Source organism: Emys orbicularis, chromosome 5 (genome assembly GCF_028017835.1).
Source record: "Emys orbicularis isolate rEmyOrb1 chromosome 5, rEmyOrb1.hap1, whole genome shotgun sequence".
NCBI classification, from domain to species: Eukaryota; Metazoa; Chordata; order Testudines; family Emydidae; genus Emys; species Emys orbicularis.
The window spans coordinates 18,380,028-18,524,206 of NC_088687.1; the positions used below are offsets into that span (position 1 = coordinate 18,380,028).

General features: G+C 41.9%; 3 protein-coding genes and 1 long non-coding RNA gene across 12 annotated transcripts; 1 reads left to right on the forward strand and 3 right to left on the reverse strand.

The window, feature by feature from the left end:
* Positions 1 to 14,104: 14,104 nt before the first annotated feature.
* On the reverse strand, positions 14,105 to 76,542 carry SEC31A (SEC31 homolog A, COPII coat complex component). Of its 5 annotated transcripts, XM_065405460.1 has the most exons (28): positions 76,464 to 76,542; positions 75,636 to 75,759; positions 71,282 to 71,480; positions 69,871 to 69,966; positions 67,399 to 67,539; positions 66,714 to 66,856; positions 65,573 to 65,672; positions 63,266 to 63,427; positions 62,919 to 63,071; positions 61,321 to 61,557; positions 60,599 to 60,673; positions 56,056 to 56,106; positions 53,757 to 53,834; positions 52,394 to 52,460; positions 50,960 to 51,138; positions 47,494 to 47,620; positions 44,474 to 44,619; positions 42,038 to 42,211; positions 40,990 to 41,163; positions 37,344 to 37,436; positions 36,507 to 36,639; positions 34,660 to 34,998; positions 30,157 to 30,195; positions 28,230 to 28,288; positions 25,545 to 25,808; positions 23,796 to 23,915; positions 16,020 to 16,091; positions 14,105 to 14,714 (listed from the first exon to the last, which is right to left on the reverse strand). In XM_065405460.1, the coding sequence occupies exons 1-28, from the start codon at positions 76,540 to 76,542 to the stop codon at positions 14,535 to 14,537; spliced, it is 3,804 nt and encodes a 1,267-aa protein (XP_065261532.1). In that variant the 3' UTR covers positions 14,105 to 14,534. The 5 variants fall into 5 exon arrangements, with proteins under 5 accessions (XP_065261532.1, XP_065261533.1, XP_065261529.1 ...); XM_065405461.1 differs by lacking the exon at positions 37,344 to 37,436; XM_065405457.1 differs by lacking the exon at positions 30,157 to 30,195.
* A 6,691-nt stretch (positions 76,543 to 83,233) lies between these two features.
* LOC135879361 (uncharacterized) lies at positions 83,234 to 86,725 on the reverse strand. Of its 2 annotated transcripts, XR_010561451.1 has the most exons (5): positions 86,519 to 86,725; positions 85,262 to 85,334; positions 85,018 to 85,117; positions 84,169 to 84,238; positions 83,234 to 83,522 (listed from the first exon to the last, which is right to left on the reverse strand). It is a non-coding gene; the product is annotated as an uncharacterized LOC135879361 (long non-coding RNA). The 2 variants fall into 2 exon arrangements; XR_010561450.1 differs by lacking the exon at positions 85,018 to 85,117.
* A 691-nt stretch (positions 86,726 to 87,416) lies between these two features.
* THAP9 (THAP domain containing 9) lies at positions 87,417 to 98,919 on the forward strand. Its single transcript, XM_065404551.1, has 5 exons — positions 87,417 to 87,496; positions 91,238 to 91,433; positions 93,379 to 93,685; positions 94,917 to 95,067; positions 96,709 to 98,919. Exons 1-5 carry the CDS (start codon positions 87,417 to 87,419, stop codon positions 98,669 to 98,671), a joined length of 2,697 nt encoding a protein of 898 aa, XP_065260623.1. The 3' UTR covers positions 98,672 to 98,919.
* Positions 98,920 to 110,061: 11,142 nt separating this feature from the next.
* On the reverse strand, positions 110,062 to 143,302 carry LIN54 (lin-54 DREAM MuvB core complex component). Of its 4 annotated transcripts, XM_065405003.1 has the most exons (13): positions 142,572 to 143,302; positions 135,452 to 135,572; positions 129,954 to 130,099; positions 129,674 to 129,832; positions 121,137 to 121,353; positions 119,421 to 119,494; positions 119,013 to 119,210; positions 117,318 to 117,409; positions 114,723 to 114,794; positions 112,267 to 112,369; positions 111,843 to 111,980; positions 111,445 to 111,647; positions 110,062 to 110,263 (listed from the first exon to the last, which is right to left on the reverse strand). In XM_065405003.1, the coding sequence occupies exons 1-13, from the start codon at positions 143,259 to 143,261 to the stop codon at positions 110,062 to 110,064; spliced, it is 2,415 nt and encodes an 804-aa protein (XP_065261075.1). In that variant the 5' UTR covers positions 143,262 to 143,302. The 4 variants fall into 4 exon arrangements, with proteins under 4 accessions (XP_065261075.1, XP_065261078.1, XP_065261076.1 ...); XM_065405006.1 differs by lacking the exon at positions 129,674 to 129,832 and having other exon boundaries at positions 143,241 to 143,297; XM_065405004.1 differs by lacking the exon at positions 129,674 to 129,832 and having other exon boundaries at positions 142,572 to 143,297.
* Between the last annotated feature and the right edge of the window lie 877 nt (positions 143,303 to 144,179).

The following is a 144,179-nucleotide window of genomic DNA, read 5'->3' on the forward strand; positions in this document are numbered from 1 at the left end:
GGGAGAGGGAAAGAGAAAAAGAGAGTGAAAGACAGACCTGCATAGCTACAGCCAATCAGAATTACACGTGGGGCTCTTCAAGAGAGCGGCTCTGGCCGCTGTTGCCACATATTGGCTAGACTGAATATTCCCCCGCACACGCAAACAGAATGCAAACACTGAGAGGGCGGGATTGAAGCAGAAGCGGTGGCCAGATGCAACTAGTCCTCCCCAAAGGCAGCCAAGCTTTTGTGAGGTTGCTGGGCCCTCTTAATAGGCCCTCACTTGATGGGGGAAAACCCCTCTATGCACCAAATCAGCCTGCACTCCTTCAGCACAACAGTGCCTGCTTAATATCAATTGCTGTCAAAGGACATATAATTTAACATCAATTGAAAATCCCTGCTCTAAACAGGATTGAGGGCCCAATCCAGCACCCACTGGAAAACCAGGCCCCTTAATGATAATTACTCATAGAGTCCCAGAGTTAGAAGGGATCTCAGGAGATCATCTAGTCCAACCCCCTGCTCAAAGCAGGGCCAATTCCCAGACAGATTTTTGCCCCAGATTCCTAAATGTCCTCCTCAAAGATTGAACTCACAATTTTGGGTTTAGCAGGCCAATGCGCAAACCACTAAGCTATCCCTCAGATACCACAGGGAGAGGGCAGTTTTTCAATGGATTGAACTGTTGAGTGATCTATTTGCAGCCTTGTTACCTGCAATGAATGTGCAATAACCAGACTGTTAACAATGTTATGGGCAATCTGCTGATAAATGGGCCTCCCACCTTTACCCTCGTTGTGAGCTCACTGTAAAAACGGTGGGAAAGTGGCTATAGGTGCGTAAGGTGTCCCGATAAGCTATAACAACGCACGCTGATGGGGAAAGGAGCCACGGCTGGTGTTAAGATCATGCCTGGTAAACAAGAGACGTGTGGGACCAGAAATCAGTGAACCAAAATTGGTGGTGAAAATTAGGTCTAATTGGTGAACCAAATAATGAGGGAATCCACAGCTCCCCTTTGGGGCCCTCATCAAGAGACTTGGAGGGAAAGCTGGCTACCCCGATGCTGGCTGACTGAAAGATGACAGAATGGGAAGGAGTGAGCTTCACCGTCATAGCTGCCACCCCCACTGTCTCCTGGGTCCCCAGCCCCGCTTCATCCTAATCTTGAGAGATGTTCTGAGCCAGCTGGGCCAGATGACATCACCATCTCCACTAGCTCCAACTAAATCCCAAATACTACCTGGGATGTGAGACTGTGTTGTGTCCCCCGTCTACTCCACATGCCCTTTTCCTTCCCACCTTATTACTTTTCTTTCTTAGCCCTCTCCTTTTTCCTCCTGTCTAATAAGAGCCTGGCTTAGCCAGCCAAGACTGTATATTTAGCAACGCTGTTGTAAGTGGTGACCAGAGAGGCAGCTAAATGCAATGCCCTAAACAGCCCACTGCTGGTATGAGTTTGCCAGGTCTCAGAGGTGCTGATCAGACCATGTGCTGGGCCTGTGTTTTTTCAGCAATAGGAGTCAATACTGGAGACAAAAGCTGCATTTTCTGTCTTTGCTGTTCTCTTTTTTTCCCCTTTGGTGTGTGTTTGTCTGGATTTGTCTTCTAGGAAATGGACTGAAGCCTATCGCCACGAACGTCTTCTCTTTTCCCCAAAAGGACAGTTCGTACCCTCTCCAATACCCTCTCAGAGGGGTTTCCTGCTAAAAACTCCCTCCAGCTAAAGGGAAAGGGAACAAAGAATGTTGTTCAAAAGAAAAGCCTTATTTAATAGTGTGCATTTCAAATGCATTCAAACCGGCTTCTGTTTTCTTCGGGTATCTTTAATAAAAGGTGAAAGGGATTTTTAGTGGTGATGGTGATGGTACCAAGCAGGCTGAGGTCTCTGTATACCAAACCCTGAACCTTGTTTAATGTCACAGGGTCATGCTAACACCTTTGATGTTTTGGACCCATATATTCCATCAAAAGTAATATAACAGCAGCCAGTGATGACTGTTTCCTTTTTTTTTTAGTGGAGGGGGGAAGGTTTCTGTGAAAAATGTCTCCCCTTCGGTTTTATTGCCAGTGGGTGGCAAGTTGAATCCCTTGTTGGGAAATCCCAGCGTATGCCATCAAGTGCTGGGGCAAAGAGATGCCCCCATAGGTGGGTCTGACTGCAGCTAAAGGGAGTGAGCCGCAGTTGGTGGAAGTAAGTGTCGCTGCATTGGAGCTGCACCAGTCACACCGGCTGATGCCCATGGCCATCTTGTCTGAGTGGGTCCTGCTCCAAAGCGCAGTGACCTACAGCAGATTTAAGTTGCTGTCCTACTCCTTCCCAAAAATCCCCTTTTTTGCAAGGATTGGGCTCTACGCTTCAGAATTATTCACTGCTCTGCAGAGAGGCAAAACAAGACCTAGGTCTCTGCACAGGGGTGAATTCCACCCTAAGGGCCCAAATCCCGCAGTCCTTGCTCAGGGCCATGATGCCCCCTACTTCCATGGATAAGCCAGCAGGAGCAGACCAGAGGGGTAGGGAAACTCAGCGAGGTGGATGTCATGGGCAATCCTGTAAATCTTCCCCTTGAAAGGCTTGGGGAGGGTGGGGGGTGTCTCCAAACCTCCTAGATCACCTAATTCTGCTGCAGCAAGAGATTAGAACCATCCTGCATGCACAGCTGACCCGCCTTGTGGTCCCACTGGCTAGGTCCCCCAGCTCTAAGCTGTCATAACTCCAGCCATCTGGCTTTCACCAAATAAATCAGGCAGTTGAGTAGGGGAGGGTGCCATGAAGAGAGATCTCTTCCCTGCTCCTCCCCCAGTCACACCCCTAAGGCCCTACTCAGTCACTCCCAAGGAGTCAAGGGTGGGAAGGATGGGGACTGGCTCTACTAGGCTTTTCCATCTCGAGCTGCTAGGAGCCTGGCTCCTCCTGCCTTAGCCCTTCTGTAGAAAGAGTGTGTACTGCACCCACTGGTGTTGGTCTCCTCAAACTTCTTTTCCTTGGTTGCCCAGGTAATTATGATTCTTCAAGATGCTTTAGGGGGCCATGCATTGAAAAGGGGGGCAGCTAATTCAGAGATGTAATCTTCTAAATAGTTGTCTAGAGGGGGTGTGATTTGCTTCCAGAATTCACATTGTGCAGTAGGGATTTCTGTTTATAGGTTCCCGTTTAGCTACGTGAATACCTCTTTTTAAGCGCATCCCACTGATATCCCGAAATTAAGACTTGAATGAGAGTTGATTTTTTTTCTCCGTGTCTAGAGAAAATCCTCTTAAGTGATTGGCTGATTTGAGGATAAGCAACACCCCTATTAGACTGTGCTCCTAGGGCCTTGATTCAGCAAGGTACTTGAGTACCTGCCTAGCTTTAAGTATGTGATTAGTCCAATTGACTTCAGATCAGAATCAACTATCTAAGAGAGAATTTCCTCTAGATATGGACAGAAATCAAATCTTAATGTGGATTATATCTATAAAAGCTGTATCCCTTTCCCCTCACAACGGGGGGAGGAGGGGGGAAACTAGCAACTATTTTTGTAAGCAACAGCCCCTAACGGTACTAGAAAAGTGCCAAATATTATCTTCTCAGTTCTTCGTGTCTGAGCTAGGCTTTCACTAAGTGACCGTAAGCACTTCATTAAGGCTGCTGACTTCCAGATATCTTTGTTCTGTCAGCCAACTCCCACCACCCAAAAAGTGCCTCCTAAGCGTAGGCAGCAGCAGACATTCCGGACAGAATCAGCTAATAACATTTACTCTCCTGAAAATAACAAAGAGCAATAAAGGGTACATCAGTATTCTCTAGTTTGTCCCCTCCCCCAAAGCATTATTATTTTAGTTTTCACATGTGCATGCATCTAATCTTCCATCCATTTTTTTCCCAACTCGGCCTTGGCCTTTGTTTCTCGCTTTATCTGCAGCCTCATTTTTGTGTGCCGTGTCACTTAGTGTTTGAAAGGCAGAATCCTGTGGTGTTCTAGATCCTAGAGTAGGATTTGTGAATACAGAGTTCACCAATGTCCAGAGGATGACCCAGATTCACAGAGAACCGGAGGGGGGTGGGGGTGGGGGAGTAGTTTACTGTTAACTAGTGAATGGCTTCATATGCTGCTGATACAGCGCTAGGGAAGAGAGTCCTGAACAATTTATGGTATTGTGAAGTTATTTAAAAATCAGATGTCAGGATCAAGTAAAATATTTGCCTGCAACTCCTTCCTTAAATTCTTGAATGGTTCCCTCACTACAAATGACAAATGTTCTCTGCGTGTGTTTGCAACACACGTTGTCTTCAGTTAATTGTTTTGGGGTCACTGGCATTAGTAATTTAACTTGGACTGATGGGTTATTATTATATTTTATTCCTTCAGGGGCGCAAATATTTCGGATGTTCAAGGTCAGCCTTTAGGCTAAGTTCAAGTTTACATAGTGTCAGTTTAATAGCAGATACATGCTTTCTGGTTGGGTTGTACCACATTCTCAGAGGGGGACAGACTCAGTGATTTAATGAGCCTCTTCCACCTCTAAGTCCTTTGATCTGAGGCTCCACGCTGGTGCACTTACACAGTAATCGTTGCATGGCCGCAACCTCTAATGTAGATACACTCCACACACAGTGGAGTTCACAGAAGTATAACTTCATCTGGTAAATTACCGAGTGAACTGCACTAGTGGAAGGTAATTTTGTGCTGATGCAGGGCCTCTGCATCAGGGGTTTGTGCCTGGTGACTGCACTGATGCAGTTACACGGCTACCAATGTCCTTAATGCAGACAGGATCTTCTAAAAATCAACTAGGTAAGCTTTTCAGCAATCAGTAACATATGGAGGCCAGGGGTGTATCTTAATGAAAAGATCTACAGCAAAACCATTCATCCAGACCTCAGTTTAGCAAGGTACTTAAGCACATGCCTAACTTTAAGCACATGACTTCAGATGGACGTCAAGAAGTCCTACTGACATCCATCTGCTTAAGCAGATTAAAGTATATTTCTGTAGCGCGACCTACAACACTAACTCTTTAAATGCCTTCTGGAACAAAATCACATAATACATGCAAAGGGGAAATTTTGAAAGATCACCGAGTAATTTTATTCATTAAAAACTGCAATCCAGCTATACGGTCCTCACCTCCTTGTTTGTTCTGTATTCTGTTCTTTGATCTGTTTCCCCTTATACCGCAAGCAATTTGGAGCAAGAATTTACACTAGTTTGTTACATTTTAGCCACTATATAAGCACTACATACATCAATTAAACATACAGGAGGACTCTGCTTGTAACAAATGCTGTATTGTGATTTGATGCATTCTTTAACCTTTAGCTGCTTTAAAACTCACTGGGCTGAAGGGGGGACGGATGGACGGGGGGACGACCTTCTGAGGATGACGACCATGAACTCAGAGTTTGCTTTTTTCCCAGTAAAACCTCCTAAATTGGTTAGTGCAGGAGTGAAATTGAAAGAGAATGATGTCATGGCTTAGTGGCCCACAAACAGCAAGAGGGATCAGTGCCTGCTTTCAGTTGTGGAGTTCTGTGTTAGCCCAAGTGGGGGAGGACTTGTGTCTTGGGAGCGCAAAGACCAGGGGTGAAATACTGGCTTCAGTGAAATCAAGGGGCCCAGGATTCCAATCCCAGCACTGTGTCTGATTTGTTGAGGGCCAGATTCCGATACTCTGATTTTGTTGAAGAGTACCGTATCTCCTTAAGTGATTGAAATCATGGAGTTAGGAGCTCCTCAACACCAATAAAGGTGTCAGAATCTTTTCCATGGCTGTTATCTACAGCAATACATTTTGGGGGAAAATACAAGGGAAAGTTTTATTCTCTTTAAAAAACAAAACAAAACAAAAAAACAAATAACCACCCTAAGTCATAACTGGATTTACACCAGGGGCACAGCTGGCTCCGGGCCACTGGACTATAGGTGCCTCATTTGTAGCATCACATGCAGAGGAAGGGGAGTTCAAGACTCTGCCTCCAACACCAAAGCAATATTTGAAGAACACCTCTCTGTGGCCAGTAGCATGCAAAGGATCATGACTAGCCTGGAGGGGAAATTCAAAGACCTGATCATGCAAACATACAAACAGAGACCTACCTTAACAAACACCCCAGAAATATTTTTAAAAGTGAAGAGAATGCAACAAATGCAAAAACCAACAACGAAATAGCAACCCGTTGAAGTCTGACATCATGATAGGCACGGCAATTAGAAACCGGGGACATGATGATCTACCTGGTGTGGTGGCTGGAAAAGAGATGCCAAATCTGATCGACTTAATGGTGACACTTTTAGTGACTGCATGGAATTGGGACATAGGAGGATTCAATTTTTGCAGAGGAAAGCTATAGCATTCTTCCTGCAAATGAAGATAAGGAGGGATGCCTGTCACATTGCAGTCTATGTGGTTTTATAAAAATATGCTAATGAGTGCATATAATGTAACTGGAATATGCTTCATGCAAAAGGTCTCTTGAAAGGTATCATTACAAAGCTTATAATATACTGAGTGTGGTCATCCTATTTGTATAAATGTACCACTCTTGTATCTGAAACTAGAAATATGAAATATAACTCTGAGGGCCTATTGTAATTATGCAAAATGTGGGCCATTAATGGTGGTTTGGAATCTTGATGACTCACATTAACTAGGACCATTGTCTGCAGATGGCTGTATTTTACCTGTAAGTCTTCCTGTATACTTGTGTGCTGGCAAGTGGGCAATGAAGTCTTGCAGTGACATGTGATCATGTCACCTGAACTGGAATCCATCTTTAACCTGGTGTCTTTCCATTGAGAAGGAAGGGGTGGGAACCCAGAGAGGGACAAAGGATTCGCGTAGGGTGACCAGACAGCAAGTGTGAAAAATCAGGACGGGGGTGTGGGGTAATAGGAGCCTATATATGAAAAAGACCCAAAAATCAGGACTGTCCCTATAAAATCGGGACATCTGGTCACCCTAGATTCCCGCCTTATGCAAAAGATATATAAAGGAGTGGAACAGAACAAAGGGGGAGAGGAGCCATCATGAAGAATCCCCTAGCTACCACCTGAGCTGGAACAAGAGCTGTACCAGGGGAAAGAATTGTGCCCAGGTCTGGAAGGTGTCCAGTCTGAGGAAAAAACTTACTGAAGCATCTCTGAGGGTGAGATTATCTGCATTCAGTTTGATTAGACATAGATTTGTCTGTTTTATTTTCTTTTGCTTGGTGACTTACTTTGTTCTGTCTGTTACTACTTGGAACCACTTAAATCCTACTTTCTGTATTTAATAAAATCACTTTTTACTTATTAATTGACCCAGAGTATGTATTAATACCTGGGGGAGCAAACAACTGTGCATATCTCTCTATCAGTGTTATAGAGGGCGAACAATTTATGAGTTTACTCCGCATAAGCTTTATACAGGGTAAAACGGATTTATTTGGGTTTAGACCCCATTGGGAGTTGGGCATCTGAGTGTTAAAGACAGGAACACTTCTGTGAGGTGCTTTCAGGTAAACCTGCAGCTTTGAGGCAAGTAATTCAGACCCTGGGTCTGTGTTGGAGCAGACGGGAGTGTCTGGCTCAGCAAGACAGGGTGCTGGGGTCCCGAGCTGGCAGGGAAAGCAGGGGTAGTAGTAGTCTTGGCACATCGGGTGGCAGCTCCCAAGGAGGTTTCTGTGATCCAACCCGTCACAATGCCAATGGGGGGAAAAAATAGTTGCAGCACTTCCTGGTCTCTAGAGACATGGAGAATCCTGAAAGAAAATCCAGAAGAGATTTGAAGTGCAAAGGTTTTCTCAGACAGTTACATGGTCAGATAGAACCAGGGTATAAGCCCATCGCCTCAGGAATGGTCTCATGACACCTTTGCTATCTTTAGCCTAGACCGTTTTAAGATTTTAGTTCTAAACAAAACCAAAAACATTCAAACCTTTTAAAATTACCTTTTGGTTCAGAGGGCAAGGACATTCCAATGGAAATGGGAAACAAACCATAACCAACTGGTGGGAGGGGGAGACAAGATTAATAAAAAAATCCCTTTGTGATCCCTGATCCGGCTTCAGAAACAGAGTCAGAAGATTGGTGCGGTTTAAAAAATGAGTAAGGGTTAAGCTGCTGTTAGACTGCCTCACTTCGCTGTTGTGACGATACTCTGTCACAGAGTATGGTTTCTAGTTTGTTTACTTTTTCAATATAGTTCAACATGTTCACGCAAGACTACAAATATGTATGGAGTATAAACCACTTCTGCTATGCTGTGGTCAACATTATTTTCTTGTTAGTTAGTATCTTTTATTAATGTATAGATCCACCTTTTATGCCCTGATTCAGCAAGGAATTTAAGCATGTGTCTAACATTTAGCATGCAAATAAAAGGCCTTGATCCAGCAAAGCATTTAAGCATTTGATGAACGGTAAGCACATAAGTAGATCCATCAGCTTCGATGGAACCACTCACATGCTTAAAGTTAGGTATGTGCTTATGTGCCTTGCTGAACTGGGGTTTATATTAGGCTGCATTGACTTGTTAACAACCCAGACAGGAGATGGATTTTGATGCAGGGCACAGAGCATCCACTTTGGGCCAAATTCTGCCATCAGCTATTCACGATCAACTCCCACTGGACTTGTTTGAGGATTGTGTGTATATCTGATGGCAGAGTGTGGTCCGTTGTGCTTCAGTAGGTCTTTTACATGCAGGTTGAACAGTTACAGAACATATATGTGTGGTGAGGGTGACCTGTAAGTTGCCATTGATATTATTTTTGCACTATGCTATTGTTTTTGAAGGTAGAAAGTTAAAACCCAGTAAGCAACCGAATTTAAAGTAAAACTTAGGGGGCTATTCCTCATGTTTATGTCCACAGCACTTATACATGGGCTCGAGTCCCACTGACATCAATGCTTAACTGTAAGGATGAGCTTAAGTTCTTTCCTACTCAGCAAGTCACTTAAGCAAGTGCCTTGCTGAATAGGAATGGACCTAAGCACATACAGGCAGTTAAGCACATGTTTTGTTTAATCAGGGTCTATAGGAGAACAGAGCCCACTTTACCAGCTGACCAACAAAAATTTACTTGTGAACTAACTGCATTGATAGAAGAAACAATATTCACAGAGTCTGGCCAGTCATCAAACATGTCACTAGATTATTTACGTGTTCTCCATCCAAGCAAATGGGAACATGAGAGGTCGTGTGCAACATGAGCACTTCCATCTTGCTGAAAGAAGGGATGTGACAACATGGAACACGAGTGTGCGAACGAGTACCCACGTTGTCACTTGCTCATGATCAGCCTGACTACATGCACTATAAACAAAGCCACAAGAGAGAGAAAATGAGACCAAAAGACACTGGGTTTTCCAGGTCTGCTTCCATTCAAGTCAGGGGGCGTTTTGCCAGAATCGGGCCCTCGGTTTGTAACTATACGCTCAATCAAAAGCAAATGAAAGTTGGTTTCTCTCTCCGAGCAGAGCAGTAGGGCATGATCTAATTAAAATGCACCTTGATTGCCCATTCCTACCTGCCCTGTACAATACAATGCCCCTTTGGAATAGTGATGCAGGCATCGTATACCCCACAATGAATAGCACTGTTCTCGTGCAGCAGAAGCGACATTGCTCTGGAAGATGCAAAGTCTCTTCCCAACTGAATGAATTGGGCAAAACAACTCAGTGTGAGGTGGGTAAACACTTTGTTTTTAATGTTCAAATGTTAGCTCAACAGAGCTTGAAACGAGCAATTTTATGAGTTGTACTGGGGCAAAGCATATTAGCTTAGTGTGCTAATTAATTACCAACTAGCGCTCCGGAGGCCACTGAATCAGCAGAGAGTATATAATTAAGCCCAAGACTTTTATAGATGTATTTTAAATGTTCTTCTAGAATTCTCTCTCTGGAAAAATGCAGAGGAGAAGCAAGTACCTGTTAAAGAGAATGCAGGAAGGTTGCAGTACCTAGCCATCATGAAATCTCAGCACAGAGCTGTAAAAAATTTTTCAAAGTGAATTATATTGATTTTTCTTTCTTTTTTAAAAAAATGTAGCAGTTGTGATCCTAGCAAGTGATCTTGAAATATTGTTCAAAGACCTAGGAGCTCATCGAGTGACAGAGAACGGAATGGAGACAAGCAAAGACCCTGATCCAGCAAAGTACTTAAGCATGTGATTAACTTAAAGCACGTGAATAGTCCCCTTTACTTCAAATGTGTCAATGGAACCGTTTGTGTGCTTTCAAGTTAAGCACACATTCAAGTGTTCTGCTGGATTGGGGCCTAAATTCCCCTTTGATGCACTGAATATTATGTATAAGCCGACTTTAAAATAAAATGTTTAAAAAGAATATTTTCCTTTGTTGGTAGGTTGAGTACAACTTCCATTCTGACTCCTCTGTTTCTGTTGCTCAGAACATTCTCAAGCAAAGAAGTTTGGAATTGAAATTTGCTCAGAAAAGTATTTTTTTGTTTGTTTGTGAAAAGTCTGAGAGGAATTGATTTAGAGATTTTTGAATTATGGTTGCATGGAAAAAAAAGTATCTGTTCTGATCACTAATTCTGTGAAGAGATAACAGAATTGGCTGAATAGAAAAACAAACAGCTTCCTTTGTAGCTTTCACTAAGAGCTAACAAAATTAGTAACTGGGAAATTTTGTGCATGAACATTGGAATTGTGCGCTCTGGTTTTCTTAATAACCTGAGCTTGGAGTATCTCAAAGATGAGAATGGCGGAGTTAAAAAGACACCCTGTCAAATACCGAATGCTCAGAGATATCACAAGCTCTAATGGCAATTTTTATTGGATCAGGTCAGTGGTCGAGCTGGCCAGTATCCTGTTTTTAACAGTGGCCAGAACCAATGCTTCAGAGACAGGTGCAAGAAACATTACAATAGGCAACTACGGGATAACCAGTCCTCAGTTTGTTCCTAACTCAAATAGTCAGAGAATGGCTTATGCCCTGAAGAGTCAGGGTTTATACCCCTATCAAAACTCTCTTGTTTTAAAATGTTTACTATTCCAAAACTGGATAGTCTTGTTATCTATATAAAGGTCCAATTTTTAAAAAAAATCATCAAAAATCTGATAATCTTTTGGCCTTAATGATATATTGTGGCAATGAGTTCCACAGGGTAAATAAAGAGAAATTAGAAAAAACTAAAAGAGCATAGAGCTACCTAAAAAAGAGCGTGGATGCACAAACCTGGATGAGCTGAGTTAAGGTTGGAAGCTCAACCTTAATGTCGTGCGCTCACATATAGAATGTTACATGTTAAAACTGTTCTTTGTCTCAATATATTATTTGTGAAAATAATACAAACATATAATGAAAACCGACTTCACTTTAGTCCAATTCTAGGGCTTAGTCCTGCCCCAAAAGCCTAGTCCAGCCTGAAAGCTTGTCTCTTTCACCAACACAAATGGTCCAATAAACAATATTACCTCACTCACCTTGTCTCTCAAATATCCTGGGACTGCATAGTCCTGCACCAGTAAAGTTTTGTCACTGACTTCAGTGGAAGCAGAATCTCACTGCTATGGAGAGAAAGCAAGAGAGATGCAGTAATCATCCTATTTTAGCATTTAGGCTTGAATACGGTCTGCCCTTGCCTAACCTCTCTCTCTAATCAATGCTTAATGTGGTTTTGAATTGCTAATCCACATTAGATTTCTTTTATGCAGAGTCATCCAGGACCAACATATGGTTGAGGAGCAGGGAGGGGGAAATAACTGATGGAGGAGGAACGATTTCCCTGCTAAGTTCTAGCACAGTGTCAACCAGACTAATCAAATGGAATCATCTTACCGCTTGGGTCATCTGAAGTGAGGCTCAAAGCCCCTCAAGGGAGTTGAGGCTTGCTAGACACATTTTTGTAGAAGACAAAGGCAGGCAAAAATCCAAGGACTTTAGCAATCATCCAACTACCAGGAGCCCCTGAGCTGAGGAGACAAGAACCTGACTGCTCCACGTTCTAGAACAGGATCAGGAGTACGCCACCACCAGGATTAAATGGTTCCTCTCTCCTTTTTTCTTCCAGGGGTCCAGTTTAGAATCTGTTCTTCTGACAGCAGGACCATTGTTACTAAGCAGCATGTAACAAAACCCACATTCCCAGTATGTATGTCAGGGAGCTCTGCTATCCCAAAAGCACTAAATTTAATATCTTATATAAATAGTCATGATTAAAAGATAACCCAAAACATTCCTTTGTAGGCTAGTCTTAGAAATTCCCCAAGTAAAACACAGTAAACCCATGACAAGGATTTACAAGCAATAAAGGTTTTTTGATTAAGTATCCATTATTTCTATAGTACTGAAAAAGACTCTGAAGTAGCCTCCACCTTGCATCCCCGTCTGTTGCAAGGTGGTACTAGAAAATTCTATTAAAACGGCACGTGCCAGTCAACATTTCCCTCCATATGTATATAAAGATTTTCCACTGGCTAGAGAACTCTCTCTTCTCCAGGACGGGCTCCTCTTCTTACAAGACACATCCAGCTACCATAGGACAAGACTCCTCTTGCCAAAGTTTAAATGTTTTATTATTTTTTCCCCACAGCCTCTGGGACTTATTCTAATCTGACCAAGCTGGTGTAAATCAGAAGTAACTCCAGTGATATTAATGAGGTTCCACTGAAATCTGGTTTCAGTAAGAAACAGGCAGCGCATTATTGACTTCCTTACACGAAAATGGTCCTGTGTGTTTATAATGTCAGAGAGTGGTTTACTTGCTTGACATTCTTTGAAGATGTAATCAGAAGGTAACTGATCTATCACCATTTTGTTCCCAACTGTTCTCATTGATAAAGTAGCAGATTTTCTCATTAAGTACATTTCTGTTCTATTTTTAGAACGCTTGGGTCTCAGCTTGGAGATCTTGAGGACAGCCTAAGTAGAGGTAGGCTATTGACAAAGCCAGGATAGCTGTGCTGCTGCTATGATGACAGGCTAGCAGTGTGATTTCACAATACCCACAACCACAACTACAGCCTAAGAAACAGAGCCTGTAAAATGGGTTAGCCAGACCAGATCTGTGAGACTGTTCCTCACAAGAGGAAATGCCACATGATGCTGACCTGGGACACAGCTAATCAGTCCATTTACAGAGCTGATGGGAAATACTTACTAGACCATATGGTCCAAGAATCTGTGGGTGGACTACTGACAAGCTTATTTTTCTCACTGAGACAAGAAAAAGGATTCCTCAACCTCATTACTCACTTCTGGCAGTGCTGCCGTATTTCACCTTTCTGCCACTATTCAGCCAATACAATAGCCAACTACAGAAGAATAGGAGGAGGATTATTTAGGTGCCAAATTATGGATTTAGGAACCTAACTTTTGATGTCTATATTTAAAAGTCTCAGCATCTGGTGGAGTGAAACTGTTCTCTATTGCAGCTCCTCAAGAACAGTTTTGATAGCTCCTATGGGTCTATATTCTCACAAACACAGGCTGTTGCGGGCAATACCTTTTAATGAGAGATTCCATTAATTATGGAATTGTCCTTACCACACTTATTTGCCACTCGTGACACGTTTTTCAAATTTTAAAAACTCAAGTACAAATTTAAACAAAGCAGAAAATGGCATCAGTAAATAACAAACACACAAGAAACTTACCTGACTTGGTCTGGGGCCAGTGGCATGGTAGTGGTCATGTCACAGCATAGTGCACGTTGGAGCATTGCAGATGTGAAAATGGCCACCTATAACTTCTAACTTCAGGGGAATGCAAGAAAAGGTTTGCCTTTGTTTATGTGCTGAATGCCCACCTCTCTCTATTGGTTGCCTTAGCAACTTGTAATGATTTCAGATCTTTCAGTGCTCTGCTAAACTCTTCCTTGACATGTGAACACCCTGATGTAATCTTGGAATAGAACAGAATCTTGCCTTAATCCCTATGTACCAGGACTTCCGCAGTGCGCTCAGCACTGAGAAAACAAGTCCACGTCTCCCCAAAGTGATGGATAGCTCTCCCCCTGGCTCCAGTTCAAATCTCAAAGCTTCATGTCATATTAACCTTTTATTGAAAAGATCACATCAGCCTTTATTTTTCTTATTTGCCCCACTGCAAAATTAAGTTATTTAACATCTAATTGGAATAAACTGAATTGCAGGTAGCTTTAAAAAATGAATGACAAAAGACACTTAAAAAGAGGATCAGACACTTTAATCTGGTGGATATGGAGGAATGGGAGGGGAGGTGGAAAGAATGTGTTATAAGGTCTGTCTGATACACAACCTACCATCAGCTTTTCCCACTCACTTCTGTATTAAAAACCACTGTTTAGTGTACAACATGCACTTAAAATTGATAACACGAGATGTAATCCATTAAATATACTGTCTGTAGACAGGAATCATTAGGGATGATAAAAGATTAAAATAAAAAAGCACCAGGGCTCAAAGGCCATTCTAAGATGACGTATATCTGTAGGGATAGTGTCATGCCATTGATCAGAGATCTACTGCAACATGCTATAAGGTCTGGTATTTGGTCCCCTTCTTGCACACGTTTTGCAGAAATGTACTTCTTTGGAAAAGTGACATCACAAGCTCTGCATAGGTGAGGGAGAGGGGCAACATCAGACCCCCAGCTTATTGGCTTGGGTGAGGACGACTTTCAGCACTGGCATGAAGGCAGACGTCTCGCTGAAGTTGCTGGTGCTGACTATGTGGGTGTGGATGTTCAGTCCCTCTGTGTAGTTGCGCGTTTCGATGCTCTTTGCAATGCTGTGCAAGCCGTTGATGATTGCTGGGGAGAGCTGAAATGAAGCCGAGACACAGAAGGAAGTTCAGCAGAAGGAAATACATCCAGTATGCCAAAGCCAGAAGACTGAATAGCCCAGGTCAAGCATCAAACCACAGTGCTGCTGTGGCACCTGGGTCATCCCTTGGAAAAGGTGTGGCAAAGAGCTAAAGCATTTTGGACCCAAAATGAAGCCTAATGAACTCAATGGCAGTCTTCTCATTGACCTCAACTGACTTTGGTCAGGCCCTTTTACACCAGTGTTTCCAGGCTGTTCAGAGGGGAAGAATATTAACTGACATCAAAATACAAGAAGAAAAAATGCCTGCAGAGTTCTTCTGGGATGGGGCAGAGGCTCATGGCAAACTTGTATTCTGGGACATACAGCCAATTCCACACATGGCTTTACACCACTATTACACCAGCATCTCCCTGAGTTCAGAGCACCTGTGTTAGTGATGACTACGAACAAGACACATTAATGGCTTTATTGTTATTTATTTACTTACTTTAAGGTCTGTCTCCTCTTCTGGAAGCATCCCACGAGCAAGTGTCAACAACAAAAAGATTTATCACTAAGGAAAGAGGGTCTTGTGGTTATGCCACTGGGGCTGGTCCTCAGCAGAGCTGAGTTCAGTAGTTGGCTATGCCACAAAACTTCCTGTGTGACCTTCGACCACTCACTTAGTCTCCATGTGCCCCATCTGTAAAATGGGGATGATACTTCCTCTGTCTGATTTGTCTATTTAGATGGTAAGCTCTTTGGACCAGGGACCCCTATTGTGTGCTTTTAGCACATTTTTTTTTTTTTTTTTTTAAATGGAGATTCCCATCTCCTAGAACTGGAAGGGACCTTGAAAGGTCATCAAGTCCAGCCCCCTGCCTTCACTAGCAGGACCAAGTACTGATTTTGCCCCAGATCCCTAAGTGGCCCCCTGAAGGATTGAACTCACAACCCTGCGTTTAGCAGACCAATACTCAAACCACTGAGCTATCCCTCCCCCAATGGGAGCCTGATGTCAGTCAGGGCCACGAGGCACTACCACAATACAAACGCCATAACTCCACACATGCATGAGAAGTCTGCACACACTCACAGTGCCAATCATTCTAGGTAATGATTAATATGTGATAATTAAACCTGGATCAATGCCATCTTTTCAAGAAAGTCTTAGCAATGCCTACAGCATAGGAACAGACCTGTGCAATAGTATTCTACTGAAATGTCATGCGTCTAACCAATGATATAATATATATAAATGCAACATCATATGGAAAAAAATATTTAAAGACAAAGTAATAAAAGAACAAAACTACTTACTGTCTGTTCCCTAAGTTTGTCATAGAGAAACTCCAGGCGTTTGTTGGCATCATCTAATTTCCTCTTCGTTTGCTGCAGGGGAAAAAAGGAAGTGGAGTGGTACTAAGAACACAGTTCTGATTTGATAGTGAGAATATGATTTAGTCACAAAGGGAACCATGTAACAAATGAACAGCAGCAACTGAGATTCCCTGATTAGCACTGTTTTCATTAGGACTTTAAGCTGTTTGCTCAGTACCTTTTGCCACTGATTCTACTACAAAAGACAAAGACTAGATGATAGTAGAGAGTAGCCAACCCCCACACCTAAGGTTCTGCCTACCTACTGCACTGCAGTAATACAGCACACGTGTCGTTTGTGAAACATCCTGCAATGTTTTGGGATTTAAAAATGTGTGACATAAATATATAGTATACATTTTGTTTTGCAGCTAACTGGAAAAACATGATTTCTGTTGAGTAAAAATAATGCTAAGATCAAAATAGCCAGCTGCCCAAGAAATAATTTTGTCCTGAGAGTTCAAGGACTGACAGTAATAAAAGACAAAAACAAGAAATGAAATTCACTAGTTTAAAACCTATTCTGATTGTATTTTCATGGCAAGGCTAGTAAGAGTAAAAACAGGAACATGTGTAAACAAATTCTTACTACAAGCAGGAAAAAACAAACAAACCCCAAGCTACAAAACATCTTTCATGTCCATTGAGAGTTCTGATTTTGCAGAGACAGAATTTTATGGGTGCAGTGTGATCTTTTCTGCAACAAAAATGATGACATTTCTCTTAGAATAGCAAGTTTTCACCTGTGATAGATTCATGATTCCTGCCCAGGGTGTGGGGTGGGATTTCACCATGTTCCACCAAAAGTGCCACATTCATTAGTGAGATGGTGAATTTTCATCCCATGTCATGTATGTGAACAGCTGTGAACATGAAGTTTTGCACATGACTAATCAAAGTAAAAAACAGAGTCCTCCAGCTGTAAATGAGACAGTGAAATGAGAGGCCAGCAGCACTGGAAACACCCTAGTTTGGTAAAGATTTTGGGATTCCTTCTCCCAACGCAGTCCAGGACCTTCTAGAATCAATAACTTCATTTACCAGAGAGCATTTCACCGAGTTATTGTACTCAGTAAAGCACTAACAAACAAAGAGAGAAAGAATGAAAAGTTATATGGCTGTATTTCAGTAGAGATTTGAAGTGTGATGGATGGTTGATATGGGAGAAATAAAGGAAGGTTATTACAGATGGCAAAAGCTTCCAGGAGAATGTCATTCCACAAGCACATTCTAGAGAGTTAGCGTGGCATAACCTTGCGGGGTATCCAGGGATTTAAAGAAGAAAATGATTTCCCAAAATGACAGGGTGAGAAAAGAGCCTCTTAGTGTGACCTCCCACATATAAGATTTTGTCTCAAATCACTTGACAGCCTGGGTACTATCCTCTTTTTACAGAGGGAGGAATTGACGCATAGAAGGATTAAGTGATGATAATAACGTCTGTGTTCAGCAAATGGCACAAAGTCACAACACAAGTCAGCTGCAGATCGTTCTACTGACTCCCGGTTCCCTGTTTTAACCACTAGACAACACTGTCTTTCATACCAAGTCCTGTATTTGTACCTAGCCTGGTAGAGACGGCCCACGTGCTAATGAGATCTATTCCTCAAATATACGGAAGGAATCATGAAAGCTTTTCCAGCTACTGTATCCAAGGAATGTTTGCTCTGCCCAAGAAAATCTGAGAGATTTTTAAAGAATTAAACAAATGACTGGGCTGATGCCCCAGAAAAAGTGACCTTTTCATATGGAGAAAACAAGAGAAAGTGAAGTGATGTTAGAACGTGAACTGAATTTTCTTCAGGCCATTCTTACGTTTGCTGCCCAGAAGGGAGAAGGTATAATTATGGGAGCAAAGGGCCAGACTTCTTCATTGTATTTGACTTTTGCTCCCATCCCACTACAGAGAAAAGCATTGGGCAATCAACTGCTACTGAATAGTCCCAGATAGTATTCTGGAGTCTATCAAAAGGAAAACGAAGGGATTCTTTCCCACCTCCCATGAAGACAATGCGTACAGATCTACCAGGAAATTGTTGGGATGAGAAACAAGGGGAGGAGGGAACAGCCTATGATACAAGTAGGTATCAAACCAAAACTACATCTCTAGTTTAAATGTTAGATAGCGGTTCAGTAAATATGACACACAGCCAATTTGTGAACAGTCCACTGAATGCTTACTACATTGACAAAGCCATTATTGTATTCCAGCACCAACATGTCAGCTTACATTAATAATGGAAACCTGTGTCTCTGTCACTGGTTAAACATATTCAGCATACAGGAGCCCAATAGCCAGTCAATCGTCCTTTCATAACCTACTTACTGTTGGCACAAGCTGAGGAGTTAAAATTATTCTTTACAGCTGCAGTGTTATTGACTCAATGCAAATCTCTCTCTCAGAGTCTCTCCGATATTTCCATTGTTTACTTAGAAATGTTTGTTTTCTCTGGAATTGGAGTGACAACTCAGAAAATGCACTGAAGCAGTTAAAAAGATAATGGACTGGCACTTACAGGAAATAAGACAGGTACAGCTGTTGTACTTTACCAGTGATAACCCACAATAAAATGCTTCTGCAATAGTAGTAGGACTCTAGTCTAGTCTCTGTACGTTGCCACTAGAGGGCAGCATGATTAAACACTTGAGCAGATCTGAAATCCCATCCTTTAGAACAGGGGTTCTCAAACTATTTTTGCTGGGCCTCCCTTTGAAAATATTTCAGGCTGTGATGACCCTCCCCATACCATGCCACCCTTACTTCTGTGCTGCTGCTGGCAGTGGCACTGCCTTCAGAGCTGGGCATCCAGACAGCAGCAGCCGCTATCCAGACAGCCAGCTCTGATGGTAGTGCAGAAGTAAAGGTGGCAATATCTCAACCACCCCCCCATAGGCTTGCAACCCCCTTTTGGGTCAGGACCCCCAGTTTGAGAAACACTGCTTTAGACGGCAGTGGTCACATGGTGTGGGAGGACATAGGCACAACCATGTATTACTACAGAGACAAGAGACACTGAATAAACCCAATTATTAAAAACTGGTTACCTAACCACTTAATACTTTCCCCCCTCTCCCCTTCTTGTGAAGCCTGTTTGCTATCATGAAGCACATGTCACCTTGTGACACAGAGCCCATTGGTGCCAATAGGTAAAGGGTTCTCTACACTGGGTCAGGAACTCCTAATAGGCATAAGAACATAAGAAAGGCCGTACTGGGTCAGACCAAAGGTCCATCTAGCCCAGTATCTGTCTACCGACAGTGGCCAATGCCAGGTGCCCCAGAGGGAGTGAACCTAACAGGCAATGATCAAGTGATCTCTCTCCTGCCATCCATCTCCATCCTCTGACGAACAGAGGCTAGGGACACCATTCTTACCCATCCTGGCTAATAGCCATTTATGGACTTAGCCACCATGAATTTATCCAGTCCCCTTTTAAACATTGTTATAGTCCTAGCCTTCACAACCTCCTCAGGTAAGGAGTTCCACAAGTTGACTGTGCGCTGCGTGAAGAAGAACTTCCTTTTATTTGTTTTAAACCTGCTGCCTATTAATTTCATTTGGTGACCCCTAGTTCTTGTATTATGGGAAAAAGTAAATAACTTTTCCTTATCCACTTTCTCAACATCACTCATGATTTTATATACCTCTATCATGTCCCCCCTTAGTCTTCTCTTTTCCAAACTGAAGAGTCCTAGCCTCTTTAATCTTTCCTCATATGGGACCCTCTCTAAACCCTTAATCATTTTAGTTGCTCTTTTCTGAACCTTTTCTAGTGCTAGAATATCTTTTTTGAGGTGAGGAGACCACATCTGTACACAGTATTCGAGATGTGGGCGTACCATGGATTTATATAAGGGCAATAATATATTCTCAGTCTTATTCTCTATCCCCTTTTTAATGATTCCTAACATCCTGTTTGCTTTTTTGACCGCCTCTGCACACTGCGTGGACATCTTTAGAGAACTATCCACGATGACGCCAAGATCTTTTTCCTGACTCGTTGTAGCTAAATTAGCCCCCATCATGTTGTATGTATAGTTGGGGTTATTTTTTCCAATGTGCATTATTTTACATTTATCCACATTAAATTTCATTTGCCATTTTGCTGCCCAATCACTTAGTTTTGTGAGATCTTTTTGAAGTTCTTCACAATCTGCTTTGGTCTTAACTATCTTGAGTAGTTTAGTATCATCTGCTAACTTTGCCACCTCACTGTTTACCCCTTTCTCCAGATCATTTATGAATAAATTGAATAGGATTGGTCCTAGGACTGACCCTTGGGGAACACCACTAGTTACCCCTCTCCATTCTGAGAATTTACCATTAATTCCTACCCTTTGTTCCCTGTCCTTTAACCAGTTCTCAATCCATGAAAGGACCTTCCCTTTTATCCCATGACAGCTTAATTTACGTAAGAGCCTTTGGTGAGGGACCTTGTTAAATGCTTTCTGGAAATCTAAGTACACTATGTCCACCGGATCCCCCTTGTCCACATGTTTGTTGACCCCTTCAAAGAACTCTAATAGATTAGTAAGACACGATTTCCCTTTACAGAAACCATGTTGACTATTGTTCAAGAGTTTATGTTTTTCTATGTGTCTGACAATTTTGTTCTTTACTATTGTTTCAACTAATTTGCCCGGTACCGACGTTAGACTTACCGGTCTGTAATTGCCGGGATCACCCCTAGAGCCCTTTTTAAATATTGGGGTTACATTAGCTAACTTCCAGTCATTGGGTACCGAAGCCGATTTAAAGGACAGGTTACAAACCTTAGTTAATAGTTCCGCAACTTCACATTTGAGTTCTTTCAGAACTCTTGGGTGAATGCCATCTGGTCCCGGTGACTTGTTAATGTTGAGTTTATCAATTAATTCCAAAACCTCCTCTAGTGATACTTCAATCTGTGACAGTTCCTCAGATTTGTCACCTACAAAAGCCAGCTCAGGTTTGGGAATCTCCCTAACATCCTCAGCCGTGAAGACTGAAGCAAAGAATCCATTTAGTTTCTCCGCAATGACTTTATCATCTTTAAGCACTCCTTTTGTATTTTCATCGTCAAGGGGCCCCACTGGTTGTTTAGCAGGCTTCCTGCTTCTGATGTACTTAAAAAACATTTTGTTATTACCTTTGGAGTTTTTGGCTAGCCGTTCTTCAAACTCCTCTTTGGCTTTTCTTATTACACTCTTGCACTTAAGTTGGCAGTGTTTGTGCTCCTTTCTATTTGCCTCACTAGGATTTGACTTCCACTTTTTAAAGGAAGTCTTTTTATCTCTCACTGCTTCTTTTACATGGTTGTTAAGCCACGGTGGCTCTTTTTTAGTTCTTTTACTGTTTTTCTTAATTTGGGGTATACATTGAAGTTGAGCCTCTATTATGGTGTCTTTAAAAAGGGCCCACGCAACTTGCAGGGATTTCACTTTAGTCACTGTACCTTTTAACTTTTGTCTAACTAACCCCCTCATTTTTGTATAGTTCCCCCTTTTGAAATTAAAGGCCACAGTGTTGGGCAGTTGAGGTGTTCTTCCCACCACAGGGATGTTGAATGCTATTGTATTATGGTCACTATTTCCAAGCGGTCCCGCTATAGTTACCTCTTGGACCAGCTCCTGCGCTCCACTCAGGATTAAATCTAGAGTCGCCTCTCCCCTTGTGGGTTCCCGTACCAGCTGCTCCATGAAGCAGTCATTTAAAGTATCGAGAAATTTTATCTCTGCATTTCGTCCTGAAGTGAAATGTTCCCAGTCAATATGGGGCCTGACAAACTCACTACACCTAACACATTGCTGCTATACAGAATACCATGTGAGATCTTAAATGAAAGCCAGGATCATGCTGGCCAAAAATATCATTGTGAAATGTGTGTACTCATTATATTTAAGAAGTTATGTCAATATACTGAAAATATGTCCTTACAAGTTTGTGTCCAGATGTTACTCCCCTGCAAAGGTGAAAAACTGTTTTAGCCAGACAAAGGGATGTATATTTGCATGACTGCTTAGGTTCATATATAGATTAAGCATGGTAAGCCAAACACAATGGGAGCCACACCTGCATTTCAAGTCAACGTATGGATGTGAAATAAACAGACGTCTGGGAAGACACCTTGGAGCCAGCTCCCCAGGAAGAGAATTCACAGGGGTCTCCCCATCTTTGGGGACAAAATCATGAGTTTTTGGAAATATAAGGAACAACAAAAAGACTTTCTGTCATCTATTGATTGAGGAAACCGCTTAAAGGGCAGGGGGTATCCATGAAAACCAGTATCCTAGCTATGACTAAAACAGCTCTGTTAAAGCCTGAATCCTTAGGAGAGAACATATTCTTTCAAACAGGAAAAGGTGACCATCCGTAAGTGTAGACCTGGGATTGCATTTTAGGTCTTGTTTTATTTAAAATCTACTCTTCTAATTATCCTTGCTCACTAGCTCTTAAAATCTTAACCTTCGTTTCTAAGTTTGGATTTGTTTTCACTATGAAGAGATTGCAGTGCGGCCTTGCTAGAAAGGATCCGATCCCGAGTTGTTCTAGTCAAGCTGTGCGTACTCTCTCCCTTCAGGGACAGCTTAGCTGGTAATGCCCGTGAGTGCCCAGTGACAAGGGCTAGCTATTCCAGAGGAAGACGCTGGCAGATGGGGCTCAGGGGTTGGGGTGTGACTGTCACTAGCCCGCGGGGGGGAGGGGGGCGGGGGTTGTGGACATCTGGACGTCAGGGCTTGTCTGGGGCCACAGGCTGTTGGTTTCAGGGAGCTGAGCTACAGCAGGCATCAGGCAAAGCTGCTTCAGGCTGTGGGCAGGTGGGGATGAGGCACCTCACACCTTGAATACCGCTGGGGAGTGACACACACCTATCAAAAATGGAGGCTTAAAATGATCCTTCTGCCCCGTCTCTCAGCTCGGGTGCACGAAAGCCTCAGCTAATACCCACCTCGGCATATGAGGTTTCTTGCTCCAGTTAAAGGAATGGGCTAAACAGACAAACAATGACATGCCAAATCAGCTTAGCATAGCTCCTAGCTTAAGGGGGCGGGTTTGGTGTGAAGAGAGGCAGAGGAATCCCTTTTTCTCCTGAACAGAAATAGAGCGGGGATCCCTTTGCTCTCCACCCCACAACCCAGCCCAGAGCTCCAGTTCTTCCTGCCGGAAGAGAGCCAGAAGGGAGCCCAACGACGCCACTAATACAGTGGAAGGAGTTTGCCCTTGTGGACAGAAGGAATTCCTCCTGCCTTTCTCCCAGTAGCAGTGCTCTACCTAGGCCTACTTATCCAGAGACAAAGTGACCCAGACCTGGAGCCATGTCTCCCGCGTGGTGGGGCAGATCGTTAGCACTAGGCCACAGCGCTAGTAAAGATTTGAGGTGGAATCCTGCTCCCACTGATGTCAATGGGAGTTTTGCCATTAACATCACTGCGGCCAGGATTTCACCACCCTTGATACTTTGTTCCCCGTTTGAAACGCCTGTGGTGCTTTGCGGTGCTGCTGCTGAACGGCTGCCACGTTCCGTCCCCAACGTGGCTGCCTCTCAGTGGTGCGTGTGGGTTTCTATCTACAATCTGTGTTTGTAAAGTGCTTAGGGATCCTTTGGGCCAGAAAGAGTTAAAACGAATGAGAGACTTATCGCTGGTTAGTGCACAGTCACCACGGTGTACGTCTAATTAAAATACTTCATTATAGAGTGCCGCTCCACTAACGGATCACCCAATGCAAAGACCTACTGGATCTGTGGCAGATGACAGGCATCTCTGGATGAGAGCTTCAAATGTGGTCTTCAGAATAAGGTGCTCATCAGGAATAGGCTTCTTTGTAATCTTCTCCGCTGGCAACGACTGCACATGCTAAAGAAGAGAAGATGGGGTATTAAAGTCACTTTGGAAACTCCTCGGGAATTGTAGGTAATCTATCATTGTTTCTTAAACTCGTCCCAAGTTACTAACAATCTGAGCATGCTCACTTGCTCCTCCCCTCCACGCCTGTGGAGCTGAGATGACTGAAGAGGCAACATTAGCCGTGTCTCAGCTGGGGAGTGCATCCACTGTCTCTTCTTCAGCAGCAGCTGTGAAAAGCAGGGTAGTCGCAGGGAGAAGCTACTCGATTAGCCTGACTGCCTGGCTCAGGGTAGTAGCAAGTGCAAAGCAGGTGACAACCCTGAATGAAGATGGTGGATACAAACCCCACTGATGCTCTTTCAGCTGTCTAAGATCCTGCTACTCATAGGAGATGAACACCTCCTGGCATGAGTCTTGTTCTGGTTTGGGGAAAGGGGATGAATGCTCTGAGATTGGGGTTGTTCGGTATAAACAAAGGATGGGTGGGAGACAGACACAGGAGATGCCTGTAATAACTGATATATAATCTATGTCCAACTGGTTGCCATTGCATTGTTTGTAATGATTACCAGGGGTTAATTCCAGCAGGAGTTCCTGGCATCTCTGCAGGAAAGGGGACGATGGCTTCAGGTTGCCCCATTCACAGATACCTAACGGGACAGGCATCGCTACCTATGACCAGGCTGCGATCAACCATCAGGAGGGGACCCAGTCTGGGAGGTACTAATCTGTAAGCCCATGGAGGGGCCGGCAGGCAGGAAGCTGGAAACAAAGAACCTTGGGACTGACAAACAGAGAGAGTCTAAAGTGGGGGGGGAGGGAGGACGGGGACACAGGGGCCATGGAAAGCAAACTGAACTCCAGCCCCCAGAAGTGGGGGTGCCTGGGAGAATCTAGGTCAGACAGATATGCCTGTAGATTGTTGTGTTAACCCTCCCGTTTCCTTATTATGCTTGGCTGTACTGTTAAAGTCACACAATACTTTGGTTTGTCAAAGCTGTACTGGGTCTCTACATTCACACTGGTCACAGCTGTGAAAGAAAGGCTGCTGGCAGCCAAATTTAGTCAGGCCTGCTCAGCCATCACTGTTGGTGCACAGGAGGCTGCAACCCACCCTCTTGTCTGAGAGTGGGAGAATCGTGAGATTCCACCCTGGAGACGTAAAGCCTTGAGGCCTGAAGTGGGTGCACTCAGAGAGACCACTGAAGGGGGCAGAGATGCAGATAGCCTTGAACCGTGAGACGGTTTACTTCATTTTGCCTGGTCTCTAAGCCTCTCTCTGGATTTGTCTACATGAGAAAGTTGTACTGGTTCAACTTAAATTGGTTTTTATACCCATTTAAACTGCGCAAGCCCCCATGTGGACATTCTTACTTCAGCTTAAGAGTAGTTTATTTCAGTTTAGCTGAAACCAATTCCCAATCAACTTACGCTAAACCAAAATAAGCGTGTGCACACAGCCTTTTGAATCAGTTTAGTTAAACCGGTGCCACTTTCTCGTGTAGTTGAGGCCTAAGATGAACAGAGAAAGTTCTCATTTTGTGTCTGTTCCGTGCCTAGCACAATCAGTCCCCAATCCTGGATGGGGCGGTTAGGTGCTACCAGAATACAAAACATCATCATCTTAATTACCGTTACCTGTATGGTATTGCCAATTGGAGCTCCTGGTGCCCCCTCTGTACTAGTTTTTGAGATAGCCGGAGGCATGACTGTCTGCCCCAGAGGCTGCTGAATAGGATTTTGTAAAATGGGCTGCCCTGATGGAAGATGCGAGGGCTGAAACGTAGCCTGGGCTGCAGGTGGCAGTGAAGTTGGCGGCTGCTGCATCTGGGATTGTGGATCCGGCAGAGGATTCATTATTGGGGATGTGATGGGAACAGGAGGCATGAAGTTATCAGGTATCTAAAGAAAATCAAACAAAAAGTTTACCATGCCTTCTCTGTTCATTATTTCCACAAAAAGGGCTGTATTGTACTAACCCTGTCTTTCAAACACGATGTACCTGCAATACAGAAATGTAGAAAACAATCCCTTTCTCCCAGCTCCTCGTGCATTTTTACTTATGACATATAAATTGACACTGTTGTACAAGTGATAGATAACAAGTACATAAAAGGTCTCTGTTCCAAAGATCTTACAATCTAAAAACCCGATCCAGCAAACACTTACACACATGCTTAACTTCAAGCCAAAGGGCTAGTCACCAACTTAAAAAGCATGTGATTAAGCATTTACAGGATTGGGATCTATAGGCAGTAGAGGGTACAACGTAGTAGAATACACTATAGAACTCACAGAGTGGCATACAGTCTTTAGAACATGGCATTTTACTTTCAAGAAAACCAAAGTGTAAGTGAGAATGAATCTCAGTTAATAACAGAAAATTAACTCCCAAATATACAGATTACTTAATGATAGCATTACTCAGATGGGAAATAGACTAGGAATACTTCATTTTTTATTGTTTTTTAATCTGTTTTGATATTTTAAGATTTTCTTTGCAAGAACAGTTCTTTATTCTCGTCTGTAAAGCGCCTAGCCCACAGCTGGCACTATACAAACAATACATCTTTCAAATGAGAGTCAAGCTTCTGGCAAACAGATTTCTATTAAGTCCAATTATTAGTGCATTTCAGAACTAGTGCCTAAATGTTTGTATGTACATACTGACAAAAGGCCACAAACGTGAGAGAGAGTGTTTGGGAGAGGAAAGAACAGATGACTAAATGGGATGCTGGCTTCAGTTACAACTACAATAACGTGAAAAACAAACCCCAGTTAGACTTTCCACACTTTTTAAGGGTATTAAAAAGGAAACAACAAGAAAGTCCAAGATGCTAAGTGTAGTTCTGGTTTAATGAAACTGTAATTATGGCTGGTTGCTTGTCATGGCAAAAGACATGTTTTGGTCACAGCAAAAAATAAATAAATAAATAAATAAATAAAAAAGGTCACAGTTTTAGCTATAAAAAAGAAAAATCATGGCCCTCAATCTTTTAAATAATAAATATTAAGTCATGGGAAATTATAAAAAAAGCCTTGTTTGGGGGGAAAATGCAAAATATCCTTTATTTTATAATAAAAATTGTTTTAAAACCATTTAATAATATTTAAGTAATAGTTTAAAAAACATTATGAAACGCATACTCTATTATACTGAAAACACACAGTAAATAAATCAGTGCATAAATATTCATGATGGAAGCTTGGCTGGTACCAATTAGGGCATGGTGACAAAGATCATGACTTTTTATTGAAATAACTCCCAAAACCTAAAGATCAGGTTGTGTTACAGAAGCCAGGGCTATGACCAAAATATTCCACGACAACTAATCCAATTAAAAAGACAGCATTTTCTAACCGATTTTTTAGTCATTTATCATTAGGGCGTTATCCATACTGGTATGCGTCCTCCTCCTCTTTGAGAGTATTAACCCTCTCTAAAAGGCACCCCAGACTGACAGCTTTGGAGATCAAAGCCCTGACTTTGTCATGTACAGGAACAGTGCAAGCTTCCCCAGCTCCATCCTGCCAATGATGTTTGGTAATCCTGACCTGGACAGACAAACTCCAGGGGTTACTAGTTACTATAGCTTTGTCTCCATGTACATTCACAACCTTATTCTGTGTGCGCAGACTGCCATGAAGAAATGGACAGATCACCACTCTCTCATTTCACGTGGGCCACTATGACGATGCAAGAATTTTGATCACTGCAAAATGTTCCACAATGAACCCAGAGACTAGAACTGAAAGGCTCATTCTACCCTAATAAAAGTGTCATGAGCTCCTCACTCCTGCTATCTACACTAGTCATGCTGCATTTTCCCACCCAGACTCTTTGATAAAGGTAAAGTTTTATATCATGGTCTCTCACCGTGACACCTCTCATACCATTAGTAAATACCAGGGGCCAGATCCTCAACTTGTGGACATTGTTGTAGCTCGAGAGAAGTCAATGGAGCTATGGCAACATATACCAGCTCAGGGTCTGGCCCTAGGCAAACACATTCACCTGCTTTTCTGCAAAGAACACTGGGTCCATAGTATTTTTGCCCCAAAAAGTGACCATACTGATTATTAACAACAATTTCCCCAAGAACTCAGTCTCCTTTGGATGCATATTTCAGGGTGTTTACAAATGTATTTCAGGAGATAATATATGCTGAAAATTTACATTTCTTCCTTCCCTTTAAATGCAACTATTATTCATGACACAATTAAATTGCTGTTTGATGATAACACTTCATTTTTCTTCTTCCAGCAATGGTTTTCATAACATTTAGTTAAGAGACTGCTTTTTTAAAATGCATCATACAGTACCTTCTTCTTCTTTGTCATTCTGTTCAATGCAGGAGGATCGTTCCAACCATTTTGAGGTCCTATAACAAAAAAAGGCAACGTTAATCGTGTGTTAGAATCCTAGAAGATGGGGAATAGACCTATTTGCCCCACTACACTTCCAAATTACTGCTCTAGTAACATCTAAAACTCTTAAGCAAGGCTGGCTCTGCCAAAGTTGTAAAACTGGTGGTTATGTGACCTGCTAACCAAAGTATGGGTTCTCAAATCTGCTACTGCACCGCTAATATTCATGATGGTAGAATAACACATAACTTGTGCTAAGCAGCAAGCCCTGCAGTTCATCACACCGAAAGCCCTTATGCTCTATCTGCCTTAGAGAGGTTACTTTTTTTTTACAGCTAAGCAGGAGTTTGACCTAGTCATCTTGAGCTTCCCCTGCTGTACATCATATAAATCACCTGAATGCACTAAATTAAACTCCTAGTAGTCAACATAAAAAACAAATTCCCAAGAGAGCAATGTTGCACTGCCATACCCTCTGAATGTTGGCAATGTTGCTGGCAGAAACACAGTTAGGACCGCACAGCCAAAGTATGTTAACATAGTCTCTCAGTCATCTATGAAGGTTTCGCTATATCTGTTTGTAACAAAACAAATCAGACCATTTGCTGGGCAATTTTGTTTGCACAAAGTTAATCAACAGTCGGTACCTCAGAGAAGTTTGGAAAAAAGCAGTTAATGGGCACCGAATTCTGCATAAGACATTTTCTGAATGTTGCTGCTCTGTGTTTTTGTGAAGGATGTTTACATAGCAACAAGATGTGTTCTCCAACAACAACAAAAGGAAAACAGAGAGAATACTCCAAGTGAAGAATAAACATCAGTAGGGCTCCTCAAATCCTAGGTCACATTCACCTGTGTGCTCTAGAGAGACGAGGCAGTCATAAACCAGGTTTACCCAGCCAGTTAAATCAGGTTTATGGTTGTGTTGGGTCACAAAAGCAGAGTAAAGCTGCCTGAGCAGACTGTCTGGTGATTCTGGCCCCTTGCGTTCAGGCCAATGTGAGTAGTAATGAGGAAAGAGAAATACAGAATATAGGCTAACTGTTTCTAAATCATTTTTTCAGTGGTTTTCATGAGAAATCAGCTCATTAAAAGAAAGCGTTTTTTGTGTACTTGCAAAATTTGCAGTACAAAGCTTAGATTAGTGAATTAAAAATTGTTCCAGTATTTCATTATGCACGTTTAATAGGGACCACTGTATTAAAACTCAACATTAATGCTGCTTAAACTGGGGTAATGAGGATTTATTGTACAAAGCCACAAAAAGCCAAAAGAAAAAAAAAAATCAATGGACTTTTTCACCACAGTGTTTTTCTTTTAGTAAACTATGAATTCATGTTCACACAGTGGAGTGTGTTACTTCAGTATAGACTTAACTGGACTCTAAATTTAACAAGCACTTGAGAGCTTTGTTAAACAAGTTCCATAGCCATCATGCCCATCAGACCTTAAAGAGGCCTATTAAACAATTAATTAAAAACCTTTTATCTGACTTCTTGTTAACCAAAACTCAGTCACATCCCCTGACCAACAAGATCATCAGGTATTATTTCCTCTACCTATCTGGCACATCAGTTTTCATAAGATTTCAGATATGGAGAGCCTGGCTTTTGTAGCACAGACTAGGACATTAAATTTTTTTTAGCATTACTAATACTGCTAATAATTGTATAGAATTCAGTTAAAATGCATCAACTCATTTCTGTGGTTAAAAATTCCAGTTCTGGTATTATTTATGTTCATTAGGGTATTATAAAATTTGATTCAATTAAAAATGTATTGACAAAGAGCATTGAATTTAGTGTACTATGAGGGTCACATGCATTCCATTAATTTCGTATTGTGGCTTAATGATTTCCATGTTATACTGTAGCTAGTTCACCTTCCAGGGTAGAGGCCTGGTCTTGAGAAGACTGATTTTCTGTAGATAAAATGCAAAAATAACTAAGGCGTTTAAAAAGAAGTAAACATAATCTAACCTGTCATTATTTTTCTCATTAGCTATTTCATTTCAGCAAGTGTGCAAAGCTTGAATTTTTAATCACCTGACAAAAATATCTAATTTAATTAAATAGTCAGTTTAATGATAACATCAATTAGTGCTATATGCTGCCCCATCAACCCTGCAGAATGACTTTCCTCTGCCCTCCCAAAACATGAGTCTGACTCCTTTCCCATTTAGAATGTCATCATTTCAAGTGGCTCCTAATAATTGTTGCAGAATCCTGACTCGCTTTGTTATCAGGTCAATTGAACCAAGAGACTACTCATCAGAGACAAAATTCCCTCATCACAATGCCTTCCGCTCAGGAAAGCATTTAAATATGTGCTCAAAGTGCTAGACTTCAGTAGGACTTAAGCACATGCTTAAGTGCTTTCCTGAATCAAGACCTATATGATTATTTTGTATTTATACTGTGTGTCAATATCATGTTTGTTATGATATGAGGTTGGCACAGAAATATAAAACAAGTTCCCTGCCCTAACTGAGCTGACAATCCAAATAACATGACACAGCAATGATATTTTGCATCATCTAGAAGGGAAAAGGGGAGCACTAGACAGCTATTCTATTTGTTAGGCACATCTGTCATTAACCCTGGTTTTTAGAGCTTTATAATCCTTGCACAAACTTCTCACTGGACTGAGACGTGCACTGTCATAACCCCAAAAAAGAAGGAATACTGTGCAACAATAAACATTACTTATGCTTAAGATGAATGCCACAGATAGGTTCCTTAAACATCTGCTGTTGTAAAAGTCCAGATGGTTTAAAATGAAATTTGAAAGCACTTAGTTTCTAATATGATCTTATTGATATTGCTTAGCCTACCAATTTTTACATTTTTCTGTAAAAAAAAAACAAATGGAAAAAACTGCCCACAGAGTTCTAGCTTTTATACCTGCATCTTTGAAGGATGCTGGTTTACTGCATATATCCTTTAATCTTAAAGCATTAGATTTTTATTTTTGAATGAATAAAGTTTAAAAAGAAAAACAAGCCACATCAAAATTATATTAAGATCCTGGATTACAACATATGAACGCACAGAAATTCAAAGTCAAGGATCAGACCTCCATTACTAGGCATAACCATCCTGTTTGCTTAAATTCATAAACTTTGGTAGACACTAAACATCATGGATTGAATACACACACTGGATTAATGGTTTATTACAACAATCTATAATCCACTAACAACCCTCCACCCCGCCTCCCTCCTCCTTTCTTCCCTATGACTGGAAGGGTGTTAACAGGCCACTTCACCTTGAATGGTCCCTTGAAATGTGTGTTAATTAGTTATGCTAAACGATCTGTTCCACCTTGTATTTAGCTGTGACACTGATAAAGGGCAGGTCTCCATACACGTAAAATGCTCCTAGGCCAACTGGAGAGCTTTTCACACAGGGCTATATACGGGGAGTGGGGCAGGGGGTTAGGTCGGTATAACTACGTTGCTCAGGACTGAAGAAGAGCTCTGGGTAAATTTGTCTCTCTCAACAACAGAATTTGGCCCCATAAAAGATATTACCCCATCCACCTCATCTCTCTGTTTGCACCTAGACATTTGGAGGTACAGCTATGAGCTTAACGTTGGCTTTATGTTTTTATGTATTTAATATAATGGTCCCTTACTGAGTGGCCTTTTTCACTATGCGGCACAGCTTCTGTGAATAACGTTGGTGGCTAAGGCAGCCTATTTATCAAGATTACTCTGAGGGGATGGAGTTTGAACAGAATATATATTGTACTTTCAGCATTAAAAACATTTTAAAAAGCAAGTTTTCCCTCTCGGGTTGGTACAGTTTTCTGAACAACCTGAACAGAACAGTCTGTTGAAGGTTCCCTGAAACATCTTTTTACAAAGTTCCCTCAATTGCAGCCATATGGTTCCAACTCAGCGGCCCAACCCTGTGCAATAGAGCAATTCAGCACTTAAGATGCAATGGGACTAAGCACGTGACTAAAGTTAAGTATGTGCTCAAATGCTCTGGTGAATAGGGATGGACTTAAACACATACTTAAAGGCTTGCGGCATTGCGGTCTCAGTGCTGAAATCTGCTAATAATCAATTAAAAGAATTTTCAATACCCAAGTTTAAAAGTTTTAAACTTTACACCAGATCTCCCCCCCCGGACAAATTCAGCTCATATTGCTAATGTTGACAGAACTTGATAAAAAGAAGTGTAGGTCACCTTTGAGCAAAACGTGGAAACTGAAAGTGGCCTATATTACAGTGTTTGTTACTAAGGTTGGAAGCTTCTACAGTGCGTAAGTGAGAGCTGTACCCTACTTTGAAAGAGTCATATGGACTATATTGCTTAAACTTTTAACACAAGAAACTTAACAGATGACAGATCTCTCAACTGCATTCTAGTGACCCATATCTAATAGTAAAATGGATTAGAGAGAAAACTGTTAAAGCGGTTTCCTGCTACCTGCATTTTTTGGAAGGTACAGGAGCAATGCTGTCTGCATTACAGTGTGCAGCTTTGCTTCTGCAAGGCCAGGAAACTTGGAAGCAACTCCCACTCCACCCATTTTACTAATACCTCCTCCTCGTGTACACCATCCTCACACAAAGATGGGGAAGGGTATCCAACTGCCTCATCATGAAGAGGAAAGGAGAAGGTATTCTGTCCGTTTGTAGAACAGATAGGATATTAACAGTCTCAGCAAGCTGCACCCTTTGGGAAGACACATCCCTACAATGTTAAACAATGCTGCCCAGGCTGACAGGCCCCCAAAACTGACCCCACTCTTCCCTGGACAAAGTGGACATTTTCCTCCTACCGTGTGTGTATAAATGTAATACTCATGAAAGGAACTGGAGCCACAGCCTGGGAGACAGCAGTCCTGTTTATCCAGAGAACAGGCACAGTGTGGGTAGGGGCAGAACCAGCTTCAGATAAATGCAAGTAACATCAGTGTGCCCCCAGCCACCCTTTGGAGCTCCTCCTGGTGAAGGGTGCCTCATTCCTGACCCAGCTTGATTGCTCAGGTTGGTCAGAGAACAGATCAGCTTCCACTCCCATTCAAGCCATGACATCTCTGATGAGATGGACAATAATGTTGCCAATTAGTACCAAGTGGGTCTGGGCTTTTTGTGTTGGGGAGACTTGTTCATTGGGAAGGGACCGAGACCGAATACATTTCACATCGATCAACAATCAGCATCAGCCTTTCAGTCACTAACAACCTGGGCTGGATTCCAGCTGGCAACCTAGAGGCTCTATATCCCATTAGCAGCGCCTTGAGCAAACCATTTCCCCACCAGAAAGGACATTTAAAAGAAAGTTTAATGGTTTGGTCTCAGAGCCCATTAACAGGACGCTGTCCCTTTAAACAATGGAATCCTTGCCCAAACACAGCCCTGTTTTCAATCTGCTGCATTACTCCCTTATCCCCTTTGAGTTAACAGAGCAGAGCGAAAACAATGTTTAAATCAGAATTGCTCACGCTCATGTATACATCAGGACTGGAAATGCTGTTTAAAAGTTAGCTGAGAAATAAGTGACATTAATAAAGAGATAGGTCGGTCATCATGCAAAAGGTCACTAAAGCTGCTCAAACTGAAAACAACAGTAAAGGATGCTTGGGTCACTCTGTTATCATGCACACTCAAACATGCTCTTGTGTTCTAGCAACAGACACATGCTATTTTTGTTTTATTTGTTTATCTTACAGAAAAAACATGCTGTTGAAGTGTTTCTAAATGATCTGTGATGATCTTTCAGGGCATTCATAAGCACAGTAATCCCATCACAGCTGATGATTAGGAAAACAGAGCTAATGACTGCATCTCCGTGAGGCTATTCAGTAGAAAGGGCTTCTTAAATTAAATTTGATCCTACACTGGGCTTGACCCTCCTTTCATTTATAGATGTGTGTGACTTGGGGATGACACTACTGAGAAATTATGCTAGTAAAAATGGTGCGAGTAAGAAGAGAACCAGGCTCACTGCATCCACGATGGTTTGATATTTGCTCATTTTTAGGTATTGGTTCACCAACCACATAGCAATTTTGGCTCTGTCCACACGATGGTTAAAATTGTGCCAGCATCAATTGCGTATGAACACTGTTCTAGCATGGTTCCTCTGACCAGGGCAGACAGAGGTTCTTTTTCTATAGCGCAGCGTGACTCTCAGAAGATCTCTGTACACATTGATCAGGGAATCAGAGCTATTATGCTAGCACGGTTTCAGCTATAGTGGACAAGGCCTTACAGCTGTACTAGGTCCAGAAAGGATAATGCCATTTTTAGAAACACTGTGCATTAACCCTACAACGCAGCCAAATTTTATATTAATAATTCACCAGAGCACACAAACTACAACAACAAAAATCCACATAAGCAAAATAACTCCTTTCAAGCGCAGACCTGTTCTTTGGGATGCAGGAAGCTCATTGGTTGCAGGCAGAGTACCTGTTGGTCCAGTAGACAGTGCATAAGCCACAGAAGTTGCTGGAGCTCCTTGTCTGCCATGCTGGAAGGATGCACCAGAAGGAGGGGCGGGGAAAGAAGAGCCAGGATTCAAGCTTGTTGAAGAGGGTTGAGGTTGTCCTGGGTATAACTGAGAGGGCGCGGAATGGGGAGAAGCAGGAGGCATATAGGGAGGGTTAGCGTAGGAGTTTGAAGCAGGAGGAGCAATAGGTTGTTGAGGCTGATAGAGTGCTGGTCCCCCCGTTCCAAAAGAATACTGCTGTGTTGGCTGATAAGCTACATAGGGGGAGAAGAGGGAGAGGTTTTGTTAGTAACATTATTAGACTAGGAGAAAGCTACTATCCTCTCCAGTTTTGATGCCCCATTCCCTCTTCCTAGCTACCAAGGATCACAACTTTCCTCCTGATTTCAGTTGAGCAGAACACTTACATTTTAGACTAGTTTGATGGCTTAATAAGTAGAAAAATGCCCCGTCATGTAGGACACCTAACTTGAATAGCAAGCTCAGGCCTCAGATGTTGTGGGCCTTTCTCCAAAAGCCAGCTATGGCAGAGAGTCTTGCTACTGGTAGGTAATGAGCTAATACCCTGCTAGCGCAGGTTAAAGGTGCCAGCTTGTCCCTCTCTGCAGTGGAGGATCAGATTTCACATCAGCTTCCCTTAGTGGCAATGCCCACCTCCTCCCTTCCCAACCCACTTGAAATGGCTTCCTGGCTAGCCAGGTCCTACTCCCACAATGCGGTGCTTGGACTCAGAGGGCCATGTCACCTCACCCTGTTGCTGGAGCCTGGGAGGCAATGGGAATTATGTCCTTTTTCACAAAGACCTTGATTATCAGCAGCTCTCTGCTTCTCTCCCAAAACTCATAAGTGTCAGGCCATTACAGAACCCATACACTCAAAATTAGCAGGTGAGGAAAATTAACAGGTTTTAGAAAGACTGGTGGCTACTTCTGTGGGAGCCTTCTAAATGTGGAAGGTTAGGAGCAACATCATCCACACGATACCTCTGTCATGTAGAAAAGTAAGGTCCCCACTTGACAGATGGGGAAGCCCATACAGAGGAGATAAATTACATCCTCGCAGTCATAGTTAGTAGCAGAACCAAGGCCAGGACTCAGGTCTCCTCACTGCAAGGCCCCGATCTCATCACTAGATGACACAACTCAAACACTGTGCCTGGTCTAATCTTGGTGTTTGTCATTTCTCCTCTGCTCCCATAGGATCCTTTCTCCATATTCTCTCTCTCTCTCCCCCTCGCACCCCGGTTACTCTTCCACATCCCGTGTTTCTTTTGTTATTATTTGTTTTAAACAGGCTACTGCAGCTTCCCCTTCCTCGTTAATCTCCATCTTTGCCCTTATCTATGGTCTCTTCCCTGTCCCCTTTTTCTCTGTCTCTCTCTCTCACTTTGAGCCGACTCTGCAATAGCTGAATTAGGTTAAGTTCCTTCTCAACAAGTAGGCATGCTGCTTGAGAAGTACCTGGCTCTGGAGTACTCGTAGGGATCTTTGGCCCTCTGAGCTTTTAGGAAGGGCCAGTCTAGGCCTCAAAGTAAGATTTGTTGGTAGCCACCTGCTTAATTATAATTTAGCTGTTTAATAGGCAGTGCCACATCATCCCTGACAAAATAGCCCCCGGTACGGCGAGTGAGCGGGAACAGCAGCAGGAGCTTTTTGTGGATTCTTCCCTCACCCAAAGAGTGGCACTGGTTTCCCCATTGGTCTGAACCTCCCAAACAAACTCACTCATGTGAACGCTGTGTAAATAAGCCATTGCTACTTACTCTGCGGGTACGGCTGTCGTGCCCCCGCCTGCGAGTACACGTTGTAGCCGGGAGAGGCGGCCTGATGTGGCGACACATTCGGATGAGCAGCCCCGGGTGGCATAATAAAACCTGGGGGTGGAGGATTGTCTCCCTGGGAAACAAGAATGCAGTAAAGAGAAAAGAGATTAGATGTAGTCGGTGCTGCTAACAAGTCGCCAGAGGAGGAGTTGAATGGGATTTCACAATTTCATATTTAAAGGCCTTGACTTGACATGAACAGAAAATAGCCATCGCCATTGACATAACTGTGCTGATCATTCCACCACCTCCGTGAGCCAGGCTTGTTGAACAATATAAAGGTGAACCACAGCCAAAGTGATGCACTATCATTTAAACAGGAAATGAAGCAGCAGACATCCTTAGAACACAAACCCCTTCGATATAATGAAGAGATGATGTGTAGCACGTCACAAAAAATTGTCATCTAGATATGATAAGACACTTTTTAAAGGTTAAACCTGATATTTCCAACATTAGGGGGAAAGAGAGAGCGAGAGAAAAAAAAGACTACTCTTGCAACACTTGCATGATTCCACAGCCAAAAGGAAGCTATGGAAGTTCTCACTTGAACTTAAATTTTGATTAAAGACCAACTAATGCTTTTTCAAGGCTAGCTGTCCGGGTAATATCTGGAAATGTAACAAGAGCTGAATGGAAACAAAAAAATCAGATTGACCTGAACACCTGTTGCTGTCTCCCAAATGCACCGGAATGCATCAAGCATACAAATTGTATACGGGGGTATTTATTTAAAGGGAGCAGGATCTGCTCAAAGAGGAATAATGAATGTTATACCTGTGTGTCAGAGGGAGAGGCTGCAGGAGGATGGCTGGGAAGGGCAGTAGGAGTTTTGTTACTCCAGGTAGTGACAGTAGGGGCAATTCTAACCTGAATTGAACAAAGAAATACCAATCACGGAAAATAAAATTAAAACAAAACAAAACAAAAAACACCCTAAAGGGTATCACATTACCAGATGCAATGCAGGTTATAGGAACTCTGTGAACACACAAAATCAGGCATCCCAGTGCTTCAAAGCAGCCATGAAATCAAGATAATAAAATAAAAATAAAGACAGAGCCTAAATCATTGCACATTCAAAAGCAAAAAGAGAAGACAAGAGGTCAAGAGTGTTGGTATCTAAAGGGAACCACAGCAGGAAGATGGAGCATAGAGAAAGTACTAACAGCTAGAAAGCGGACTGGTGTTTGAACGGCATTATACATGCCCCTAAAGCCAGCTCTGTCAGAGTGTCATTATTACAAAGCCCCCCTTTGTCACATTTTCGTAACTGCTGCAAAAATTCACCCCATGCTGAGGCCTCACACCAAGCAGCACTTACACAATAGCCTATAAGTTACAAGGCTTCAATGAAATGGAAGTTGACTGCCTTCATGTAAGTGGGGTTTGTTTAACTTGGGTTCAGATGACCCTCTCAGATGTTTTATTTTAAAAAGTAAAATTTGAAATCCAGCTGTAGCACATGCACAATAAGCTTCTTCCTCAGTGTTAGTCTCTTCCCACAACTGGGTCCTCAGAGTTCCCACGGGATACCAGATATCTCCTATGCCCATGTTTTCCGTACTTTCCCAAGCCCTTAGCCCTACATTGTAATCACTATCTTCCTGACCAAGGATGAATGAGCAGGACTCTGTTGGCTCATCTAGATCACATCTTTAACTGCCGAGAGAGGGCACTGTTGAGGAACGGGAGATACTGCCGTACACTGAATTCATAGTGCCAACGTTGCATGTCAGAGGAAGGAGACAGGAGGTGAGCCTTAAATCCAGGTCTTTGCATAGTTAGAGTAAAAGCAACAACATTAAGTTACCACCTGGCTCAGGAATGACTTTAATACACCTACTTCTAATAATAGCGACGGTTTGTTTAGTCTGGAGAAGAGAAGACTGAGAGGGGACATGATAACAGTTTTCAAGTACATAAAAGGTTGTTACAAGGAGGAGGGAGAAAAATTGTTCTTCTTAACCTCTGAGGACAGGACAAGAAGCAATGGGCTTAAATTGCAGCAAGGGCGGTTTAGGTTGGACATTAGGAAAAACTTCCTAACTGTCAGGGTGGTTAAGCACTGGAATGAATTGCCTAGGGAGGTTGTGGAATCTCCATCATTGGGGATTTTTAAGAGCAGGTTGGACAAACACCTGTCAGGGATGATCTAAATAATACTCAGTCCTGCCACGAGTGCAGGGGACTGGACTAGATGACTTCTCGAGGTTCCTTCCAGTTCTATGATTCTATGTATTTTTTTGATAGAATGAGCCATTACAACAACAAATATGAACATTTTAATAACTTCCCAAATATGTATGTGCATGATTTGATCAATAATCAGTTTGCAATTTTAAAAAGTTAATTAGATGCTTTTCGCCTACTGAAAAAAAAAAAAAATAGAGTATTATAATGCAACACAGACGGAGACCCATAATTAAGCACATGTTTAAGTGCTGGCCTGAACAGGAATGATGGACTTACACATGTGTTTAAGTGCTCTCCTAAGTTGGGGCCAATGGCAATGAAACGAAAAGTGAAGGCTCAAATACTACGTTTTACTTTGCTCTGTCCAATCTACATACTGTTGCATGTCCGTCTATAACACCCCGTTAATATCAAATCCCTGCAGTACCTAAATGTGGAATTGTGTTTTTAACACAAGGAACCTGCAAGTCAAAAATTTCTTTGCACAGTTCACTTGGAATGTACTTGTTGGTTTGAGTTTAAACCATAATTTTACCAGTATGTAAGTTTTGTTGTTTTTTATTAAATAAGCAGAGGCAGTTCTCCCATCCCCTTCCTAGCATTTAACTCTAACGGGTAGAAAATGTGAAACTTCAGTTTGTAGCATTACCAAGACCATCTCGTATCTAGGAAAGCTAACATTTTCCATAACAGAACATGAAGGTTATTGCAACTGCAATATCACCTTTAAATACAATTCATTGGTTACAGGAAGGAAGGTGAGAGAGAAACAGAAAGGAAAAGCTGGTTTAATTATTTGTAATAATGTATCTGAAATCAAGCACAGTGATGTTTGCATAAATCTAATGAAGTCTTATGCCCACTCTGAAAGTTACTTTTCGTAAGTCCTACATCCAGGATATCATTTGGGGTTAACTCTGCAGTAAGGCATTCAAAGCCACCGATATACAAAGGAGGACAACAATGCCAAACACCCTGACCCTTCAGCCTTTCCTCTTCCTTCTGCCCTCAAAAAGACAAATAATTTTGTTTCCCTGATGCGATGCGATGCAGCATAACCCCCTCCGCAGCCAGAATCCAAAAAAGCTGGGAAGATGCAACTACTTGATTTACTTGAAGCATCAGATGCCTCAAGGCCAGAAAGTGTGAGCATTCCAGTAAATCCACACCGTCAGCACCCAGGATGTGAAGGGAAACCCAAAGCACAGACCTAGTTTCTCATTTCCATTTTCTCCATTTAAAAACTGTTCCTATACCACTAATACACGCCTTCTGTTCTCAAGGAATTAACTGAAAGCAGCTAGTGGCAAAAGGGCCAGCCAATCAACAATGGCTTGCAAAGGGATTGGCAATCACACTTAAACTAGGGGAACAGCTGAGATGGCGTGTCTCACACCATCCCACGGCAGTAATGGCAAACCTGTTTCCCCCCATTCTACCATGTAGTCTGATTTGGTACAGCCTTGAGACCAATCTAGCACAAAGGTCCCCAACCTCCTTTATATCTCATTTGCCTTCCCACCCAACAACTTCCTCCTCTACCCCAGACTCACTCACTCATTCTTCCAGCACATCTCACGCTCTGGTCTTCCAGGCCTCCCTCACCAGCACCTCTACCCTGTCCAGGGTGCAGATGTTCTCCATACACAGCTCCTACTCCACCTGCCTCTTCCCCACACCCCGGGGAAGAGATTTTAAGTATGAGGATGTACTGGCCACCCAATCTGTCCATCACTGGACTCACAGCATGGGCCAGCAGAATCGGCATCACCGGTCATGAGTTTGCTATTGCAGCTGTGCAGCAATTTCTCTGGCCGATTACAGAGCAACGGGCTGCAGAGTGACTAGCCAGCCCGACCTTAGCTGAAGAGATGGTTACTGCATGACATGACTGCATCTCAAAGGCTGCACGTTGGAGGGGAAAATAAAAATAAAAAAATCCCCGAAGCTGTAGTGCTTTGCACTGAAATACATTTGAAATTAAGGAGAAAAAATATCTCCAGCCCCAGGCTGCTTGATAAGATATGTGAGAGGGGTTTCCAAAAGCAGAGTAAAGGAGGCATCTACGCAGATGGCAAGAAAGCACAAAGGAATTGCTGTCCAAAGGGCTTGTAGGCACATCACACACACTTCGGATTCATGAAAGGAAACAAAGGGCACAAGCCATCATCTTCAAACCCCACGCAGTGGAAGCACTGCTTCAGCTTGACTGCTGTAAATCATTTACCTGCTGATAATACTGCTGGGCTGGGCCTTGGGGCATCTGCATTTGTCCAGCCACAGGTCCAGCTCTTCCCTTGGGCATGGGTTCTCTCTCATACGGGGACTTTGGTGTCTCCTGTCCCACTGGAAGTTCTCCCTGGGCTCTGCAAAGTCTGTCCCGCAACAGCATGATCTTTGGCTACAAATAGTAAACCAAAGCAAACACATAATTACACCAAGTGGAATCTGTGGCCTCAAATCAGCAGATGGATGGCCACTTACTGATCAGTTAAACTTCAAATGACTGTTCAGAAGAGGACAGGAAACTCCACTGAACAGTGTTCTGGTTGGCTGAAGCAAATCTGTTCGTCGGCCAAAAAACAGGCATTCCAGCTGGATCCGGTGCAGGTGATTCTACTGGAAGTGTGGGTTGAATCCCAAGTTTGGTATTCTCATTCCCAGGCCGGCAGTGGTGGGAATGCCACAGAAATGTGGAGAGAGGGGGAAAATGGGGCATGGGGGGTGATTGCAGCTACAACCACTGGTGACTGGCTCTAGAGGACTCTTCTCAAATCCGCACTAGCCAGGAGAATGGCATGCCAAGAAGGGAGAAGAATGAAATGCAATTCTCACAGCTCAGAGTGACAAGAAGAACTTCAGTATATATACAGGAATTAACTGATAGTCCAATAGCCACCCTGCAAAACCTATGGAATTCACAGTAAGTGGTTAGCAGGAGAGGAATTAAACCATTCATTGTAAGAGAGCACTGTCACTTGGGGACCACAAAGCAAAGTCTTGGCTTCACCTTGATTTATTTTCCAAACCCCCCTTTTAACTTCTGAGGCACCAGGAGACGATTATACTGAGACCATGTTCCATTCCAGTGACTTTTCCCACCTACGCACAATAATAATCCCTGTCAATGCAGTTCTGAGCGGGAAGAACCACCCCAAACCACATTGGAACATGTCTTCAAGTGACAGTTTTCTACACTATATGTGCCACGCAAAGGTCTTCAATTAAAGCTTGTTCATCTAGAAGGGGGCAGAAGGAAAGTTAAGGCCACTTACCTGGTTGGTGTCTGCCGGAAGGAAAGCCAATGCAGTAGCAATGCTGCCCTGTGCAGCCAACAGATTGGCATACTGACTCATCTTCTCAGCCAGAAGAGCCCCGACAGCATCAGCGTCCATAGATCGTGTAAACTGCACAGCCTTACGCAGGATTACTACTTTCTCAATGAGGTCCTGGGGGATTATGACAGAGGGGAAAACAGCAACTTAATGGGATCAAGTGAGAGAAAATGGCCACTAACTACAGCATGTCAGTAACAGACTCGAGGTCAACCTTGCATACTACACAGTTCTCATTACATTATTTTGAACAGAGTGAAAATAAAGATTTTCCCAACCATTATTAGCTGGTTTTCTGTGTAACATTCAGAGACAGCAAGATAATAGAACAGTAATCAGTGACCATTAATTTCAGTGCATTTTAAAATGTACTGACATTAAATAAACCAGTAGTAATCTGGTTACTCCATAAAGAAAAGCTTTTTAAAATTCTTATTTTATGAGATCTAAGGTACCTGTAGATTATCAGCAGCCATTTTTTCTAGTATTAGTTAACAAAAGAATGTTATTTACTGCTGTTACAAAATTTTTCTAGAAACAAAGCAGAAATGGGAAAGACCAGTTAGGTCATCTAATCCATCTTCTCGCAAATGCAGGATTGTTCCCTAACGTACCATTAATAGTGTTTTGGCAACTCTAGTTTTAATCGTCTTAAGCAAAGAGGATTCAACCACTCCCTCTGGGAGACTATTCCACAGTCTAATCGTTCTTACTGACAAGAAATTGTTCTTGATATTCATCATAAATTTTCCATTTCTTGATTCCATTCCATGACTCCTAGTTAAACCCATGTACCATTCAAAATAATTCTCCTCATTGCTTGCACCACCCTTTAACAACTGTGCCTCTGTATATGCAGCCCAAAACTGCATTGGCCCTTTTTTTCAAAAATTTTAACTATCAAACAGCACTGCAAACTCCATGTTCAATGAAATGTCTACTATCAACCCTTGCTCTCTTTCTGAAACCTATTCCCCAGTTTCCTCCTTCCCATTGACCAGCTGTGTTCTGGATTATTTTTCTCCCAGATGTCATTAATATTTTTTTCCCCAGTTGCATCTCACCTAGGATGACCAGATGTCTCGATTTTATAGGGACAGTCCCAATATTCGGGGCTTTGTGTTATACAGTATAGGTGCCTATTATCCCCCACTCCCCGGCCCCTGTCCTGATTTTTCATACTTGCTATCTGGTCATCCTAATCTCATTGTGTTATTTTCTGTTCACATTTCTTATCTTTCTCTTATTCCTCCATCCTCACTGGTGTTTGCAATAGCTCCCAGTTTAGTATAATTTGTTAATTTCATTCATGTACAGTTTACTCCCTCTTCTAGACCATTAATGAAGGTACAGTGTTTAAAAAATCCAGACCCACACATGAATCGCAATAGTACACCACTAGTATTGTGTGTTTATTGGACTGTTCTCTAGTTCAGTCATGTTTTTTCCCAGTAAGTGAATATCTTAATAAATAGGCAAGCTCCCCCCGCCCCCCCCAGGATTAAAATAATAGTTTCTGGGATGTCCAGCTCTCCCATATCACCGTTCGCTGAGGCCTAATATTAGCTCATTTGTGGTTTTTATAGTCTGAACTGGTGAAGCAAAACAATCAAAATGCAAATTCAAATCTGAGATATTTTTGTAACAAGGAAATCTTGTTCAGAAGACTGAAAAGTAATTCTAGTTATTTGAAATTCAACTACAAATACATAACAACATAAAATACAGTTCTAAAATATTTCTGTTTTCTTCAGCCTACTGCAAATATTGACCTGCCTGGCAGTATTACAATAAGCTACTTCTAAAATTGAAGTCCAAAGCAATTTCACAGGACAACATCATAAAAAGAAAAAATGCAAGAATTCCCTTATAGTGGGGAAACAGATATTGACTTTGCCTTAAGCACAACACATATATATAAGTCCAAAAAATAAATATATCCATGTCCACCTTCAAAAACACCTGTGACTAACTATTCTGGGTTTTACTTTTAGGTACTTCGTCCCCAAAGTTTCTAAACCATCTATTCCAAAAGCAAGAATTACAAAACAAATCAAGGTCTCTAATGAATTTAAATGATATATCAACCCTTGCAAAGACAGTATATAAATTCAAAAATGCAACAGCCTTATTTTTACAAGCTGAGATAAACATTGAACATGTTTTGCAATATAGTGTCACCACAGGCCATTTATAAATAATCTTATTTTACTCACTAAAGTAACACATCACTTTCATGCTGAAGGATATGCAAGTCTGTCAAAATCCCGTATAAAAATAAACTTATTTAAAAGCCAAACTCACATACTTACCAAAAGTACCACACCAAATTATTACAGCATGTCACTCAACACTTTTCTTCACAAAGACACTAACCTGAAGGGACAAGGGGCTGTTTCCATCCTGAGCTTTAGTCCAACACGCAACTAGTTTCTCTACATTCCCAGCACAAATATAACACAGACAAGCCTGTGTCTGCAGGAGATTGTCCCCTTCGTTTTCAAGTCTAGTGCCCAACAGATCTAAGAATTATGAACAAAAAGCATTTGAGTCATCTCAAAAAATACTTGATAATTAAAACAAAGTACCACTCAGGATGCTTGGACTAGCTCTAGGTAAGACAATGAAAATCCCTGTGATACTCAAATATATGCCAAAACTCTAAATTTAGCAAAATGTAGAAGAGAAACATTAAAATTGTCATTGTTTTGTGCGTACCCACTCGGTCATTTAGGGTGCTGTAGAAAATGTTACCCATCTTGCACAGAGGGAATGCAGGCATTGTGACACATTCCTGATACTGCTTGGCCAATGTGGCTCAGTGTTTATCTGCAGTCATAGGAACCCAAAGTGTGGGAACCCTCTTCCCTGACACTCGTGCTGAAAACAGACTAATTGTGCAACATGTTCATGTGTCCAAAGGGGACAAATGATGGGGGCTAGTCTGAACTTGTCTTACATTTTGCTGTTTATTTGCATGTGTCTGGCAATCTGATTTGCTAGCACAATATATTTTGTCTTGTAGCTGTGGCAGTATCCATCATGTGAGTAATGTTAATAAGGTTTAGAACATAAGGCTGGTGTAACCTTGGCTAGCCATTGGTTTATTATGCTAATAAGGCGAGGTGAGACAGCGTGGTATGCAGGAGTGAACACATGGTGTGGGTGGCTGGATTTCCTCTACATTCACCCTGGATTTCCTACTGACTTGCTGTGTGGTCTTTGGTGAGTCTCAAGGACCTGTTCCTTCATCCACTGACTTCAACAGAAGCAAGAGCAAGCCTTTAACTCCTCTCTGCCTCGGTGTGGGCATCTGTGGAAAGGAGACAGCACTTCCCTCCTCCTAGCCATGGTGGGAGAATTAATTTTTCCAAGGTGCTTTAACAACTTAAAGTGCTAACACGGTTGTATACAAAAACAGCTACACTCAGACCAATGGGCCATCAAGCCAGTATCCGGTCTTCTGACACTGACCAATGCCACATATTTCAAAGGGAATGAACAGAATGGGGCAATTATCAAGTGATCAACCCCGTCATCCAGGCCCAGCCTCTGGCAGTCAGAGGTTTAGGGACACCCAGAGCACGGGCTTGCATCCCTGACCATCTTGGCTAATAGCCATTGATGGACCTATCCTCCAGGAATTTATCTAATTCTTTTTTGAACCCCGTTATAGTTTTGGCCTTCACCACATCCCCTGGCACCGAGTTCCACAGGCTGACTGTGCATTGTGTGAAGAAGAACTTCCTTTTGTTTGCTTTAAACCGGTTGCCTATTAATTTCATTGGATGACCCTGGTTCTTCTGTTATGTGAAGGGGTAAATAACACTTCCATAAACTCCTTTAGTCATCTCTTTTCCAAGATGAACAGTCCCATACTTTTTAATCTCTCCTCAAATGGAAGCTGTTCCATACCCCTATTCATATGTGTTGCCCTTCCCTGTACCTTTTCCAATTCTAATGTATCTTTTTTGAGATGGGGCAACCTGAACTGCATGCAGTATTCAAGATGTGGGGGCATTCCATGGATTTATATAGTGGCATTATATTAGTTTCTGTCTTATTATCTAACCCTTTCCTAATGGTTCCTAACGGTGTTAGATGTTTGACTGCTGCTGCACACTGAGCAGATGTTTTCAGAGAACTGTTTTCATGATGACGCCAAGAACACTTTCTTGAGTAGTAACAGCTAATATAGACCTTAACATTCTGTATGTACAGTTGGGATTACATTTTCCAAAGTGCATTACTTTGCATTTTTCAACATTGAAATTCATCTGCCATTTTGTTGCCCAGTCACTCAGTTTTGAGGTCCCTTTGTAATTCTTGGCAGGCAGCTTTGGACTTAACTATCTTGAGTAATGTTCTATCATCTGCAAACTTTGCCACCTCACTTTTTATCCCCTTTTCCAGATCATTTATGAATATGTTGAACTGCACTGGTCCCAGTACAGATCCTTGGGGGACCCTTTTATTTACCTCTCCACTGTGAAAACTGACCATTTATTCCTACCCTTTGTTTCCTCTTTTAACCAGTTACTGATCCACATGAGGACCTTCCCTCTTATCCCATGACTGCTTACTATGCTTAAGAGCCTTTGGTGAGGGACCCTGTCAAAGACCTTCTGAAAGGCCAACTACACTATGTACACTGGAACACCCTTGTCTGCATGTTTGTTGATGCCCTCAAAGAATTCTAATAGATGTGCAAAGCATGATTTCCCTTTACAAAAGCCATGTTGGCTCTTCCCCAACAAATCATGTTAATCTGTCTGATAATTCTGCCTCATCTAGTCATGTTTCTGAAACATTTTAATTGGCATCCCATAAGAAAAGAATATTATGTACTGTTTTCTTAGCAGAGGCAGCTCTCATATTAATGGTCATCACTGCTGGCTTATAGGAAAAGATAACAGTGGTTGTGCTTTGCTTTGGCCGTGAAGAAGCATACCTGTTCTTTCCACGTACAAACACCTTTGAATTGTACAATGATTTAGGAATGGATCACCTTGAGGGGTATGTTTCTTTTATTGCAAAAAATTAAAACAATGAATTTAATGCTTTATGAAAAAAAGAGTTGGACTGACATCCCTGGAGACTGAAGAGCTGTCTGTTCACAGAACAGATACAATAGGGGAAGCTGCATGCTGAACCAGGAACACAGACAGATTTGGTTGGGTAGGAGATGAAAGATAATAGAGTATTGATTTCAAGTTGATTGTATTCCTTTAAAATTCCAATGAGTTCCCATAATCCAAAATAAAGGAATTATCCAATGAACGAACTCATTATGAATAAATTAATTCATTTGAAGGAAAATAACTTTGGAGTATTTAAAAGCATAGTTTCACTAAAGTTGAGTAAAATAAATTACATCCATTCTTAAGTTTTCTTACCACAGAGAGCTGCAAATTCATCTGGCCTAGCATAAGTCAACACAGCAGCCAGCGCCTCTCTCCAGTTTTGCAAATCACATGACTGAACTATCTCCTTCCAGTTCTTTGTCACAACGGCAGTGATGAGCTGGGAAGGAAAGAGAAAGACCGAATGATGTCTTTGTAGAATTCCCATTCCTGACACCATATCATTTATATCTATGCTGTGTGTCCAACCCCAAGGTATTTGGGACAGACACTTCACCATGACTCAACTAATCTGAAAGATTATGTAAATTCATGTTTAGATAGATCCAGTGAAACTTAGAAACCAGGGCAAAGGCAACACAGGACAGCAAGTACCCTTATTATAAAATTCACACCACGTGATGTGACGATCAGGTGCAGATGTCCCAGGGGGAAAAAAGAGGGTCTGAACCACAAAAAATAAACAATTGAATCAACTTATTGTATATAATATTATTATACTATAAACGTGTATTGAATAAGAGGTTTTCTGAAAGTTGGTAACACAGTGGTGATTAGCAGTGATTGTCACCGGGGGGGAGGGATAGCTCAGTGGCTTGAGCATTGGCCTGCTAAACCCAGGATTGTGAGTTCAATCCTTGAGAGGGTCATTTAGGGAACTGGGGTAAAAATCTGTCTGGGGATTGGTCTTCCTGAGGTCCCTTCCAACCCTAATATTCTATGATAGCATTACTGAGTGAGGTACGCATGGGTAGCGTGTAAAGTGTTACATGTGTGTGCTGGAAATATGTTCCTAAAATGAGTTCAGACAAAGCAATCTGAGTAGAGCAGATAAACAGGTTTGTCCTAGACAAAGGAATGTGGATTCACCAGTCTGCCAGGGTCAAGCTTTGCAAGCAAAGTACAACAGAAGTACATTTGCATCTAAGGTAAATAAAGTGATCAAACTAATTAAAAAAGCAAATTGACCAGAGGGTGAAAAAAGGGGCTTGGCGCCTTCAGCCTGAAGAACAAGCAGCAGGGGAGAGGAACTTCTTCTGTGCTTACTTTTCAAAGAATACATTTCAGGGGGTTATGGTCTATAACAAGAAAGGGAGAGAACCCCTTAGGTGCCCATCACTGAGAAGACATAGGTACAGCACGCTTTGAGCCTGTAAAAGTTGGATCCCCTAGTCTGAAACGCTATGAATGCTGGTAACCTGATGTACATACAAAAACTGCTTAGGCAAAGAAAGATTAAGTTTTAGTCACTTTTATTTTATAGCATGTTTTTCTTTTGTTTTATTTGTAACCATACCTGTCTCTTTCTCTTGCTTAGTATCACTTCAATTTCTGTTCTTTGTTCATAAACTTATTCTTGTTTTATTACAAAACCATCTCAGTGCTGTTGTATGGAAGTGTGAGTCTTAGCTAACCTAACATGTTGGTGTGTGTATTGTCTCTCTGGAGGCAGGGAACTTAATTTCTGTGAGTGTCCAGTGAGAGGGACTGGACACTGCAGGGAGACATCTCTGGGGAACTCGAGAACTGGGGTTCACTGATTGTCACCTACAAGGCAAGGTTTAGGCTGGCGGAGTCCTGAAGAGTTTGCTGGCAAGGCAGACAGGCTGATGTGTCAGAGAGCTGACACATACCTTATCAGCAGCAACACGCTCACTCTTGCTAAGGCAGAGTGGGAACATGGTGGCTCACAGCTCTGGGTGTCCTGAGTGCAACGTCACACGGGTACAGTAATCAGAAAATTTGGGACAATGCAGATACTTAAAAAAATTATTTTACAATACAAGGTTAGCTTTGTTTGGTTAAGAATTTAGATATAAAACTTCTGCACAACACAGGGCAAAGTGAGGGGTGTCACTGATTTTGTTCCTAAACTGCATGCCAATCAAACCTTTTAATTCCATTTTATTAAACTCTACGCCCCTGGCAGCCTACTTCACTGCAGTTAAAAGAGATTGCCCTAAGCAGAGGCAACCCAGACTTGCATCAACAATACTCTGTCCACTAACTGAACAACCCCACCCTTTGTCCTCTGAGCCAAACTGTCAGGATCTTGATAGTATTCAGTTTTTTCTTCCCTGCCTCCAGCTCTGCCCTCCAGTTACTCATCCACTTCAGATGGAATACTGATTTACTCTGCAGCTGTGTTGATATTTAGTGAACAAGGGCCTTGTAAGAAACACAACTGGGCATAACAAACAGTTTGTATGACTTTAGAAGAAAAACAAAGGCAAGTAACTAATCCAAAAAAAATGTGCAATGACAAATGTATCACTTATTTGCTAACACAACACATAGGTAAGGGATTGGTGTTCCACAGAATTGTCTTTCCCAAAAGGATGGATTGCCAAAAGGAGTATTTGAAATACCACTACTTCTGTTCTTTAAGCCTACTAAAAATATCTAGGAAAGGTCTCAGAGAAGGGGACAGATTTTCCCACTTTACCCTTGCCCCAGACAAAAGAAATTGGAACTGCCCTTGCCCCAATCGGATCATAGGGAATGGCCACTTAGAGCCTTCAGATGGTGTGTTAGTGCTGGTCATGCTTTGCAGCCTTACACCCTGAGCCAGAAAAGCACTTGAGTAACCTGCTCAACTTTAAGCACAGGAGCAGTCCCATTTGAAGTCACTGCTCCCTGTTAAGCATGTGATTAAGGGCTTTGCTAATTCAGGACCTTAGCATGAGGATAAAAACCTGCTCTTTTCAATTTTGCCTCCTCCTACTGCACCGTTAAATGCCTTTCCCTGTCAAAGGAACAGTGAGAAGCAAGAACTGAAATACGCGGTCAGTTTCAAAATGCCAACTTTGGTAACAGTATGTCTTGATGGCTGCTCCTCTTGCTTTCACCTTCTGCTGACCCTCTGATGCAAGTGAGCAGCAGGAGGCAAAGAACTGAAGGAGCATTGCCAGCAAGGCAGAAGCTGAAAAGTACAAATAACCAGATGTCCATATCACACTGTCTCATAGATGTCATGTGATTAGATTAGTCCTGCTATTCTTAGATAACCTTTGTACACAGTAAAGCAAAACATCAGCAAAAATCTCTACTCCAACTGACTGGACAGAAATTAACATAATAAGTGCTGCAGCTGGAGTAAGTACAGTACTTGCTAAAGATGACCAGATAAGAGACCGCACATACACTAAACACTGTTTAAACTAGATATTTATCCTTGTTCATCAGCGAGGATTCTTTTTACTCAATGGGATCAACACATTTTAAAAGGATGAGGAGAGAGAGTAGAAATAAGAGTAAAAGCTGCTCTTCGTCCTAGCTAATAAGCCTGTTCTCTGCTTAACAATACACAAAACAGAAAAACACCCTTTCACTCACAGATCCAATGAATGAATTTACCCTACATTCAATTCTCCTAGAAACAAATGTATACAGATAGCAAGGAAAGTCGTATGTCACCAGAACATTAACAGTTTCAGGAATCTGCTGAAAGCCTATACACACAGATTTTGTTTTAGTTTTCAGTTGAAAAGCTACATACCCTGGTAATTTTGCTTTGCATCTTAGCAAAGTACTTTTTCTGCGTCCTTGACAGCAGCTCTTGTCCTCCTGCTATGGCCAATATGATGGCATCAGCCATGCGATTATCATGTAAGCAGAGATCAACCGCACTTTCGAAGTTACCAGTCAGCAAAGCCTGGGTAATCAAACCATCAACGTCTGCAACAGGAGGAATAATTTAGTTTTAAAAATTTCACTGCTTCAAAATAAAATAAGCATTAAACATACAGTTATATAGGTGAGTCAAGTAGCAGCTTCTCTCTCACTGTGTGATGCTGGGCTGTTTTCTTCTTAAAGATTTCCTTGATTCAGGAAAAAAATTAAGCACATGTTTAAGCTCATTGCTATTCAAGACAACACTTTCGTATATGCTTAAGTGCTGTCCTCAATAGGGTGGATTTCCTGAACCAAGGCCAAAGAGCCTGCAGCATTATCACCTTGTGCTATGATCCCAAGAGATCTCAAACCCATTTGGTCAGGCCAGACCAGTACTTGGATACGAGATCTCCAAGAATCACGTACTTTAGTGTCTTAGGCTAGGTCTACACTGGGGGGGGGAATTGATTTAAGATTCGCAAATTCAGCTACGCGAATAGCGTAGCTGAATTCGACGTACCCCGCTGTGAGGACGGCGGCAAATTGACTGCCGCAGCTCCCCCGTCGACGGCGCTTACTCCTCCTGACGAGGTGGGAGTATGCGTGTCGATTTGGGGATCAATTTATCCGTCTAGATGAGACGCGATAAATCGATCCCCGAGAGATTGATTTCTACCCGCTGATCCAGGCGGGTAGTGTAGACTAGCCCATAGGAAGTACTGCTGGTATTTCACTAGGCAGCACTCTTTTTTCTGAGTCAGTACTGAAACTATGACCCAGTGTATTTTGTCAGGGCTTCTTGAAGTGCTATCTTGTGGATGAGATGTACAAGAAAGGCCTTGAACTTCGGTGGTCACTAAAGATCCCCTGGGAGTGTTGGTAAGAATGAGGTGTTAACACCCATCTCCTGACCAAATCTGAACTCTGCTAACAACAGTCTGTCTACTAAACCCTTCTTCTAGTTTCAGTGTCAACTGGTACAGGATCCTTCCTAACAATCTGTCTAAAAGTAGTGTTGCTATATGCAGTTAAAAAGGTGTCAAACTACCCAGAGGTGGATGCATTTCAGTGATGGGGGATGCAATCCCTGTGTAATTCCTTACTTTTCCTAACACAGATGTTGTAGTACTTTGAGATTGTTGGGTGAAAGCTAATATAGAAGTGCAAATAATTGAAATGCGGGTAAATAACAGACTCTCTGACATTCCCTAGGCAGAAGGCTCCATATAAAGAGAATTTAGGTAATGCTACAGTTGCTGTATCTCAATAATTAAAAATATTTGCAAGTTCCATGAAATCAATATAAACAGGTTTTTACCTCCACTGACAGAGATGTTAAACGTTTCTTTTCCAGATGTCAGCTCTTCAGTCTCCTCTTTTGTTCTCTAACAGAGAGGAAAAGTGCAGTTTTTCAGTCTATGCAAAGATTAGGCTAAATAAATCCATGTTTGAAGACATACACCGTATATTGGAGGGCATGGTATGCTTTCTTACAGCCGTTCCCCAAGGGGCCACTAACTTAGAATGAAAGAGCATTGTTATGCTCAGTCTTTCTACTCAATGTCATTAACTTCCCCCAGCACCCGTACAAAGCAAATCTCTGAGCACTGTGGAAAAGCCGGGAACGTACCCAGTGATCTACCTAGCTATGCAAATGTACAAACATAAAAACACACTGCTGACAGATCACTGATGAGCATTATTAAAACTAGATGCAATTGGGGGAAAACACTTCAAAAACATCAGGGTTCACTTCACTGGGAAGAGGTTCATTTAAGTACCTGGGAAAGTATTTAGACATTGCGAGCAATTACTTGGACAACAAGGTACAGCCTTGGGATTTCCATGCATGAATGCACAGAATAGTAATAATTAAAAAACCCTCCAGAAACTTTAGCTAATTAATCCTCCCAGCCCTCTGTGAGGAGTGCAGATGATAACATCCTCATTTTACAGAGAGGGAAACCAAAAAGTTACGTCACCTGCTCAAGGTGTCAGGGTGAGTCCATGTCCAAGCGTCTAATTGCTCCAGCATGATGTATCAGGTTGGTATGTACTGCTTTTTAAATAAGCATATATTTTTCCCCACAAAAAGGCTGATCTGTATGTTAATCCTACCTACCTAACACTTAACTTTACTGCACGGAGATCTGGTGCTTGATCCTACAAGGTCCTGGGCACCCTGGCTCAATCCAGCAAAGCATTTAAGCACTTGCTTAGCTTTGGACATTGAAATGAGACCACTCACATGCTGAAAATTAAGCAGATGCTTAAAAATGCTTTACTGGATAAGGACCAGAGCATTCAGCAGCCTCTACAATAGAACCGTTTATGATCTTTCAGTGAAAAAAAACAACAACGATCTCAAATCCGATGTGAAAATCTATGCACCACATGTTAATTTTGGTATTTAAAATAAAATTCATATAGAAATGCGTACTACCCAGTGGAAGTCTCCTTCAAACATGAGTTCTCAACCTTTTCATAGTGTGGACCAAACCTGAACAGAGAAACTGTCGATTGACCACGTCCCCTCTCATTTGCCATTGTGCAAATATGCGCAGGTACAATACACACACACACAGAACATTAGAAAGACACACTAGAAAGGAAATGAGCTGTTAAGGCAGTGGGTAAGTGCGTGATAACCCAACATAGTTAATACAGAAGCCAACACTTACCTCTCCCAAGAACGGCTCTTCAGTAGCTTGGCTATCTTCATCATCACTTTGTACTGATTGGTCCGATTCTTCAAGAGCCTTTTGCAGAGAATGGAAGATGGCATTTGGAAAAAGGTAGCAGGGGAGAGAGAGAGAGAGAAAGACACTCAGCACTGAAGAACACAGATTAAAAGGAACACGAGCCAACAATATACAGAGCGAGTCTGCCAAGAGCAGAACTCCATTTGCAGAAATGTAAATGTCTTCACTTCCTCGGTTTTCCCCACTAAGAGCCACACTTAGGCCACATCTACACTACAACAGCACAGCTACAGCGCTGCAGGTTCGCCACTGTAGCCGCTGCACCGTAGCTGCTTCCTACGTCGACGGAAAGGGTTTTTCCACCGATGTAGCCAATCCACCTCTCTGAGAGATGGTAGCTATGTTGATGGAAGAATTCTGTCGACCTAACTATTCTGCACAGGGCACGGAGTTTTTCACAGCCCTGAGCAATGTAGCTAGGTCAAATATAATTTTTAGGTGTAGACCAGGCCATAGTTTTCCAATTAGCCATCTGAACACATGTAGCCACTTTTTTAAAATTTGACACTTATTGATGGTAGCCAAAAGAGCATGTGCACTATAATGATATGAAGAGTGTTTGTAACAGACTCTGACAAAGGAGAGAGTGTGAAGCAGGTAGGGCGAGGGCATATTTCATTACCACTTTAGACCACTAAGAAAAAAAAAGATGCGTATTCAATGCAAGCCCTTCTTACAAGAAAGCTTACAAGTGGAAATCTCAGATTCAGTCCCGCATGCTGAAAATTAAACCATTGGACCAAACCCTTCTCTGTAACGCAGACAGGTATGCTAGGGGAGAAGTGTGGCCAGGCGCTGCAGGGGAAACCCTAATTAGCTCCTGCCACCCCAACCCCAATCAGGGGAAATGGGTTCGGGCTAGGTCACTAGCTAGGACTGTCCTGGAAAATGGCCACACCGGCCTGCCTCATTAACAGGGGCTAAAAGCTTGGGAAGAAGGGGGGGGTGGCAGAGAGGAGTACGCTCAGAAGGAGCCTGTTGCCACTGAGGCCTGTGCTAGGCCAAACCTGTCAATAATCTATTTACAGATAGTTGGAGCTGGTTGGGGGGGGACTGGACACAGGAATAAAGAGTGCGGGTGTTGCACCAGCTTGAAGTGGTCCTGACTTATTGGGGAGCGGGGCCAGGAGGCTGAACCCAGCGGGGCACGGTGAGCACCCCGTTACAAGAAGGGCCTAGCTTCCAGGCCTGCTGCTGCATCAGATTCACTCTGGGAAGAGTGGGCAGCCCCCTCAATCAGTATCCTGCAATGTACAGCACACACTAGCCAGGGCCACCAACTGCTCCTCTTGACAGGAGCAAAGCACGCTGCCTGGCAGTGCATTCCCTGCCTTCTTCCACCCCTACAATCCTGGACCTGGACAGTCCCTAGATCATTGTTGTGGCGAGAGCTCCCTTCCCCAGCTCCCTCATTCCATATGATAAGGGCAGGATTCCCCGTACTGTCTGTCTCCAGAGTGATGAGCACTTAGACGCCACAGATTATATTTCTCTCTGCAACTCCCATTAGAGTGAATTACTATCTTGAATTAGGTTTAGCCAGAGTTCACAACACTTTGTTTTACCAGATGTTTAAGGGACGGTAGAAATTGCAATATAAGTAGAGATTGCCTACAACAAACGTGACTTGCTGAGAATGTGGGACTGCAGAGAGAAAGAGAGAAGAGGAACTGTTTATTTCTGGGCTAGCTACGAAGGTTGTTATTTATTCTGTGCTTTCCAGGGTGGGTCTTCCCCCAACACGTTGCAATTCTTTTTGTTAATGATCCGGAGGCTGCAGAGATTGCCTGACAACAGGAAGGATGACACCTTTCTACACCCACAGACAACATAAACATTGTAATGGACACTACAAAAGGATTAAAAAAGCAACCAATATGGAGGAGCAAAGAAACCCCACAAGACTCATGTCAAGATTAATTTCGCTCCCTGTAGACAGAGATCCTAAAACAAACACACCATTAACTGCTAACTGGGTGATAAGAAATAAACTAACTAATGATATTCACACAATTCTAGTGCCAGAGATTTCAGGGATTTTTTTAAATATGAACTTTTGGATTTTATGTGGAAATTGTAAATTTACAACATGCTCATAATCTGAGTCATTCATATGTTCTGGTATAACTACTGAGTTAAAAGAGAAAGTATTCTTACCTGGCACATTTTTGTTATATTAATATGGCAAAAAATATTTTTGTTGTTTTTGTTTGCTTACCTCCTCTGGTTTGCCATCTACAAGACTCTCTTTATTCAGAGCTGAAGTAATCTACAAAATAAATAAGATTTATTAGTTAAGTGGTTTTCTCTCTTACTTTAGGGTATGTAGCAAGTGTTAACATTTCGCAGGTCACCATAAGTTGGAGATGAAGATAAGGCCCTGATTGCATGAGAGTTGAAACCATGCCAGAACATTTCCCTGATCATTGTGCAGAGGAATTTACGTTGAGACCCATGCTAACCAAACCATGATGGAACTGACTGCTTCTAAAGGTTAAAATCTTCTTGGATTTTAGCTTTCTGGGGGTAGAGACTGTGTCTTCCATTGTGTTGCACAATGGGGCCCCAGTCCTGATTGGGACTTCTGAGTTCTACTGTAGTAATAAAATAATAAAAATAATGTTATAACAACTCTCAGGGGGGGAAATCCCTATCTATAGTGATTAGGGGAACTGGATTTTGTTAGGATTATTTCAACCACAGCACGATAATGTGTCAGGGTAGGATTTTCAAACAGGCGGAAGAGTGCAGACACCTACCTCTCATTGACTTTCAATGTGAAGTGGGTGTCTAACTCCTTTAGATCCCTTTGAAAATCCCAACCTAATGTATAGATAAAGAGTTAAAATACAGACTGGAAAAGCATTAGTCCAGCAGCTGGACAGAATGGCTTTTCTAATACCACTAATCACATCTGATTACTTCTAGTTCTACAGCTTGAATAGTATCCCTAGAGGCTGTTCTAGTCTGTAAATTTAGCTTAATGCACAGGTTTTTTCCTAGACTCTCATTTTTATTTACATTACTGTAAATACAGCAATGAAAAGTCATATTCCAGAAGTTCCCTTGGTTTGGCCAGAGTGCCAGACCAAAAAATAATAAAATAAAGCCACATGCTACTAGAAGCTCATTCTGGCAAACTGACACCAATTCCTCTTTTTATATTAGTGATAAAGTAAGGAACCTAAAAATGTTAAAGAATAAATTGTTTTTTGTTGTCAAGATGTCATTAACTCTAAGACTAGTCAGTCACTCTGTATTGTTTCAACTCAATAGATAACATGGATTCAATTTAAAGTGCAATTCTTTGCTGAAAACTGGCTATTTTTCAGACACACTTAAGTTTGGAGGTGCTACAGATTACAAAAATGAGTAAAGTGTTTGCACCAACTTAGTCAAAATTAAAGGAAGACAAACTGGAGATTTCATAGAGGCAACACTGTTCTACTGAAAAAGGTGAAGAATGCAGCATTGAGAAATAAAGGTGATGGCTTGAAAAGCAAGCTCAGAAAAGCACGTCAGATAGGGTGACCAGGTATCCGGTTCTCAACCAGAACACCCAGTTGAAAAGTGATCCCGGTGGTTCCGGTCAGGACCCCTGCCTGAGCTGTTGACTGTCTGGTTGGTGGCACCAGGACTGGCAGGCTCCCTGCTAGCCTCCGCCCCGTGTGGTTCCCAGGAAGCAGCTGGCATGTCCCCCCTCCGGTTCCTACACGTAGGGGCAGCCGGGGGCTCCACACGCTAACGCCGTACCCCAACCCCTTGCCCCAGCCCAGGGCACCCTCCCACAACCCCCTGTCCCATCCCAGAGCCCTGTCCTGCACCATGAACCCCTCATCCCTGGCCCCATCCCAGAGCCCGCACCCCCAGCCAGAGCCCGTACCCCCTCCCACACCCCAACCCACTGCCTCAGCCCAGAGCCCCCTCCCATACTCCGAACCCCTCAGCTCCACCCCCAGCCCGGAGCCACCTCCTGCACCACAAACCCCTCATCCCTGGCCCCACCCCAGCCAGAGCCCTCACCCCCCTCCCATACCCCGGCCCCCTGAGCCAGCCCGGTGAAAATGAGCAAGTGAGTGAGGGTGGGGAGAGCGAGCGACATGGAGGGGAGGATGGAGTTTGCAGGGGGCAGGGCCTCAGAGAAGGGGCTGGGCAAGGGTGTTCGGTTGGTGTGAGTAGAAAGTTGGCAACCCTAACGTCAGATTTCAAGGATTTGTGTACGCAGAGACACAGAAGATACTATGAAGATGCAGAGCATGGACATAGAAAACTCATTTTCTATTTCAAAGCACATTAATTCACCTAAAAGGTCAATCAGGTCCCATACCACCATACTTACATACTCTACATATACCACTAAATTCCTTACCATTAACACTTACAGACATTTTTGAACTGGCACCTAATCAAAGTATGGGTTTGAGGGTCTGAAGTGTCTTGCTGTCTTCGTGATAACAGGCACCAGAGACCAATTTTAAACACAAGAATGAAAAACTGTGGGTCTGAAGTAGGGCCGGCTCTAGGCACCAGCAAAACAAGCTGGTGCTTGGGGCAGCACATTTTTAGGGGCGGCATGGCTGGCGCCAGAATGCCGCCCCTGCCGCCCCTAAAAATGTGCCCCGGCCGCCCTAGCTCACCTCCGCTGCTGCTGCCGCTCGCGCGCCGCTACTCGTCCTCCCTCCCAGGCTCTCAAACCTGGGAGGGAGGGGGAGACTCCGAGTGGCCGCGGCGCGCACGTCACTTCTCCCCCTCCCTCCCTCCTTCCTAGGCTTGAGAGCCTGGGGGGAGGAGGCAGGGCTGGGGATTTGGGGAAGGGGCGGAGTTGAGGCGGGGCCGGGGGTGGGGAAATTGTTTTTGCTTGGGGCGGCAAAAATCCTAGAGCCGGCCCTAGTCTGAAGACTTATCCCTGTATCCTACTTAGGCAACAGTTGTTTCTGGAGACCAGATTTAACTCTGTCACTCCAAGATAAGGATGTTTTTCTGGGTTAGAAAGAGGTGAACTGTACCCAAACAGTGCAAATTGCTATTTCAAGAGGTGGAGAAAACATCTATCTTTCTGAATGTAAATGGATTTGATTGTTTTGGGGTTCTTCTTGGGAGGGAAGGGTTTCCTGTTTCCTAAAAATTATTACCACCCAAATAAAAAAAAAAGAGTATTACTCTCTTAGTATTTTATCCTAATTCGACACTGAAAAGAGGGTTTAATTTTTTTAACTACGTACTATACATGTGTAATTGCACTGAATTGCATCTCCACATACATGAGTAATTCCTATCAACAGGAAAAAAAAGAGGTTCAGATTTTCAAAGCAGTCTAGAGGATTAGACACACATTTATTAAAATTAATAGATGTATCTAAATCCTCTTGACCGCTTTGAAATTTTCAGCCTGAGTGTTTACAACAAGAGGAGAATATATACCTTAAAAAAATATTGCTACTGCCATAAAAAGCTCTAGACAGAAATTTCTCCAGGGTCTCATAAGGTATTTTGTGTTGTGTATCTAGATAAAAATTTCAGAGCAGATACGGTGTTTTTCTGGATCTTCTTGAACAATAAGCACACTGCTGGTGCTTAAATAATAAGTCTTCAAGTTAGTGGTATTTAAATAACCTGAGGGTACTGTTTATAGCAGTGGTCACCAACTGGTCGATCGATTGCGATCTCTGGCGGTGCAGTGTGGCTGCCACTAAGGCAGACTCCCTGCCTACCCCAGCCCCACGCCACTCCCGGAAGTGGTCAGCATGGCCACAGGGGTGGGAGGGGAGGGGGGCTAGGGGTCTCTCTCCGCGCACTGCTCCTGCCTGCAAGCACTGCTCCTGCAGCTCCCATTGGCCAGAAGAGCTGCAGGGGCAGTGCTTGCAGAGAGGGGCAGTGTGCGGAGCCACGTGCCACCCCCACCCCCCCGCACAGGGGTGCGTTGGCCCCTTCCGGGAGCGGTGTGGGGCCAGAGTAGGCAGGGAGCCTGCCTTAGCCTCGCTGCACCGGCTGCCAACCGGGAGCCGCCGGAGGTAAGTGCTGCCTGGCAGGAGGCCACACCCCAACCCTCAGCCCGCTCCTGGAGCCAGTGCCCCATACCCCCTCCTGCACCCAAAACCCCCTCCTGAACCCCAACCCCTTGCCCAACCCCTGACCCTCTTCCCAGAGCCAGCACCCTGTACTCCCTCCTGCCCCAGCCCGGAGCCCCCTCCTGCAGCCAAACTCCCTCCTAGAGCTTGCACCCCAACCCCCTGCCCCAGGCTCAGCCCAGAGCCCCCTCCCACACTGCAAACCCCTCGGCCCCAGCCCAGACCCCGCACCCCCTCCCCAACCCGGTGAAAGTGAGTGAGGGTGGGGGAGAGTGAGTGACCGGGGGGGGAGGGGAGGAGAGTTGGAGAGAGGGGGGCGGGGCCTCAGGGAACGGGCGGGGTAGATCCTGGATTGCCCTTAGATTAAAAAAAGTGATCTTGGGCGTAAAAAGATTGGAGACCACTAGTTTATAGGATAGTCATTGTAATATAGTAGTTATCACAGGGTCATAACTGCATCCTGGGATAATACAGCTTTAACTGAGTTATCAGGAAGCACCCTCAAGATACTACTACACAGAAAAATGTTATGTCCTCTCACATGCTCTGTTTTGTTACTGCCATTCCAACTCTCCATCCATATGCCAAATAATATAAGCACCTCAACTTCTGACCCTGTCTCTAATATTTTATATTTCAATATATTCCTCAGTATAAATACTTAATACATACACAACTTTCAAGCAGATTTACCTTTTGCCCTAGGTCATCCTTCCTGTACCCCAAAAGTTCAAGGTATTTGCCACGAGAATCTTCTTCAAAATTCACCTTTAAAAAAACAAAAAACTAATAGTCAAAAGAACCATGTTTTGAATCCTAATTTCATTTTCCCCATTGTAATTTCAACTGACCATGTATTGGAAATCAATGATTAAGCAAAATGTGTTAAAAAGGGAGAACTTAATTGTGGACTCTGAGGATCTGGGCCTCTGAGTATAGCTATGTCTAGTAACTGGACCTCTTCAATTTCCATTTAGTTCTTATTCTGAAAACACAAAACGTCATAACTAATAACAGAAAGCATATTTTACCTTACCAAATGAAATCTCTCATTACCTGACCTAGTATAAAGATGTACCAATACTAGGCTAATGGTTAAATTATGTCAAACCTTCCCCAGAATCTGTAGCTCTTTGCTTCTGCTAGAACATCTTTTAAGAGCAGACACTAAAGCATACCTTATTTCAAAGATTTCTTGTCCTGCCACCAGTAATCTCTTTTGATCAAGTATATGGATTATTTGATACCATTTTCAGAATCTAATCTCATTCTACTGTACAAACTAGAAATTGCCTCATTAGTTTTACACAGTGTTTTCTGTTTAAAATGTTTTACCATGTACTGAGAACCACTTTTAGTATTGGTTTTAAGAGGCTGGGGAATCCGTTAATTCAGAAATATCTGAAAAACATTACCTTTAAGAAAGACCACACATTTTTCTCAAAATCAGTCTGGGCAGCTTCTATTTTTTTCTGACAGTAGCTGATGAAGCCTTCGGATTGCACAGCTTCTTGCAGCTGATCCGAGCGGTTCAGAAACTCTTTCTCTGTGACAACTTGACTCACATACACGTGGTGGTGCTGCTGCTGCTGCTGCTCAGCTCCTTGTTGATGAGACTTTATATTCTCAAATGTAACGAGCTTCCCTCCAAACTGTAATTTAATAAATAAATGTACCAAATATTACAACATATTTATACCATGCACACCCATTTATATATTACACACACACACACACACTTTCTCTCTTGATTCATTGCCCCAATCCTGCAAACACTTACACACGTGAGTAGCCCCATTGAACTCATTGAGACTACGAAGAGTAGTAAAATTACTCATTTGCATAAATGTTTGTAGGATCACAGCCTCAGACTGAAAGCTCTTAGGAACAGGGACAGTGTATTTGCACATCTAACGCAATGGGGCTCTAATCTTGATTGGGGCTTCTGGTGCTGCTACGACAGAATTGTTAAATAATAAAATTATGCATACACATATGGCATGATAAGTGCTACCTGAAAACATACCTAAAAATGTGCAACACTATCTTAGCACACAACTGGCAGATTAGATAGACAGAAATAAAAGTGGCAGAGAAAGAACCAAGATTGGGATAATAGGGAAAGAAGAAGAAGAAGAAAAAAAAAGGTAACTGATTTGGCTTTAAATGAGTAAATAGTATAAAGCAAAAAACCCACACACATCCAAATTTCTCAGTTAGCTAATGGAGAACTAGGATGAGCTAATAGGAATCAACATCCCAAAGTACAGTTAGAAGGATATATGAATTGTTTCCAAAACAACATTAATTATACCCTAATGGAGATGTCAAATTTCACGTTAACCTATGAATCAGATAACACTATGCTGAGACTAGATCAGTATTTTGGCACAGATATCTATTCTGAGTCAGGATTCAACACTGAGAGAACAAAACCCTAGTATATTCTAGTTCTCAGTTAAAAAACCTGTAACTTAGAAGTAAGTGAACAATGAAGTTATAGAACAGATGGCTCTGCTCTCAAAGTACAGTGGAACTTTGCTAAATCTCACTTGGCTAATCTGTGACTTTGATAATCCTATATATATATATATATATATATACACACACGCACACACCAACAAAACTTGGCATTCTCACCCTGCTTCTCAGCAAAGACTTAACAGCAGAGAGGTCTCACACACTTCAAAGCTGTTACTAAACATAAGAGTGTATTTACTATGCAGTGTAGTTCGTAATTGAAAACTAAAGTACACATAGCAAAGTAAATTAACAAAGTGTATGGTGATGCAGCACCTATAAAAATTATTTTGTAACATATTTATTCGCTTGGCTGCCAAATGCAAAACGTGGTACTCCACAGTGGACTTTCCAGTCATTATTGCAAATGAGTGAAGCTCTGTTGTAATGCAATATAGCACCCTTTCTACACTGCTTGCAGAGAATATATCAGAAATGTTACCACAAAGTCAATTTTGCCCACTCAGTAGCCTACAAAGGGGCTCTCACTTACTGAAAATGATGCACCCACAGGCCGTCGGACCCATTTGGGTGGCTTCTTTAATGGTAGAACAGTGCTCTGAGGAGTTGTCTGCTGTGGAAGCTGCAACGGAGGGAGGGGCTGCCCCGTGCCAAATGGATCAAGATTCCCAAAGGAGGATGAAAGCTTTAAAGAGAAAGAAAGTGATTGCACATTTCCTGCAGTATTCAACATAAGATACATATTTGTACATGATATTTATTCAACAGTCTAGTGCACTACTTTGGCAGTCAATGCTTCTGCCATTTTCAAATATTGTCACACGGAACAAACTATTTTCTTCTCCAACTTCACATTCTCCTGTTCACGTTTTTCAATACCTTGTCTACCTGTTTCTGCCTCAAACCATCTGTGCTCCCTCCCATGATGGAGTAAATGCTGATCCGTCCATCAAAAGAAGCAGCTGAAAGGATAGCAGGGTTTCTGGGACACCACTGAACGTCAAAGCACCATTGGGTATTTGTGGGAAGCTCATACAACACCTGTGCCAAAACAGAGTTTGATGAAACAGTATTAACATAATAAACGACACTGTAGACACTAATGTGTCACTAAAGATCCTGTGTCAGTAGGATGGGCAACCACACTCTGAAACAGGATTATGGTCTCCTGCTTTAAAATCATCTCCATGGGACGAGAGAAAGGAGGGGCTAAAAACTGTGGCTAAAGGCTTTCAAGAGAAGAATGATGGCTTTGTGGTTAAGGTGCTGGAATGCGACTCGGGAGATCTGGCTTCTGTGCCCACCTCTGCCACAGACATCCTGCACCACCCTAGGCTAGTCACTTAGGGTAAATTTTTCAAAAACTAAGGGATTTAGGAGCCTAAATCCCATTGAAAATTATGCTATTTTTCTCAGCTGAGAACCATTGGCTTCCCACTTTGATTCAACAGAGCCATCGTCTGCTGCTGATCAGGGCACAGCATAAGGCTGATTGCTTTGGAACGAGGGCATGATTGGAAGAATGAGGTATAGCTTGTTTCTCTTGTATTATATAGTAACTACGGGAGCCCTCTGTTGGGCGAAAAACTACCTGTTTACTTCCCATAGATTTTAATCAAAGACTCAAGTCTACTGAATAAAGAATCCACACCGTTTTAAAAAGTTGTTCAGTTAAAAACCTGCAAGGAATGTAATTATTAAAGCTTCTATTAATTTTCCATCAACACAATCAGACATTAATTCTTACCACTTCTACAGCAAATACAAAATAGTGTCTGGTTGAAAATGCCTTATAGCTTTAAAAAAAAAAAAGGGGGGGGGGCATATAAATTCCCATCCAACAAAGCTGAAACATGATTAACTTCAGTGGGACTACGCACCTGCTTAACATTAAGCATGTGCTTAAGTGCTTTGCCAAATCAGAGCCATAAAGATGTAGGTACAAAAACATCTGTATTAGAGTAGGGTACTGCTATTTAAATGGTGGAGTAAGAAATGACACAATCAATACTAATTTGATTTCTCCCCCAAATCAGAGTTCTCATGCGTAGCTTTGAATGGATGCAATCATGTCAAAAACCCATGGCCAAGAAGCCCCAACACCTTCAAAAACTCCTTCCTCAGAGTAGGAGCAAAGAAAGCAGATCCTTTCAAATACCCCACTCCATGGGGGCCAAAGGAGGTAGGGAGCAGGTGTGTGGTCTACAAAGGCTTTCACATGTGCAAGGAAAAGGGTTCAGGGATCTCATATGGAGGGCTGAAAGTTTGCTGGTATGGCGTACCATATGACGTAAGACGCGGCTGCCGGTACCGGCTCGTACAAGGCTGATGTTACCATCGCTGCCTCATTTGTGCCCCCCCAGGGCCGCCGATGGTGGGGGGCAAAAGGGGCAGCTGCCCCGTGGCCCGGCAATTTAAGAGGCCCAGGACTCCTGGCCACCGCCGCTGCTACCGCAGCAGCGGCCAGAGCCCCGGGCCCTTTAAATCGCTGCCGGAGCCCCGGGTGGCACTGGGCAGCATGCAAGGGCTGACTGGGGGAGGCTGACCCCCAGCCCCACCCCTTCCGCCCGAGGCCCTGCCCCTTGTTGGGGGGCCTGGAGCCGGGCCCCTGTACCGGTAAGTATTTTATCTTACTTTCACCCCGCCCATATGTATCACCAGACCCCAGATTTTTGGCTCATGGTTTCTTTGGATTGCAAAGAACAGCAGGTGTGTCAAAAAACACACCTCAAGGAAACCATGGACAAAAAAACAAGAGTCCATAGACAGGTGCACTTCACAAAGCTACTTTTAGCAGAGGCAGATGAAATGGATAAAACTGAAATGACAGTGTCCCTTCAGTGAACCATAAGAGTGAGCGGGGGACAAGTCTTGTCCTGTTCTGGTTTATAATAATATATATGGCTGACAGTAGCAGCTAACACTTCCAGGTCTTAAAGAGGTCACCTTTGTATAAGACTTTTCCATTTTTTCCTCAGTTGGGTTGTGTGTACAAAATGTTTGGGGTCAGAGAACACAGTTTTGGTATGAAGGGCACAGTCTAAAACAAATATTAACTACTTTAAAAAAATGTTTTCTCACAACACTGTGTCATCTATGTACAAAGTCAGTATGTTCTCCACAACAAATGTAATGCAAAGAATCTTTCTCTGTTTATGACCTTTAAAAATGGTTTGCATACAATACCTCCCCTGTATTAGGGTTAGAGCAGAGAATCTTAGCATCCTTTCCACAGCTGAGTAACAGCTCAGAATCTGCCATACTCCAAGCAATGGTCAAAATACCCCTGTGTGAAAAGCCATAGTAAGAAAATATTAATATAAATGCATGATGATTAATGAGGCACCCTCATTAGCACACATCTAGATTACCTGGCCACTTCATCTTTAAATGCCAAGTCCCCCGCCACCCCCATTATGTTGAGAGAGTAGAGAAGGTGCTGCCAACATTTGTTTTATTGAAATAGATTTTTTCCACTTTCTGCACAGGAGGCATGACAGTGTAGCCACAGGCTAAGGGCACAATCCAGAAAGGTACCTGAAAGCCAAAGACTATAACCATTGATAAAAAACATGGATATCAAAGGTAGATTGTGTAATAAAATGTCACACTAATACCGGACTCGGAAAATTGCAGGATAAGAACTGTGACTAATACTTGCGGCAATCTTCTTTTTATTACTAAAGGGTTAACATTAGCTCAGTCAACATCAGCATTTTCAGGGAGTGCTTGCAACACAGTTTTTTGCTGCCCTCCATCCTTGAATGCAGTAAACTCCTGTCCACCATTTTCACACCGCTGTACACCAGGTCAGCCAAAGGTTTAGGGAAGTTAGTGAAAGGATTCATTAGAATACACCCCAAATTTAAGCAACTCATTTTGGATTAGAAAGCGTGTATGAGTGTTTGTATGGGTGTGGGATCTTTAGATTCCCCAACCCCTCCTGCAGAAGTGGAGCCCAGCTGCTGCTTCTTTTGCACCCTTGCAATCGTTTTACATAGTCTCAAAAACGTAAATGTTTCTTCTCAAAGGAAACAGCTAGAAATGTACTTTTTAAAATTAAAGCTGGGATCCTTCTTCACAGTTCTAGCTCCTCAAAACCAGTGTGGCCCATTGGCACAGGTTTGCTGGGCACAAAGGCTAGCTGTATCACTAAAAATCTAGATTAAGGATAACAGTAGCTGCTAAAGCATCTGCCTTGGAGCTTAAAATTGGGATGGCATTAATACCAACTGATAGAGAGTTGTGTACAAACCAAGATTAGAATGGGGAAAATGGCTAAACAACAAACAACACTCAAGATTTACAGACTAGCCAACATAAATACCTTGTATGGTTTTCCAAAACACGAAGCGGAGAAGAAGCAAACCTAAGATCCCACATCTGAATTACAGGCAACCTGTCATCTTCGGAAGCCAGGACCATCTGTGTAGCCACATCAGGGTGCCAAGCCAAGTCTGAACAGTGCATCTGATAGATAAAGTAGTGTTAGACCACAAGATAATTAAAGTAGTGTTAGACCAGAGCTATAAAAAAAGGAACCCTCCAAAACAGAAGCATGGAGAATGCTGGCTGGAGCGTGGCCCTGTTTATTCCCACTTCAGCCTATTTTAATAAAATCTTCCCACTGCAGCCATGAATGGGTCAATACTGAATTTATCAGCATAGTCCGCATCATTTAACCAGTCTGACTTCTCACTGCTGAGTAATACATAATGTCCCCTTCTCTTGCCTGAACCCTAAACTCCCTACCAAATTCCTTCCCGGCCAAATATTAATTTAATCATTTGCAAAAATTAATTATTTAAAATAATAATCCACCTTTGGCATATAATTATAGCCCTTTAAAAAATTAACAGATCTTACAGCAGGTAGTATAAAATGGGGACATGTTCCTGTGTCACTTAAGAGTCTAATGAGAATCCGTGCAGTCACTTGTCTAGAATAAGTCTAATAGTTAATCATTCATGATTATTAATACAGGCTCTTGATAGTTTAACATAATAAATTACCCGGTTGCTGTGGTCGCTGACTTTGATAATAGGCTCATTCTTCCTCAGATCCCACACAGTAGCACGACCACTAGGACTGGCAGACGCCAAGATGTGCTGGACTTGCCTGTTCCATGCAATGCAGCTGATGTCTTCTGGAGGCTATTGCAAACAAAACACGTCCCAACTGTCTCTTTTTTCCAACAGAGAGCTCAATATTTTTGATTAGATAAATTGGCTAAAACAACAAGTTTTCAAAGCTAATCCTCATAGCCCATGTGTTCATTTTACCTTCCTGAACAAATATTGACACTAGGAAATTTTAAAACCCATGCATTTAAATATACGCTGGCTATCTGCACCCCTCCTTCCTTTCTGCCTGTGATAAATTTGCCAGCTATGGAGGAAGACGGAGCAAGTTTGTTGTCTCCCAGAGCTTAATAGTGACCCGCAAAAAAGTATTTAAAAATTGGACTTGTGCCCTTCATTGGTCTTTTGTGATGTATAGAAAAATGAAAGGCAGTGTGTTTTGTTTGGAGGGACAAGTGTTAAAGTTTTTTTCTGCTTACTTTTTTTTACCTTATTGGGGGAGGGATAGCTCAGTGGTTTGAGCATTGGCCTGCTAAACCCAGGGTTGTGAGTTCAATCCTTGAGAGGGCCATTTAGGGATCTGGGGCAAAAATCTGTCTGGGGATTGGTCCTGCTTTGAGGGATGATTTAGTTGGGGATTGGTCCTGCTTTGAGCAGGGGGCTGGACTAGATGACCTCCTGAGGTCCCTTCCAACCCTGATATTCTATGATTAAGTCTGGCCTTCCCTGATTATGTTAGAAATTTCTTGGGTGTCTCAGAGCATGTGCATTACAAGCTCTCACACCTTAACTCAAAGGGCATGGATCTTTAACATGTCTCCAAAATGTTCATTAGTCATTGGACTAATTTGATAACAAAAAACAAGTTAAAATCAAAGCGTTTTAAAACAGCCTGACTACAGATTGCTACTCAACGGCTCAACTTTCATTCTCTCAATAACTATTGTGCAATAACTTCACTAGTTCTCCAGGCACCATAAAGTTTTTCATGGTAAATACAACCTGCTTTTCTACTAACAACTATGTAAACTCACACAGAGAAAAATAAACTTTAAAATACACAATACCACAAACATCTTTCAGGCCTTCTTTACACAGCGCGAAGAAGGGAAAAAAGGACAGAAGACTAACATTTTCTTCTATTCTCCAGGTCTTCTTTAAACAAAACACAGGCTAACCAGTGGTGTTTAGATATTAAGACGATACATTCCATATGAATATCTACAACTGTCACACCTATCGCCTAACAATCTACCACCTATTAATAGCCAGGTTTAACAGCTTATTTTTTAATCTGCATCTTTCACGGCAGCATAAAGATCCTTCAGACTTAAACACACAGCAGAACATGCCAAAATAGGCTACAAAAAACACAGCCTCCATAGAGTTGTGAAGGATGTTTAAAGCACGCGGAAACTAGAGAGACTTGGCTTTCTAACAACCATTGGTGAACTGACATGCAACTCCGTCCATGAAAGTTAGGGACAGGTCAAAAATGACCCATCAGATTTAACTTGCTGCAAAATCTTACCCCATGAAAAGATGAGTCATTACTGGGTGATTCAACAGCTAACTCAAACTTTCATGCCTTTTCTTGTTAAAACTGCCTCTAACTTCAACCCTTTGATCTGTTTGGGAGAGGTCTCTGGTACTATTATGGTAGAAAATCTCACATAGGAACCAAACAAAATACAGTACAAGGAATGCACAACAATGGGATTTTGCTCACTCTGACTTGAAAGTGTAACAACTGATAAGTCATTTTGCTGACACACGACACAAGAGTTAAGTGTTCTAACTTTACTGGGAAGTTTGGGTGTGCAAAAGAATTCAGAACTGGACACAAACTGCACTACAGTCACAATTAACATCATTATAAATAGAGTCATTGTTGGTTACTTGGAATGCAATTTAAGTCTCCAGTAAATTCAGAGTCAATTTTCACAAAGGTGGTGTTCATTACAACCTGTCTGTATTGTTTTATAAAGGTCGAAGCTATTAATGGATCACATTCAAAACAAAAACAGAGAAATCTCCACTTTTAGCCGTAACAGTCAATAAATTTACAATCAGAAAAACAAACATCCACTGGGGGTTATTTTATTGTTTGGGAGCAAAATATATACAATATACGTAATGTAACAACATACTTGTATGATTCTTATCCTGAATAGAAATCTACATAATTATTTTAAGGAATGTATCTCACAACAACAGATGTTTATCTAGGGCTTAACTACATTCAAGGTAATATTTGCAATATTTAAATTAAGTTTTTGAAAACAGAGATTGGTACTTAGAACTGCTTCAATACTGTATGTCTGTATGAGATTTCAAGTAAATTAAATAATCTGCATATTTTTCAGAGTTCTTCAAATCATTTGACAAACATAACTCCAGTACCTGGGTCTTAGCTCCTGGTGTCATTGGTGTGGCAAAGTTGTTCAAGTCCCAGATATAGATTTCAGACTCATTAGCACCTGATGCTACAAGGTTTGTCTGTAATAGAAAGATGCCAATAGACATTGAGAGTATTTCTGGCATCAGCCTTCACCTTCCCAAACGCTGTGGGCCCAATCCATGCAGCTGTGCCAATTGACATTAGCTCAGAATGTAGCCCTTGTCACAACAAGAGCACTTCAGAGGAGGTACAAGATTCCTTAATATTTCTAATACTATTTATTAACCAAGACCCCATATACTCTGCAGCAAGTTGGACCTAAATTCCCAAGGCAGTGTTCTTGGTTTCTGCAGTATTCATATGCAGAAAATGGACACAAAGAATGGGGATGCACAAAATGACTCCATTGTACTAATGCCCCAAACCTGTAAACAATTAAGCTTGTGCTTACCTCTATTTGTGTTACTAATCCCACTGACTTCAATGGGATCTCAAATGTGAGTAAAGTTAAACACATGAGTAAGCATTCACAAGATCAAGGCCTATAAGAACATTTCCTAGATTAAGAGAAGCATTTGAAGCAGTTTTACAGGTGACAGAGGAATGCCAAGATAATAGCAATGGGATCTGAGGAGAATGAACTAGAGGGAAAATAACTATTATATCAATGCATTTTGCTCATACCCTAATGCTGGTTGCAAAACAGATTCCAACTTCATAATAAACAAGGACAGAAACCATGCAATTTAAACACAGTTCACTGAACTAATTACTGCCTTAGTAAAAACATGTGCCAAAAGAAAAAATGCTACTTAGTAAATCAAAACAAACTGAGATCTCACAGAACAGTCATGAATGAGAAAAGATGCTATATCTTGAGAGGTAAATCCTCATTAGTGATGGAATTAAATTAGCTCTGTGATTAAGTCCTTACTACTTTTAAGAATTGTGTCAAGCCAATGAGTTTTAGGCCCCAACATTTCATCTTTATTTTGGAACAACATACAAAAATGGAAGAGTTACAAAACCTAAAAACTAATATTTAGTTGTTATTTTTTAAATTTCAGTGAAAACAGTTTTTGGGAGGCATTTCAACATCTGTCTGCAACCATGATAACACTGAGTAGTGCATGAGAACTGAAAAGTGAAACTGACTAGAAACAAAATGAAAAACAATTTTATTTCCATGTCTAAACAGAAAAATACACAAAGTAAATAGCCTAAATGGTGAAAAGCAGATCAGATTTTTAAAATTATTTCAGGTCAAATAATGATTAGTATCAAAGATTGTTTTCTTTTTTAAAATATGCAAAAATATTTATACAACTTTCCCCCAAAAATCACAAGAGAAGAACATTTCCTATAGCATTTTACTAATCCATGACAGTGTATACTGAAGAAAAAAAATCTAACCTGGAAAATATTCACGTCCAAAGCTCTTACTGGCCCAGTGTGCTTGTCTTTCTGTGCAATTATAACTTCACTCTCTCCAGCCATAATTTTAGATGGATCATACAGAATAATATTTCCATTTTCACCGCCTGCAATTAGAACTCCAGAAAGACTACCATCTGAAGCCATTGTATGAGGTCCCCATATCAATTTATGGTACCTACAAGATAAAAAATAAACAATTTAAGAAGATCCATTACCATATCATTATAAGTGCCAGAACATCATAATGTTTTCCCTGATAAAAAACACTAACACTTTATGGGAGGAAGTGCAGGCTGGTGGTAAGATCAAAGGCATGATGAGACTGAGAACTGCTAGGTTCTATTCCTAGCTCTCCCATTCTGTCAAAAGTGTGACAGTGGACAGGTCACAACCTATATTTGCCTCAATTCAAGGCTCTAAAGTCAGAATACTTACTTACCTCATAGGGTTTTTTGAGATAATGTTTGCAAAGGTGATCCCTGAATGAGAATTATAAGCATAGCCAACTACAAGCAATCACATAAATCTCTGATATTGGTGTACACTGCTTGGTGAATCTGTAAGTATCCAGATTTCCTTTTTTTAAATGAAGTTGTTTTATAACAAAACAATATTCCTGTATGTTCAGCCATGCAAAGAGTACATTTCTTCCACATAATGACACACCCTCTTGTGGCATTGCTCTTACAAAGTGGCCTTAATGCATTTGGAAAGCAAACTAACAAGTTTCTACAAAAAACAAAACAAACCCAAGAGATAGGGCTTTTAAAAAAAATTACATCAGCAGTAACAATGCCGCCATTAATCAGTATTATATGCTGAATGCTCCAAGTAGCAAGAGGAGTATATGCAGCACAACTAACTTACATTTTAGATCTCTAACCTGGTGTTGAGCAGTTCTCAGTTATTATCTATATTAAGATAGCAGCCAAGGGCCCTAATCAGATTCAGGACCCTATCTTGTTAGATACTGTACAAGGAAGACATAGTTTCTGTTTTGTACAGATTACAATTTAATCAATTTATAATTTCTAAAAGTTCAGGCAATTGTGTTTGGTGTAAATCTTTGGAAAACAGTCTTAGGGTACGTCTATACTTACCTCCGGGTCCGGCGGTAAGCAATCGATCTTCTGGGATCGATCCCGGAAGTGCTCGCCGTCGACGCCGGTACTCCTGCTCCGCGAGAGGAGTACGTGGAGTCGACGGGGGAGCCTGCCTGCCGCGTCTGGACCTGCGGTAAGTTTGAACTAAGGTACTTCGACTTCAGCTACGTTATTGCGTATCTTAGTTCGAAGTGGGGGGTTAGTGTGGACCAGGCCTTAGACTTGTGCATCATTATTTAAAAATGGACTGTAGAGAATGAAATGGAATTAACTTCCATCTACATAATAAGGTGGTGTAAAACATGATCATCATCCCTCAAGGGATTTAGATATTTATATATCTCAGTGTAGCTGGGCTACAATACACTATATTTCGGTCATACATATCTTTGATAAAAATACATTAATGCTGACACTACAGCTTATTCACTGATGAACAGCTGACAATCTGTAAGTGTTGCACACACCTCCACAGAGTACTATGGGTCAATGGAAGGACTAATGTTTGTGCTGACATTGTATCTGGTATGAAAGATTAATGGACCTAATCCAGTGTCAATGGAAAGTTTTCAGATCCTTCTCTATCTCCAAAAAGAGCATCTCACGCTTTCATTGACATTGTTATGGCCAATTTACAATGAATGGAAGCCACTACAATGCTACTGCAAGTGCCACTAAGATGTCAATAGGATGGCTTTTTGGATTTTTAATGCTAATTATATAAGTTATAGCTAAATACACAGCATGAAGTTAGAAGTAATATGGGTCTAAATGAAGCAAAACAATCAGGAACGTTTCTTCCCAATAGCTAGGTGTAAGTATTGAACTACATATGGAATGCAAAAACAAAACACGCAGGTACATCAAATGAGTCCCCCGCAATACCTAACCGCAATAGGATGACACAACATGTGGAAGCTATAACTGCCTTTTCCTATTTTTAAGAGCACACTTAACACTTTCCCTCTGCTCTCTGGAAATTCTTCAGGGCTCTAACTGTTATCTTCCTTTACATCAAAAACAAAACAAATCATGTCAAACCAACCTAATATCCTTCTTTGACAGGGTAACAAGCCTTGCGGATTGGGGGAAGAAGTAGATGTGATATAGCTCAACTTTAGTGAGGCTTTTGATACTGTCTCACATGCCTCAAACAAACTAGAAAAATACAGACAAACCTGTTACAAAGTGGGTGCACAACTGGCTGGAAAACTACAGAGAGTAGTTATCTGTGGTTCACAATCAGCCTGGAAGAGTATATTGTGTGGGGTCCTGCAAGAATTCAATATCTTTATAAATGATTTAGATAACGGCATAGAGAGTACACTAAAGATCATGCAAATCTTGGATTGGACTATTTAATCACATGAGACATTGCAAACCATCTGCATCGTAGGCTGCAATTCCCACTGTCTCTCGCAGACGAAAGGATGCCTACAAAAGAGAGCACACTTATAAATTTTGTGGACGATACCAAGCTAGGAGGGGTTGCAAGCACTCTAGAGGACAGGATTAGAATTCACAATGATCTTGACAAACTGGAAAAATGGTCTGAATTACATAGGATGAAATTCAATAAGGACAAATGCAAAGTATCACACTTAGGAAGTGTGATAGACCCAGACCAGTTGGGAACAGCAGAGTAGCAGAAGGGAGATATACTGGCCACTGGATAAGTAGTTTTCTGTTCCCTGAGTGACCAGAGCTGAGGCTGCTCCAGGCTAATAGACCACCTGACTCCAATTAACCTGCTAAGAGTCAGGTGAGGCAGTTAAGCACCTGACTCTAATTAAGGCCCCTCTGATGCTATAAAAGGGCTCACTCCAGTCAAGCCAGGGGGAGCCAGAGGAGAGAAAGTGTGTGTGAGGAACTGGGAGCAAGAGGTGTGCAAGAAGCTGAGAGTGAGTAGGCGTACTGCTGGAGGACTGAGAAGTACAAGCATTATCAGACATCAGGAGGAAGGTCTGGTGGTGAGGACAAAGAAGGTGTTGGGAGGAGGCCATGGGGAAGTAGCCCAGGGAGTTGTAGGTGTCGTGCAACTGTACCAGAAGGCACTCTAAACAGCTGCAGTCCACAGGGCCCTGGGCTGGAACCCGGAGTAGAGGGCGGGCCCGGGTTCCCCCCATACCTCCCAACTCCTGATCCAACACAGGAGGAATTGACCTGGACTATAGCTTCTACCAGAGGGGAAGGTCTCTGGACTGTTTCCTGACCCACAGGGTGAATCTGTGAAGCGAGCAAATCTGCCAATAAGCGCAGGACCCACCAAGGTAGAGGAGGAACTTTGTCACAGAAGGAATGATCAACTGCACAAATGAAAAATGGGAAATGACTGCCTAGGAAGGAGAACTGCAGAAAAGGATTGCGGGTAGTAGTGGATCACAGCCTAAGTATGAGTCAACCATGTAATACTGTTGCAAAAGAAGTAAATATAATTCTGGGATGTATTATCAGGAACACTGTAAGCAAGGCACGAGAAGTAATTATTCCACTCTACTCAGAACTGATAAGGCCTCAACTGGAGTACTGTGTCCAGTTCTGGGTGCCACGCTTTGGGAAACGTGAACAAATTGGAGACAGTCCAGACGAGATCAACAAAAAAAGGTCTAGGAAACATGACCTACGAGGAAAGATGGGGAAAAAATGGGTTTGTTTAGTCTGGAGAAGTGAAAGCTGTGGGGGGGAACGTGATAATCCTCAAATATGTAAAAGGTTGTTATAAAGAGGAGGGTGATAAATTCTTCCCCTTAACCACTGAGGACAGGACAAGTAGTAATGGACTAAAATTGCAGCAAAGAAAATTAAAGCTAGACATTAGAAAAAAACTTCCCAACTATAAGGGTAGTGAAGCACCGGAACAAATTACTGAAAGAGACTGTGGAATGTCTGTCATTGGGGGTTTTTAAGAACAGGCTAGACAAACACCTATCAGGGCATGAGTGCAGGACACTGGACTAGATGACCTATCGAGTTCCTTTCCAGTCCCACATTTCTATGATTCTATCACCCAACGGATACCAGCCCAAGATATTTGTGACAGAACAGGAACTGAAACCAGGTCTCCAGAGTCCAAATCTACAACTTTAACCACAAGCCCATCCTTCTTACCTTTCCTAATAACACTGACACAGGGCTAAAGCTTCATACACTATCCTTGCAGCCCATATCATGCCACAAAAAATGCATTTTTATAAAGCAGACCATAAATTTGGAACCTCAATTCATACCTGTGCGAGGAGGAGAAAGTTGCACAGGATTTCATATCCAACGAAGGATCAGACAAGTCCAGTTCAAATATTTCCAGAGAAGCATTGGTACTGAAAGTTGCATCCAACTGTTGAGCAGATGTACCTACGCAGAAACATACTATTGTATCGGAATGACATAATACAAAATACGGAACTGCAAATTACTAAAGTATCAAATCATACAAAGGAAATAAAATCTTCAGTGTCTCAGAGGTACACTGAACACAAAACAGTCAATTTTTTAAAAAGGGAGTTGAAAGTAGTTTCAGGTATTTCACCTGCCCCTAAATCCCCTTCCTGATTTTACAACCAAATTTTCCCATTAAAATAAAATTTAAAAAAAACAGAAAAGAAAGGGAGGTGTGTGATGTTTTCCTCTCCGCTGCTGCTGTATAAGAATCCCACACAAATATCAGAAGAAACTCAGAAATTGACTGAAAGGCAATAGTTTTGGCAGCCAAAACTACTGAGAAACTGCAAGCCATTGGTAAAGACTGGGTCATGTAATCCTATGATATAGGAGAGAGAAGCCTTGAAATTAAGTTACCAACGCTGCCGTACATTTAGGGCAAACATGCACGTTTACAAGGTATATGGTAGGCTGGGGTTTTGATTTCTAGGGAAAGCTGATACTCCAGAGGTTGAAAAGTGATTTCAAGTGGGTACTGCATTACATTCTCAATCACTATTTCAGCCTTCAGGACATTAATTTTCTATTATAAACTACAAGTACAGTGAGTATATTATAATCTACACCATATGCATAGAAAGCCCCATGGGTAGGGACCATACTCTTCAACAAGTTACCTGTAGCCAGGTAAATGGGATGTTGTTGGGCAGGGCTCCATGCCTGCATAGCAGTACGATCAATCTCCTTTAACTTCATCCTGCTAAAAGAAGATAACTTTTGTAATACAGAAAATCTGGAGGAAATGGCACCAGTACAAGAGGGGAAATGGGCTGTACATGGAACTGTGGGTATGATGTGGCATTTGTATGGAGGAGGGCAATGGTGAAATATTATTGAAGTTTACAGGAAATTAATATTTGCTAAACATGTTGAATGAAACTAAATAAACCTGGGGAACACAGCAACTGCTGTGAGAGTCTGTTCTTAGACCAAATGCCTTTGCTAATAAGAGTTTACATGATATAACTTGATATCTTGTAGCAGCTGTTACATTGAAATTAAAATACTGTCCATGTTTCTAAATGCCCATGTTTCTAAATGCCCAAACTGACATTTATAAACTGTCATCAGAGCTGAAACTACTGAAACTTACCACAAAGTCACTACTGAAAACCACCACATTGGTTTCTAAAACCATGTCAAAGAATTTCCTAATCCTGTTCCTTGGTAAGATTTTAGGGACATAGTTAACTTGCATTCTAACAATCTCAAGAAATTAATGTAAAGGAGTTTCAGGTGCAATACCTGTCCTTGAATCTGTCTGCCAATTTCTGTGGTTTAACAACAACATTTCCCTATTTTTAAATGTTGTGCAAGACCCACACAAACAACAATCCCTGACTGATTATACAGAGAAAACAATGAAATTGACTCCATGTAAAGGCTTGTCAAATGTACAAAGCAAGCAAGCAAAAAAGATAAAAACATGCTTTTTCTAATCTCTTTAAATTCTAGTAACTTTAGGTGTTAATTCTAACAATAGTAAGTACAAAAAATTTTTAAAGTATCCCTTTAGGTATGTCCCTCTTCCCATACAGGCTGAGGTAGCATGTGTATATAAAAAGATGAGTAACATGAAATACTCATTTCAGACATCAACAGTTTTTCAGTTACCATCTTCTACCCTATCACCCAGGAAAAGGTTATATGGTCCCCATAATAATGACATTCTGAAGTGCCAAGAATTTTCTCCTAATTGTGGTTTCCAGTTAATGGTTTAAAAGGAAATGAAAGTTTAAGTGAAAGCCTGAAATGCTCAACGACTTTGAGTCACACAGTCCTCACAAGAGGATTTATGCAGCTTTTGTGCATGAACAAAAAGTTGTGTGAAGAAGTGCAAAGGTTAATTATCATGTGATGCAAGATAATTCAGAAAAAAAAAAGCAACTGATAAACTGGTCTTCCAGCTCAAAGTTTGCTGGAAAATGCTCACATTTTTCATCAAATGCCTCCTAAACAGAGCCCAGCACATAGTAATCTAAAAGACTTTGCAACACAGAGACATTTTAAACGAAATATAATAATTCAGGCTTGCAAAAATTTACTTACTCAACGCAGGGATGGCATGGTAATTACCAGAGCTGGTTGTTACCAAGTAAAATCAAGGTTTTTACCATAGGGATAAAACTAGTTAGTCCCAGTTTAAGGCAAATTTGCTATTTTAAAAATTGTTTCATTCATGCACATCACATTATACTAGTTTAAATTACATATTCAAACTGTGGTTACTTAAGGCAGTAGCTACACAGATTAATTTAGGGTTGTACAAATAAAGAGCAAAACTGCATTCGGGTATAATAATATAGTCATTATGATGCTGAACATGGGAATGTCTATATATTTGGGTTTGTATTTTCTCAAGGAAGTTATACATGTCATGACTCATATTTCGATATTATATAAACAAAAGTCAAAAACATTTGATTATATAAAAACAATAATGCACAGTTGCATTAAGCAATCAGAAGCATGAAGAGTTGCAGACTAGCAGTTGTACTATTACTATAACTACAACAGCTAAAACAACGACCTTAACCCATTTGGCCTACAACATTCTGCAGCAGAAGACCAACTTCGATGTAGTGGATAGATTGAACCTATTCCTTAGTTTTTAATGGACGTATCCAAAGTTCGAAAAGATTTGTCCTATGCTTGCTGAAGTTGCTGGACACTGAAGCAATTATTTTTCCCACTTTCCTGGTTTAAACCGTATTTAGCAGCACTCCGTCCTAAACTAGTTTTTCCTGGAAACCTGCCAACCCTGGCCAAAGATGTATAAAATATAACTTTTTGCACTAGCTGGACTGGTGAGTTTTGCAAGGTTGCAATGGTAATTTGAAAATTACTTCCAACAGAAAAAAAGCGTTTGTTCAACCTTTGTAAAATGCTTATAATAATTAATCTAATGTCACACTGACCCAAAAATAGACTTTAAAATTGTAGGGCAAATTAATAGTAAGGCACAACATATCTTGTCCTCTGATTTTTATTTAATGAGGAACATTTTCTTAGAGAAGGGAGTAGTGGGAACACTCAAAATTTAAATGTCTTTATTGGCCACACTTACTCTATGATAATGGGAAGGTTTCAATTAATTCTTTCCTGTACTTGATTTCAATCTTGACACTACAGAAGTTCATTCTGACAACACATACCCAGATAATTATACTATGAATAGGGCCCACCAAATCATGGTCCATTTCAGTCAATTTCACGGTCATAGGATTTTAAAAATCGTAAATTTCATGTTTTCAGCTATTTAAATCTGAAATTTCACAGTTTTGTAATTGTAGGGGTCCTGACCCAAAAAGGAGTTGTGTGGGGGGGGGGGGGGGGGTTGCGATACTGCTACCCTTACTTCTGCGCTGCTGCTGGCTGTGGCGCTACCTTCAGACCTGGGCAGCTGGAGAACAGCGGCTGCTGGCTGGGAACCCAGCTCTGAAGGCAGCGCCGCTGCCAGCAGCAGCAAGGATAGCATGGTATAGTATTGCCACCCTTACTTTTGCTCTGCTGCCGGCAGAGTTGGGCCCTCAGTCAACAGCCGCCACCCTCCAGCCGCCCAGCTCTGAAGGCAGCAACGCAGAAGTAAGGGTGGTATGGTATGGTGTTGCCACCCTTACTTCTGCACTGCTGCGGGCAGGGTGCTGACTTCAGAGCTGGGCGCCTGGCCAAGGGCCACCCCACTCTGAAGGCAGCACAGAAGCAAGGGTAGCAATACTGCAACCCCCTAAAATAACCTTGTGACCCCCCTACAACTCCCTTTTGGGTCAGGACCCCCAATTTGAGAAAGGCTGGTCTCCCGCCATGAAATCTGGTCTTTTGTGTGCACACAAAAGACCAGATTTCATGGTCCATGACGCGTTTTTCATGGCCGTGAATTTGGTAGGGCCCTAACTGTGAACTCTGCATCTTACATCAAATATGCACATCATAATCAATATCAGGAGTTCTTAGACTGTTGCTAGACAAAGGTCTTTTCAACAGAGCTCTTGATAATTTAATAGGCAACACACAGTTTGTCTCACTCATCTGAATTTTGTATCCTTTAGGGGGATATTTTACAAAGTTAGTTTGTAGCAGACCTCAAAAATAATTAAAAAAATTAGATCTCTTTATATAACTGAATTAAAAACCATTCGAGTAGGGCACCTCACGCTGAAAGTACCATGTGTATCCTCATTCTACTTTTAAAACTAAGAAATAGTTTCAAATACCCGTCCCAGAAATGCTTTTCCCAAACTTGAGTGAGGTTTAGTTGGGAGTCTGACTCTAAGCCAAGCAGGTGTGTGCTCCACTGGGCTGAAGAACGCTGTTGTGTGACTGAACTTCAAACCCTTAAGTAAAAAGGGCAAGGTTGCACAATCCTTCTCTGAAACTGCTCAAGGAAAAGATGATTACTGGGTGTCCTCATCCAGTGTGCAGACACCCATGAAGCACCTGGGGAATCACAAAGATGCATATTACTGTGTCTAGTTCAATTTTAGATAAGGAATCTCTTGCATTTGTTCATAACAAGGCTTGCTTTTCCAGAGTTTTTTCTGGATATTAAAAGTGATTTCTAGAGTGGATGTACACATAAATCCTACTCTGATTTTCACATAGCCTATACTTTTACTGTTAAAAACAGCTATACATGCAGGGTACTCTGCTGCCCACTCTCTGCCAGGACCAACTGGGATCCCTCCCTCATAGGAGAGATCACTGCCAGGTGGACACCGAGTGACATTATTTAATGACTTCGATGAACCAAACACCATTTTAAAAGAGAACATAACAAAACAGATGGGCTCCCCTCCTCTTTATAACATAACAGTAAATTTCATAAATTCTTTAGCACCACAAGACTGGTTGGACGTCAGTCTAAGGAATACATCTGTTTGACAGTGTCTATTTTATACCATGGTAATGACATAGCTTCAGTTTGAGTCACAAGGGTACTGGCGAAGGAAAATTTGTATGTTGAAAGTCTTGCTGTTGCCATGTTGGCACTACAGCCCCATCTATACTGTCCAGGAAAAACACGTTACTGCACTTTTCTAGTGAACCACTCATAAATAAAGTTCGTTAGAGAAGTTCTAGCATGTGGCCTGATATCCTGAGTGATTCAGCACCTTTGAGGCTCATGTTTTTTTTCTTATACTTTTTACTTATAGCATGGTATGGTCAATATATTACAGTACAGAAAGGCTATAAAAGATGCATATATTTTACAAATGAAAATAAAAATTCTCACTCACAATACTAAATTCACTGACTAAAAGAGTGGAGAAATATACTTTCTTACGTGCACATTTATAATTACAAGTATTTTTACAGTATCCATTAATAACATCTGGGAGCTGCAAATCAAAGATTCAGGATTGTATTTGGGCTAGTCACTAGAAATATTCCCAAAACTATTTTTCCCATTCAGATAAGTTTTGCTACAAAATACCTGTATCTCCATGTAACTGTGGTAGGGTAATATTTACAAATCTACTAGCTTGGATAATACAAGCAAGACGAAAATCTCAAAATGGTTATTAATATGTGATCCTCAGCGCAATCGTGCAATCTTTCTTTGTCTTTCTAGAATCCCTTTTCCTAAAGAGCTTTAAGGCTCCATCTACATTCTGGTTTCCCTTGCGGTTGGATACTGTGTTTAAAGATGGCTTATACAGAAGGTTTTTGGAAACATGGTGTAGATGGGGCATAACATTTTTTAAATTAAGGTTAGGTTATAAACCCTAGAAGTACCAAATCCATATTACGTGCGTTTTGAAGTAAGTTATGAGATAGAGATTAGTAAAATATATTAAACAACCTCAGAGGCTATTATGACAAAGCTCCGTCTAATCACTCTTCCCACAACACTGATATCCACAGGACCCTCCACTGCTCCGGGTAGAGGGGCTGGGGGCAGAGTTTGTCACTTTTCAGCTGACAGCAAGGCGGCTTTCAGCGGTGCTTAATTTGTAATGAAAGAGGAGCCAGGACACAAGTAATGTTGCTACTTTAATAGCTGACAAGGCAAGCCGAGCGGTGCCGGGGCTATTAAGTGCCAAGCCTAGGGGTGGCGGGGCTTAGCCCTGGCACAAATTAAGCCCTGTCTTTTAGGGACTGGCCCTGCAGCAGGCGGCAGAGAAAACGCCCGATCCCAGTCCCAGAGCGGCAGAGCTAGAAGCAGAGGCCGGCCCAGGCCACGCCAGCGAGCTGGAAGCCCCGGGGAAGCGAGGCTGCTCTGCCCAGCGCCCGGGGGGGACCCTGCGAGATAGGGCCGCTCTGCCCACACGGAGCCCAGGCCCCAGCTGGCAACCCCCCGCCCTAGGAACGGAGAGACCCGGCAGCGCCCGGCCCGCTCCCCCGGCGGCGAGGCGAGGCCCCGCTTCCCCTCACCTGGCAGGGCCGGGCTCTCCGCGGCGCCCCACGTCCCGCTGCGGTGGCTCAGCTCCCTGCCCCCGGCCGGAGGCTCCTCCGCGTTCCGCTTCAACGTGGCAGCCGGAGCGCCGCCCTCGTCAGCCCCGGCTTCCGGCACCGAGACCCCGCCCGGCCGGCCGGCGCCTTCCGGGCCGCGCAGCTCCCAGCGCGAGGGGGCAGGCGGGGCCGGGTTGCAGAGGGGCCTAGCCCGTGCCCGTCCAGGCGGCCTGCCAGCGTTGGGCCTGCCGAGCTGTCACTACAACCCCGGCCAGGGCAGCCCGGCTCAGCCCCCTGCTGCGGCGGCTATGCGGGGGAGTTTTAATAGAGCTCTAATGGTGGAGCAGCTGGAGGCCTCCCCCCCCCCCGCCGCTTGAAGTGGTTTCCATCATACAGAGGGTTTAGTTTGGTTCAGGGGCTCTCCGTACCACTCTATAAATGGTTCTAGCAGCCCTGCCCAGCCTCAGAGGCCTGAAGGAATGAGACATTTGTCCCTTCTCCTTTCTTTGGTAAGAGCCCCAAAACCTTATAGAAGATGAGGCTCCAACGTACTTGCCAAGTACAGTTCTGCAGCCTCACATTTGTTTCTGATCTGTGACCAAATTCCACTGCCAAAATGTTCTGCTATTCAGTACAAGTCCCTAGCATTGAAGGCACAAAGTAAGTTGTGGGCAGCTGGCCCCCTTCACCATAGTTTGCCTCTCCAAAGCAGGGTGGCCCAAGGGCTGGACAAGCCCCAGCAAGTGCAAAGCGTTTTGAACACCTTTAGTGGGGTAAATGACTGGGATTTGCCATTTTCATGGAAAGGTCACATTTCTCCCTCCATGCTGAATATTATGTGAGACTGCTACTAGTATAATTCCCCAGGTGAAAACAAGGGATGGTTTCCTAACTAACAGCAGTGTTATGAGGCTTAGAGCTCATTCATGTTTGAGGCACTTATTCTACAGCAGTGAGAACAGAATTAATAGAAATAAAGCCAAGACGCCACATATGATGCCCTTGATTTAAATATGTTTATTACCAATACAAATGAACAGGATTTTACAACAGCCTCCAAAAGCAATCTCCCAAGATTTACAGGTTGCAGCTGAAACAAATGCTTTGAGACTGATTTCTTGCCTTCACTGCTACTTTTTCCACTATAAAAAGCATTACATCAGCAACTAGATTACTTTAACCCCCTCAATGAAAAAGAGGAAACAAATTAAACAATTTTCGAGTATCTTCGTTAAAGGTGAAAGAAGAAATTCAGATGGAACATAGAAACTCTTCACAATTACCTGAAAAGTAAAAAAGCATATTAGATCTTTGACAATATAGATACAGGTCTAATTTAGTGCAGATTAACATCTACTTCAACATTCTTAGGAGTCTTCGCTCAATAAGCCCACAACTTCAGTAAATGTTCTTCAGGTCTGGGGAATTTAGGAACAGCTCTGTGTAAGCTTGTCTCTTTCCCCAACAGTAATTGGTTGAATAAAAATTACCTCACCCATCTTGTCTCTGCATGTTAACAAGCTCAGTAACAGTTCAGTAAAGCCCACAGTCTATTACAACCACAACTAGGATGTCCTCCCAGTAGTGTGTAAACAATTTTTTGTATTTCTAGAAACAGACCCGTGCAATTTTTACAGGTTTATTTTAGAAAGCATGCTCATTACTGTCTGGTTCAGTTTATTTTAAATTATCCCCTTGTCATCTCCGAGACCTGGGGTCTGAATATTCAAAATAAACTCCTAACAAACATGATGGGTCTAACAAAAATAAAAAAGAATTCAGAATCAGAAACAAGGTCAGACCCAAATTAGTTGCACTGAGGTACTATAGTACACACTAATATGCTGTAATACACTGTTGAGATACACAATACCAGGCACAAACTGAATCAGCAAACAAAGAAATTAACAAAAGAGCATTAATGCTTACCCACGTGTCAACAAGTGCAGTCAGAAAAGTCTTAGTTCACCTTTCACAAGTCAAGAGCAATAATTTAATGCTGGGGAGGGAAAGGAGAAGTTATTTTGTTATATATGCAAACCGAATGAATTCCAGAAGTGTATTTTATGTTTTTCTTAATCTGCAAACTGAACTGACTACCAATGTTTTTAAATGTAGTTTGAATGTTTTACCCCATGTCCTCATCCAGTCAAACACTAATCACAGTGAGTCATGATGTGAACAGCAGTGAAAGGTTTTAATCATTGGACACTAGGCAAAACAAATTAACACAATACATTAAAAAACGTACAATGTTCATCTTGCAAATCTTTATGCGTAGTTTTTATACATGGTTTGCCAATTCCCAATCAAGTTCTAAACTTGATAAAAATACACTTTTTTGAAGAGAAAACCAAGTTAATTATTCTCTAACCACATTTAAAATGTGGGAGGCTCTCTAAACCTAAGATTATTTGACGCTTTTATTTCAATAGTTTTAAATATTCTATTTTCACCTTTTATTCACTTTTCTTCTCTCCCCCCCCCCCCGAACTTGCTGAACCATGATGTAAGCAACTTTATCTGCTCAGGACAGGAAACAGGCCAGCAAGGAACACAGGCCTTGGAGGAAGATACTTTTGGGGTAGGACACAAGGGATTCTACCACTGCAGCTACTGTTACAGGGCAAAAGAAATAAAAAAAACAGAGGCCCCCCTTTCTTTGATGCTTGGTACTTGATCTACACTTAAGTTATTTTGTCAGTTAAGTCAGTCACAGTGTGTGTGGGGGGGGGGGGAGGAGGAAGGAAGCCCACATCAGAGAAAAGGACTACTTACACCTAACATTGGCAAGTTACAGCTTCTTGCAATTCACTGCTAAGTTGCCAATCTCTCTTCTACAATCAGTTTAGACTTTGATGGGAAGTGATGCCCCTTCCTAAAGAATGTAGGTAAAATTAAGTATCTAGTTCTCATTTTTAAACAGCCTTAAATTATTGTTGGATTCAACAATAGTCTTTCAAATGTGAAGTTTAATTAGGAAAATCAGCTATACTTCAAAATCACTTAATGAAACCCTCACCTGAACAATAGCTAAGTAATGTGAACTTCCAGATTCCAAGCTTGCCTGGCAGATCTTGTCAGTAGAACAATCCCTAAAGGAGTAAGAACGTACATTTTAAAAGTGATTTTTCTTCCCAAAATTACATCTGTGCAAAAAGTATCAACATTAGCAGCAACAGTTATTTGCATTAGTAATAGTTATTGGCTTAACCCAGCCTTCCACTTAAGTTATGTCAGCACATTATGTCGGTTTTTAAATCACATATCCTCATCCAAACAAATACTAATCACAGCACATCATGATGTGAACAGCAGTGAAAAGGTTTTAATCATTGGACATGTGTCAAGTAAATATTAAGTGAACAGTAGCACTTAACCACCCCTTGAACCAACACTTCACTTGGCTCTAAGAAGAAAGTAGTAGATGTCTGTCACATGTGACAAAGGTTTCACTATCTGATAGCTAGTTGATAGCTTAGGTCCATTTTCTAGTGGGCTGGTTATCTACATTACAAAAGACAGCACAGTAAAACATTGGGTATTCTTCTAGTGTCAAGTGTGGACAACAAGTTAATGCTCATGGCAACTCAGTTACACTTGCACCCAGAAAGGTTCCTCCAGTCAAGGCTAAGGCATGCCAATGATGGAGTGAATCTTGCACCACTATTGCCTGCAACGTATCTGTTCTGTGGAACTTCAAGTTGGATTAGTTCATACACAATTCAGTATTGAGAGCCATCAATACAGCAAGTTCTTGCTGATGTTCCATCTCTCTCCTCCTTTCACCCCCTCATGCTTCAGGTAGATCAACTGCTACTTTAGCTTTAGAATAGCTGTCAAGGTTCCCTCTTTATCACAAGAGTCTTAAATTCCAGAACGTTTTAAATTCTTATACCAGAGTATGTCAGTAATTCTGCACATGCCCTCACACCAACATTAACCTTTACCTGAGATCTGTAAAACAGTAGTGCTCACTGGCTACTGGAGCTACACTGAACAGATCTGGTCCAGCACAGGAGAAGTTAGCCATCCACGGGTTTGTTCCAGTAAAGCACTTAAGGGTTAGTTTAATTTCTGCTGGTGCACTAATCAAGTTACGTTGGGCCTCTTTCCTGTAAAGTAGGCAACATAAAGAGCCTCACGCTGAAGTGCTCGAGCCTGCTGTGCAAGGCCTGAGCGGGAAGACGTGTCTCTAGACACAACGTGAGCCACCAGGCTCCCTGCCGAACCCCGTCAAGGCACAAGGACAGGCTAGCGCTAACCACGACTCACTTACCCCGGATCTGGGGGATGCTCCATGCGGGAGAGCGTTGGGGGGAGGCAGAGCGCTCGCAGGCCCCGGCTGTTCCCTGCTGCTACGTACCCGACTACACAGCACGTGAACTGGGACTCAGGTTCAAGCCCCAGGCCCCTTCCGTCCACACAGGAATGAGCCTATGACCCCAACAGCTCGGCCCCCCTCAGGCAGAGCCCGGCCCCGGCTGGGCCCCAGGCGGCGGGCGCGGAGGCGCCACGTGGCGCCCCGACTGCCTCAGCGCCTCCCCGCCTGGGGCCCATGGTGCTGGCTGGGGGCTGGGCAGCGTCCCCTCGGGCAGCTCCTTCCGCATCGAGAAGCCTGGTGCCCCGCTCCGCGCCAGCGCTACACGCCCCACAGCAGCTAGAGACAAAAAGGAAGGGGTGCGCGACCAGTAACCCGGATACAGCCTCCCCCAGACAGAGAGCGCCCCTTCCATTGGCTCCAAGTACGCTGGGTTTGATTGGTTGCCTCCTCCTGCGCCGTTTCTGATTGGTTCAACTCTCCTTTCTCTTCCCTCCCTATTTCCTACTTCCGCTTAGCCATGTGGGGTGGGGTCGCAAACAGTCCGGCGCTGAGGAGGTGTAGTTACAGGAACGCGAGGAGGACAGCGACCAATGAAAGCCTCTCTTCCATAGCGCAGGGGCTAGCGAACGGGGGAAAAAAAGAAGAAGCGAGAACCAATCAGAAAGGGCAGAGAAGAGGCGCTCACCAATCTGAAGGCGCGTTCCATCAGCGCTGGCAGTGACGGGAGCGCTCCCTAGTGCCGGGAGTGGGGGCTCTGGACTGGGCCGCCTGTGACAGCGGGACGTGGCCGAGGGTGCGCGGGGCGGCCGGGTGCTGTGCGGCGCGAGGGCCGTGCCCTGCCTGCGCGCGGACCATGACCCGCAGCTGCTCCGCTCTGGGCTGCACCACGCGGGACACCGGGCTGAGCCGGAAGCGGGGCATCTCCTTCCACCAGTGAGTGGGGCGGGGGCCCCCTCAAGCGCGATGGCTAGCGCTGAGAGGGGACACCGGGAGGCTCCCCTCAGCCCCGCGCGGACAAGTCAAACCGCCACGCGTGGGCTTCAGCAGGGCCGCACCCACGCGATCAGAATCACGAGTCACCTCCGCCCCCCCAGCTTAAACATCGAGAGATGGGGGGCGGGTGGAGAGAGTCACCTGAGCAGGTGGGGGGGGGGCGCCTTCCCCCGCAGCCGCCTTCAGTGGATACCTGGAAGGTATTTTTATAATGGAAAAAGGCGAGATTTTCTCCTCATCCCTGGACTCCAGGAGCTGGGACTTGAAGAGAAAACACCAACCACCTCCAGCGTTGGCGTGAAGCGACCTGCCCGGGGGCAATATTTTGAGAACCCTGGAGTGGGGAGGGAAGGCTAGAGCTTTAGGACGTGGTCTAAAGAGCCGGAGCCCTACTGGCATAGACTGGAGGGATGTGGCCACTCGGCCACACCTGAGTTTTAAAGAGTTAAACAGCCTTGGGATCTACACCTTCCCCACTGAAATCCCCGTAAATCATTGTGGCTTCATAATCCTCTTTCCCTCTGTTTCCCTCTCCTCTGCTGCAAAGTGAAAGATGCCACCCGCAACATCACAGAAAATGACAATAAGCGTAAATGCTGCAATGACTCTTAGAGCTGCCAAAAGAATTATAAAACATTCCTTTGTCTTTGGTACATTTAAAAAAAAATATTTGTACCAGCTCAATCCGTGGTTGAAAAACAGGGTGATGGTGGTGAGGATATATGTTCATAAACATTTTGCCCTGTTTTTCAAATTTTGCCATTTTAACCATTTCAGCAAGCTCTACTGACAGTGTTCTCAAATGCACAAAATAAAATTGAAAAAAAAATTATTCTCTTTCTTTTATAGTAATCTTAGAGGGTACCTGTAATTATAGGAGATTAAGTATTTTCAGACAGATTTTGTTTTTTAAAATTGTGAGTAGCCTTTTCAATTTTCAACTGAGATTTTATAATTTGACCCAGACTGTTGAGTAATATTTCAGGCTCCCAGAGCGGTCTGTAAAACCTCAGAACTTTCAACTGCAGATACCACAGGCACAGGACTTACCTATGAAAATTATTATGCTGAAGAGAATTAAAGGGAAACAGAGAGTCCTAGCAGGGCCTGATCCTGAAAATATTGTAGCTTTACTCAAGTGAGTAGTCCCATTTGAGTGGGACTGTCAAATTTACACATGTTTAAGTGTTTGCAGGATTGGAGCCATAGGTCCTGAACTACTGATCCCTACAATTATCTGCCCTTACTTAAAATGAAGGATGAATCCATTATTTGAGTTTAAATAAAATTGAAATTATTTTTTATTTCAGATGTGTGTGGGGGGGTGGGGAACAGGAGAGCACATGGGTCTGCTAAGAAAAAGATCTCAGGCTTTTCAATTCTCCATCATAGGCAGGTATGATTTTGAGGCCTTGATCTCACACATTAACATTGCATTATTGTTTTCCTTATCTCCAATGCAAAAAAATTAAAGTCCCAGTTTACTAACTGTTTAGTGTCACTTACTAATCAACATAAGAACAGCCATACTGGGTCAGACCAAAGGTCCATCAAGCCCAATATCCTGTTCTCTGACAGTGGCCAATGGCAGGTGCCCCAAAAGGAATGAACAGACAGGTTATCATTAAGTGATCCGTGCCCTGTCACCCAATCCCAGCTTCTGGCAAACAGAGGCTAGGGACACCATTCCTGCCCATCCTGGCTAATAGCCATTGATGGACCTATCTTCCATGAATCTATCTAGCTCCCTTTTGAACCCTGTTGGCCTTCACAACACCCTCTGGTAAGGAGTTCCAGAGATTGTCAGTGTGTTGCATGAAAAAATACTTTCTTGTGTTTGTTTTAAACCTGCTACCTATTAATTTCATTTGGTGGCCCCTTGTTCTTGTATTATGAGAAGGAGTAAATAACACTTCTTTATTTACTTTCTCTATACCACTCATGATTTTATAGACCTCTATCATATTCCCCCTTAGTCACCTCTTTTCTAAGCTGAAAAGTCCCAGTTTTATTCCTCTCTCCTCATACGGAAGCCGTTCTATACCTCTAATCATTTTGTTGCCCTTTTCTGAACCTTTTCCAATTCCAATATATCTTTTTTGAGATGGGGCGATCACATCTGCACGCAGTATTCAAGGTGTGGGCATACCATGGATTTATATAGAGGCAATATGATATTTTCTGTCTTATTATCTGTCCCTTTCTTGATGATTCCCAACATTCTGTTCGCTTTTTCGACTGCTGCTGCACATTGAGTGGATGATCTCAGAGAACTAGCCACAGTGACTCCAAGATCTCTTTCTTGAGTGGTAACAGCTAATTTAGACTCCATCATTGTATATGTATAGTTAGGATTATGTTTTCCAATGTGCATTACTTTGCATTTATCAACATTAAATTTCATCTGCCATTTTGTTGCCCAGTCACCAAAATGGCAGATGAAATTTAATCATGGGTAACAGTACACATACATCCTGATTCTTCCCCACTCACTTGTGTTGAGTTGTATCTTATGAGATGAATAAATTGCCCCTTACTTACGTACACATATATGTCCATTCTGATCCTTTAGTTCCCATTGACTGCAGTGGTGCAAGATCAAACCCTGTTAGCATGCACTTTTACACCAAAGCTTGATCCTGCAGCTACTCTATGGATGAAACCCTCATTAACTTCAGTGAGCAAGGACTCAGATATATATATATTTTTTTACATTCCCAACTTCATTTGCAAATGGTCATAGTTTTGCGAGCTTAAAAATAAAGTAATTCATCTGTAATTTGATTCCTCTGTAGATATTGACTATGTCGATTCACATCCCAAAAATAAGGAATGTAATATATTTCAAATCTAGCAAATGTACTTAATTCAGGACTCTTTCCGTGCTCAGTCCTTAACCCTGCAATTAGATGTGTGCAGGTGGACCATTCCCAAGTCTGCTTGCACCTGGCAGTTTAGAGTCCTAAATTTGAACTTTCAGAATTCAACTTTTATGATTTATCTCCATGGGAAAAAGCACTGTTGTATAACCCCAGAACAAAGTTTTCCCAAATTTCATCACTCTCTTCTTCCTCCACCCTCCCACACCCCCAAAAATTACATTTGGGCAGTACCAAGTATATGTGATTTCAGCCTGAATGCTGAATTTTTCTGAAAGTGAAAGTGTGCAGGTGAAAAATAGCATCTTTTATAACTGCTATATTTTGAAAAGGTTAGCGTGTATGTTTGAAAGAGACCCAGTCAAAACAGACAGAGGTCCAGGTGGATAGACCGGAGAAGGGAAGACGTCTTGCAGGCCTCCTCCATGCATGGATCTCCATCTGAATCCCTAATATTTCAGGGTAGATTAATATTGCATTTGCAGAGTACATGCTGGGGCATCTCACAGAGTGGGGTTCAGCAATTAAGCAATCCTAACGGCACAGATAAGACCTGCCTGATCTCAGAAGTGTTCTGAAGTGCTCCTTAATCAGTTTAACTGGGGAATTTGTAACTGTAAAATTGTAACTTTTCAAAACCAAAGTATTTGAATATTAAGGACACTTTTTCTGCTTTTTTACGCCTTTTATCAATTTGGAATGATACCATTGCCTTCAATGGAATTACTCAGGATTTACAGCAGTTTAACAGAGTAGAATTTCGCTCTGACTGTATTATGAGAGAGCTCTGCTCATGTTTCAGGTTTCCCATTGATGACATACAGCGTACAAAATGGATCCATGCTGTTAATCGAGCAGACCCCAAAAGCAAAAAGGTTTGGATTCCAGGACCTGGTGCCATATTGTGTTCCAGACATTTTGCAGAAGCAGACTTTGAATCATATGGTATGAGAAGAAAACTAAGGAAAGGAGCTGTACCTTCTGTTTTTCTATACAAGGTAGTTTAAAAGAACTTTTAATGCAATTACCATTTTTAATAGGTTGAAAACGCATTAGAAACCTTAAAGACAAATACTAAAATTTCTTGAAAAATTGAGGTTGCAACTCATGTTGTAAGGCTACAGCAACACAAGTTGAAACTTCTTAGTTTATTTTATGCTGTGTCACAAATACACTTGAAAGAGGAATGGGGGAAGGAAAACATTCTTTATAAAAGCCATTTTGAATAATTTTAAATACATTGCTGGCATTAGTGCTCTTTCAGTTTAAACTTAAGTAACCCTCATCCCGCTAACAGCTCTTCTGAAACTACTATTGCTTAGAAAGAACCTTGTCTTTTTCTAGTAAAGCAACTAAATCTAAGACAGTTTTGTTCTGATCTATCAATTCTAGGTAACTTGATTCCTGCCATGCCCATGAAAAGTACAGTAAAAATACAACCCTCTTGTTACTGTACATGTGTATTTTTTTCTCATATTTAAATATTTATTCTAGTAGGCTTTCATGCCTACTGGGGGTGGTCATTGTTTGAAGGATGAGGCTATAACCATGCTCAGAGGAAGGGTGATCTTTTGGCTAAAGCACAGATACAGGGGTGTTGTGAGATTTCATTCATGAGTATTTGGAAAGCGCTTTGAAATCCCCAGATTGAAGGCATTTTTATATATATGCAAAGTGTGGTATAACATTCTAATATCTATTTAATCGATTGTGGAAATAATATAGCTCTCTGCACTTACTTGAAGCTTTTTATAACAAGCGTTTCTGATAATTAATGATAGGAAGAATCTGACAGTTGAATTTTTGAATTGCATTACACCAGACCTGTCTCCTTTTCCATCACACCAGCAGTCTCTATATTTTATAGGCTTGTTACACCTTTGTTTTTCCTACATTCCAGATATCATCCCAAATTTTAGATCACATCCCCTATTTTCTGAATTCTTCCCTGGTGTAGCTCTGCTAATTTTATTCATCCCTTTCAGAATTTGAAAAGCCTCTCTTTTATAGTATTAACAAGTCTGGCTCTCTTACTCTTTCCTTGTAATTTAGTTCAATGTTTTTCAAACAAACAGTGAGTCCCAACTCACCAGTGGGTCATGGGACTTTCTAGATGGGTTGCAGGTCCCTAGGCAAACATACACTTCTTCCAGGCTGGAGCAGAAGGAAGGCCATGGGGGAAAAGGGATTTGGAGAGCAAACCTGCCCCGCACAAACCCCACATCAGCAGCTCCTGTTCTGCAGGGCTGGTCCCAGTTCTGCAGGGCTGGTCCCAGTTCCCAGTCTTATCTGGGCATTGCAACCTGGCACATGGGATCACAGTGCTATTTATGGTTGGTCTGGGTGCTCCTCCATCATAAGGGAGGGGTGGCTGGGCCAAATTTCTGGGAGTGGCATTGTGGCCTGCCACATGGGATAGCAACGCTGGGCCAAACCTGAGGAGCATTGTGATCCCATGTGCCAGGTTGCAACGCCTGGATTGGGGAGCCAGGTCCAGCCCTGTGGCACAGGAGCTGCCACTACAGGGTAAATGTGGGGCAGGCTCGCTCTCTAACCACCACCACCCCTGCCCCTTGGGGCCTCCCCTTTGTATCCGGCCAGGGTCAGGGTTGAGGTTCAAGGTGGAGGGTGCATGTATCTAACGATGTCTCTTATTAAGAGTCTGGGAACCACTGATTTGATTGTTGAGATCTGATGGCATCTTTTTTGTCCGGTGTAGTATCTTGAGACAATAATATCCTTATGCCAAAAAAACTTGTACAGTACCCAGCATTCAGATATGAGGGGAGTAAGTCCAAAAAAGACCTTTCTTAGAAATATCAGCACTTCCTATTTTTCTATTAATACAACCAAGAATCTGGCTTGCATTGTTTCACTATAGGTGTGCACTTGTTTCAAGTATTTTCCCAGATAATAAGCCCCTTTTTCTTTTCTGTATTGTAGGATCCTCTGAGTACATATCTTAGAAATAGAAGATCCCAGAAAGCATTAAAGCAGCCACTCTCACATAATTCTCCCGATGAGGAGGTCATTACTGCAGATCACAACTATAGCTTAAAGAATCCTGCAACGGCTGCTGAGCAACAGACAGAAATGAAAGAAATAATACAGTTGCCTCAAAAGAAACTTGTTGCAGCACGAAGGTGTCTCTCATACCGACAACGAAATGTCTTTAGTGTAATCAATGAGCTTGCAAAGAAGAAGCTGCTCTCTGAAGAAGCTATGAGCCTGCTGCAGGCCCAGTTTTCAGGTATTAAGGGCATTGGTTAGACAGTAAACTCTTCAGTGCAGAAACTGTACATTTTTTTCCAGTGCCTACCACACTGGGACCCTGATTTCAGTTGGAGGCCTCTAGGCACTAATGAAATATAAAAATAAGAACCACAATCAAAAGGCTTTTTCTTGAAGATGCTGTATCTCTAATTGGTTACTAAAAGTTACACAATATCGGCCTGTCCTCCAAGGTTTTTAGCTCCCTCAGCTTGTACTGAAATGAAGGTGAGTTGAGGGGTGGCCACGCCTCATATTTGGGCCCTAGAACAGTGTGTGATGTGAGATACTAGGCTTTATTGAATAAACATATTCAGCTTTAAGAGATTCAAGCTTGAATCTAAATTCTGTTTAAGTAAGGGAACCTTATATTCCTCTCTCACGTAGAAAGTGGTTAGAAAATTGGCTCTGTTCATTTTGATAATATGAGAGAAAAACCACTTAAATTGCTTTAATCCTGAGTCATGAATAATAATACCTAGCACTTATATAGCACTTTTCATCTGTAGATCTCAAAGCAACTTTAAATGCGACTTGAAGTCTTTAAATCATGATTTGGGGACTTCAACAGCTGAATCAAGGGAGAGAATTATTCCAGGAGTGGGTGGGTCAGCTTTTGTGGCCTGCATCATGCGGGAGATCAGACTAGATGATCATAATGGTCCCTTCTGACCTTAAAGTCTATGAGTAACTTTTTCCAGCTAATTCAGGAACAGCATTGATCCTCTCTGAATGGAGCCACATTTCATCCTTCTCCTTTAGAAGGATGTTGGCTGTGACATGGGTCCTTAAAGGCAGTGAAGTGTTAGGGTCCGAGGAAAATGGGGATATCTGGGTTGTGAGTAATGTTAAATATTAAGTGCCACCCCTGTCTAGAAAGCAAACAAGTCGGGATAAGACAGAATCCACTGCAACACCCAGAGAAAGAGGCTAGCATAAGCGAGAGAGTTCTGGCAGGGGCATGGAGGATTTAATTCCCTTTCCCCCTTCTGTAGGAGAGGGAACTCAGCAATCGTCTGAATTTTGCTTTATTACAACAAAAGTACTTGAGTGATAGCACTTGGGCATTAGGCTTGTGCCTTGTCAAACACAACATTCTTTTTTCTTGCCGTGTATCTCATGCCCTGCAATGTAGAGGCATTTTTCATCTGAATTAAATGATCAAACTGTTTACGCTTCTTACCAAAGCTGATCTATATTTTTAAAAACAGATTTGCAGTGGGAGCCATACAGCTGGAGACAGATGACTGAGTACTCCACAGAAATGAGGCAGTTTGCCTGTACTCTCCACCTCTATAGTAGTAAAGCCTATGATTATGTAAGAAAGAATTGTCCCCTGCCTCATCCTTCCAGCCTGACAAAGTGAGTATTTATTCTCGTTATCTCAAGTTCTATTTCCAGGTTGTCCTATAATAAGTAAGAGATGGAGTGTTCAGAGTAGAGATTTCATAAAAACCAATTCAACGTGACACCTACACTATTGTCTTACATTTTAATTATTTGTAACAAAGAAGCTAAACAGAAGAGACTGCGATTGTTACAGGAATATTAACTCATGTCAGAGTATGTTGTTGGGGGGAGAGGGAGGGAGGCTGTGCAGAACAGTTGCACCATCAGAAAGTAACACATCCAAAGATTAAATTTACAGTAGCAGAGGTAGTCAGAAGCATGCTGCATTCTTCCAAGTGAGTGACCACTGAGGAAAGATAGACATCAAGTGCTTGACTTTGATATCTGTATTCATTTCAGCATATAATAGAAAGGGAACAAATACTAAAATGCGATGACTACTTTCATTACTATTATTTACATAGTGCCATGAGTATGCATGGTATATTGCAAACACAAAGCATGACCGTGTCCCTGACATGAGGAGTTTACTGTCTAAGATCCAGATCCATTGACTTCAGTGAGAGGATGACTGGGCCAAATACTAGATAGAGAACAAACTGTAAAGATCAGTCCTGGAGAGGGAGCAGACTGCACTAGAAGAGATCAGTGCCCACATTTACAGAAGTGTGTGCAGCACTGGTCAGCAGAAGCTATTGAAGAGTTAGATGGGGTTCAGAGAAGGGAGATGAGAATGATTACAGGCATGGGAAAACACAACAACAACAAAACCACTTTCCTGAAAGGAGAGATTGAAAAGATTGGGATTGTTCTCCTTAGAAGGGAGAAGATAAGAGGGGACATGCTTAAAAGCATATAAAATAATGAATGTTAGAGAGGAAGTAGATTAGATGTCTCATGTAACACAAGAGCAAGGGGACACACACAATGAAGTTACACATTCAAAACTTATTGAAGGAAATACATTTTGTGTAAAAATAATAAGATTGTAAAACTCATTGCCACAGGAAGTCGTTGAGAATTTACTAAGATTCAAAGAGCTATTGACCATTATATGGAGAACAAGAATATCCAGAATAACAGTTAATGCAAAAAAGTTTTGGATGGGATAAAAATCTCACGCTTTAGGATTTAACCAGTCTCCACTTATTAGAGGTCAGAATAAGACCTTCATATGGGACAGAATCTCACATCTGCCTACTGTGGGTTTCTTTCTGGTCATCGTCAGACAGGTTACTGAACTAGATGGACCACAGGTCTGATTCAGTATAGCAATTCCTATGTTATGACGGGAGGCCAAGCAAACGTACTAAGTGTGAAGGGGAAATAGGGTAGGAGCTGTTCCAAGCATACAGGACAGCATGAAACAAATATATGAAAGTAGTATGAGGCAATAAAGGAACCATTGGAGAGAATGCCAGAGCATCAGACAGGTGGAGGAGAGGATGAAAGTTGAACTGTAGGAAAATACTGTTATGTTTCAGGCTGCAAAATGTATCATCCAGGTAAGCCTTATTACTTTATAAATGGATGCTATGTATATTAATTTGCATTAAAAGTCAGTCAGCATTTTACTAAAGCCTGTTAGCGGTTTCTTTCCCCCCCCGCCCCTTAGATTATAGCTCCTAATTATTTATATCCTCTGTCTTCCAGCTGGTTGTCTAATGATGAAGGTAGTCCAGGCTTCAGCAACAGTATTTTCTTTCACCTTCAGCAGAGAGTAGAGCAAGGAGAACAGGCATACCAGTATTGCTCACTGATGATCGAGGGTATGGCTCTCAAGAAACAGCTGGAGTGGGACCCTGGGACTCGACGTCTGGTTGGGTTTGTAGACCTAGGTGCAGGAGCACTTGATGCTGATGAAGCACCACTGGCCTCAGAAGCTATAGTCCTAATGGCAGTAGGTGTTCTTGGTCACTGGAGAGCTCCCCTGGGTTATTTCTTTGTAAATGGAACCACTGGCCATTTACTAGCTCAACTGCTTTATCAGACCATCAGCAAGCTGACTAACATAGGTATCAGAGTTCTCTCTGTGACATCTGCAGCCACTGCTCACGGTGTTGAGTTGGCAAAGGCGTTGGGCATCTGTATTGATGCCAACAACATGCAGTGCACTTTTCAGCATCCTCACAGTGCCACTCATCAGATCACATATTTCTTTGATGCTTGCCAAATGCTCCAGTTAATAAGGAACGTGTTTCAGTGCTTTCACAGGATACAGTCCATTAATGAAACAGCACACTGGCAGCACATAGTGGACCTAGTGACTCTGCAGGAGAAGGAATTACTGCATATTAGTGACAGATTGTCAGGAAGACCCAGAAATAGTGAAAGCTGTCACTTGAGGGTGAACTACGCAGCACAGCTGTTCAGTGAGAGTGTTGCTGGCACGCTGGAATGTCTCCAGTTGTTGGGCCTGTCTTCTTTTCAGAACTGCAGTGGGACCATCAAATTTGTGCGCTTGATGAGCTATCTGTTTGACATTTTTCACGGAAGAAGCTGTTACGGAACGGGATTGAAAGGGCCTGTGTCCTCTGAAAATTATGCCAAGATACATCGCCTCTTAACGGAGGCTAAAAGTGTCTTTGTTGCATTAACTGACACTTCGGGGAGACACTTCCTGAAAGGTAAACATAAATTAGGATTTTTAGGTTTTTTGCTTAATGCTGAGAGCTTAAAATGGCTTTACACAAACTATGTATTTCCAAAGAGCATGCCCTTCCGCTACCTCCTGACTTACACATTCAGCCTAGATCATCTGGAATTATTTCTCAGCACCCTCAGACAAGCATGTGCTAGCTGCGATAACCCTACCTGCATGATGTTCCAGACTGCTTATTCTAAACTGCTGACCAAGTATAATTTGACACCAGGATTACATCAGAATCTTCTTTTAGGTGACATGAACACCTTAGATGTATCTATTGTTCGTAGGACAGATTTGGCCCTTGATACTATTCATTCTCAGTACAATCGGGGTTGTGTGGCGATTCCAACAAAGGACTACATTTACTGTACAGGCCATATTTCATTTAACTCTACACTGAGTTATGCATTGACAGATCTGTCACTATATGCAGAAAGCATCACCTATACTGCTGCCTGTGTTGCTGAGAAATTAGCAGCTGCCATAAGATGTGAAGCCTGTGTCACTTCTCTCTTCGTGTCAGATGACAAAATCCTAAAATGTGGTTCACTGTTGTGCATTAAAAAGATCGGGAGCTGGAGTTTGCCATCAGAGAGCGTGCATCAGATTGTGAGTATTTCTGAGCAAGTCCTAAAAACGCATGCAAGAGTGAAAGGCTATAACCTAAACCTCAAGCAACAGGATATGTATTTAGAACAGAAAATTTTATATGAGTTATCTGAACAGAGTCACCTTTTCTCGGAGTTAAATAATCACCTATTTGATGGGGAGTTGTGTGTCACCAATCACTACACAATGCTGTTGAGGAACATAGTGCAATGTTATTTAAATGTCAGAGCTGAACATGCAAAAAAATGGGGTTTGGAATACTGTTCTGGAAGGCATGGAGCGAAGAAGTTGACTAGGAAACATCCATTTTCATCATCATTAAAGACTTATAAATCTATCCAAATCTTACCTGTGCCATAATTTCTTACTAATTTGTTAAATGATGGATGTTCCCTTGAGTAATATTTAGATAAGGTCTGATCTAGGCAACACAGGTGTCGGAGAACTGAGATGGTTGTTTCACTTGACCTCTTGGCAATACTGTGTCCAGCAGTGGCTAGTAAAGGAGAGTCTTAGGAGGATTAACTGTACTAGGTTCCAGTCATGCCTGGGGTTAGAAGTGGAAAATGAGTTTCTCACCCTAAATTCTCATTTATGCAGATTGCACAACCACAACCTATTTTAGAACAACAATGTCTATGGAAGGACTAGATTATGGAAGCTAATGGAAATCCACATTGAGGTTCATTAGCAGTTATGTGGGGAAGCTTGCTGAATACCTACCTATGCTATGCCTGGCTCTGGGTAGGGCAGTTGGCTCCTGACTATGATGAATACCAAGTTTACTCATACATGTTTAGAAAAGGGGCTGGTGGGAAAGAACTGATGGAGTACTATAGCAGCAGATAACTCCTTAGAGCTGCAGAAAAAATACTAAGAAGCAAAACAGCTTACACAAAGCTATTAAAAAAAATAAAATAAAGATTTGTACTAGAAACATGTTTTACTTGTACTTACTGATTACGTAATCACTCTGCCTTTCGCCCTTTAATTCCACTAAGAGCTTATTAGAAAAATAAAGGATTCCAAACTGCTTCCTTTAAATGCTTAAATCTGAACACAAATTAGGATAACATGAAGCGAAGAAAAGACCTTGATTTTGGCTACCCCAATGGGAAAAAAGTCAGTCAGGTAAGAAATAAAACTGATGGAATAGGGTCAGATGCAGGGGATCTGTCACAGAATGGAATGGATAGAAAAAAAAAGACTTGTTTCTCGATACATGATTCTACAAAATACTATATACAGGGTGGAGCCAGATAATTAATCCTTGAAAATATTTAGGAAGTAATATCTGCAGATGTGCTTGCCAGTGTAGGAGGTATCCTGCCTTGGGGAGCTTGAAATCTAAAGACAGAATAACTCAGGACCCAGTAGGAGACCTAGTGCAAAGTGTTGGCGAGAAACTTTTGGTTTGCTTGTTTCCTCCTCTTAATAAAATGTGGGGAAGATAGTACAGGTATTTGACTGACAAGGATTAGTGTGTGCAGAGCTCATCGGAGAAGTGAAGGATTTGGGTGAAGGCCCAACCTATTGTAGTTGACCATGCAGAAGAGAGGGAGAAAGAAATGAAAGTGGGGGCAAGGCTAATATTGGTGGGTAAAGCGTGTGAGGAAGAGCATAATGAGATCCAAGCTGTACCATCAGCTGATTATACAAGGCCTCAAGGGCAAGGAAGAGATGTTAACATTTGATTAGGTGGAAAAGTCCATTTGAAAGAAGTTGTACACGGCAACCCTGGGACTTGGGGGAAACAGAAGACTCGGGATTTGACATAACTTCAACGTGTGGTGTAATAGCCTCCTGCTGCGAATCAGACAGATGTTCTTCAGTTTTTGTGTATATTATATTAATACCGTTTTCAAATACACAAACTAATAAAAGTGCAGGTTACTGTTTCTCTTTTTTTACTTTGTTATTAATTCCTTACTCCCTCTTTCCAGTACCTTTCTGTAGATAGCTGGTTGATTTCCTCCATTCTGCACTGTTTTGTACTAAACAATTAACAGTTTAAAATTCATCTGCTTATTTCCATCTACTGGGTTCTCATTTCTTCAGTATAATTTTGTTTTTTCCCTTTAAGATTACTTGATTTCCTCCTTGTGGGGAATTGTAATTTGCACTTACTGGGCCCAATCCTGTGAGATATCGAGTACTTTGTAGTCCAGTTGACTTCAATAGTTTAGGGTGCTCAAGACCTTCCAGGAACAACCACCCCCCTCCCCCTTAATAGCATCATAGTCCTAATCACTATCTGGGGACAAATAGCCATGCCTAGCTTAGTTCCTGCAGGGCTCTTATTTCTTTGTGAAGATAATAAAGAAGGTGTAGAAGTAACACAAACACCCATTTGGTGAAGAGTCGTTACTGAGCAAGCCCTTCCCCCAACTTGGGTGGTGGTGGTGGTGAATCCACAAGGCCTGCCTACAGCTTCCTGCTCTAGGCCTTGGCTACACTGGCGCTGTACAGCGCTGCAACTTGCTGCGCTCAGGGGTGTGAAAACGCCCCCCCCGAGCGCAGCGAGTGCAGCGCTGTAAAGCGCCAGTGTAATCAGCGCCTGCAGCGCTGCATGCTCGCTCACAGCGCTGCAAGCTACTCCCCTCGGAGAGGTGGAGTACATACAGCGCTGCGAGAGAGCTCTCGCAGCGCTGGTGGCGCGACTACACTCGCGCTTCACGCGCTGTGAATTCCCACGTGTAGCCAAGGCCCTAGGTATAAGAGAGTGTGCTCCCTAATTTCCCCCACCCTCCCACGGAGCTGGGTCCTCCTTTATATTGTTCAGCTGAGAGCATGGGCCATTCATGAAGTACTGCTCAGCTCCATCCGCTGATTCCCAGCACCTGCCTGCTGGGCTTCTCTCTGGAGCAGGGTCAGCTGCTCCTTGTCCTGCTTCCTCCAGTCACTTAAAGGGCAGATAGCCCTGTTACAAGCATCACGAGAGAAAACAACGGCATTCCTGTTGACTGGATGATGGAAACAGAACATCCAAGAACTTTGTATGTTCACTAAGGAATGAGTAAGGCCTTCAGACGTCACGGTGATGGGTGATGTCTGAAACAGAAAGATTTCAGCTGGGGACCTCAAATTACACTTTTGCTTTACAAACTTTAATTATCCCTCCCAATAGCTTTGTGAAGTGAGAAAGAAATAGTGATTATTTCACTCACCTCTGCCATGAAAAGCTAGGGATGAACATAACTGTTTAGCAGCACATGGTAATGTGACATACACAATGGTTTAGGGCTGGACGTGAATAATTCACTTCCCCTTTTAGTACTCATGAGTACCCAAACAATCCTAAAAAGTGTTGGAGAAGTCTAGATATGTAAAATACACTTACCCCAGCTAGAAGTTAGTCAGACACCAGTAAAGTGTCTCCTCTCTCTTGCCTAAAGATGCCCCTAGGTGTCTTTAATGATTGCAAGCAGGTACAACCTCAGTTTTACATGTCATCCAAAATAGAGCACGGCCACTCACACAGTCTCCTTACACTGTCCTGGGGCACTGATTTCAAGACAGAGTCTAAGAAAGAGATACATCTACTGAATCACCACCATCATTTCCTGTTATAACTAAGTGTTTTTTGGAGGTTTACCCAGCCAAACCAATGTAGTTTGTGAGATATGATAGGGTCACACTACAAGGCAGTGTGATTGCAGACCAAATATTATTAAGTAAGGCCTGAATTAAAGTTTTGTTTTCCAGAACACTAAAGGAAGGTGTCCAAAGTTATGTAGCTGTGACTTTATGCATGTTATTGAAAACAATAAGTTGACCTTGAGGTATAGCAATGCATTTTCCAATTCAATTACTCCTTGCTTTATTTTAGCTGATTGTAAAATATCAGAACCATTAGGAAAGGGATAGATAATAGGACAGAAAATATCATAATGCCACTATATAAATCCATGGTATGCCCACACCTTAAACACTTGTTCTGGTCACCCCATCTCAAAAAAAGACATTAGAATTAGGAAAAGTACAGAGAAGGGCAACAAAAATGATTAGGAGTATGGAACAGCTTCCATATGAAAAAAGATTAAAAAGACTGGGACTTGTCAGCTTGGAAAAGAGATGACTGAAGGGGGATATGATAGAGGCCTATACAATCATGAATGTTGTGGTGAACGTGAATAAGGAAGTGTTATTTATCCCTTTACATAATACATGAACCAGGGGATGACTAATTAAATGAATAGGCAGCAGGTTTAAAAAAACCAAAAGGAATACTTCTTCACACAATGCACAGTCAATCTGTGAACCTCATTGCCAGAGGAGGTTCAAAGGCCAAAAGCATAACTGGGTTCAAAGAAGAATTGGGTAAATTCATGAAGGATAGGTCCATCAATGGCTATTAGCCAAGATGATCAGGGATGCAACCCCATGCTCTGGGTGCCCCTAAACCTCTGACTGCTAGGCACTAGGACTGGGAAGTCAGGGTGTGGAGCACTCCATAAACTGCCCTGTTCTGTTCATTCCCTCTGAAACATCTGGCACCGACCACTGTCAGAAGACAGGATACTGGGCTAGATGGACTATGGCCATTCTTGTGTTCTTACCAACTGTTATGTATAAATGGGAGAGTTGTAGCCTAAAAATTATTGTGTATAAAGCAGTTATAATGGTGCATTCTTCTACCTTAGAACAAAGAAATATCCTGTGCAGTTTAAAAGCTAAGTTGAGGACAGTCTCCCTTGGATGATGTAAACAGTGCTATGGAAATTTACAAATATTTACACTGCTGACGATACACAACTTTTGAGACAGTCAGTGAATTTTCTTGCCTTTCCATGACTCAATACTAGATGGCAGTGCTGATGCACTTAAAATGCTGCAGGTACCTTGAAGTCAGGGCCGGCTCCAGGCACCAGCTTAACAAGCAGGTGCTTGGGGCGGCCAAGGGAGAGGGGCGGCACCTGCGGCAATTTGGGGGTGGCAGGTCCCTCACTCCCTCTAGGAGCGAAGGACCTGCCGCTGAACTGCTGCAGGTGTTTTTTTTGTTGCTTGGGGCGGCAGAAATGCTGGAGCCGGCCCTGCTTGAAGTACATCAGATGATGCTCCAAAAGGCCCTTTTAGCTTTCTTTGCTGGAAGGGCATGTGGTTCTGTTGCTGTTTCTGCTGAGTGGCATAGACAGAGCACCATTGTGCTGAACTACTTGTTGAACTCTGGTGGTCATATGGCCCTATTAAATGAGCCATGCAACAGGACACTGTCTCCCCACTACTATCGCATCAGACTGATTTATCCAAAAGTACAGGTCACAAAGCAGCCTATTTATTCTACAGCCGTTTTTACAAAGTGAAGAACACCAGTCATTGGCTAATTTCATGCCAAGAGGCAGAGTGGTTGCATGGACTTCTGTGACTCTTCATTCAGTTAGTTTGTTGCAGTGAAGCTGCCCTTGCATATGATGCTTTATATGAAACAGTAATGCTCCATTTAACAGCTGTTTAGTCACTTAGTTTGCTAAGCAGGGCGATGGTGTGTACCATGTTAACAGGATTAATCTGTTTGCCAAAGCACCTCATCTACTATCAGGTTACTTCCATGCTACATTCAGGAGCACATAGAATCATTCAGCCCATTTTTCAAGGCAGGGTGCAACTCTGCTAGACAATGATTATTCCTATGTATGACAAGGACATTGTTAAGTCTTTTGTGACAAAGTTTTGCCCTTCTAATGAAGTGTTTGAGTGGAGCACTGTATTTAATACCTAGAGAGCTATCTTTATTAAGCAGTGGCAGAACAGAATTGAAATGGCTCAGTGCTTTTTTTCTAGACTTGAAGTAACAAAACCACCCAAATTTCAACTCTTCCATGCAGACATATTTCAATAATCTTCTCTCATACTTTCATAGCATGCGACATCAGTTTGAGTGATAATTAGCACACAGTGTAATATCTCCTTTATGTTTAAAACTGGGCATCACAAAGCTTTCACACCATTCATCAGGCATTGTCTGTTTCTTAAGAATATCACTGAACAGAATTGTAAAATATCTGATGCCTTCCCTTCCCAGTGCATCCACTCGTACCTTTTCTGGCTCAGGTGCTCTCTCCTTTTTCATTTTCCTAAATAACTCTACAACCTCATACTCCTATCATGCCTCAGTTCGTCTTACATGGTCCTCCGCTGGGTTCTTCTCATTCATCACTCATTCAGAATAGTCTCGTTTACAGATTTTTTTCATTCCCATCTCTAAGTTTCCACCACTGAGGCCTTTCCGGTGCCGGGGGTTCAGACGTTTCTGAGGTCTGTGCATTCTGAAGTCCATAAGAAGTCTGTGCTGGTTCACCATGCACTTGCCAGGTGTTACCTTACAATTGATTATTTGTGATCTATTACTTCTTCTCATTAAGCAGAAATCAATTTGGGATTTGTGTCCTCCACTGGCATAAGTTATGAGGTGGCAAGCCCTCTTCTGAAAGTGTGTGTTTGCAATCACCACATCCAATGCCAGACAAGGTGGAGGGCTATTTCTCCCTTGGAATTTCTGGTTCCAATGTCATGGATGGTTTCATATCTAGTCTTCACAGTTCCAACACGTGCATTTAGATCTGCTCTGATTATCATTTCTCATGTTTCCAATAAGGCACAGCAACTCCTCAAAAAAATCCTTTTACCTTTTGAGCCTCTCCTAATTGGTGCATACCCACTTACTGTATGGATAGTTTCCTCTTCCCAACACAGTTGAACACTCATCAGTTGTTCCGACCTTCTGGTAACCTCTGTCAGATACCTTTGCATGGTTTCCTCCAGAATAACTCCAACACCATTTCAGGAGGTTGAACTCCCTGAATGGTAGATTTTGTAACCTTCCACTAGCATCTTAGCTTTAACTTTCCAATTAACTTTTTGTACATATGCCACATTTACTCTTCTCTGGGTATTCACATTCCAGCTTGGATATCTCAGCTTACTCCACTTACTCACTTGCTTCTTTAACTTTAGCGGCTCTTGCCCCATTACAACAGTCAGGCCAGGATGTTGTACATCACTTGTGGGGAATGCCCTACCCCTCTGAGGTACATTTGACAGGCACATCAGTTTACACAAGCATATCTACTGGACGAGCTTTTCATGTTGGCTGTCGAAGCCTGACACCCTTGGTTTAGCCTTGAGCCTTTTAAATAAATAAATAAATAAATATATGGAGATATACCTATCTCATAGAGCTGGAGGGGACCCTGAAAAGTCATTGAGTCCAGCCCCCTGCCTTCACTAGCAGGACCAAGTACTGATTTTTGCCCCAGACCCATAAGTGGCCCCCTCAGGGATTGAACTCACAACCCTGGGTTTAGCAGGCCAATGCTCAAACCACTGAGCTATCCCTCCCCCCATTTGTGGTTGTCTTGGGTGTGACAAGTGAGACTATATGAAGGGATCCACCTTGGAATATGCTGTATGCTGATGTTTAATGCTGTGTGTGGAAGATCGTGAGACCCTGCAAACCAACTTTGAACAGTGCAACAGAGATTTGAGCAGGTGGGACTTCGAGAGTAAGACTGAGGCTATGACAACTAAGAGAGGTGGACCCACTATAAAGGATACTATAGGCAGAGAGCTTAGACATGTGCAAGAATTTAAATACCTAGGATTAATGGTTGCTGACAATGGTGCCCTCCTGAATGATGCCCAGCATCATACCAAAGCTGTTTGGCACAAATGGCAGGAGCTGAGGCCAATTCTCTGTGATAAAAAGATGCCAATAAAGTTAAAAGGTGTACAAAACTAATTCGACCCATCCTAATGTGCAGGACAGAGACTTGGCCAACCACAAGAAAATAAATCAGTATGCTCTCTCCTATGGAAATGAAAATGTTGAGATGGCCAAATGGTTGGACACTCCATGATAGGAAATGAAATGAGGTTGTGAGGGGCCTAATGCAGGTTGCCTCAATTGAAGACAAGTTGCGGGAGGCTAGGCTAAGTTGATATGGATGTCCAATGGAGACGTGAGAGTTATACTGGTAGAATGGCCCTTGCAATCCTCATGGATAGAAGATGACCAAGTGGGAGGCCAAAGACTTGTATATAGACCATATATCAGCAGACATGAGAGAGAACAGCCAGACATATAATCATGACTTTTGGAAGAAGGCTATAAAAGTCAGAGCCTTAAATGGGAAATAGCAAGAAAGAGGGAGCAAAAGCAGCTAGTTATTTAATAAATATTCTGAAAGGGCAATTTATTTATATGCTGCATCTTTTCCCTGCCCTTTGTCGTAGACTGTAATCTTCTTTTGTTTGTAAAGCATCTAGCACACTGCAGTCTCTCCCAGACCACCATCACGGCACTTGAGCTGGTTCTGGAATCAGGTTTAGTGGCCTCATTCTAATCCGGAATGATCAACTGTCCGTAACACATTCATTGCACAATTTAGTATGTTTGACTGTCTGCTCAGGACTGGAATAGCAGACATGTACTACTTATTGCAGGCCATGACTGAGATGCATCAGTAGGGCTGAGTGGGGGGGAAGAGAGGGGCAGCAGCTTTGGAGCACTGTACCTCATTAGCTCTAGCCAGGAGGATTAATTCTTCACTTCCATGAGCACTGATTTCACACTAAATAAATAATAATAATAAAAAAATAGCTCAAGAGGAAAGAGCCAGGGGAACTTAAAGAATCCAAAAATAAAAATAGTTTTATTTTGTAGAAGAAAGCAGTTTTGTCTTTAAAACTCACCGTTTTTATGCAGTTAAGTACCCTAACCCTTACAGGATATAGTTAGAAACCTGCTCCTCAATAACGTTTTTTTTTTTAATTAAACCAATAAAATGCCTAGGGCCAAATTTTCAAAGGCTGTGGCCAAAGTTGCCTCTGAACATTTTACCCTTGATTCTGCATGGAGAGACTCTTGTACTTGTATGGAGTCCCGCTAACTTCAATGGGATCCTGACAGGGCATGAGGGTCCATCCATATGGATATGTTTGTTGGATCAAGAGCTATGTTTGTTCACTCTCCACAGGGGTAGAACCTGAATTTGCTCATGAAGGAGAGGTAACTAAATACAAAAATACCCCTTTGGGCCCAATTACCTGGTTGTGCATGTATATATTTTGGCCCCATTTCAAAGTACTTAAGCACATACTTAAGTGCATCCCTATTCAGAAAAGCATATAAGCACATACATGCTTTGAGAATGTGCTCCAGTCCTACTGAAGTCAATGGTATTTAATCACATGCTTAATGACAAGGAAGTGCTTTGCTGATTTGGGGCCTTAGTGAATGCAACTTTGGTGACAACCTGGCCCCTAATTAATACATCAGCTACTTTAATAAAACCGTTAATGTTCTTGCCAGCTCTAAAGGAACAGAGTGCAAAAATCATGTTTACAGAATAGTATAAATGTTTATTTTTCTTTGTGATTTAGCCGACTTTTTACAATATAGAAAAGTGTATTTTTTGAATTGGTCTAGTAAATATAAATTTAATCTTTCGACTTTCAGGTGTAAACAGAACTAGAAAATGAACCTTTGACCCCACCCCAGATCTGTTTAAAATAACTGGATGAACTTGACTGTAAATCTTGTTCAGCAGTTTGTTGCAAATGGCTAAGGAAGTACAAAAATGATTTAGTACATACTAAGCGGGGGCGGAGAGGGGGGTGTTTGGAAACAAGCTCAATGTTTCAGGAAGCTTGTTCAAAACAAGTAGAACTAAGAATATTTGATTGCACCTTCAAAATCTTTACAAGCAATGCCATCATACATCATCTACAACTGTAATCCAAAGTTTCACAAACATTTTCTCCACACTGTATATAAATACACATCACAAAAGGTGCAATTTAGAATAGGACACAGAATATATACAAAATTAACATGGATTTAGTTCTAGACAAAAGAAGGTGTATTGCAATCTGTTTGAAAAATAACTTGATTAGGTCTTACTTTATCCACTTACACTAATTTACATTTATACAAATCTTACTGGACATACTATATTGAGTCACTAAAAAGTAAGATGAATGGCTGAACTATCTACATTTAAAGTTATCGCACTGACATTTTAGAAATCTAGATCCTAATTATTAAAAAAAAAACCTTTTTAATGAATGGTGGATTCCCTTTTCGCAGGTGTGTGTATGTGTATTTGCTACATATACACAAACATATGTTAAAGAATATATACACACAGTTACACATGGCGAGAATATAAAATCCCTTTTGGAAAATAAAAGTATCAGTCTTGTTCTGATAATTACAGAGAGGATTAAGATATCTAACTAAATAAATGCCTGTGAATTTAAACATGGTTATTTCCTTTCATTAAATTTAGAGCTACACTACCAAAAATGTGATTTGGGACTGTTTGTAGTAAATACTAGAAAAAGTTCCCATCCTTAAGTGTCTTCTATGCACAACTGTATTTGACCTGATTTGATTCCTTCCCTGTTCCCCACACAAAAAAAGGTCAGGTGTATCTGTTTTTGATGGTGACCTTTAATCCGTACCAGTGTACTTGCATGTCATGGCTCAAACTGCAATCCTAAATAACACTTTTAAAAAAATAAGCCAAATGAGTCCCAAAGATTAAAAAAGTGATATCAAAAAGGTCCACAGCTGTACAGGGAGTCTGATCTTCACACATCTTCTCTGATTAACTTGGATGCAGCTAGTTTGGAATCCATCTCACATGAAAACTGTGCTAACAGGAAAACACAAGGGTTGGTTCCCTCACACCCAGTAATCTCAGTTTCTGTGTAAATGTACACAACAATAATCTCATTTTCTGCCAGTTTAAGGGCTCTATCCTATGAGGTGCTAAGGACTGCAAACGCTCTCTGGCTTCAATGAGACGTGAGAATGCTCAGGACCTTGCAGGATTGAGCCCTAGATGCACAACAGCATCTCCCTGCTTGATGTTTATCTAATGATAAAAGTTGGATGGAAACTTGCTTTTACAGCATTGCTTTTAATTCTTTCTGAATTTTTGGCCCATCATCTGTCCTTCAACTTCCATTTTAGACTATTCAGCAAGCCGGTAATGAAATTTCTGTCATCATTTAAAGAAAAATGTAAATACTTTCCATTTTAAAAGTTGTGCCCTGGGGCCCAGATTCAGCAAGGTTTTTAAGAACATATGCGATGCTAAACGTGTAAGCTGTCCCAAGAAGTCAACGGCCCACGTGCTTAACATTATTTGTGCTTAAGGACCTTGCTGAATCGGTTCTTTAACACTGATCCATTGCCTTCCAGGGTTGTAGAGTGATGTTTTTTTATCTAATTTGGTATTGTCAGTATTGTGAAGATGCTCATTTCTATACATGTCCTTTCAGAATTAATTCCTCCACAGATATACTGTTTTCTTGGTCTACTGCCAAAAATATTTTCTGCCAGTGTCTGATTCTTCCATATGAACAAAGTGATGCAACTCTATACACTGTAAATAATATATATTATAATAATAATTTATAAAGACTCTCTGGACAATTTTCTTAGAGAAAGGGGGAGGAAGAAAACATCTAATTCTTACCAAACCCAAGGAAGTTAAAAGCTGTACAACAGGAAGAAAAATTCACCTTTAGGCATCGTCATAAGTAGAAGAGAATTTAGCTAAAATTTAAAAGAATCTACTCCTAATTATAAAAGATTTTCTTGTTTCAACATTATGCAGGTCAATTTAAAACAAGCACCAAATTAACAATAAAATAGTATTAAATCCTCTGCTGTGAACCAAAGTGTCCCTGTGCCTTAAGTGTCATGTTCAGTCCAATTTACCATGGCTCCTATGCAAGAGTCAGCAGTTCATGGCACAGGAGTCACTTTTGGACTTTCCTGCTGAGTTAATGACTCTCATCAAACAACGTCCAAATTCCTCCAGGATCATGCGCTCCGCTGCTGCTTTTGACTTGCCCATCTTTTCAGCCTGCTCGGCCTGCGCAAGCAGGCAGTCACAAGTCGCATCAGCCACCTCCTTGGTTACAAAGGTAAATGGCAATCTGAAATGGAAATAAAAACTTAACTGTTGTCATCAGTAAGCTACACCACATGCACTATCTACAAAACTCTCTCTGAAGCACTAAAAAGTCAGAAGCTGAAGGAAGCCCTCTAGACAGTCCCTATAGCAATATAATATATACTTGGACATGTTGTCAAACAAGGAAAATTTTGCTTACCTCTCCATTTTCCCTGTACTACGGTCCAAGAATCCAATTAATTAACTTTAGGATTATGCCCTTTCAAACAGAGTTAGAGCACATTCGAAGTTTTCAATCAGGGCTGATCTGACCAGGATGAATCTGCTCCACAGTTTCTGGGGTACATCTGAGGCTGCCCCAAACTGAAAATACTGAACAAGCCTTACAGCTAAGCAGCTAAGCTTAGAGGCAACGCTGAAAGTTTTGTGGCTGCTTCCATCTCTGTACATTTTGAGACAGACTGCAGAATGCCATGAAGACAGATAGAGAATGCATAATTTTCCATATAATTTTTTGCTGTAGGAAAACTGAGAATTAACGTATTTAACATTAGGATTCCACCTGTATTAATGCTAAAAACTGCATTAAGAGAATGTTAAGGTTACATGGTTAGACACACGGAAGTATGGCAAATTCAAGCTTACACATGTAAATTTAACTGTCTCCTCTGTATACATTTTGGTACAGGTTTTTCATTAGTATTTCTCAAATGCTACAACGTAACACAAAACTGTCATAATGATCCAGTATATCTTGACTGACAAACTTGTTATATAAATTCTCTTCTCTGTAAGGGATGTATTTTAATAGTTTAGGCAGCAGCCATGCACTATACATCTTTTCAACCAACAGCACTTAGATGCATTCAGGGGCTGAGACAATTAACTATGAAATTAGCTCAAGTGCAAATTTAGGCGGCTGATATATTCCAGAAAGGTTTCACTATTCCTCGGGACAGAGAGTAATATGCATTTGTATAGCACGTTGCTCAAAAGGGCCCCGAGTCTGATTGAAGGCTCTTGAGTGCTATGGTAATACAAATATTAAATAACATTAGCCACCAGAACCTAAAGCATGAATACAAATGTCAAAGACTGAAGTAATCTTAACTTGCTAAAATCCACCCCAGCAGAGCAGCAAGACACCTGAGTCATTAAAACAGTGTTAAAGCCAAGTCAAGAGGATGGAATGTGTTAACTTACTTGCCCCCTCCACTAGTCAGTGCTGGGGTTGGCCTCGTTAACAGGTCTGAGATTTGTGAGGATAACTTTGTCTTTGCAGCTGTCTGTTGCTGGACTCTTACTTCTGCTGCATCTGCTAAGTGCATCAGAGTCTTTCGTTCTGGGCTTTCTTCAAAGTTTTTACAGCCAATACATTTACATATTGAGGAACACATGATTTTTGCCTAAAAAGAACAAAAGAAAGGGTGAGTGGCCTAAAATATTATTTTATTCTCCATTGCTGGCTCATAAACTTAGTATGCACTGGAGAAATTATACATAGTTACAAGTTTTAATTACGGACAGTGCAATGGGCAAGAGTGACATTTAGAAAGGAGAAAAAGCCAATGTATTTCTTCAAGACAAGAAACCCATCTTACCTCATAGCATTCACAATAGTTTTTGAGACATCCCGATCGTTTGCAGTTGCAGCCTTTGCTGTGCCGTCGGTCTGATTCCCCTTCCTTTCCTTTCCCTATTTTGGGCTTGAAGGCTTCAGGGTTTCTATCAAGGCAGGCCTATCAATGCAGATCCAAAAGGTGTGTCACAGTTCATGCAGGGAGCAAGATCTAGAGGACCAGTGCAGTAAGGACAAACCCAAGATTGTGCTGGAGTAAGTAAATCACATTCTCCTCCCAACCCAACAGGAAAAGGTGGCTACTTTCATCCCAGCTACAGAGATGTAAAACAAGAAGCAAATTGTCCAGTTTCAATAGCAGCCTTGAGTATGCTGAAATAGATACATTGTGACATGCTTTTGTTTTGCAAACTTTAAAGGAGAGAAACAAAAAAAAAACCCCTTACCTTTATTGCTTTTTGCCTATCATTTTCATGGTCCAGGTTGTTATAACAATTGGTACAGTTGCAGTTATTGCAGAATTCACCATTTGCAAAACAATCACAATACCTGAAATAGGAGACCCAGACGGGATTTACAAACATGGTATGCAGGCATCACACTAGCTGTGGTAGTAGCCACAGGAAACATTTCTATGATAGTAACTCCTAAAAGCCCCACTTGGGATTGGGACCCCATTGGACCAAGTACTGTATAGACATGAATGAGACAATTTCTGGCCCGGAGGGCATACAGCATAAGACCCCAAAGTAAGGTAAGTGACAGGGGTATAATCTACAAGTAACGTGGCCCAGGATCGGCACCGCTTTGGTAGTGGCAAGTTTCGTTGGTTTTGTGCTTGTTAATTCTTTTATTGGGGTAGGGTGAGGAATGGCAGGAATGGAGGCGGGGGTAAGAGTCAGGGAGTAGGAAAAGGAAGGAAGAGGGGCAGGCACAGCTCATCATCTGACTAGTCACGAGCAATAGCCAGGGTATTGCAGGCTTTGCAGCAGAGGCGAGTCTAAAGAAGGGATTTGAAGGAATATGGCTGTATGGATTAGATCAGGGATTTTTCCTACGCACTGTGGTGGGAGGAAGAAATCACAAAGGTGCTTAAGGGAGGAGCTGATTGGATAGCTGTGTATCTTAGGTACTTCTGTGAACTCCCTTACCATAATGTCTCAGCACCTCACAAACTTTACAGCACCCCTGTGAGGTAGGGAAGGTGCTATATTTCCCCCCACAAATCCCGGTCTTTAAAATGGGGATCTGAGGCAGAGAGAGAGTAAGGGTCAGATTTTCAAAGGTATTTGAAATTCACTGATAAATTGAAACCTGTGGGAATTAGGTGCCTAACCTGCCTCACAGGTGTATTGTGAGGACTACCCCATATGCAAACAGGGGAAAGTTCCCCTGGAGCAAATGGCAGTTTACATTAGTGGATTACACCCCTGGTCACAGATGGCTGTACCTGGAGCAAATCACGCAGTGGACAAGGCCTGAGTTAATTTCTGTACAGTGTTATATAAATGCAAAGTATATCAGCATCAGCATCTTTTCTCCCCTTTAGATTTCACAGAACATTTGGGAATCAGAAAGCTGATATCCAGGAGGAAACCTCATGTCTGGCACACATTTGGCTCTCTATAAATAACAATCATGCAGGCTGTGAGATGTCTGAAGGAAAACTAAACATACATGATTAGTTCTGTTCTAGTGTGATGAAAAATTTCTAAGCTCAAAAGTATGTGCACGCCCACATTATGAACATGACATGCATTACATTAAAAAGAACCTAAAATTGGCAGGTGCCAGACAGATTGCCTAACTTGAACTCAGATGGCTGTTATATCAGCTTCTCTAACAGTAGCACAACCACTCGGAATGCCTTCTTCGTCATCCAAGAATTAGGGAGCCACAAAATAATTTCATTACCTCCTCCTGATGTTGTACTATGTGGAAAGGTGTGGCATCATCCCAACTGAACAACCTCACATAATCACACCAGATACTGATGCAGGCATTGGAGTGGAATGGCAGGAGATGGGACACTAGACGGGGAGGGCTCTGAGTTACCACAGAGAATTCTCTGAGTTACCACAGAGAATTCTTTCCCAGGTGTCTGGCTGGTGGGCCTTACCCACATGCTCAGGGTCTAACTGATCGCCATATTTGGGGTCAGAAAGGAATTTCCCCCCAGGTCCAATTGGCAGAGGCCCTGGGGGTTTTCACCTTTCTTTGCGGCATGAAGCATGGATCACTTGCAGGTTTAAGCTAGTGTAAATGGTGAATTCTCTGCAACTTGAAGTCTTTGAACCATGGTTTGAGGACTTCAGTAAATCAGCCAGAGGTTAGGAGTCTATTACAGGAGTGGGTGGGTGAGATTCTGTGGCCTGCAATATACAGGAGATCAGACTAGATGATAACAATGGTCCCTTCTGACCCTGAGACATCTCACAGGATGTAAGTAACCTCACAGTTCCATTGGTAAGACATTTTAAGGCTTTGTCTACCAGACTATTGTACTTAATCTCCCACGGATGGAAACACGGATGCAACTCCAGTGGTGGTAGCAACAGTAGGAGCCATCATGCAGACAGGGTTCAGGTGACCACTGGTACCTCTGTCTTCCAGTTGAAATGCCAATGGGCAATCTACCCCTGCATTCCCATGATACTATCACCAGTGAAACCACAAGGTTCAGAAACTTAGACCATTGCTAGGGTAGACACAGCCTAAAGTGTCTCATTAAGTATCATATGCACTTATAGCAGGATGATTTGTGGATGGATTGAGAGCCTTACATTGGAATCCTTTTTATATACAGAACTCACTTTAGAGTTACTTTAATATTTCTATTTAATTTTGGCAATATACTAAAATATTTGTTAAAGAGAAAATACTTAAAACCAAATACACTTACAATTTCAAACACAGCGATTTTGTACAATTGCATGGCTTCCTGGGACGGTTTGCAGGTTCGGATGGCATAATTCTGGAAAAGAACCATTTTATTATTGGCTTCTCTCTTTTTTAAGTTCAGAATGTTGATCCACTGAAATCCCATAAGCCAAACTAGATTTTTCTCCTACAATGTGAGCTTTAAAAGGTCTATGTCACGGATTACAAAATACAATTAGTAGGTAAAAAAATCAAAGAAGAGGTAGGCGATTGCCATGACCCTGGCTGCACGCTATGCTTAAAGAAGAGAAAGAAAGGAGACAAGGCTAGGAGTGGACCACATGAGAGGAAAGTGCAACTGAGCGTGCTGCAGCCATTCCCCTGAGTGAAGACCACGCTCCATGGTGACTGTATCTACACCTGGAGCAGGTTTTTGTGATGTTGTTATGAATCTAACCGAATCCAGTACCATAGAGAAGAAATAAATTCAGACTATGCCTCTCCCTTCATCCGAGTTATGTGTGAATTAAAAATGATAATGAAATGACAAAGTGACTGTCCTAGGCAAGCAGACAGAGACCCGAGCAAGGGGCAAGCAACATATGAACCCTGCCATTTAGTTTAACATAAAGAGCATTCTGTGTCAGAGATCAGCCTTAACAACCACTGAAAGCTAGGATTTTTCAATGGTCATATCTGGCCAGCTATATTCTGACCATATGTGGTGACCCTTTGTGTGACGGGCTGGATCACAGAAACCCCCTGGGAGCTGCCATCTGATGTGCCAAGACTACCTCTGCTCCTGTTTTCCCTGCCAGCTCAGGACTCCAGCACCCTGTCTTGCTGAGCCAGACACTCCCGTCTGCTCCAACAAAGACCCAGGGTCTGAATTACTTGCCCCAAAGCTGCAGGTTTACCTGAAAACAGCTCACAGAAGTGTGCTTGTCTTTAGCACTCAGATGCCCGACTCCCAATGGGGTCTAAACCCAAATAAACCCGTTTTACCTTGTATAAAGCTTATGCAGGGTAAACTCATAAATTGTTCGCCCTCTATAACACTGATAGAGAGATATGCACAGTTGTTTGCTCCCCCAGGTATTAATACATACTCTGAGTTAATTAATAAGTAAAAAGTGATTTTATTAAATACAGAAAGTAGGATTTAAGTGGTTCCAAGTAGTAACAGACAGCAAGCAAAATAAAGTAAAATGTGCAAATCTATGTCTAATCAAACTGAATGCTGATAATCTCACCCTCAGAGATGCTTCAGTAAGTTTTTTCCTCAGACTGGACACCTTCCAGACCTGGGCACAATCCTTTCCCCTGGTACAGCTCTTGTTCCAGCTCAGGTGGTAGCTAGGGGATTCTTCATGATGGCTCTCGGCCTTTGTTCTGGTCCACCCCTTTATATATCTTTTGCATAAGGCGGGAATCCTTTGTCTCTCTCTGGGTTCCCACCCCCCCTCACTGGAAAAGCACCAGGTTAAAGATGGATTCCAGTTCATGTGACATGATCACATGTCACTGTAAGACCCCAAGCCTTCATTCCTCCTAGCCTGACTCACAGGAAGGCCTCCCTGCAAACAGAGCCCCAGTCAATTGTCCTGGTTGATGGGAGCCATTAAGATTCCAAACCACCATTAATGGCCCACACTTTGCCTAATTACAATAGGCCCTCAGAGTTATATTTCATATTTCTAGTCCCAGATACAAGAGTGGTACATTTATACAAATAGGATGATCACATTCAGTAGATTATAAGCTTTGTAATGATACCTTACAAGAGACCTTTTGCATGAAGCATATTCCAGTTACATTATATTCACTCATTAGCATATTTTTATAAAACCGTATAGACTGCACAACGTCACACTTTGATCCTGACATACCCCCAGAAGCTGAAAACAAAGCATTTATTGAAGGGGGGGGGAGGGTGGTCAGGCAGGGGTTCAGGATTAGTTCAGACAATTTTGTTTGTTTGTTTTGTATTATTTAAATCACAGCAAACACTTTTAAATGTAAGACTTCCAGAAAAAGGCAGGCTCAGCAGAACGGGGTAGAATTTCTAAGCCTGCGTGGGAGGAGGGGGAGGCATATCAATTTGAAAAGTTTCCACTTTCAATGTGTTACCTTGGAACTAAGCCAAGATTAAAAAAAAAAAGGGGGGGCGGGGAGCTGAAGTTCGGTTCCCAAATCATATTCAGGCATCTACATAAATGGCTGGGTTTTCACAAGTGCTAAGCACCCAGCTGCTCCAACCAACTTCAAGTCCATGACCAGGGCTCCTATGTGCTACTGCCAATACATATAATAAATAACCATGGGCCAAGCTCTCTGTTCAAACTCCTACTATGGGATTGGGAAAAAAACCTAAGATTTGACTTTGACCGAGTTTAGTGATGGTAAAAGGCACTGGATTGACAGCCAGAGAAACAGATATTCTTTATTTAGCCACAGAACAAGAACAGCACAGGCCGCAGCCTCCCCACCCCACCGTGCTAAATTTTCCTAAAAAACTCTTCAAACAAGGATAGTCTGTCCCAATTAAATACATCACCTCACCATCTTTGGGGGAGATGTTGTGGCAAGCTTTTAAAAGTATTTTCAAAATACTCACCCATTGAACGGAAGCCTTGCTTGGGTCTGGATATTAGATGTCCCAGTAAAACCAGTGTTGCTTGCTATAGATACGTATGATGACTGCTGTAGCTAACAAAACACAAAGTATAAATGTATGTTCTGTAGCTTTTACAATTTTATACAACAGGCTTTGTAGTACACAGTTTTTAGTAAGCATTTCTGAAACTGCTGTATGCATCATGTAATCTCCTAATCCATGTTTATGAATGGTTTGAAAGTTTCACAAACTCACAAGACCTAAGCAGTCTAAGGGTTACTCTGTATTCAGCAGAAATGTCCTGGTCTATTTTACATTATGTTTTTGTCCATTTTATCTTAGAACCTTTGGACTGCATTATTTTTAAGCTACTTACATTACGTAATAACTTTCAGTCAGACGGATGCTAAAATGCTTTACCAATAGCTTGTATATCAGCTATCTACAGGAATGCCTGCACCCACCAGGTGAAAACTTGGAGTTACAAACGGTTCTCACCCCTTTAATCAGATTCCTTTTCTTTCTTTACAGATTTCAGAGTAGCAGCCGTGTTAGTCTGTATCCGCAAAAAGAACAGGAGTACTTGTGGCACCTTAGAGACTAACAAATTTATTAGAGCATAAAGAGCATAAAGCTTATGCTCTAATAAATTTGTTAGTCTCTAAGGTGCCACAAGTACTCCTGTTCTTTACAGAGTGGATCTTGGTGCCTGATCACTGCACCTGTGCTACAAGGGATGAATCAGAGCAAAGTCACACGAGTCACTGAAGTAACCTGCAAGGTCATAATCCATTCAGAATCAACTTTAACAAAAATAAGAAACCAGGGCTGATTTGCACTCCCTTTGACTGTGGTACTGTTAAGTGTTTACCTGCATACCTTCTTGTTTCATGCCACGATGAGTTAGGTGCAAGAAATATGAGTAGCAAGACCTCGGCACCCAGGACCTTCTCCTAGGAAGCACACACTCCAGGAGCATTCCTCACGCATCGCTCATCAGAATCCCCTGCAGGTGGCTCGGCTTTGTATTTTTTTACTCATTGCTTTCTCAGTGTACATTTATTTTTCTACACTGAGCCAGATTTTCAAGAGAGCTCAGCCTTTAACAGCTCCCTTTTAGGCATCTAGATGAAGTGGCCACATTTTCCCCAAGTGCTCAGTTGCCAGCAGTTCCCTCTGAGAACAATATGAGCTATTTGGGTGCTGAGCACTTCTGAAAATCTGGCCACTTCATTCAGATGCCAAAAAATAGGACGAGCTCTTTTAAAAAATCTGGCCCCAACTGTGAGTGCTGGCCACTTCAGAAAATCTGGCCTATTGTCTTTCTTCCACTGCTTCTTTGTACCAAGGACAAAGATCTTGTTGTGTCATTTCCCTCCAGCCATTCATCTAATACTGTGTTGTTCCAGATCTTTTTTACCTACATAAGGCAGGCCACTACAGGAAGAACTGTACAACAAGGTCTCTACCAAGTATACACAGCATGCCCACAAAAATCCCTGTACATCCCTTTTCAATCTTAAATCGTGGATTTAATTCCCATTTCTTTTCATTCGGATTCTTGACCACATTTTGGCAAAGGACAAGCCAAAGCCCTAAACTGAAGGAAGGGATCAAAAACATTAACACGAATGTAGGATGCCTTCTACAATTATTTCTGTAAGTTCATCATTTTGCCCTGTGCTAACACCATACCTGAGTGACGTATTGAGCTGGAAGAACTGCATAGCCTACGTTTCCTGTGCCAGGTGCTGGCGCCAGCACAGTGCCCGGCGGGAGGTTAGTGAGGTTTGGCTGTATCTGTGGCAGTGGAGTAGCTGGCATAATAAGTCTCTGTTGTGGCTGACTAGTAGTAACTATCTGTGAAGTTGGGTTGATTGGTTTGGGCACCACCTGGAAAGAGAAGAAATCTTTATGACATTGTCAACATATCGTTTTTTATCCGCTGCAGAAAACTACACTGTACATTTTTCTAAAAAGTCATTCTGAAGACAAGAATCTGTGCAGAACAATGTAAATCATCATATTTTACCTCCAAAGTCAGAATTTTGACATCTGTTTGCCAGATGAAATGAGACAATATGGATTTCATGTTGAACTCACCTGTTTGACAGTCTGAGCTGGTACTATTGGGACAGACATCCGCACTGGAGTTGCATTCACCACCACTGGCTTACCTGGTTAAAAAAAACAATATCCCGTGTCACACTATATGTGCACATTTATAAAGAGTCTCTAGAATTTAATCCTGAAGCAATTTATCACTTTCACATACATAGAATAAACAGTTACTTATGTGTGTAAGATGGTGGGGTTTATTGCCTTTTTAAAATGTATTTTGATTATGCTTGTAACATTTTATTTGGGTTCTATCCTGTTTATTTTAGTTTATTTACTGTTGTTCTATTTGTTTTTACATTTTAACTTGTGCACTGAGAGTGGACTTAATTTATAAAGTGATTATTTTATTACAGTTTTTTTCCCAGTAGCTCTTTGAAAACAGAGCTAAACCTGTTATTTGCAGGAAACATAGTACTGCAAGCAATTCCCAGCTGATTCTCTAGATCTCTCTCACTTAGGCCCCAGTCAAGCACTGACACACGTGAGAAGCACCAATGAATGATGGTTACTCAGCGCATAAAGACAAGTGTGTGTTTGCAGGATCAGGCCCTGGGAGAATACTGGTAGATCAAAAAAACTTAACTTTTTTTTAAAACCAGTGTTACTGTAAGGAACAAAAGATTTTTAAAACAGGATTAACTCTTCACTATTTATGCTGGTTGTCCAAGTGGAAAGAAAGAAATGCAAAACCTAACAGTTTCACTCTAATCTATTTCACTTTCAGTTTACCATAGTATTAGCACTATGCGGCAATGTCTGCACTAAAACATTACAGGATTTTATTTTCTATTGGAATTTATACAATACATGGGAACAGTTCCAAAGGACCAATTCAAAATAAATGTATGGCAACTGTTCAAAACAATTGTCTTAAAGTTTGGTCGAAGTTTGTTTTCACAAAACCTAAATTTAGGGTCAAATTGGATCTTACGTTTCCCCCTTAAACAAGATTCTCTAGGCAGCCTTTTCTCCCCTAATTTTGCTCACCAACTCATTCCCCTTGCCCTTTAATTTATGCCAACATAACATATTTACTAAATATTCAGTACTGCCACCTAGCAAACTGCATACATTTAAGACCAACACTTCTCATCAGTCTATGTGCAGAGCTCCTCTTGACATTAATGGGAGTCATATGTAAATATGCAAAGGGGAGAACAGGCATGAAATCTTCTGGTTGCTACTGTCCATACCAGAAAATGCATGGTAAAAACAAGGGGTACTTTGCAGTTCTAAATCACTGTCTATCAAAGGATCTCAACAGGCTGGGCAAACATTAATTAATCCTCACAACATCCCAGTGAGGCATGTATGGCACTGCCCAGATTTCACTTTTGGGCATACTGAGGCAGGGACAGGGTATCAGACTTGCAACAATCACCTAACAATCACCTAACAAACATTCTTCCCTGGGAACAACAGCGTATCAGGCACCCCAGGAGCCAGTCTCTAGGGAATGAGGAGTTCAACATCAGAGCATTTCCAAACGCATCCTGGAGTTGGTAATGGGATACAGAGCCTTTCAAAGCCAGGGGCCTGGTACAAAACTAGCACAGCTGGCCAGGGCCACAGATTTATATCATTTGACAGTTTATTTACCCTTTGGGTGTGTGTGTGTGTGGGGGGGGGGGATATTTGTTAGTGCTTAATAAACCTAAATTAGACAAATAAAATAGGGTATGAATGGACACCACTGACCTTGCTGAAGAGGCTGTGTGTTGGTACTAGGATTCTGACTGGCTGACTGGGTTGAACTGTTGGCTGTTGTGGCCGTAACAAGTCTGACATAATGGAATTTGCTTCCAGGTACCTGAATCTGCTGAACATTGGGGGCCGTTGCCAAGGGAATTATGGTCTTAAATTGAGATGTACTCACTCCTCCCACAGTGATGGTCTGTACTGCTGACTTCACAGCCTGTTAAACAACACAGGCAGCACAAAGTTACCTGACAGTGGTACGGAGGTGTCACCATTTCTATCCCTAAATTTGCTAGTGAACAATTCATTAACCCGCCCAGTACCCCTGTGAAGCATGTCACTATTATCAACTGAAAACCTGAGGCACAGCAAGGTTAAGTCCCCAGGCCACAGAGGGAGTTGGTAGCAGGGCCAAGGGAGCTCAGTCCCATTCTCAATCCATTATACCAGACTCCCAAATAACCAGAATCATCTATAAAAGCAAAACCAACTGTCCCTCAATCAAGAGCCAATGTCAAATAAACACAAACTATATAGCAGACAGTTTGAGAAAGAGCTTTCCCCCAAATTATTGTGAATAAAAACAAAATCAATGTTATGATTTTTCAGTCTGTGTGGAAGTGGATGTCCCACTCTTGCATTGTCGCTCCACTACTCAGCTCTGCGTATGTAGAGCATCCCCTTCCACAGCTCAGTATAGGAAGCCTACATGTCACCATGCAGCCTCCAACTGGAAATGGAACTGAGGCTGTGAACCTTGAGGCTTTGAAGCAGTGGGCAACAGTGTGTGGGCTGGCTAAGGACAAAAAGGAAGTAATGGGAAGTACTGAGAACATGGTAAACAAGTTTAAATCCATGAAATCACAAGCAGAAGCCAGAGCAAAAAGCATTTAAAAAAGGGGAGAGGAAGCAGGAAAGGAATTTGGTAGGCAGCATGCATGTGAAATCGCAGTGGAGGATAGCAGAACATTTACAACATGTCAGACTTCATTATTTCAGGCTTTTCCCAACCTACACACTGAGTAGAGAGCATGTATTTATTTTAAATATACACATTTGCTGCTCACCTGACTTTCTCCATCACTGCTAACAACTTTTCCATCCTCCCCATCTCTCAAGCTCCAAACCTTGATTCCCTTGTTTTCCTTCTCTCCTCACATCCAGGCTTTTACAAAACTTGTTCCTTCTTCCTCTGTAACATTTCTAAAATCTGCTCTTTTCTCTTCAGTCCCACTGCCAAAATTTTGATTCATGCCATGAAACTGTCTTGTCTAGATAGACTATTTCAATTTCTTTTCCAGCCTAGCTGCCTACTCCCTCTTCATCTTCCAAATTTCACCAGCTACAGTTCTGAGCAGAAGCGAAGTCCAGATCTACTTATATTCCACTGAAAGCATAAACCCACTCAATAGATTTTATGAGAAAGTTGTTTCTTGGGGTATTTTTAAAATCTTTTTGTGCTGTAACCTTAATTATCAAGAGCAATTCAGAGTAAACATCATCTGTAATCATAGCTATAGCTAACGTGCTGTTTCCATAGACAGACCAATGTGGGCAGAGAATTTCCTCTCCTCCTTTAAAGGCTGACCAGTGTCAGAGAACGACTTCGCTACTATATGAAATGTAACGTGTGTTCTTTAAAGGGCCTGATTCAAATCTCATGGAAGACAGTGGAAAGCCTTTCATTGTTTCCATGAACTTTGGATCAGACCCTGAAAGTTATAACATTCAGGTGACTTAATTATGGTCCATTGATTGCTTGTATCCAAGCAATAACCAACAGTTCATTAAACAAAGGTTTAAAAAGGGAGCAGGATTTGATCTGAGAATGAGATCTAGGGTGTATTTAAGCCCTTAAACCACAGTTCATATTATCAAATATACACATAATGGAGAGACAAAACAGTCAAGACCAGGCTGCTTCACTGGTATTGTACAGTTTCTCAGGGAGCCCAGAACTATGGGTGATCTTGTTACCCCACTGCCTGAGCAAAAGAGACTTGTTGGAACTAAACTAGGTGACACCTCCCTGCCTGTTAGCCGACCAAACAATCTCCTCCAGAGCTCTGCCAACTTTTACTCTGTCTAGCAGGTAACACTTTATGCACCCTAGTCCCCAAACCTCCTGAAAGAGCATTTCTCTGTAATATCCAGCCCGTCACTGGATGCTCACAGAAATTACCAAGTAGCTCACCTGAGAATTCACCCTTTAGTATTACAACACTGAGAAGAACTTACAAGTAAAACCAAGAATAAGTTTATTGACAAAGAACAGAGAATTAAGTGATATTAAGCAAAGCTAATAGAAACAGATGTGGTTACAAATAAAACAAAAAATATAACATGCTTCTACAAGAAGAGAACTTAATTTTAGCAAGTTAATCTTATCTAAAACAGTCTCTCACCTAAAACTTTTCCTGGAGAGCTTGCTAGTATTCAGTTATACCAGGAGCCAGATTTTCAAGTCACCTACACCCTACAAGAGGTTTCCTCAGTAAATGGATAAACATCATGTCTTTTTCCACTCTTCTTATAGGCCAGTTCACCTTTGAAATGTATCCTTCGAAGCATACCTCCTGAAAAAGTCTCTCTCCCCCGCTGTTTGTTCTTTGGGGGTGCAGACCCCATGCTGTCATGCTGTCTATGTTGATCTTCAGTTAATTTGCTTTTCCTATTGACTCAGTATGCAAATATAATCCCCATTGTCTTGGGCTAAACCTGCTTAATTTACATCAGAGACGGGGGAGATAACTATCTTCCCCTCCTGTCTGGAAGAAAACACGTTTTTTTCTTTGGTTACAGACTTAGCTTCAAGCATAATATCAGGAAGTATCCATAATTTCTCCTATAGTGTTAATACATACATTTCACTTTTAATACATTGGTCATTAATATCATTGTTTTCATATGATACCTTACACACCATTCTTTATAGATAAATACCATGACAGTAATGCTTTAGGTGTAGTGAGTTTTCAGGTCTGATAGGAGTTGCTGTTACATTACAATGAACCCTTTGCCAATTGACCGTAGGAGCCCCTCAGCGTCTCAAGTGTATTCAACACATAAGCTTACATACAAGGCGGAAAGCTCGTCTCTCTGACTAACAGAAGTTGGTCCATTAAAAGATATTACGTGATCCACCTTGTCTCTCTAATATCCTGGGACCCACACAGCTACAACAACACTGCATACAACATGTTTCTGGACAGTTACAAGACACCTTGGAAAGGGATGATAAGTAGATGGCTGAATAAAGTGTGATTTCATGTCATGTTAATTGCAACAAAATTAACAGACTATTAACAAATAAAATTAACAAACCTATTACTGTTGTGAAAGGAATCTATACGAGCAAGGATGAGAGACTTGTGAATTTACTAGCCATTACAAAATGTACTAGTACCTGAAAGCCCATGATATCGCATGGGTGTCAATGACAAAGCCACATGTCTAAAAAAGCCAGCAATGGCTGGGAACTTAAAAACTGGAGAGTACCAGACAGCAAATCCCAGTGATGACTGAACCTAGTGATATTTTTAACAAAAAAAGCTCTAAGCCATGCTTATACCTGTTTCCATCACCTCACACTGACTCAGACTTTCCAAGCTTCAAAGTGACACACAGACAGAGCGACAATCCTGGAATTGTATTATACAAATACCTCATTCACAGAAAGTCATTAGCGTTCAACTGCCACTCCAGAATAACGTTCAATGTAGTTAATGATATGATCTTTAATAAAGTCAAGCCATTTTGTTTCCATAAGCAAAACATTTGCTGGTCAGCTACTAATGACACAACTGCAGAAGATCAATACTCTGAGGTCAGGCATAGAATCATAGAATATCAGAGTTGGAAGAGACCTCAGGAGGTCATCTAGTCCAGCCCCCTGCTCAAAGCAGGACCAATCCCTAACTAAATCATCCCAGCCAGGGCTTTGTCAAGCCTGACCTTAAAAACCTCTAAGGAAGGAGATTCCACCATCTCCCTAGGTAACCCATTCCAGTGCTTCACCACCCTCCTAGTGAAAAAGTTTTTCCTAATATCCAACCTCCCGCACTGCAACTTGAGACCATTACTCCTTGTTCTGTCATCTGCTACCACTGAGAACAGTCTAGATCCATCTTCTTTGGAACCCCCTTTCAGGTAGTTGAAGGCAGCTATCAAATCCCCCCTCATTCTTCTCTTCTGCAGACTAAACAATCCCAGTTCTCTCAGCCTCTCCTCATAAGTCATGTGTTCCAGCCCCCTAATCATTTTTGTTGCCCTCCGCTGGACTCTTTCCAATTTTACCACATCCTTCTTGTAGTGTGGGGCCCAAAACTGGACACAGTACTCCAGATGAGACCTCACCAATGCCGAATAGAGGGGAATGATCACGTCCCTTGATCTGCTGGCAATGCCCCTACTTATACAGGCAATTAGAACATATGGCCATACACTAGTCCTTTTTAATAAGCAGCCCATAAAGTTTGCTAAGCTGAAATACAGTGAGGGCCTCATGTGGGATGCTCCTAAGCAGACAATTTTCTGCAAGTCAGCAACCAAGTTTACCATTAAATGAATAATGTAACTGAGCAGAGGTGGAAGTCATCAGCTTCAGCATATATTGCCATTTCGTATTTTAGCAACACAGACTTACTGGCAAACTTAAACACCAACAAGAAAAGGCTATTTTCAGAGCAAAGAGAAGCAAAAATGAAGACTTAGTTCTTACATACAAACAGGAGACCCCTTTGGAAATCTAACTGTGCTGCTTCGCTTAATGTGAAACCCATTTCTTCTGCTTTAGAGCTAACTAAAAATGTTCCCTTAAGTGCCTAGAAGTCACATTTTCTACATTGCACAGCTGCATGGCTATTTTCAGAAGAGGCTGGTTTTCCTGCAGTAAGAAGGTTTTTCCCGGCGATAAAAGACTAAGTTAATATTTTGGCTCTTGATGAGATCTGAAGGAAGTTCCCTCCCCAGAAAGAACCAGCATGACATCCAATATACCTAATATCACACTACATAAGTTTTGCTGGGAATTGTGAACCACAAGACAATGCCAGAACATGCATCCTGTTGTGGCCAGACCACAACAATCCCTCCAACATAAAAAAGCCCCCGCCTACACTATTCAATCAACATATGGTGTGAAATGAAGTCTTTGGAAGACAGTCTATAAACAGATGTCTTAGTCTGACACGAAAACCACAGTCCTTCCTGAACAGAATACAGAAAAAGCATCAACGAGTCCTTGAAGAGAAAGATTTGAGCTCTTAGTTCATGCTTATGTAAAAGCTTTATTAGGCATGGTATTTGGAAGAAGTACGTAACCATAGCTATTTGTGGATACTTTGGTTCATCTTGGGCAAAGCAATCATTGCCACACTAGGTTTTCCTCTGATGTACTATGCGATTGGAATAGATAGCCACTAGGCTGTGCTGAAGAGACTATCTTTCTTAACCTGCTTGCAGTGCTGTTGTAGCCATGTTGGTCCCAGGATATTAGCGAGACTAGATGGTTGAGGTAATACCTTTTACTGGACCAATTTCTGTTGATGAGAGAGAGAAGCTTTCAAGCTACACAGAGCTCTTATTGGAAAAGGTACTCAGCGTGTCACAACTAAATACAAGGTGGAACAGTTTGTTTAGCATAAGTAATTAACAGGGGAGCATGGATCAGCATTCATGTTGTGCTCCAAGTCAGTACCTGGCCTGGGTCTGGGCAGCTAATGATCCAACCAGCAGACCAAATTCGGTGATGAATCCTGGTCATGTGCCAGAGGAGGCGCGTTGCACATACTCTAAAAAGAAGTAGTTAACATATTTTAAGGGAGTATTCAAGGTGAAATGGCCAGTTAACACCTCTGCAGTCATAGGATGGAAAAGCGGGGGTCAGTGGGTTACAGATTTACAATGATTTGTAACCCTTTGAGCCCCCTTTTTTTGTCCTATGACTGCAGAGATGTTTACGGGCCACTTCACCTTGAATGATCTCTTAGAATGTGTGTTAACTACTTAAACAATCTGTTTCATCTTGTATTTAGCTGTGACACTCTAAGTACCTTGCCCAGACCTGAAGAAGAGTTTGTGTAGCTCAAAAGCTTGTCTCTTTCACTAACAGAACCTAGTCCAATAAAAGACATTCTCACCCACCTTGTCTTTTTTAACCTTGTCAGATACACTGGTCACTCGTGGCATGCATCTGATGAAGTGGGTTTTAGCCCACGAAAGCTTATGGCTAAATAAATTTGTTAGTCTCTAAGGTGCCCCGTTCTTTTTGCTGATACAGACTAACACGGCTACCACTCTGAAATTATGGTAGAGACAACCTTGAGAGACAGCTGTTTCACCAAAAGAAACAATTTTTTTTAAGCTGAGCTAGAATGTTTATTGGGGTTGTGTTGTCCCATCTTCCTGTCAATCTTCAGCACTGCATGGTGCTTCTTACTATAAGGATAATTACGGCGTGTCTGAGATGAAATTGAAAAAGGGAAAAAATGAAAGGAAGAGGAAACCACCTAACCGAGGTGTTAGTGACGTCTTGTTATACCACACAACAAGCCAACAGCCAGCTCTCAAGATAGACAAGCTGAGCCATACAGTGTTAGTTCCAGATGTCCAGAAGTATAAAGTCTCTATTATGCACCAGAAGCTTGTATTATCTCTAGCTTTTGGAGCTACCAAACAAATAGATGTTGTTTGGAAATCCCTTATTTTACCATATATAATACAACAGAGTATCATCTGGCAAATGTATGGCAGTTTGGGGAGATACTCGATTCTTTTCTACAGCATACTCTGCAAGCACAAACTGTGGACAACTTTCTCTATTTTCAGCTCTGATTCCTTTTGTGAGTGAGATATTTGTTCATCCTAAAAAGGGCATGGGACCAGATGCTGGATGAAGCAAAAAAGGTTAAGAGTTTGATTTCACTAGATGTTAGACTCCAGATCTAGTTTTAAATCAGCTTTTGCACTAGTTTCATGAGTGCCTTCGAGATCAAGGCTCCATGTCCATTGTTCCCAGGTACTTGGGGATTAGAATATGCCAAAATGAGAGACCTGCACTATTTGGACCAAGTGTTCTCAGTGAAAACAGAGTAGCAGCCTTAGCTCTTTCCTGACTTGTGTGTGCTTGTCCCTTATTACTTACACAAATTGATCAAGGTATTCTGCTGCTAAAATTCAATTTACTCAACCACAATCCGGGCTTCTTTCCAGTCCTTAATAAAATAAGAAGATGCAAACCAGATAATATCATCTGCCTAATAAAGCTCAAGTAGCACAATGATGAGAGTAACAAATATCTACACAGATAAATGACTGATCTTTGGCAGAAGTGCTGCGTACTGAAGCTATGGGCTCCTGCAGTACACAGCCTAAAACTTGGTATGAGTTAATCCTCACTATGGACCCAATTCTGCAGGCTCTTTGGGCACAGAACTCCCATTGATTTCTACAGGAGTTCACGTGCGAAGCAGCTGTACAATCAGGACCTGTAGTGGGACAACTTGATAGTGTGTTAGTACCAAGTAAAAGAAAAGAAAAATTAAACAGAGAAGATATGAAATAGGCACTGAATCAGTTTGCAAAGTTATGAGGGAAAACCTCCATTCCCCAAAAGGATCAAACGGGCTCACTCTGCACCTTCTTCAGCTGATTTTGAACACATTACTCCTTTTCCACTCACAACAAATTGTGGAAGAAGTGGTGGGTTTTCAAAAACAGCCTTTGCTATCACATTGTATTCAACAGCCTGAAAACCCTGAGTTCACTGCCACTGGATTGGCCTGCTCCAAGACGTCTGTATTTGTGGAAGACACCACAGTTTGAAAGAAGAAACAATTCTGTATGAAGAAATGGTACAGCCTTACAGATTAGGGCTTGATTTGTGGAGAGCAGAGTGTCCCCAATCTCCCAGGAGGTATGCAAAACCTCTGAGATTCAAGCCCTACATTCTGAACTCTCCCTTAAACCCAAGCAGCTAGTGAAGGTGCCACGTAAGTGCCTCCGAGCAGAAAATGATTTGCAGCACCTCCTAGTAACTACCATTCTTACTTTTATTTATCCATATTTCAGTTTCTATCATTTTGATGAGACAAAATAATGCCACATATGTGCAGTTCTAAGAGGCAAGAAAAAAGCCTAAAGCAAATTTAATGCAGTCAAACCAAAAAGAGAGAGAGGCTTTCTACAGCTAACCAGTAAAACAAGTTTAAAGTCCTTTTTACATACTTATGGATTTAGCTTCTGTTCTTCTCCTATTTAAAAAGCAGCTGATGGACTATTCAATTCCCCAGCTTTGATAAGTCATTGTCTAACTGCTTGGCTTCCCTCTGCATGCCTAGTGATCTCAGATTTAATAGCATTCATTTTGGCTCTTGGGTAGTAAGACTGCCTGCTCCACAGGGTGATGCTTCTGGTGTCTGGCAGTTCCCATGAACAAGAACACCCTGTGACAGCCGAGTGCTCTCAGACAGAGAGTGGAAACTGAAGCTGACTCATGGAAGATAAAACCGTATAGTACAAGGAAAGCCAGTATATACCTGAGCAGTTGTATGGTTGACTATGGCCTTGCCAGGGGAAGAGGGTGCTGACTGCTGCACTGTGAGGATCTGCTGTCCTAAGGCTACATTCAGAGGAACACCAACCGTCTTCTGAGGGGAGTTAGGAGGCTGCGAGGCCACTGACACCACTGTCAGCTGCTGAGCAAAATGAAGAAGCTGGTTAAATTCATTCTGCAGCAAACAATTCCACACTACTAGAGCTTCTTCAGTGCACTGCACACATATACACCACGCTTACGCAAAAGGCAAGGTGTTTTACCTTATTAGGGGACTTCAGCGGGGAGATAGCTATTTTATTCGGTGTCTGTTGCGTTGTAGAACCTAAAGAAGGCCCAATAACTCCACTCTCAGAGATGGTTATGGTCTTTGGTGGCGTTCCCGGAGCAGTCTGTGAAAGAACCCTACCTGTAAACAAGAGGCACAAGGTCACCCTAATTACTTGTAAGTTTGTTTATGACAGCCTTACAAGTAAAAGGTTTATTTCCATATCATGGATGCTAACAGAATGCCGATGCACCTCGGCACCACCTCAAAAGGGAAAGTTACCTTGATATCAATGGAGCGACACCATATTATTTAAATCATGTTTAATAGGGAGCGACACCAATGTTATTTAGATCATGTTTAATGGGCAAGGAAACAGTCAGAGGAAAACCGCCTTAGAAGCAAACACATTGCTTTCAGGAGTTTTCCAAATAAACCTCATGTCTAAAAATACCTTGAAAAGTTAAATTTACATTGACATTTTCAATGTTTCACTGATTATTCCTTACTCCCAGAGCTGAGTTTTAGCTCAATCTTCTCTGCACTACTCTGACATCATGGTGCCCTACACAAATAGTTAGTTCTGGCAAGAGACTTACTATCACCCTGCCCCAGCCTTCTTGATAAATGCCTGCTGCGCAAACACCCAGACTTTCCCATTTTTCAGGAAGACCAGCACACTCAGAAGATGATTCTGAGTATTCGAGACAACCCACTGAAAGATTAAAAAGCCAATCAGCAGAAATGAGCTATTTTAGGATGGTGAGGGGAGTTTTTGTTAGTTTATCTGTAAACATTAGTTGTAAGTTTGTTCCTTCGGGATTTGCTTCTTGTATTTTATGTGTCACTGAGCAATGTAAATGTGCTATCCCCAGATCAAGTGCAACCTGAATAAACATCTGCTCCAAGATGACAGGCAAAGGTAACAAGCTTAAACAAGTGGCACCACTATCTCATCTCTATTTCTGTTAGAAAACATGGAGGGTCACATACCGCTTGCTGCTGGCAAGTGCGCTGCTGATTTAGCCCTGCTGCCATATCAACAGGACACAAAGGAGGGCAGCAGAGCAGATGCGGTGGGAAGCAGGAGCTGACGCTCATATGGGACTGACTTTATATTGGTAAGAAATATTTCGTAAAATAGGGATACAAATATCCAACCTAATTGTTAATTCTAGAGTGGTTTTTGTTTTCATTTGCATTCACCGTAAGAGAGATATAATTAAGGAGTTTAGGCCCCAAAAACTGGCAGCCTGCATTAGGTCATAATCCATTTTTCTTAGATTGCTTTTAGAAAAAAAAATCCAAAGTTAATAGGCCCGTTTTGACAGCTCCACAAAAAAAGTATGAGCTCCTCTGCAGGCTCTATAGGAGGACTGTGATTAATGTCTCCCAAAGGGAGGCACCAGACTAGCTCAGGGGGTGCATAAGAACTGCACCACTCTAGATCTACACATGCCTCTGTGCTTATGATAGCTGGCTCCTTAAAAGCCTTCTCACCCTGTTCCTGCAGCAGCCCCTAGGAACAGGACATGTGTACAAGGAGCAGCTCACTAGCCCAACCTTCTCTTCTTCCCAGCAGTTAGCCCAGGCTGACACAGCAACCCCTGGATGCCCCCACTGAGTAGCTTTGGGCTGCTGTGGCCCCAATCTACCTTCCAATGCAGTCAATGGAAACACACCCATTAATTCATTTCAATAGGAGTTAAATACGGCCCTGGGGCAGTGGGGGGAAATTGGTGAGAGACAGAACAAAAAATGAAATAAAACAAAATAATTAAAATAGAAATAAATGGTGAAACGGTGGCAATTGGAGTCAGAATGCAGAGCAAGAAACGATGATACTGGGAAAATTGGTGTGACGCCAGTCCACCAGCCTATTGCAAATGGGTGCTCCAACGGGAATGGGAACTACTGAGATCAACTGCTCCACTGTGCTCACATCTTCCATGTACAAGAGGAGCAAATATTTAAAAAGCCATGTTACTTTCCCCTCATTTTTGATTAAGATGGAAGTATTTGCTCTACAGGCAAGGGACAAAGACAAGAGAAAGAATTAAGCAATAAGATGACAGACACATGTCAACAGAGTTCCACAAGCCCCCTGAAACAGCATTATTTTAGTGAAAAATCCCCTCCCGCAGGGAGTCTATACACAAGATTAAAAAATGATCCTATCTATAAGTTTAGTAAAAATGTACAATGAAAAAAATACAATTCCATTGTTACTAATAGCCCTTAAATGAAGAAGCATGATGTTCTTACAAACATGATATAAAAACCTCATCTTCAATACTTTTCAATGTTTCCAGTTTGTTTTTCTGAAGATAACAGCTTTCCCCTTCTCTGTCTATCCCCTGAGCACCACTCTTGTTTTTTCTTCCTTCCTAATTGGAAGGCTCACTGTTTACATTTACTTTAAACTTTAGGAAGCTAAAAGCTAGAAGTTGTAAGATCCTCCCAGTCAGCTTAAAAATATCAGCAAGCACATGTGCCACACCCTCCCTGGGAGTGAAGGCCAGAGACTCTCTCAGCTGGCAAGCTTGGTGAACACATCTTTAAAAGGTTTCAGAGTAGCAGCCGTGTTGGTCTGTATCCGCAAAAAGAACAGGAGTACTTGTGGCACCTTAGAGACTAACAAATTTATTTGAGCATAAGCTTTCGATGCCCGATGCCAACTCTGTCCACATATCTATTCAAGTGACACCAACATAGGACCTAATCACATCAGCCACGCCATCAGGGGCTCGTTCACCTGCACATCTACCAACGTGATATATGCCATCATGTGCCAGCAATGCCCCTCTGCCATATACATTGGCCAAACCGGACAATCTCTATGCAAAAGAATAAATGGACACAAATCTGACATCAGGAATCATAACATTCAAAAACCAGTGGTAGAACACTTCAACCTCTCTAACCACTCAATGACAGACTTGAAGGTGGCAATTTTGCAACAAAAAAACTCCAAAAACAGACTCCAAAGAGAGACTGCTGAACTTGAATTAATATGCAAATTAGATACAATTAACTTAGGTTTAAACAGAGACTAGGAATGGTTGGGTCATTACACTAATTGAATCTATTTCCCCATGTTAAGTTATCCTCACACCTTCTATGGGTCATCTTGATTATCACTTCAAAAGTTTTTTTTCTCCTGCTGATTATAGCTCATCTCAATTGATTGGCCTCTTACAGTTGGTATGGCTACTTCAACCTTTTCATGTTCTCTGTATGTATAAATATCTTCTTTCTGTGTGTTCCATTCTATGCATCCGATGAAGTGGGCTGTAGCCCACGAAAGCTTATGCTCAAATAAATTTGTTAGTCTCTAAGGTGCCACAAGTACTCCTGTTCTTTTTACATCTTTAAAAACACCTTTCCCCTTTTCAGAGAAGGAGTTCCACCTATCAGTGATGCTTTTCTTGCATGGACTGAGAGAAAAAAGTCCTGATTCTCTAGCACATTGGTTTAAAAGAAAAATGAAGTTGAAATACAAATCTATTCAAAAAACTGAATTAATTGTCGATTTTGTGTTTCTGTTCCAATACGCGAGCTTCCAAGAACTGCAGTGGAAACAGACTTAACAGAAATTATAAAATGGCATGTTCTTACATGTACATTTCTTGCTATGGTCCTGGTCCTAACTAATTTCCACTCTTTCATATATTATTAGTGAAAATTTAATATGATTTTGTGCGAAGTTTTCTTTTTTTTTTTTTAAAGAAAGTTGTATAAATACAATTAATAAACTTCCCATCTAGAAGTTTAAGACCAAATTTTAGGAGAGTGGAGAAAGGAAAGCACTTTCTTTCAGAAAAGCATGGAAACCTGGAAAAGACCAAGAAATACTACTTAAACTGAAAACCAAGTGCAGGGATAAGGAACAGGAAGCAAAGCCAGATAAGAAAAGGGTTGTAATTCATATTACATGCAGCTTATATGGATAAAAAGTTAAAAGGAACCTTGCAGAGATAGTCGTGTCTTTTCATGGGCCATTCAAGGCCTCAATCCTGCAAAGATTTATGCATTAAGTTCAGTATGTCATTAGACTTCACAGGACTGGGGCCTAAGAGGCTCTGTCAGACTGGTAGAAGTTGAAGAACCACCTATTTCCAAGCTCTGCAGACTCCTTATCTTTCATATTTGTTTTAAGAGATAATTTACAGCATCTCCTAGATCTTATTTTTATATTTATGTAGGCAATGGAACTAAACACTGAATGTACATTGTCTCAGTGGTTCTCAACCTTTTTTTATTTGCAGGACCCTAACAAATTTCGAATGGCATTGCGGACCCCTTTGGAAATCTACTGTCTGTATTATATATAGTTGAATTCTGTTCAATCCGTTTTCAGTCTGAGTCTTTCACAGACCCCTTAGACGTGGTCTGCAGACCACAGCCTGAGAACCACTGGTCTAGAAGAGCTGAAAGTACAAAATGGAGAGGGCAAAACCAAGCTGATTATTTCCCAAAGTAGAAAATCATTTCTCGTCATGTTTGTTTATATTTATAGACATTTCTATGAAAGTAAGCACCTATAAATGGACACACCATGCAATTTCATTAAAGGGGCACTGTAAGCTTTAAAGTCACATTTCTGTCTGAGAATACTGTCTGCAACAAGTAACATTTACAATTACAATACATGGAAAAGATTAGAGGAAAAAATAATTTGCTTTCTTTTTTCAGTTCATTCACTTTACATATTTGCTAGCACTTTCTGCATAGTGAATCAGTCAGTCCATTTTCTCTGTGAGGACTTTTTCCACATAGCATCAGGGAAAAGAAAAGCATCTTAAGAATAAACAGAAGATGAACTTGTACAACCATAAAAACTGGCAGGGGTACTCCAGGACAAGTGCAAGACTTTAAGCTACTTTTTAAACTCTAAGACTTCAAGTTGATTGTGTCCCTGCAACTGCTAGACAGCATAGGATTTTAAAATAAGGAAGTGTGACCCAACACACCTGCTGTTGACCTACATCAGTATACACTTATTGACCTAATTCATTCCCACTGTCTCAGAGACCTCATTCCAGGCTTTAGCCAAAGAAAGCCAATGTTATTAATAAGGTGCAATTTCCTTCTTATACACGATTGTGTGTTTAACATAATTTCAAAGTACTTTGAGTCTTGGATAGCTTTTGTGAATTGCATAAAAATAAATACTGTATTATCCATATCTGATCTGTTTAGTTTTTATTAGCAATTTTAAAGCTTATTAGTATGCAGATACTTTCGCAGCTAGCCATCTGAATGACTGAGGTCTGATATAAAAACAAAAATGTGCAGATGTGGTGCACCATCTTAAGCAGCTACATATTAGCTATAAGTTCTTTTAAACTTCTAAAATTCTGAAATGTGATGCACTTCACGTAGCATCAAAAGCTACTGTAAGTGAACTGCAAGACTTTTATTCAGTATCGCTATTTCATTCCACAGCCCTTGAAAAACAGTACAGCAAATCAAGTCATAAAGAAGGACAACCTGCAATGACTGGCGACACTTGAGTAGTCTGTCCTGTAACCGCTTTGCTATTAATTGGTTTTGCAAAGATCAGCTTGGTGATTACTGGGCCAGAAGTTGGTGTTCGGGTCTTCTTAGCAATCTGAAAGAGGGACATAGAGAGAGAGAAGAGAATTTTAAAATAACCTCATAGAGTTGGGATTTGAAATACAATTTTGCTAGGTTCATACTAAAGGGGAGAGGACAACACTCATATAATTGAGCAGAAGTGATTCATCCATAATATTCTGCTGTTGTTTCCCTCCCACTCACACCCCAATTTTTCCCTAGGGAGAGAATTAGGTTGTCATTAGTGCCATTTGGTCAGCCAGCGAAGTAAACAAAGGTGCAGCATAGCCACACTATTTCTTTTCCAGATAGAGTAAATCTCTTCCAAAATATGTCTGGTCACAAAAGACCCTCGGGCAGAAGTCCTAAAATTGTTTCCACACTCACCCAGAGTTTTATTTAAGAAGTTGAAGCATATTTGCGGATACAGAAGTGCTTGATTTTTAAAAAGTTACAAAATTTCAAACAAGGTATTTATTCCTAGTCTGAGCCATTGAAGGAAACTGTGTTTTGGAAGTGTTAGTCCATCTATCCCAACCTGGAAGCACACTTCTACCGCACAGCTGGTGATGGGGAAACCATGTTCAGCATCTATTGTAAGAAAACGCTATCAATCCCTGGGAACTTTTGACACTTACGTTTAAATAGCTGCAAATGTTCTGTACACAGAAACGAAGGGTACTTTTTTTCCTGCAGTGAACCTTCCATACCTGTGAAGACTGATCCAAGTCTTCGAAAATATGGCTTGATAAGAGACAGGTAATTTTAGCTGGTTGAGGGAGTTCAGGTCCAATTGAAGATTTATAAACAAGCCTTTCATCTCCCCATCCAATTTATGGAAATCAAAACCTGACCTCCTCAACAGAGCACTAGGTTGTGTTAGTCATAGTGATCAAATCTGATACTGGTATTCAGCTGGCAAAGAGTTGTGGGTTACTGATTTAGAATTAAGATACCTTATTCCAGTCACTAGGATATATTTTAATTTGCTGGCCACGAAAGCTCCCTGCAGCTGTCTGTTACCAGTCAGCAGGTATAAATTGAGGCCCACGGCCTCAGTAGTCTAGATATGGCAAGTAGGGATGGCTCTACCTTTAGCTTCTGGGCATTGTGTGGGAGCAAGGGTCAGGAGGGCATATACTCTAAATGAATAGAAGGGGAACTGTGGGGGGATAAGAGGACCTTTTGGAGGAAAAATGGGCTGGTTGCTGGTCCCCAAATACCGACAGGCAGATTGGGTGACAGTGGGAGAGTAGACCGCATCTCTGTCCAGTTGTCCCTTAAGTTACAAGGTCATGGTCTAGTTCCTCTTTAGCCTCCCCGCCCACCTCCCCTCCATTTCTGCCAATGGGGTAAAAGAATCCTACAATCTCCCCCATCCCTCACATCTCACCTTGGGATGAGAAAACATACAAACAGGATGTTCAAAACCCCTGGGATCTTTCAGCCCACCCCCAAATAGTCATGTGGTGGAAAGAGGTAATGAAACTGGAGTGTGTCAGTGGTGAAACACCGTGCGGTAAGAATGCCATTTCCAGCTTTCAGACCATCCCCTCCTAATTATGTGGTTTTGGAAGTGAGCCAAGTTGATTGGAGAAAAATTTTGGCTCCCCTATTAGGGCACTCTGACCAAAAGTCAGCCCTGACAATTACCAGTGTGGTAAATTAGAAGTTTATTTTTCCCACTCAACACCACCAGATTTACACCAGTGTAATTCCAGTGACTTGAATGGAGTTGCCACACCATAAAACCGACAGCAGAGTAGAGAATCAGGCCCTAAAACTTGGGATCAGAACCACAATTACATTTCATTCTAGAGTAACCTATAGAGAATAAAATCTGTGAACACTGCAAGAATTTGGACATGTAAATTATGATTTTATATGGCCACAGTAAAGAGGCCGTTAAGAGGAAGTTATTGCCAAGTGGGCTAGTTTCTAGTTATATTAATCACTGACTAAAAGCACCCGTGGTGTTTTGTTTTTAAGAAATGCTGCAGTTTTAAAATTTATCTGCATCAGTCCACCATCAGCTCCGAGACCTTCAAACAAGAACTAGCAGTTTTGGGTCATTTCAGATCACAGCAGTGTACTCTGTGATACGAGTTATATAGACAGCACCACTGGAGGAGTCAGTGCTCACATCTAGTGATGGCTGTGGGAGGCGTTAGGCCTGTAACTGTCTGGAGAATCATCCTAGTACATTGGCTGCCGTCCTTTTCAAGGAATTTAGTGTTACTGTCTTGACAATGAAACCTCCCTAGTAAAACAAACTGTGCCTCTGTCCTCCCTCAGCTGTACTCAGCCAACAGCAGCAAAGGGAAGATGGTTTTAAAACCAGACACAGCTAGAAAACAGATCTCATTTAACGAAAACCATGCACTCCTCTGCACTGCAATGCAAAATTATTCCAGAGAGAAAAGTTCTACCTTATACAGTCCGTGAATCAAGTCCAGCTGTGGCCTGGAGATTTATTCTCCTTACATATACTGTACATACTATTCTCTGCCTTGGCACTGATTTTCTCTTCAGTTTCAGAAAGTACAGAACCAAAAGATCAAAATATCTTTAAAAAACGTAGAAAGAAAATATAGAATATAATACAGTATGCAGCTCATATAGTTTTAGAGCCTTAAAATGAGGCAAAATTTACTATTAGCCCAAATGAAAGTTTGTTAGAACATACGGGAGACAGAAATTAGTAAACAGAAATTTGAGAGTAAAAAAATATTAGTAGTACATTATATTTAATTGTTTGGAAAGAGCAGATCTCATCTACATTGCAGCGTATAATTGTGTAGCATGTATGTTTAATGAAAGTTAAGAGTTAGCTCTAATAATAGACACTACCATGATGGGCAGCTGTTTAAAATCCTAAAATACATTTGTTTTAAAGAGATATTTATCAGGAAAATTGCTTGTACAATTTAAAAAAGTATCATAAATGCGCACACACCTCTAACAGTAAATATCTGTCTACTAATAAACCCCCTGAAATTGTCTCTGCCCTGTCAGAAATCAGTCTCACCTGCTCTGGACTATTACTATAATTCAGTCACTTTTACTCTCTGAAGTGACAAGTGATGTCAAATAGTCAAGCTATTCCAGCATACAATCCGTGTCTAGCAGGAACACCTTTGTTTGAGATGACATTAGGTATTACTAATGAATAGTGATTCATCTCGTTTTAAAGCACTGCCATATATCGGGCTGCTGCTCATGTGAAATATTTTAGGAACACTCAAACTAGAGTTTTGGTGGTGGTGGTTTTTCTTTGCGAAGCAGGGGGTTGCAAGCCTGGGTGGTGGGGAGAATAGGTACAGAGTGGGAAGCAGGAGGGGATAATTGCAGCAGAAACAGATTGCAACTAATTCTATTTACTTGTGTCTGACAAGAATGTCAATTTTACTCAGCAGCTACCGAGAGCTCCCAGGTTCTGCAGCTCTAGAGCAGCCCTGCCATGCGGACTGCCCCGGACCAGGAACCAAAGAGCTTCCAGACTCCTGGGACAGTGGGCATCCCAAATACCCAGCTGGCCCGGCAGTCTGGAAGTCCTGGGGTCCCCAGTCTGGGGCAGCCAGCATGGGGGGTTGCCCTGGAGCCGCAAACCCTGGAACTCGGGAGCCCATCCCAGGACTTCCATACTTCTTGAGGCGGAGCTGGGAATTGAACCCTGGTCAGAGCTAAGGCTTCCAGGGCCTCCAGCTCCACAGCGGGCAGGGAACCAGGCAGGTTTCTGACAGAACCCTGCCTCTGATTCAGCTAAAGTTCATCAAACCCAACTTGCTTTAGCAAGAAATGTCAAGTTTGATGAACTAGTATTTTCCAGTGAAGTTTCTGACCAGTCCTACTAGTTTCTTTGAATTGGAGTATGAAGAATCTTCCCTGCAAGCAGCTCTCCCCTAAGGAAATGTGATGTGGCAATATCACAAGAGAAATGCATTCAGCTCTCTGCTCCGGAGAGAATACAAACAGGCTGCTTTGCAAGTGTCTTTATTTATAGTAAGGGTCAAATTCTGCCCGGGATGTGCACTCACAGCTCAGTGGGAACAGCATGCATGGATCTAAAGGCAGATTTTGCCCTTATCTGTTAGATTAGAATATGCTTATACAAGAATATGCTAGATGATTCTGACCTATACATGCAAATACAACTAACCTATACACAGTATTCTGTCATATCAAATCTGGAGATGTGATAGAGCAAAGGTGAAGAGAAGTACCACACCCATTTTTCAGGAAAGATGATTGAGCTTGAAGAAACAGGTTCAGGGAGCAGGCTTTGGAGCAGGGAGGGGGAGGAGAGAAGGGTGGTTTTTAATTTGAAGAGAAGATACCATTGAGGTGGCTTAAAATACTTTCTCTATTGCAACCTATTGGCTCTGCCAGTTATCACAGCAAGACAAATTCATTTAGCAATTGGAGTGGAGATGGGGCTGGGCATGAGATTAGAAAGAGGCATGAGTAAGGCCAGATCTACACTCAGAACTTTTGCTGGTAGTAATGGGGGTTGGAGTGTGATTTTTTTATTATATTTTTATGCTGGCAAAAGCCCTGGTATAGATGCATTTATAACATCATAAGAGTCCTTTTGCTCGTATAGTTTATTTCAGCGGGAGAACTGGTATAAGTTATATCATCAAAAGATCTCTTTTGCCCGTATAAATTGCTTCTACACTAGGAAGATTTGCTGGTATAGCAAACCTTTCCTAGCATAGACGAGGCCCAAGTTTATAATGCATTTTACTCTCAGTAGCATTGAGGATTCAACATAGCACTAAGAGAGGGACTTGGATTCTATAGAATGTTTTACTAAATTCTAATTAGTTTTGCCTTTTCCAAAGTAATGGGATTGTATCAGTTACTTAAGGTCCAAACTGGAAGACAATGCGGCTGTACTGGTGTAACTGAAGGTCTAACATGACCTGAACAACTTTTAACACCGGTAATGATATATGTTAAGAACACAGCTAGAGTCTCAGATCCCAGGCTGATTTTAATCAATTCACTTTCCAGAGTCAAACAGCATTTTAAATAAATAAATAAGATAAATTATTATCACTTTACATAGCCTTCCATTGGAGGATCTCAAATGGTTTTACAAATCAATTAATTAAGCCTCACAAAATCCTTGAGGTAGGGGAGTAGCATCACCATTTCACACACTGGGGAACTGAAAAGTTAATCAGAGCCAGAAAGAGAATCTGGATCTCCTGACTCCCTCTGTCACAATTAATCGCCAAGATCAGGATTCTCAAACTTTGTAAGTGTGGACAAGATCTTAATAGTGAGATTATCTTTCCCTCACGGAACACCTTCTCTCACATTCATGATCTTGTGGATCATGGATTTCTCTCCCATTTGCAATGACATAATATCCCTGTATTATGAATTTCTTACAAGGAAAAAGCAGTATGAGGGAAGTGTTTATATATTTCTGTTTTTGTTGCAGTAAGTGCTTTGTTGTTTTTAAAACAGTTAGTCACACTGTTGAATCTTGGTCTGCATTTTTTTCTCCCCAATCCCGTCCATTCCCCTCCTCTATATCCCTTGCTTCTCTGCACTTGCTTCTTTGCCACTTGGTCCTCTTCTTCTCCAGAATGATTCCCCTACCACTGGTCCACCTTTGACACTACTACATAAACTTCTCAGTAGAAGCAGCTGAAAAAGAGACCCGGCATCACGTGATCAGCCTGTTTCATCAAGAAACTGCTGCAGTAGACCACAGTGCCCACACTAAGCCATAATCTACCCTTATGGATCTCTTACATATTAAACATGCATGCAGATGACGTAGCTTTATAGGGGTGTGTTTTTTAATCAAAAACATTAATAGTAGCTTTTGAAAAGCCAAATGCAAACAGTTACAACTATTTTACAAAAGGAACCAAAGGGGAAGAGCAAGTTCATTCTGTAGAACAGTGATTCTTAAGGCCTTGCAGTTGGACGTAAATCAGTTAATCAGGAAAACCTTCCGGATTCCTAAAGGCAAGAAAATAGCGGAGGACAATCAGGAAGAATCACAGCCTTTCAAGTCTCAGATGCCACAGGCAAGAGGAAAATCATAAATGCTACAACCCGAGAGTGCCACACAGCTTATGCATTTTTTCCTTTAGCTTTCTTTTAACTGCCAGCATCAGCCCTACAACTCAAGCCAAAGGGCAGGAACTGATCCATTCTTAAATGTTCCTGTGCTGAGTCAGGAGCCACAGCCTCTTTTAAAGATATTCTGCCAACCTTAACATTAACAATGGAAGTAAAAAAGAAATCAGTAGGGAACAGTCAAACACTAAAAATCAACATTAGTCAGGGATTTGATCTTCAGCTTTGATGTGGCTACCGGCACTGAGCAATATGAGAAAAGACTGCACTGGAAAATAACACTGAGATTGTATGGTGCTTTAAAATACATGGTCTCAAATGTTATGCATGCTATAGTTTGTGTTTGCTTGCTGTGAAATATCCATTTGGAGGTTTAGCGCTCTAATTTGTTTGCTTATGGCTCCATCATTTTACATGCACAGCAAGTATTCTGTTTTTTATATAGACTGTTTGAGTTTTATTCTCCCATCCCCAGCTAATGTTTGTGGGAAGATCTTTTTTCCAGATTCAGCTGGGTGTGCTTTAGAAATGTAAACAGCAATCGGGAAGAAAGAAATAAGGATTTAGAAGAAATAAACTTAATATCCACGCAGAGTTCAATCTTCCTAAAGGTATATGGGATTAACTGAAACGCTCAGTGAAGAATTCTCTCCACTGCAATAAATTCTGATGGCACAGACACGATAAACCTTAATCTCCCAAAAGGTAGTTGGATGTAAAGAACTTACAATTTAAATACATTCACATATGACTGGATACACTAGAAGCAATATTCTATATATACGCACAGTGAATTCTGAGGGTTGCGTGTGCACACACATGCAAACACATTTCTATCAACAAAAACGAACCTTCAATATGGGAACAGTTTTAGTTTTAAAACAAAAAGGGTTTATTTTTAAAAAAGTTTCATTAGTACAACCCCTTTTACCTGTACTGTTTTTAACTGCTGGGTCTGTAATACAGAAGACTGGGCTGCAGTATTTATCAGCTGACTTCCCGGCGTCAAAGAGGAGACACCAACGACAGGCTTCATCTCTGGCCTCCCTCCAATAGTAACCACTTTGATCTGCTGGGCTGGTACCTTGGGGTCTCCTGCCTGAGCCTGAATTGTGGCCTTCTGCGTCTGGGGTAGTTGGTTGTGGGGTAGTGCTAAGACAATTGGCTGGCCAGCCTTTCCCAAAGTTGTCACAATTAGCTTTTGCCCTTCTTGTTTAATAGTTTGGTTGCCAAGTTTAAGATCAGTGGCCTTGTTCAGAATAATCTGATTGGCTGAGATAGTGACAGGAGTCTGAGCACCAAGTTTATGGAGGCCACTTTGCAAGGTAGGTTTTACTGTTGCATTAGTGTCAGTTTTTGTAATTGTGGTATTCACTGTAACTTGGCTTGAGTGATTGCTGGGCACGGTAGCTGGTTCTGTGGCGGCTGTGATTGTAGTTGCAGAGTCACTGGCTGAGCTTATGTTCACTATTTCTTCCAGTTCTGTTTCCATAGGAATAGCATCTCCCATAGGTGACGCCACAATAACAGCCTCAATGCTATCGTCTTCCATCAGAGTTATACCAGTGTCCATTATCTCCTCAGGGAGTAAGCTGTTCACCTCTGCTGATACCACCTCCATCGTAGATGTTCTGGCAGTAAGGCAACGACCAGGCACTGCAACTGTATTAAAAAAAATAATAATAAAGGTCAATTAGTAGGTCATAAATTATTAAACTCCATGACAACATACATTTCTGCAAAGCTTCATGAATAGTATTACCATAGAGGAACATAAGTGCACAAATACTGGAGGTGGAGGAATTTTAGCAGAACTATATTTTCATGTGAAATTTATCCTTGATGCTTTAATACATTTACTTGAATTTCCTTTTAATCCTAATTTAGATCAGACCTCCTCCAGCAGCATTGCAATACACCCACATCTCCTTAGGCCAGAGAAAGCCAGGAATTAAAATGTAAGAGTTCATGAATGGTTTTAGTGGTCACACATGCCAACTTTCATTACCAAGCTGTCATTCCATGGAGTTGTTTGAAGTAGTGAATGTGCTAATAGTTCACTTGTTTACGAGTATTAATTTCAGTGATCTCAGCAACAGCACATGGGAAAGCAGAGCTATTTTAGTGACAAACTTAGTTACCTATTGAACTTGATCACCAACCCATTTGAGAACCAAGCCAATAGTGCTGCTTTTCAAAGCCATGGATGATTTCATGCTTCGGTTGTCCCACGGGGTGGGGGGGAAAGCACAGCTCACTTGTTCTATACTTATTAGAAAAGAAAGAGCCTCAAATTGTGACTGTAATATAAAACATCCAGTGAATAAATGAACTAATCTGCAGGACACAGCAGGGTGTGCTGAATTGATTAGAAAGAAAAGCAAGCTTAAAAAACAGAATTAGCAGTGGGTTCTACACATGTGAGTCTCTTAACTTGAAAAACCTTGAAGAGGGGAAAATGAAAATGGCAGAATCTCCTGTAAATATGATACAGAAGCACGAATATTGGACTTCCCATTAAAAAGGTAACATATTGTCA

Coding starts and splice junctions, on each gene's coding strand:
- SEC31A (XM_065405460.1), bottom strand. CDS start 76,542: ATGAAGTTAAAGGAGATTGATCGTACTGCTATGCAGGCATGGAGCCCT. Junction 44,620..47,493: donor TGAATTTGCAGCTCTCTGTG/GTAAGAAAACTT, acceptor CATAATTCTTAG/ATCTGTTGGGCACTAGACTT. Junction 30,196..34,659: donor TCCTGCATCCCAAAGAACAG/GTCTGCGCTTGA, acceptor TTTTATCTACAG/AAAATCAGTCTTCTCAAGAC.
- THAP9 (XM_065404551.1), top strand. CDS start 87,417: ATGACCCGCAGCTGCTCCGCTCTGGGCTGCACCACGCGGGACACCGGG. Junction 87,497..91,237: donor CGGGGCATCTCCTTCCACCA/GTGAGTGGGGCG, acceptor CTCATGTTTCAG/GTTTCCCATTGATGACATAC. Junction 91,434..93,378: donor CTTCTGTTTTTCTATACAAG/GTAGTTTAAAAG, acceptor TCTGTATTGTAG/GATCCTCTGAGTACATATCT.
- LIN54 (XM_065405003.1), bottom strand. CDS start 143,261: ATGGAGGTGGTATCAGCAGAGGTGAACAGCTTACTCCCTGAGGAGATA. Junction 121,354..129,673: donor TCAACCATACAACTGCTCAG/GTATATACTGGC, acceptor GTTGTTTAACAG/GCTGTGAAGTCAGCAGTACA. Junction 114,795..117,317: donor GCAAGGCTTCCGTTCAATGG/GTGAGTATTTTG, acceptor GTTCTTTTCCAG/AATTATGCCATCCGAACCTG.